The sequence below is a fragment of the Tachypleus tridentatus genome, chromosome 7 (genome assembly GCF_004210375.1).
Source record: "Tachypleus tridentatus isolate NWPU-2018 chromosome 7, ASM421037v1, whole genome shotgun sequence".
Lineage (NCBI taxonomy): Eukaryota > Metazoa > Arthropoda > Merostomata > Xiphosura > Limulidae > Tachypleus > Tachypleus tridentatus.
The window spans coordinates 151,138,084-151,280,752 of record NC_134831.1 but is presented as its reverse complement, the minus strand read 5'-3'; the positions used below and the strand labels follow the sequence as shown (position 1 = coordinate 151,280,752).

Sequence of the window (142,669 nt, the reverse complement as noted above, 5' to 3'; positions counted from 1 at the left end):
ACATCTAAAATGTTCAGTTACTGTCTGCAGGGAAATTTGAGCTTATATTTGTTCCTAATGAAACAGAAAAGGTAAGAACAGTTTACTGAACACGGATTATTCAGGATGATAAATAACACTATTGTACAGAGTTGTAACTCCAGCTTCTGTAATGATCACATGCTTAAAAAGCATTAAGAACGTGTTATTTAGCCCATTCTTGAAAGGTAAATTCCAACTCTCTTTGTTTAATTCATAATATATATGTATTGATATACTCAGCAGATTTATTTATCTATTCGTCTATGTTGATGCGACTTACCATAGTAAAATGATAAAGAATGATAAAACTTCACCTTTACCCTGAATATAAATATAGTAAAGAAGACGAAAGATGGTGTTACCAGATCAATATATATGCGCCGATAGTATTTGTTCTGCTACATGATAATGCCGGGTTTGTTAGTAGTTATTATACACCCGCTGATAGAAGATGCTCACCTAATAGTCATTCCAAATTTAATCTTACTCGTCGTAATCTGTCCGTTGATTGGTGTTCTCCTGCTACGTAACAATTATCTATCCTGATGTTGCTCGTCGCGTACAGTCGCAAATAAAGAGTTTCAATGAACAGTTCATATCTTCCTAGTATTTTCAAAAATGGTTCGTGTGTGTGTGTGAACAACAGGTGCACTAGTCGTATTAGCATAGCAACACCTACATCCTTCACTCAAATTGATATACTGAAGTTCACGAAGAGATTGACGAAAATTAAATGTACTTAATGACTGACAAATGATATTTGCTGATATTTGATAAGTCGGTCTACAAGAAATAAAATATCGTTACGTACTGAATACTTCTATATTTACCAAGCATAGACTGAAAATATTAAGTTCATTATTAGCGGGCTGCAGTGTGCGGAAAGTGTCTGCAGCATTTTACACTTTTAGCGAAAACAGAACAGTGCGAGTTAACACTTTCCTTCACTAATATTCTAAAACTTTAGCTTATTTTCCTGTAATTGTTTTAAATTGTGGAGTTTTATTCGTTTATTTCTCCTTTCTCGTACCATTTTTCTACACTATTTCATGTATTCAGTTTTTAATCATAGTTTAATAATTGCTTTCAAATTTTGTGAATTATTTGCATTTCTTAGGTTTTTTTCTTCATAAGAGTCGGGATGCAATACAGTTAATATACTGATATGAGTCAGTGTAGTGTTATATCAGAAAGAGAAACCCGAAGGAAATTAGAAAGAAGAAGGTTCTTAGGAATGTTTTAATCGAGTTAAATTCTAAATGTTTTAGTTATATCTGTTTTTGACATTTCTTACACATTACCTGTACATATCTTGTACGTTCTTTCTCTGTACATTTTTATTTGAATTAAGTTATAATATAAATCTTCCTTATCTTGTTACGACATTGTATTTTATCTCCTATAATCTATTTTTAACAGTTTTCATTCCAGTCTAAATCTTATTAGTTTCTGCTCTTTTTCAACTATCCAATAATTGACTCCTAATGTGTGTATTTTAGCAAATCTCTAAAAGGTATTTCTCGCTCTGATTAATGTGTTTGTCGTTAAGTGTGTGAAACCACTGACCCTGTTAGGGTAAATACAAACTACTATCTCTAAGCCAGTTTGGTATTGAACGATGAGTAGTAAATAAATTGTGCATTGTGAGCGGATCTGAAATGCCCTTACAAATGTATGAAGTTGTGACGATTTTTTTTATCAAATGATATATTCTCTATTCTCACGTTTACCCGCCGTATGACCAGCTTATTTATTGTTTGCTTCGTGTGTTGACATGTAGATTTATAACAACAAAATTTAATGCACGTATATATTTTTGTCATCTTCGTAGTCGTACTCTGAAGTATATAGAAAATGAAGGTAGAGCAAACTGTATCAAAGAATACTCTTTGTTATGTTAAAAACTGGAACTCAAACGTACCTTGTTTTTATAGGTTATAAACTTTTTGTTTTACTTCATGAGTTTCTGTACATACTTTAATGTACATACACACAACATATATACATATGATATGCAAAAATATAGAACGATATCTATAATTAAGTATTGTAACTTCACGCAGATATGTTTATAGTTCGTTTAATCTCCTGTAGAACTAACTTATAAACACTCACATAGAGATATACAGTTTATGCTGTTAGCATAGGACTGTGTTAAACTGATTTCTTGAACACAACTAAAATCCTATAATAACTACAATTCAGGTACTTCTTGTTTATATGTACATGATTATTAAAGAGATTTGTATATTACAATATTTACTGCATACCTCACGTTTCTTCAAATTTAGTTTTATATAGATTATTTATTATAAAGTTTAAAATAATCGTAAATATAATTTTTATCAAGTTTTGCAATTATGAAAATGATTTTGCATTATTAGCTTAATGTGTGGGCTTAGGACCAACTTAAATATCCCAGTGAGCTAAACGTGGTGAGACATTATTAGCTTTATTACTGTATATGTCGTTGCCAACGAGAGATTCTAATTATCATTGCTAATTAAGAAATTCTAATCATCATGGTTGTCCGTTCGCTTTCTCGTTATTTTGGTTTATGAACGACATCATGTACTTGATAAAAATGTATCCCAGAATGGTTGGTATGGGTATTAACCCTTTTATTGATAAGGAGAGAACAACGTTTCGACCTATGTCATCTTAAGGTTAAGAAAGAGAGAGTTTGAATGTGACCTTTTACGGTCACGTCTTAGGGACGAGAGTATAAACGGGTACGGGATTGTAGGGGGCGTTGCAGGTGAATGTTAGGTTATTAATTAGTATAGGTATAAAGATTTCCCTTTATATTGGTTTAATTTTGGTTTTAGTTGTTGAATAATTAGGGCTTCTTTGATTTTGCGTTTGTTTATATTTCTTTCCCTACTTAATATCTGGGTGTTTTCTATTGTTATGTTGTGTTTATTTGATTTGAAGTGTTCAAAAACGTGTGAAGGTGTTTTTTTTGTTCTTTGAATCTAGTTTCTATTTTTCTGCTTGTTTCTCCAATATAGAAGTCGTGGCAGTTGTTGCATTGTATATTGTAAATTATGTTGGTGTTGTGTTTGTTAGTAAGATTTTATATAGAATGGACTTTAGTTTTGTACCTGGTTTTTGAATAAATTTGGTGTTTACTGGAATGTTGTGTTTTGTTATAAGTGTTTTCCAAATGTTGGGCCCCCCAGTGGCTCAGCGGTATATTTGTGGGCTTACAACGCTAAAATCCGGGTTTCGATACCCGTGGTGGGCAGAGCACAGATAGCCCATTGTGTAGCTTTGTGCTTAATTCAAAACAACACCAAATGTTCATTATGTTTTCGTTGATGTCGGGAACATATGATATACAGCAGTGTAAGGTTTTTTAGTTTGTTGTATCTTGGGATTTATTGTTATTGGTCTGGGTGTGTGCGTATATTTTTTAACACGGTTTTTAAGGAAATTTGATGTTGATGAATGTTGTTTCGTTTTGCTTATTTCATCGTTAATTTTATTAGGTGAGTATAGTTTTGTAGCTGTGTTTATTTGGTTTCTTAATATGTCGTGTTTTTGTTTTGTTTCATGTGATGAGTCCCATGGAATGTATAATCCAGTATGGGTGGTTTTTCTATGGATTTCTGTTTTGAATTGTGTATCAGTTATAGTGATCATGAGGCTAAGAAATGCTATTTGGTTAGTCTTTCCTGTTCAAAGGTGAACTTAATGTTGGGATGTGTCGAGTTAACGTGATTGAAAAAACAAAGTGTGTGTTCTGTAGATGTGAATCTAGCAATTGTATCATCAACATACCTGTACCAGTACAGTGGTGGATGCAAGGCTGAATTGATCGCTTGAGATTCAATGTGTGTCATAAAAATGTTGGCTAGAAGTGGTGACACGAGATTTCTCATACTTAGGCTATTTATTTGTAAGTAGTTTTGGTTATTGAACATAACGATAGTTTTGGTGGTAGTGAATTCTATAAGGGTTGCTAATTGGTTGCTGGAGATGTGTAACAATGGTTTGGGGTCTTGGATATAAAGTTCTAAAACTATCTCGTTGTTGGGATTTCTGTGAAGGGGGAAACTACATCAAAACTATACATTAAAGTTTCATGATTTAGTTGATTAAGAATATATTTATAGTTAACAGAGTCTTTGAAAAAGGAGGCGGCTGATGTTGCATATTTAAAACATGCCCACGTTGTACTTGATAGTTTGTTGCGGCTATGGCATGTAAAGTTAATTTATTTTTGAACAAAAGTTAGCAATAATTATTTTTAATGATTAAAACGAAGGATGTTTTAGGTTTGCTAAATTTTACTCATAAAAAATATTTGACAAGATACCTTAAGTTCTCTTTTAACATGGTAATACAATTCTTACTTCAAATCACGCAGGACAAAATTTCTATATCCTGCTTGAAAAAACAAACCATCTTTTTCAATCACGTGATGATTTTGAGCTTAAGCAGGAATTTGAGGAATATTTATATTGTTAAGGAATGAAGTATATTACTCAATTAAACATGTCTCTCAGACGTCTTATACAAGTATTAGTGAATAAAGAAACCGTTTATGAAATCGTTTAAGACATTATTAATCAAAAAACCCATTAAAACAAAATTAACTCGAGAGTTATAAACAGCAAGTTATTTGCAATTTGCAGCAACTGCTCATTAATATACATGCATATTAAGTATTGGTTACAATTATTATATATTGTTTGACATTTGTTCCTTAATGTAGTAACAATGGGTCAGTTTTAGTCACTTAGTATTGCACATTTTTAAGTAGGACAGTTGTTGATTACTATTCAAGTCAGAACACGACAATTACAAAGGACAGGTTTATGTTAACTTCTTCCTCGTATCATATTTGGTATAAATCAAGTTATCGTAGCAATTAAACGTATTTAAAAAATTCCTGATATAACGTTTTAATGATAACCACCATAACTACCATAACCTCCATGTCCACCACCATAGCCTCCATAACTGTGACTGTGGCTGTGAGAGTGACTGTGGAGATAAACTGGATAAGGAACCGGGTAATGAACTGGGTAGTGGATAGGTATTGGGTAACTTTTCACAATTGTTTTTCTGAAGGAGAGAAAAGAAAGAAAACAGTTTTAGTTTTGCAGCTATTTACAGGTTTTGTAAATAACTGTATTTTAAATATTTAGACCAAAACAGTTCTTAATTAACTTTATCTTTTATTGATTTCTTACACCCTCACAAGAACGGCGTGTCGTATAATCATCCATAATAAATCCAGTTGTGATGTATTCACATTTTAAGTAATACATCTGTAGTATTACGATAAATATTCTACTTTTATTTTTAAAAATGATTGTAAAGCTCTTTTTTAAATCATAGTATCATAACTTTACCTATCAAAAACCATGGTTTTATTAAAATATGATACAGCACGAAACAAAACTGCGTAATGCGATAATTAAAAGAGGGCTCAACAGCGCAATCTTGAAGACTTTACTGTAGCGTAGTAGCGACGAGCATTAAAACACTGGTTACGTATTCATACCAGCACTAAGGAATTGTTAACACTATCCATATACTTTAAAAGTTTACTAAAATAATTAAATATAATTATCCTGAAAACGTAAGTAAATGAACCACAGTTGTATCACATTTCAATCTCCCTTTTTTACTACTGCACAGTACAACAAAATGCATACATGTTTTGATTAAACTAATCACAATCTCGCATGTTTTTTATACATGAAACAGAAAATCAGTTTGTAACGCACACAACAAAAAATTTTGTTACGGCGCGTAGTCGATTATGCTTACAACAAGATACTACTTTGTAACACACAGTTTATTATGTATAGAACAGAAAACTGCTACGCAGTGCATAATAGACATATATAGCAGGAAACTTCATTATAACAAAGTTAATTTAATTACATCTATACACAGTAAACTACATTAAAGATTTAAGTAGTTTACACGAGTAAAAAGAACTGTAATAATAACATGTAGTAGTTTATACAGATACGTGTAAAATAACTTGCAGCACATGGTAGATCACACAAAAGACACGAAACATCACTATGAGCTATTTATTTTCAAAATAGAGTAGGGAATTTGTATTATTGCATGCACTAGTTTCAACGCAGGACAGGTGCTATATTATAGATCACATAGAGGACATAAAACTTCATACTGGCTTACTTTACCATACATATAGAAGAGGAAATTATATCGTGACGCATGGTGTGAGAAAAGGAGGGAAAAACATCAAAAGTAAAAAACTACCTCATAACATGCAGATAAATGATTCTTTTATTTGTAGTAGAGAAATAAATATGGTTTTTTAACTGTCTGCTGTTCTGTGTTCCTACATTTTGAGAATACTGTGCTTTAACATGAGGTTACATGTGTTTTACATGAGGTTCAATAAACAATGTTGAAGCTTCTAGTTAAAACTCGAACACACTGTGCGTGTACATGAGATTACCATTTAATTAACAGTGTTGAAACTTCTAATTAAAACTCTGGCATACTCTGCATGTACATGAGATTATCTTTTAATTAACAGTACTGAAGCTTCTAGTTAAAACTCGGGCATACTGTGCATGTACACGAAATTGCCATTTAAGAATGTTGAAACTTCGTGTTAAAACTCAGACACACTGTATATGCATAAGATTACCGTTTTAGAGCGTTGAAACTTTTAGACTGAACTTACTCAACGGGATATGCGATGGGTATCGGGAAAGGAATTGGTAAGTGTAGACCACCACCCAAACCTCCGCCGAGTCCACTAAGTCCAGCTAGTAGCAAACCTAGTAGTCCAGCTTTACCACCACCGTAAGCTTGATGAATTGTCGTCGATATAAGGGTGAAGACAATTAAGAAGAGTATTAACGACGTCTTCATGGCTAATAATACGATAAAAAATGGATAATTACGCCGATTTTAAACACTGATATCTATATTGAAATACAAATGTTACATTAAATTTGTACCGAAATAAGTACTTTTTTAGTTTTCCTAGTGTAATTATGGAAACATTTGTTAGACGAACTATAAACGCAACTCATTCTTTTTTAAGATAATTATTAAATGTAGTTTTAAATTGGATAAATGATATTTAGTTTTTCAAAAACTATTTCAAAAAAGTAAAATAAAATGAAATAAAAACTACTGGATGAACTAAATTAGTTCTTGTTCGTCCACTAAATACGTATTTTTTTTCTTACAAATTTGCAAATATTCTTTTATTGCACAGAAACATGAACTATTTCTTTAAAATAATATATATTTTCAAAATTCTTGATTATTTAATCTTAGGCCCGGCATGAACAGGTGGTTAAGGCACTCGACTAGTAACCTGAGGGTCGCAGGTTCGAGTCCCCGTCACACCAAACATGCTCACCCTTTCAGTCGTGGGGGCGTTATAATGTGATGGTCAATCCCACTATCCGTTGGTAAAAAGAGTAGCCAAAGAGTTGGCGGTAGGTAGTGTTGATTAGCTAGCTGTCTTCCCTCTAGTCTTAAATTGCTAAATTAGGGACGGCTAGCGCAGATAGCCCTCATGTAGCTTTGCAAGAAATTCAGAACAAACCAAACTTAATTTTACATTTATATCGTATGGGGGAATGTTCAAAGTGAGGATGAGTCTTGTAAAATGCAACATTAATATAATTTAAACGCCCTCAACAACTCTGGAAATTATTCAAGGCTTACCTTGCTTGGTTGTGTTTCTTACACGTTGAAACTGTCTGTAATCTGTTAAAGCTATTCGCTTACCCCTTTATTTATATACACAGAGATAAACTGGTAAAAAAAAACAACAACTGTCATTGTACCGAAATACCCTTTTTCATTACCCTTTCTGATTTAGATCGTAAAAAATGTTATTTAAATTTATACCCAATGTCTTTTCCCCATACTGTTTAGATCAATGTTTTGTAGCTTGTATCTATTATTTCTGTAATTGTTTAGTATTGAAATTATTAATACAAGCTCGTTCACTCGTAACTCAATGTCTATGTGTTTATGTAAATTAACGATCTCGAAAGCTTCGCTGGCCTACTTTACTTTTCAAGGCTTAGTCAACCATTTGTTAGTAGTCGATGTTCCCCTCCTTTGCTCAATAGAATTTTTCGAATATTCTAACTAGTACCAGCGATTATCCGTTACGCCTCTGTCAATCTCCGAAACAGTTCAAACTTTCGTTATTTCGTTATTTGTCTAGTTATTTAACAGTAAAGCGAACGTTGGCACTAAATACTAATTACGCAGACGTAGTTGTATCTTCTAATGTCTCAAACACAGTATTCGCAATGCTATCTTTTATGTAGGGTACACGACTAAGCTAAGACACTTCTGGTGTATAATTGAACACTTTAACTAAAAATAATTAAGTGGGGAGTTATTAATCTATTAACAAAATCTGTGATACAAACTTATGCCACCTGCTAATGAACAACACAACCGCAGTAGAATTTGTTTGTTTGTTTGTTTTGGAATTTCGCACAAAGCTACTATCTGTGCTAGCCGTCCCTAATTTAGCAGTGTAAGACTAGAGGGAAAGCAGCTAGTCATCACCACCCACCGCCAACTCTTGGGCTACTCTTTTACCAACGAATAGTGGGATTGACCGTCACATTATACACCCCCACGGCTGGGAGGGCGAGCATGTTTAACGCGACGCGGGCGCGAACCCGCGACCCTCGGATTACGAGTCGCACGCCTTACGCGCTTGGCCATGCCAGGCTCCGCAGTAGAAGATAACAACTTTGTCGTTATGGAAATTTTAACACTTAGGTCTTGTACAGATCTTGCTGGACACGACAAAAATTGATACTTGGGGTAGTTATCAGGAGCTATTTCAATAGTTAATTGAAATACATTTATTTTTGATGTGTCTATAGTGTTATTATGTGCGGAAAAAACTTTAATCTCTACTGAGATGCTGCTTTTAAGAAATACATCTGCGTAATTAGTAACAAAAATGCATATTCTAGTAATAAAAACAGAATTATAACACAACTGTGTTATTTCATAAATGTCATGATAGCTGATTGAATAAAAATAAGTGAGTTAAGGTTTTATATTTATCCAATGATGCATGAAGGAAAATTTTATATTAATTTACAGTGTGTTAAGCTGCATGACTAGTTGAGTTTATTGTGGTTTTGTACTTGATAGTCTTTTGAGAAATAATGACTACATCTATAACTAAAACGTGAAATGCTTTCTTCGCTTCAACACAAGGGAAAAATCATATTTCAAAGTTTTATAATGCCAAACATTTCAAATTTAAGATATATATATATGTGTGTGTAAGATTATCTTTTAAAATCTGAAATGATGCGAAGTGTAATGACGATACGTATTTTATAACTAGAAAGCCTGAAGACAGGTTTAGTTGAAACGAAATATTTGCTCGGTTATTTGGAACTAAGCACAAAGCTACGCAATGGGCTATTTGTGTTCTGCCCACCACTATTATCGAAAACCCAGTTTCTAGTGTTGTAACTCCGCAGACATACCGCTGTACCACTAGGGACGGAGAGTATTTTACTAATTTCACAATTGTTTTTCGGCTTACAACACTAAAATCAAAGTTTCAATTGTTTGCTACGGACAAAGCGCGATTAACCTGCTGTGTAGATCTGCGCTACAAAACAAGTAGATTTAATACAAGATTATTAATAATTGTTAATTTGAAAATGGGAATAAGTATTTTCAAAAAATACAGAAACAATATAAGTAGCTTAAAGTGAAAGTACGATCATAGAAAAAGGAAACAAAAGAGCTTAAGTTTTGAGACATAGTGTTGGCATTATTTTCTCAAGCTAGAAATCTGTATTTTGAATCTCCTAAATTTTGCAGCTTTTAGACATGGAAACAAATCAGGAATTTGTAAGTTGAGGACATAATTGAAAAGTAAAGTAGGCCAAGGAAGCTTTCGAGATTGTTAATTTTTACAGTTGCATTTCCACATTAAGCTACTTATCTTGTTCCTGTAAATTTTGAAAATTTCTGTTTCCAATTTTAAAATGAATAATTTTAATCATTTTGTTTCTTTATTTTTATGTCCATCACAGACATAAATCTGCATAACAGCAATACTATTATATTTCAAACAGCTTAGTTTAATGAAATACGTAACTCGTATACGATATTATTTCGAGAAACAATGGCAACTTTTGGACTGGCTTCGTGCAGATCGGATAGCTATTGCTCCTGTTGTATGATTGCTACAATGTTGTCATATATAGTAGTACTGCATGTATGGTCACTGTGATACATGGTGAACAACATACTACATGTTATATACATGCTTGTAAGGTCTATTGAACTACACTGGAATGGTTCATGGACTGAATTTTGTAACTGCATGACTTTATACATGCATACACGTATAAATATATATACACGTGTATATATATATATATGCAGTTTTCAAGTTGTAAGCTTGTATATATAGAAAACCATTCAAATTCTATAGATTCATGCATATATATTCAACGCAAATACAAATAAATGTGTCATAGAATAATAGGATATGTAAACAAACAAGTAGTTTACTATTTCTCATCACTGTTATATTTCCCCTTTCTTCGTCCTTCTTTTATCCACTGACCACAATAAGGCCAGTCATGATTTTGCTCCAGCTGGCCATATTTCCTCTTAAAGAGACATTTTACACACTCTAATAAAAGTTGGAAAATTTTGTTGATTTACAATTATGAATAGATTATATTAATACATATTTCGCCCACCCTTATGCTTCTTAAGGATTTTGGGTCATGACACATTTTTTTACTAATAATATTTTCCATCACGAGAACTAAATTTTGATGAGGTATTGCTGCTGCATACTTTATCTGAAAATAAATATTTTCAAAATATAATATGTAGCTAAAACATTTCTGCCTCTCTTTTACCTAGAATCACAATCATTTTTGCTACCTCCTGCTCGCACGATTATTTCCACTCCTTATAGTCAACTTCAAGAATGGCTACTACATCTGCAGTGTATATAAAATTTCCACTCATGCATTGCTGGTTATAATTCAACACTTACCATTAGCCGTCACCATAACTGCCAATCCAATATTCAGAACTTGGCTTGTTGTAATCTTTTAAACTGTGGTTTAAAGATTTCTGTTATGGGAGACAGCTTAGGCATTCGTATAACATTTTAGACGTTTATATAACATGGCTGATATAGATTACGCAATGGTGTTCAAAAAAGGCAGGAGCCTTATACATAAACAAATAATACATGACATGAATACAGTTGCAACAAGAAGTAAATAATTGCTATGGTACATGTGTCATTTCTGCCATATAAACGTTAAATTATATCCATGACCTGCACGCAGCTATTTATTCATATTAGATTATAAGACTTCTTATAAATTACAGACCACATTAAAACGATTGGGTATTAACGGTTATACAGCCGCTGTTATTTACTACGTAATGACACTCTTAGAAACATTGCCCAGGTTTTATTCCTCACAGCTATTTTTGTTTTGGTTGACAAAACATTATTAAATAATAATAAAGAAGAATAAATGGGCGATCCATATTATGAACCGCTATCTGGCTCGTGATGCTGTTAAGAAGCCATAATGCAGATATGAAGATATACATTATTTTTTAATGTACTATATTTGCATTATATAAAACTAACATTTTCCTAAAGCAAATTAAGACTAACAATAATTAGTTTTTTTCTATAGTTTGTTGCTTACAAAGTTAATATAATATTTAGAATGTGTCGTGAAGGTGCGAACATGTTTATAAAAGTTTATTTATATTACATTCAAGTCGACTTTTCCTAAAGTCAAATACCAGTTACAGACAATTTCAGATTTTTCAGACCTTCTTAAAAACCGTATCTGCGTAATCACACCTATAAAACTGTAAAGGGTTACATCCAAAACGTTTATTGTAATAACGTGTTTATTTAACTGTGTTGGTAATGTAAACAATTATAACTTCACTATTAGTTAGAAGAATTATATAGCACCTAATCGTCAAAATGTAACGAGAAATCTTAGAGTGTGTGCAGCTTCTAGGCAGGACAGCTTTGAATATTCTCCTTGAAATAAACGTTTATTTTTAAATGTTTTTTTTTTTCAATACAGATATTTTTGATGAAATACTACTCGGGAATTTGCTGATAGGAAGGCAGTCTCCTTCATATCTCCTGTAATCACTGCAAGCATAATTACAGTAACCACCACACTAAAAGGAAAGACAATACTGATAAAACTATAAAATTAAGTTGATAACTGAATTAAATACGATAATCAACTTGCAATTAAAAACACGTCCATGCAAATAACCTCAAGTAATTTGAACCCAGACCGTACATAAGGTAGCTGAGGACGTTTATATATTACAAATAAACTACTCAGCCGATGAGAGCAAAGGAAAGATAACAGCACGAAAAGGAAAGGGAAACGTGTAGAGATGCATTTGAGATCAGCCTAGATAGGAAAATGAGGGGGAAGGTGCGAAAGGCTTAACAGGAAGAAATTATATCGAGAAAAATTTGCTACACAATTAGTAAAAACGAAAAAAGGTAAAATAAGCAAACAGGATCCATACACAAGAATAATGTTTGTGTGGAAGAAGAATGAGTGAAAAATTTAGAATTAAAAACTTAAAAAGAAAAATTAGTGTAACTCTGGAAAAATGAAAAGACCAGAAATAAAGAGAATGAAAAACATGTTACGAAATCATAGGTGAAGTAAACACGGAATTGGATTTTAAAATGTGACAAGTATAACGGACTCTGAGGTACTATAAGGATTTTTTTATCTTTAAGTATGATAGTGCTTAGTACATAAAAAATGGGCAGAGACAAAATGGCTGCCGCATTTAACGTATTATTCTATAATTATCACAAATAACTGCTGAAGTTGAATTATAGCCTTATTTGAACACATAATTACCATTAACGAGTGTTTAACAGCTTTCAAAACTCCCAACATCATTAAAATGTATTGGTAAAGTGGGGAACTTTAACCAAAAATGAGTAAAGTTTTTGGAATGGCCTTAGTACGAAAGAAAAGTATTTTAAGAGCACTTGCGGACAAGTTATCAGTATGTAAAGATGAGACGAGAAAATAATGGCCGCCGCACTTACGTTATTACTCTATGATGCTTACAAATAGCTGCTAGGTTGAGTTATAGAATTGAGGACCTAATTGCCACAGCCGAGTGTTTCACAGCTTCTATAACAGTAATATTATTATTTTCTTCTACTAAACATATTTTTGTGGGGATATAATAAAAAAGAAAACTACCATACAATTTTTTTTACGTTTCATAAATAACAGTTTTATATCTGGTCGCTAGGTGACAACACAAGTGGTTGTTATATAACAATCGTTTGTGACTTTTTCTGATAAAAATAATATCTGCCAAAACAAACAATTTCAGTAACAATAAAACAGAAGGAAAGAATAATATAAATTACTATTGAGAGTACCAATAAGATCAAGTATTTAAGCAACTAACAGATCTGTGTACGTGTTTTTGATCTCTGAGTTTGACAGCATAAGTTTCTTAATTATCCAAACAATACATTATGTAGCAGTTTAATTTTCTTCAAGTGTTTGGCCGAGGCTGGCAGCTGTGTATTTATTTATGGTATTACACTTTATGATCTGGGATCTATATGATATCATTCCTATCCATGGCATGTGGATGTCAGTTGTATGCATATGCAATGAGTTGTGCGTGGAAGGTGTGGGTACAATAAATATTCACTTAAAGCTGGTACAGCACTCTAAAGTACTTATGCTGTCCTGGAGAGACAATTCCAGCTTCACTGGCTTCCAAGGTAATACAAAATTTGAGAAATATATAAAACTGATACGACATTAAAATGTATATTACTACTGAATTAAAAGAAGACAAATGTCCATTTATCAATCTAATTTAATGAAACTGTTTGTAAAAGAGGTGAAGCAAGTAAAAAACAAATTGTAAAAATTAAGTATTATGTGAAGATGGCAAAAGCATAATGTAGGGATAGCAATTCCAAAACGTACAGAAACAAAGTAGGAAAGAATATACAAAATCATACGAAAATACTCATATAAATATCTAGTAAATACTTAGACAATCTGACAAGCTTATGGTTATTAGCTACTATAAGACTGTTTTTCATTATTCAGTTTAACTGTTTCTTTGAAACATGAATTCATGCAACTAACAGGAATTCAACATAAGTAAATAAAACATATGGTTAATTATTTAAGGATTTTCGTACGGTTTTATGTATTCATTTCTATCTTATTTCTATACTTTTTGCTTTGCCATCCGTATATCATACTTGATTTTTGCAATCTATTTCGTTACTTGTTATAAATGTTTTGTGAGATAACTTATCGGACAACAAGGCAAATAAGAAGATGAGTGGTAAATGGCGGGATTTGAGGTAATAAAGAGAAGAAATACACCACAATGTGAGGTAGTGTAGTAACAGAGATAAGACTGGTACTTAATGTGGTTCGATATTTGCCAAAGTGAGGCACTTACATAGATGTGTAGTAATATGAAAAAACGAGTAATATTTACGAGGCTTCTAGATAGTATACAGACAAAACATACCCTGCGACGAGTACCACTTGGTTGCATGAGCATCAGATAGTACCAATAGCTTCTTCTTCGTCAGGGTAAAGAGTGGCTGTAGTGAGAAGAACAACCAGAACTAAAAAAAACAGGAAAATTCTTCATCTTAGTTTGAACTAGATAGAACAAAGACTGACTTCTGATAAATCTCAGACAGTTTCGTACGTTACAGCTACACCTATTTAAACACTAATTAACATGTTCATTAAAAAAAATATCGTTTTCCTCATGATTCAGATTTCTGATCAGTATGTTGTGGGGAATATTAAATATAGATTTCTTGGTAGTCTGAAACAACTAATTTTATTCCTGAAGTTGTTTTAGATAAAATAAATATTAAAAAGCAATTTTCGGAGTTTTGGATTATATGCGTATTTTCTACGTATGAAAAACCGGCTACTCACTAACACATCCACGTGAGGTATATCACGTGTAGCGGATTCACTAATGTACATTTATTTCAATAAAAAGTTTGGTTCAGTTTAGTATATATTTGGAAATGCGTGTAACTTATATAGTTAAATGTGTTTCACGAAAGTCTTACCTTAACACGCTTGGCCATGCCGGGCCCTACTGCATTATTAAACCCTTGCATGAACAATTGATACAATACTAATAAATAGAAGTAATGTTTATCTTTCTTGGCTCAAAATTTATGTCAGTCTTTAGACTATATTTTTATAAGTTTATTTTGTTTAATCCGTTCATTTCTAAGGTTTTTATTTTGTGGCAAATTAATGGGTCATACGTAAAAAAAATTTCGTTATTTAAACATAAGTCACGAGAACCAAAGAGACATTCCAGTTGTGTATCAATAAATAAGGTCAAGAAATGTTTGGTGATTCCGTTAATTAAATAATAAATTGAGATGTTGTGACGTTGCTGCCTTTAATAACATGTTTATTAATAACGCAAGTAATTGAAGTAATTTCCGTAAGGTCTGAACTTTTCATTTTGAAAACTGTTAAGAGATTAGCTTAATATAAAAAACACTGTCTGTTGTGTTCACTTTTAAAAATAAGGAAATCTTATACTCGTTGGTGTTGTGAAAAAGGACCAAAATATCTACTACTAGTGCTAATGTCGCGAAAAAATAAACAAACCTGTAAGTATCTATTACAAGCACTAGTATCGTGGAAAAAAGACCTGAAATATCTACTACTACTGACACGCTCGTATATAATTAAAACACATTCTCACTTCCGTATTTTTATACACATGTGGATAGTACAGGGTGTTCGTAAACTCACTGTGCAATTTTGAAAGCAGCGATAACAGCATTCATTCAGTCTATTTCAAGCCAGCAACTGATAACGGTGTTTAGAAACAAAATAAGAAGAATCCAAGCCTGTATTGATACCAACGGGGGCCACTTTCAACATTGTTTATAATTGTCATTCGTATTTACCTCTCGTATTTTATATTGAAACATGTCTGTTAATAAATATATAAGTGCACAGTGACTTTCCGAACACCCTGTATATTATATTAGCCAGAATTTGTACACTGAGAGCACACGATGTGATAACACGCAACATTTTGAAATGTTTTGTTGACCTGTGTGTACACATCTACAGAAATACGTTTGTCAGTTTGAACAAAGCATGTGGTAACACTTAGCATTTTCACTCCTATAAATTTTTCTACCGACATTTGCTATACAGGAGATTTGCTACTGTTTAATTGACTCTAATAGTCTCAAAGTCAAAATCTGCATAGTGAGCATATTGTCCTAGTTTGTACGGAATTAAAATTGCACATATAAGAGTGTTAGATGTTTTGCACTATCATATAGTTGCATTACTTTTAACTGTTATTAAAAATAAAACTGGTTGACATTGGTTATTGTTTTTACCTTAACACTTCCTCATAATATTAAAAAGCAACAATCTGGTGTGTTACACGTTAACTTTATAGGAATTAAACACAGGCAAGCTCGTAAAAATGTCATTGTCTTACACTTATATACATATACTGTCCATGTTTTCATTTATAGGGCTAGTTGTCAGAATGCTAGGACCAAGTCGTTCCACTTCACCAATGTTTGTGTTTAATATTTTTCAAATTCACGCACGTCTTTGTCACCACCAGGTTTAAAACGAAATATGTGACTAACCATGTGGAAAAAATTAGGTAAAGGTTAAGAATTATTAAAAATGTTAAACGTTGAATAAAAAAGTAGCAAGCACACATGTTGTCAGCATGTTGAACCAAAAACGAAGCAAGCACACGTGTTGTCAGCATGTTGAATCAAAAACGAAGCAAGCACACATGTTGTCAGTATGTTGAACCAAAACGAAGCAAGCACACATGTTGTCAGCATGTTGAACCAAAAACGAAGCAAGCATACATGTTGTCAGCATGTTGAATCAAAAATGTAGTGATCATACATGTTGCCAGCATGTTGAATCAAAAAAGTAGTGATCATACATGTTGCCAACATGTTGAATCAAAAAAGTAGTGATCATACATGTTGCCAGCATGGTTGTAGCAAAACTAAATTAGTCAACGAGACTCATTTTCTTTACATAAGCTTTGGTTATTCTCCAAATTGGCACTGTTATCTGATTCATCAGATTCAAGAAAAGGAAACAAACAAAAACTTTAGAACTGAAGAATCGACAGATAATTGTAAACATGACAGTTAGAACAAAGAATTGTTATTTTATGCAAAAGTATAGTTTTCTATGATTGCAATATAAGGAAAAAAAGATAAAAAATACATACAAGACAAATCTACTAGCACTGTTAAATATTCATTGACATTAAAATTATCTTTTAGTAGTTTCTATTCTAACTGTTTGATAATACATTCTTTGTTATAAACAGTAAAGCATGTACCTGAACTGGATTACAAATGTTCACTGATATGAACAAATGTTCCTGAGATATATTTTTACTTCAAGTGGGTTTCTCGTCACTAAGCACATATTCATCCCCTTCTGTACCAAACCCATCAAATAATATCAACTGGGTTTCTCGTCACTAAGTAAATCTTCATCCACTTCTGTACCAAACCCATCAAGTAGTTCCATTTTTATTGCCAAAGGGAGATTAACTAAGACTAAAAATAAGAAAAAATGAAAATGCAATTAATCTATTACATTAACTAATATGTAATGTGTAACTTAAATACCTCTTCACTCAGAACAGGTTACACAATTAATCTATTATATTAGCTAATATGTAATGTGTAACCTAAAGACCTCTTCACTCAGGAAAGGTTACACAATTAACGTATTATATTAGTTAATGTATAATCTGTTCTGAGCGAAGAGGTCTTTATGTTCTATACGAAAACGATCGTAACTCCGACAAAATATAGTTAATTTGGATTGAAATTAAAACAATAATTAATAATTGGATTTTTAAAATAAAATATTTGTTATTATTTTACATAATTATAAATTATTGATTTAGCTCTCTAAGCATTATATCCCCACGATAAACTGAGGTAAAAAATGGCGACAGGCTCTTCTTTTCATCGAAGCCAGGATGTACAACAGTAACGCAAGGTTTTACGAGAAACTTTACAATGAACGATTGAAAGTGTTACGCCATTACTCCATAGTAGCAATAACTCTTAACTTACACTTTAATGTCACATAACGCATTTACATTTACATCTCGACAGTCATGATTCTGCTGTGTGGTAACGCTAGTATTATGGTATTTGTTAATTTTTTATGAGGTTAGCAACTGTAAAGTATGTGAATAACTACCAATGCCGCACAAACTTTCCTTCTGAGAATTGACTAATGCATGAGTACAAACTACCCAGTAACTTTAATGATCATCCAATATCTTCTCCATTGAGAAAACAAATATATGATTTTAGACAAATATTTTATTATGGTATGGTACAATACACTGTTCTCTGACGTTATGTTAGTACAGGAACGATTAATGTTCTTACGGAGTTATTCTAACAAAAGTTTAAACTTGATTTATACATGAATCATAAAAACTGTTATCGTTCCACATTGTCAACTTTCTGTCATATTTGAAAGATATATCTATATATAAATTTGTTTGAACCAATCTAGGCATACTAGCTAATTCTATACAGACAACATAAAAAATTTGAAAAATACATATCATTGAGCGAAGTATTAGTAAAGTTAACTTTTAGAACCTGAAATTTATCTTCCTTAACCAAAAAATTCTCCGTCCTAATTATCCTAATTATGCCCTCCAATTTAGAGTGGAGCACGGGCTTATAAATAAACAGCTAATCATTAACCATTTTCCAAGTTATAAAAGAATAACTAATGGATGTTTTCTATATTTCATTTAGTGTAGGAGGTCTGTGGTTTCCCAGCAAAGCTTCTACAGTCTGATGACACATAAATCCATAAGCGTTACATCTGTCTACTTGATAGGCACGTCTTTGTAACGGATAACATGAAGATAAGTTTCTTCCTCCAACTGCTTGAGGTATGCGACGATTGCACTGATATGTCGTGGTAGAAGCTTGTTTACAAGTTTCTTTTGTCGATTTCCCCGACAGAGATCCACCTTGATTATGTTCAATACCATGATTCATCTTGATCATGTTCCGTACTATGATTCATCTTGATCATGTTCCGTACTATGATTCATCTTGATCACGTTCCATTTTATTTCCAGGAAGACGTTGATAGCTTCGCCACTGACCCTTGTGTTCGTTAATTCTCGTCTGTGGCAAGACGCTACACGTTGCTTACTTACCATGGCGAGATAACAACTTTCAGGATGGTCCTCGTGTCTAAGTTGATCTACATTCCTTTGTTTTTTGATGTTTTTAAATACAAAGCTATCTATCCGCTGTATGACAGTAACTGCACTTCTCTAAATATCTTATAGTTGATAGTTCATGACCAGGTGCCTTATCAGGATCAAGGTGTTTTGTTTTTCATTCTGATCAATTTCACCTGATACACGGTATACAAAATTAACTTGCCATTCTTGAGTGGTATATCGATTCTCTGACCTTGGTTTAGGACGTAACATAAGTAAAAAAAAAAAGAAAACTCTTGAATTAAATTTTTACTTCGTTAAACATTTTCTTGCAAAATACACAACTGTCTATAATGACTTAACTTCTTGCAGGTTTATGTTTGATACTTTGCGATTTTCTTCCTTTCAAAGTTATTACGCAGTTTATTTCTTCTTGACTTTTTATTCATAAATAGAAATATTTCTATTCAGGTTTGTAATCTAAAATATTGCTTGTTTGTTTTATTGTTGAGTACAAAGCCAGATAATGAGCTCTCTGCCTGCCGCGTGTATCGAAACTTGATTTTTAGTTTTATAAGCACTAAGACATACTGCTAAGCCATCAGGGGTGGGGTTATAAAATAAATTGAATAAACGTGTTTAGAGATACAGTAACTGTGGACGCGAGGATCTTTCATACTTCTTCCACTGTTTCACGGTATAGAACATTTTTCCAGTCAACTTTTAGAGTGCACATGTTCAATTGTTTTGTTTACGTCTAAACTTCACCTCTTTACAAAACTCCTATGCACACCCAGCATAATTTTAAGGGGGCAAATATTTAAGCTACTCTTCAGGGTATCGTCCACATGGTCAGTCTGATTAATAAGATAATTAAAATTAGTATTTAAGATGAGCAAAATTATTTTCAATATCTTTGGAACAATCGACCTGATTAGGATAGTCAGATATAGTGACTTTGACAATGTTTTACTAAAGAACACTGACAAATTTCCTTGTCAAAAAATGACTAATCATGTAATAAAATTTACTTTTGTCATAATCATTAATTTATTGAACAGTAAAATATTAAACGTAATCAAATTGTAAAGTTTTGGTTCTTAGTGTAGTAAATGTCATAAACAAGCATATTAACAACACTATTGTGATTATTTTAACCAGTTTGACAATTAAATTTGTTATATGTTGCTTACCGTGGCAACTGCTAATAATTTAACATTTATTATCTAGCATAAATGCGCAATGACATGTCGATTTAGAACTTTAAGTGCGTTTAACATCATTACTAAACAGGGTATATACGATAATTGATAATTTATGTTTACCTTTTTACTCATCTAAATAGATTTGCAGCTACAGAAGTTCAAGAAATTAGGTCAATTTTTTTGGGGGAGGGTTTGTAAAAAACAAGATCAAGGTCGTAGCAGTTACCAAATGAAACTGTAGCAGGGTTGAGCTTGAGTCTATTAACATACATAAATATTTAACATTTAATGACGCGGGAAAACATTAATTCTATCTGTAGAGTTGAGGATGGGATAGCTGTACAATAATGCAAATATAGATAACATTGTATCTTTTGGATGCTTAAATTGATAATATACAGTAAAAGTTCACTTTATTACCCTCGCCCCTGGAGGCGAGAGTATTTCAATCAGGCCCTTATGTGTGTGTTTGTCTGTCTGTGTTTCTGGGTGCGTATCTCGAAAACCTATAGATCAATGTTCATAAAAAATTTGACACAAGATGAAAAATCATTATAGAATAGTCCAAATTCAGTCTGGATCCAAATTCAGATCTGGATTCTTGATCACTTTAAAGCGTTTTCTTTTTATAACGGGGAGATAGCACATTTTCGCTGTTTTAGGTTAATAACTCTGTAAAATGTGATCAAATTTGTGCTAAATTTCTAGGTACATTAAGGTTGAAACTCATCAGAACACTACAAAAAGTAATTAGGATTGTTGATCATTCTCGATCTGAGAAGGATTTTCTGAGTTTTCGAAGATGAAATTTGGCGTTGCCCAATATAAACTCGTACAATCTTAAAAAGAAGAAACAGGGCGAGGGTATGTAATCTCTTTGATTGCTCGTATTATTTTATGTAACTACATTTTAAAGATTACAAGTATTTGTTGATAACTTGAATTTTACTGTCACTGTACAAAGATGAAGATGTGTATAATACTAATGTATTTGGCCAGTGGCAGAAATGTTAAAGAAGTATGTTTGTTAGCATGTTTGGAACGAGGAAAATGTTTAGAAACATCTTTGTAAATGTGTTTATTCAGTTGCAGAGCTGCCAAAGAAACGTGATTTTCAGTGTACTTGACCAGAAACGGAGATATCCAAGAATTGTACCTGCTAATGTATTTGCCAAACATATTGGCAAGTACACTACTTGGACATTTCTGTCATTTATCCAACATATTGACAACGATGTGTCTTGTAAATCTCTGTCACTGGTTAAATACACTAGTAAGTATGCTTCTTGGTATTTCACTCATTTTTCATGCACGCTGAGAAACACTTTGACATCTAATTTATTGTTCAAACACATTGAAAATCATGCTTATTGGGAATCTCCCTAATTTGTGAAACACTTTCTGGACACTGGTCGAATACTTTGACAATCACATTTCTGGATTGTATTGTAGTTGTTTCTCTAATATGATCTTTAATGCTGCTATATTTAATAGGATATAGAGTTTAAATTGTAGATTTGATGTGTCCCCGCGGCCATAAGGCATGTTACTATATTATTCAATTTTAATTATATTTCGAATACTTGAGCAAATATGCTGTAATGAATAACTGTTCTTAATTTGTAAACGATAGACTAAAGGAAAGACTTTTGTTATCCTTGTTTGACCAAATAGTTGAATTTGAACGTTGCTCTCTTATAACGTACCTACAGTTCCAATAAAATTGCAGAGCGCGATTTGTATTTACAGTAACGGAATGCAATCGGTAGTTTCATAGGTCCATAGTTCCGGCACAATGACTACTGAGCTCAACTATTGCATGTATATTTGAAGCACCTTTAAATATGATAAAAATATTAAATTTGATTCAAAATTTGATTATACTATGATAATCTGTCTAGATTGAAGTTAATACGATAAAAGGAGAGCAAATATTTGTTTCTGCTGTTCTTTTATGTTTCCTTAAGAACTAAATATCTGTTATCCTGAAGTAACTACCAGTTGAACGAAGTATTACTAAATAAAAATCATAAGTGGCAGTAGTGTTTTAAAATATATCACAGTTTCTAGTTGTAATGTAGACAATCACCTTTAAGCGTTTAAAATACAGTTTTATAGATGCTCTGAGGTTAGTCAATGTCAGATAGAAATTTTCGTTTCATTATAATTTGTAGCTTATTTTGTTACGTTTTTAGAAGCAAACTAGAAACGGGATACTTAAACATCATCAGCGAAGCAGCCAGAAGATAGAAAAGTGGAAATCGAAGGCTTATTGAGGATTACTTCTCAAACGTACTGTCCATGGCTGACTGTATGTCACCTGTGAAAGTATTAAATATGGTTGATGTGTTTAAATTTTGGATTTCTATTTCTAGCAAACACGTCTTTAGGTAAACTTATTTTTGTATTGATCTAGTTTTGGCTAAAATGTTTGGATGCTGTTCTATATTCATGTTATTGTCTACATGTATGTAGTAGTTTGGTTTGATTTGTTACGAATTCCGCACAAAACTACACGAGAACTACCTGCGTTAGCCATTTTTAATTTAATATTGAAAAATTAGAAGGAAGACAACTATATTCATCGCCACCCACCGCCAAATCTTGAGGTACTCTTTTACCAACGAACAGTGGGATTTATCGTAACACTATGACACCCACATGGCCTAAATGGCGAGCATGTTTGGTGTGACTGGGATTCGGATCTGCAGCCCTCAGTTTGCGAGTCGAGTGCTCTAACCACCTGATAATGGCGGACCTATTGAGTAAATATCCGAGCAGTGTCAGAGAAGGTAGCATATGTTTTTTTGTTTTTATAATTTCGTGCAAAGCTACACGAGAGCTATCTGCGCTAGTCGTCCCTAATTTAGCAGTGTAAGACTAAAGGGAAGACAGCTAGTCATCACCACCCACCGCCAACTGTTGGGCTACTCTTTTACCAACGAATAGTGGGATTGACCGTCACATTATAACGCTCCCACGGTTGAAAGAACGAGCCTGTTTGGTGCGACGAGGACTCAAACCCGCGACCCTTAGATTACGAGTCCAACGCTTTAACCCACCTGACCGTGCCTGGTCCAGGTAGCACATGATCACAGAAACATGTACAAAGATGTTACTCTAATCTTTATAAATTGTTTTGAGCATCTATTTGTCAAAACGCATATACAAATATGTTTGGAATAAAAGGGTATATTTCTTTATATAATATTCTTCGAAATAGATTAAAGCTTTGCCCGTCACATACAAGAAGTTAGATGGCATAAAATTGTTCGACTGAACAGAAATGGTATGAAGGAAAGGAACATTTCGAGAACAGTAAGGCACCTTAACTGTACTGTATCCAGTATCCTGAAACGTCATTGGACTACAGAAAACGTTGCTCCAGAAAAGTATACTGGAATACGCCGAAAAATACTGCCCGAGAAGACCTTTGAAGATGCAATTGCATCTAACACTTCAATTTTCATGGTCATTTCAGGTGCTCTCTTACAGTTGTCCATGTTTGCAATAATATGCTGAAGCATCAATATTCTGTATTTCAATTTTATACGCTGTATAATTCCGTTATCTCGTGGATGTAGAACTGATGTTGTACATGGAGGTAGAAAGACTAGAAGAACATTTGAAAGTTGAACTTTTGGGTGACAAGGAAAAGTAGAATATTCCTATTTTCTTGTTCCATTCTTTTGTTTAATTTCTTCAAATATTCCTCGAATATAACACTTGTCATCCACGATTTATTATTCGCTTTCTATTCTACAGGAGTTGATTCTTCCTTAAATTTTTAAAACAGCGCGAATTTTCAATTTTACCTATTACCCATGGTTTCTCTAGTTTTCCATCAGTAAATGCATCCAAAAGTAGAGTCAATCGTTCTTTCGAATAGTGACCTCCGGAATAATAACGGCAGAAAAAAGAACAGAATATATTTAACCAATATTTACTGTTACAAAATGTCCGAGAATTTATTAATATTTAAATAAATTATTAACTAAACAAGAATTTACTATTATTTAAACAAATTATTATTTAAATAAGAAATTAATATTTAATCAAAAACTTTTTTCCGCCTTACTCAGGTTCTAATCCTATTTGTTGATAGATGTGGTAGGTTAAAGATAGTTTTCCGTCCGCTTTACACAGGTTCTGCCATATAGAGGGCCTTTTATAAGAAAAATCTTAAAATAATGCTGCAAAATTTATTTTCGGCTTGTACAAGTTTTACTCTATCATTTTAAAGTGACATCATGTGGATTACAGTACTTTCTACACTTTTTATCAACTGTACTGAATAGATGAAAAAGCATCTGCAAAAATGTTGTCCATGTCTTTGTAGGGTTTACTTGAGAAAACACTGTAGTCAAGTTGTTCAATAATGTATAAAACTATCAAAACTTGTATCCATGCTAATTATTTCAATAATATATTTATGATACTTAGAATAAAATAATCAACAAAACTGTCTGAAATTACAAAAAAATTAATAAATTTAGACATTATGCTTAGCATATTCATACACACTAATACTTTTAACTACACGAAAATATCGAAAGCAATAGGTTAACAGTTGCGTTCTTAATTACAATAAACAAAACCTAATAAACCTTGAAGATGTTTTAATTGCTTGGTAAAACATAATTGTGTTTTTGCCTATAACTTTAACAGATACTTAGAAAGACAAGCATTGAGGTTGTTTGATATTTTTACAATTTGTAGTCATTAAATAATTTCATATTTTATGTTAAAACACGTAATTAATTTATCCCAAATTATGGAATATACACCTCAATAGTATTCAAAAATTCCAAAATCATGACTAACGGGAAAGTAACCTCCTCCATGTCCTCTGTAACCTGGGTAACCACCGTCGCCGAAATTACCTTCAGAGTAAAGCGGCAGGGCGAACAGCGGAGCAGCGACACTGTAAAATTTAGAAAGGTATGTTATTAATCTTATCATAGCTACCAAAACAGAGCTCATACATTGAGAATGAATAGTTACCATAGCTACCAAAACAGAGCTAATACATTGAGAATGAATAGTTACTTAAGTTCTGAACTTACTGTAACTACAGGATAGGTTTGTCAAAGCAATAGTGAAAATTCAAAACACATGAAGTACACAGTTTAGTTATAAAACTATGCGAATTCCCTAAAAGACATTAAAAGAATGAATTGAATCGTAAAATAGAGACAAGATGCATATGTAGTTCGTTTGTTTTTTTTTATAAAGAAGATAACTCCTGGATTGCATGATAAAAAATCTTAAGGATTGAGCTGCAAGCTAATGAAAGGAAGGCAAATTCTGCGTTAATAGAAAGAAATTAAATCTGATTGAAAAAAACAATAGAAGGAATTTAAAAGCTGGTTGTGAGTCAATGAAAGAAGATAAACAATTGGCTGTAAAGTAATACAGAGAATGGGGATAATTACAGTACAAAAAGTTGTAGATACTTTCTGAACTCTGATGTAATAAAGAGAGTATTCACATTTTTTTACGTAAGTGGTAGTAGAGAAACGAATCATACTCACCGGGCAGCAAGGTAATAAGGAAAGGTACAACCTGGAAGCAGTCCCAAGAGTTTTTTTTTTTTTTAGCAGTAGACTGCGTATGTGGATGGTTGTGGCGAGCAGAACAGCCAGAACCAAACAGAAAACAGGAAGATTGGCCATCCTGTTCTGGAAATAATTTAGAATCTGTATTTAATACATAGACATTTTCCAATATTTCTTTCCATTGTATCTCCACCTGCTTTACACTTATTGAATAAAAGGGACGATACACTCAAGAGAAATAGTACATTCCTAATCACTTTCTTAAAAGTTGCTTATATGGTTTCACAGAATGACAAGATAGTAACCATGGTAAGAATGGAAATCAAATCGGTTGAGTTACTTCAGATATAATGTGGTGATTAACAGGAGGTCATACTATAGATCTGAAAGGGAGTAAACTATATATACTCTTATACTACACAAGAGATTTAAAACATAACATTCACTTACCCACATGATCTTAAAATGTCAAAGTTTTATCGTTATGTCATTACTTTTCCGTAGCCTTTAAATGTTATGTTTAGATTATTAAATAATTTCAAATGAAAATAAAAGGTATTGAAGGTCTGTGGTGTCCGTTTAAATCAACTTGTTAGTTAATAATAATACTGGCTCACAAATGTCTAGCACATGTTGTTACTATTATTATATGAATTAACCGCACATGATTTGATAAAAAACAACATACACACAAACAAACAAGGGAGAATCCTCAATAGCCATGGCACTTGAAATTATTTTAGGTAGGATTAGAGTAAATTAACGTATGAGGTTTTTAACTTTTAATTACCTATATTTTTGCATTCCAACAATACCAGATGTGGAGCGATTCCCTCTCATTACTCATTAGGATCTCGAGCAGAGTTTGACCTACTGACTCCAAAACGCTAAATAGATTTTACATCGCTGAAACGATACCGGAACTATGAGCTAAAAGTTTGTACTTGGAAAAAAAAAACAACAACCCCAGAACCATTTTGTGAGCTGCTATGCAGCGGCTAAAAACAGTCATGATTGAACCCTGTTATCGGAAAGTAGATTTATTTGAAGTTTCAAAAATCTGATGAAGGCAGTTGTTTTATATTTTTTACAATAAAAATAAAACCAACTGCAGATATGACTCACAATGGATAGAGTAAACAGGCGAAACTTTGTTTAAATTTCAAAAATAACCACATTAGTCAAATTTGTAAAGATTTAATTTTATGTGTATTTCTGTGTTTTTAACAAACGTCGTATAAGTTCAGTATATGTATGTAATCTTACATGTCTAATACACGCGTTCTACATAATGTACATTGTTAATTAAAATCGCTTATTGTATCGATCATATAATTTATGATAACACAAGTCCAAGAAAAGGCTGAGTTATTTTAACTTGATTTCTTTACGTACTATATTTTACGCTAGTACTGCTATATTTTATTATACTATTCAAGTAAAATGCAGCAATTATAGCGATAGAATTATGGACATAAATGTTATTACCTGAGTGACATTATTTTGTTCTTTTTTTATTCATCAATTATTTGTTTCGTTGGGGATTATTACCTTCACACAAATAGTTCTGGGCTATAAATAGTATCTTTAAATGCGGTAGTTAAGGGTATAAGCACACTGATATTAAATTAGATTCCTAATTTTGTTCTGCTTCTGACGATTAAGAAAATGGTTTAAATATGATAACAGTGTATCCCAGCTCTGTATCAGATCAGTTTTGACAGTACCTCTTTAAGTAAGGTACATTCTGTCGTTCAGTAAAATCTCGTACAGTGGTTATCTTTGTTGTGTATTTGTAACGCTAGTTGTTTCACTGAAGTTTCTTTCTTTTGAATTTCGCGCAAAGCTTCACTAGGGTTGTCGGCGCTAGCTTTCTCTAATTTAGCAGTGTAAGACTAGAGGGAAGGTAGCTAGTCATCACCACCAATCGCCAACTCGCCAACTCTTGGGTTACTCTTTTACCAATGAATAGTGTGATTAACCGTCACACTATATAGCTCACATGGCTGAAAGGGCGAGTATGTTTGGTGTGACGGAGATTCGAAACCGCGGCCCTCAGGTTATGTGTCATGCACCCTAACCACCTGGCCATGCCGGACCTTCACTGAAGTTAAAAGTGATCGAACATAGGGCGGTATCGTATTACCTATTCTTAACCTATACAATGCAACTAATCAGCAAGCTGATTTATATATCTATTAATCTTTCCACACACAAGCGCGCGCGCGCGCGCGATCAAGAATGTGTATGTATATATCTATACCACGCTACTATAAAGAAGAACCAATAATTAATGTTATCGTGTCATAAAAACTACTTTTCATGAGGAAACTACACTTCACCAGCTAATAATAAGTTTTATTCAGAAATGTTTAGACAATTTTCATATTTTCTTCAACACATATCTCATTACATAACTACTGTTTTTATCGTACTAGCATTCTTTTATTTCTCTTTCAGCAACATGGGATTCTTGACTTTAATAAAATGTGTTTAGTTCAAAACATTTTGCTCAAGCAATTGTTGTCGTTTCTTATCTTAAACGCAACAGTGATAGTTGATATTATTTTATTAACAGTTAAACACTGGAAATGTTGTACAACAGTGATTAACGACTATGAAACACAAGAAGCGCTGCATGTCAGATCTACTACATACCACATGAAGCGCTGTATGTCATATCTACTACAAATGACAAGAAACTTTATCACATATCTACTACAGACAACAAGAAACATTATATGCCATATCTACTACAGAACATAAGAACCACTAAATGTCATATTTACTACAAAAATAGGGGCAACTGTATGTCACATGTACTGCAAAGCACAAGAAACACTAAATGTTATATCTACTACAGAAAGAAACAGCGTATGTCATATTTACAACCAATAAACAATAAACTTTAGCCTCACCTTTAAAAGTTCCAATAATTGTCAGTCTTTCGAGAAGAAGAGAAAAACAATGGGGATATCTAGTTCCCTTCTCCCACTAACAATTTGATACTACGAACTTTCACGGAACTTTTATGTATACATGTTTTAATACACATACCATTATCACCTAGATTTTTATTTTAACAGCATAAAATACATATAATAACTCTAAGCAATTCGACTTGTCGTTGACCTATTATACATCCTACACTTACAGACGCTTATTAGTTCTAAATAGACTGTGACTACTGAGGTGTAACTAAACAGCGTAACTGGCATTATTTGTGGTTAAATAATATGATTAGGTTTGAGAGATTCATTTTGGGTTTTCTTCTTTGCAAGAAAATAGCGTAACTTCCTTTTCTAACACCCACTGACTAGTTTTGTTTGCATGACAAAAATACCAGCTTGAGTGTATTTTTAACAAGGATGAAAAATGAGAAGGCTTTTATCCAGCTTCATTCTCCGATATAACTGTATGTTTCAGTATCAGTAGAAGTGCTTTGTTTGTTTGTTTGTTTTTGAATTTCGCGCAAAGCTACTCGAGGGCTATCTGCGCTAGCCGTCCCTAATTTAGCAGTGTAAGACTAGAGGGAAGGTAGCTAGTCATCACCACCAATCGCCAACTCTTGAACTACTCTTTTACCAACGAATAATGGGATTGACCGTCACATTATAACGCCCCCACGGCTGAAAGGGCGAGCATGTTTGGTGCGACCGGGATTCAAACCCGCGACCCTCAGATTACGAGTCGAACGCCTTAACACACTTGACCATGCCGTGACCAATAGAAGCGCTGCTGTGATAAAATGTCAGATTTTATATAATTGATAGTGTGCATTCTTTGATCCAGCTTCATTCACCGATATAACTGTATGTTTCAGTATCAGTAGAAGTGCTGCTGTGATAAAATACCAGATTTTATATAATTGATAGTGTGTATTCTTTGATCCAGCTTCATTCATCGATATAACTGTATGTTTCAGTATCAGTAGAAGTGCTGCTGTGATAAAATGTCAGATTTTATATAATTGATAGTGTGTATTCTCTAATCAAGCTTCATTCACCGATATAACTGTATGTTTCAGCATCAGTAGAAATGCTGCTATGATGAAATGTCGTCTTGCTTGTAGATTACATCACTGCGTTCTCTTACCTTTCTAATCATATGTGTTTTGGTTCTTAATCGATGTGCGCGTTCTTCTACAAGTTATAGATTTATAATTTCTAAGGTTGTATCCAGAAAATCTCTGATTAGGTTTGTTTTCATTTTGACGAGTTTTGTTTGTTATTAGTATCGAACACACCTTCATTAGATATTTCGTTATCTCTAATTCCAGATCTTTACACTTGCTTTCGACATCTGAAATATGTCCGTGTGATGTGTACTCCATAAGTTTAAGATTTTGAAGTTTTATATTCCTGAAATGTACCATATAGCATAAAACTACTTTTATATTAATATTTCAAAGACAAAAAGTGATACAAATAGAAAGAAGATGGCTCAGCGGGAAATCTTAAAGTTTGTAACTCTTAAATGTCGGGTTTCGATAATCTTGGTAACTGATAATCCTTGTCCTATTCATTGTGTCTTGCTGTAACAAACACGTTAAAATGTGCAATTTTGATATCTAAATAACGTGTATTGAATGTTAAAGATGGTTCTAATAAAAGTTATATTAAGAAATAATGCCAGTGATTTTAATAACAAACTAAATACATCTGTGTAAGAGTTCTCAAGGTTTAAAATTCTTCAGTATACATACTTTTTTTACAATCCATAATTAGTTCTTGAATTAGTAAAAGGCAGTTATGTATCAGGTTTTAGGTTACAACAATAGTCTTGTCTACGAAAAATAAATCACACTATCTATAAATTAAATGATTGGCTACAACAACAGACTTAACGAAGAAAAATAAATTACACTGACTATAAATACTGGTTAAAAAGAAGTTGGCACACAGGCTCACCTGTTTGTACGTTTTAAAACATTATAGATGTCTTTAATTAAATAAAGAAATATTTATGTTTACAAAGTAGCACTGAAAATAATTTTCAGAGCTTTTTCACTGTCGTTTAGTTCTAAATAAAGTAATGCAGTTAACTATGTTACATAATTATTATAATGCTTTCTTTTAAAAACCTAAAAACCTGAGATTTTTAATTAGAAACCCTTTCTCGGGTGATTTTACAGACCTGCCCATTACCCACCATATAGTTACTGACAAACAAACACACATACATCTGAAGCATACAGAGAAAAATGGGTTACATATATTTCAAAGTGAGTTAAAACGGTTAACTCTTACAACTGGGAAATTTGTGTATATATATATATCCATATAAACTTAAGAACTCAGTTGGTTTTAAAAACATGTATTCGAACTATATAAAAAGAAATTCTTTAAATTTGTATTGTGTTTACATAGTAAACGAAATATGATTGTAAAACGCAGTTTGTTAAAACTATATTTGATAAGTCCCCTTGTGGGACAGTGTTAGGCCTACAGGCTTACAATGTTAAAATACGGAGTTCGATTACCCGCTGTGGATACAGTAGATAGTCCAATGTGGTTTCATTTTTAAACTGTCAAACCAAACTACCTCATAAAACTTCAGTGCATGTCATGAAAAGAAATTTTAATGCCTTGAATACGTTTAGAATGCGCAAACCTAAAGTAGAAACATGTAATTACTAACATTTAGAAAAGTTCGTAGAAATATAAAACAACCAATTATAGATGTTGATCCTCTTAATTTATCATTTTAGTCGTCAATACTAAGTTGTAATTCAGCTTAAATTACTTATAGTTCTGTAAAAACGTTTATTAGATTGGTAGTTCCAAAACAATTACACATAGCTAATATTGAATTGTTTTTTATTGTTCTCATCAAGAATTTTTTACAACTTTATATAGTATATCTGTTTAATAATAATCACACGCTCATAATTCATTGTTAATAAAACATGACTAACATCACAATAACTGATATTGTACAGAAGTTTGATATTCTACAGGTCTGTTGTTACAAAAACCCGTTAAATCTCCTTGAAACCTGTAAATACTACAGTCAAATCCTACAAGATGTCGTAGTTTTAAAAAATAATAACTTCAAATGTATTATAGATAGAACACTCTAGGTTTATTTAACTTAACGAACAACTCATAAAGTTTTATTTCTTGTTTTAGTTTACTTTTACACGCGCATCGTTTGTTTCTGTGACACATGATCAACTGTTGTATCAGATACACTTGGACGTCCAGGTCCCCTTTTGTTGTAACATACTACTAAGTTTGTATGCTATTCTTGGTTGGTGGGACTTTTTCATAAATGTATCTGTAATTTCGTTGTTTTGACATGATTGATTTGAACTCACAAAATAAAATCACACTCTGTGTTTTTTTAATGGAGCGTGATCTTTTTTTGTTCTTTACTGAGTGTTATATCTATAATATTCTTGAAGTTATTAATTTTTAACATGGGTTTGCTAATTCATGGAAATCCTGTACCTTTCTGCAAGCTAACCAAAGATTTGGTGGTAGATGATGAATAGCTACCTCCCCGTTTATTGGCCTGCATGGTTCAGTTGTTGGGGTATTTGAATTCTGTAAGTTGTGAGAGTGAATTATATTACCAGAAGGAAGGATTATTACGTGAAAGTAAACTTCACTTTCCGCTGGTAAAGAGTAACCCAAAAGTTGGATTGTTTTTGGTTTGAATTTCACGCAAAGCTACACGAGGGCCGTCTGCGCTAGCCGTCCATGATTTAGTAGTGTAAGGCTAGTGGGAAGGTAGCTAGTCGTCACTATCCACCGCCAACTCTTGAGCTACTCTTGTACCAACGAATAGTGGGATTGGCCGTAACATCATAACGCTCTCACGGCTGAAATGGCGAGCATGTTTGATGTGACGGGGATTCGGACCCCAATCCTCAGATTACGGGTCAAGTGTCTTAACCATCTGGCCATGTTGAGCCTAAATTAAAATGGAAGAAGCCTTGGTGTGTTGTTACCTCTACACACGATCTGATTACATTAAAATGGAAGAGCACTAGGTGCACTGTTACATCTACACATGATCATAATTTTAGTACATTAAAATGGTAGAGACCTTAGGTATTACATCTAAACACAACTGTTGACTTGTGGATTACAATTTAACGGTATTTTCACTTTAAGACTTTACATCACTAAGTTTTCAAAGTACTTTCAACTAATATAAAATATAAACTGTAAACAAATGGAATCAAAAAACTAAATATTTTCACTCTGTGTGTAAGAAAGAAAACATTGCTATAAAGAGTAAATATTTGGTGTATTATTACCTCTAAACACAACTATTATTTTATCCATTAAAATATAATAGTTTTTTTTCCCTAACACTACAGGCTACCGCCTTTTTATTTCAACCTATACAAAGTTTAAAGTGTAAGAAAACTGAATTATTAAATGTAATATCCTCGTTTTTAATAGGGTACATCAGAAAGAAAATATTGTTATACTTTATTTAACTATTACATCTACACACGGCTTGTCTTTATTATTAGAATGCAATTTTTACATCACTGTTGTCTTTATATATGGTCTATATACATGATTAGTACAAAGATTTTACTTTAATATTATCCTTATATGCTGTCTGTATAGGTTATAAAGTAAATATGTCTATACGTTAGGAAGTTAATATGTTTATATTACACCTTTTTACCCTTGCACATTAGATTAGTATGGCTCCGTCTTAAATTTTGTACAAAGCTATTCGAGAAATATCCGAGGTAGCCATCCCTAATTTAGCGGTAACAGACTTTTGGGAGGTCTTGGTGTTTGATTGTCGGAGCCGAAACTGGTGTTTGAGGAATTAGGGTCATTAAGGGTGTGCTCGATAGTTGGTTGGGTCTGAGTTGATTTTTTCCTTTAGATCTGTTTGGTCTGAGTGTTTTGATCGGTTAATATAACTGATTCAGTCATGATTGAAGAGGCTCAGAAAAGTGGTGGGTTGGTCTGTGAGGTCTGATCTGTGATTGTTTTCTTTGGTCTGGCATTAGTTAGCTTGTTGCTGAGATGAGGTGGCTAGGTTGACGGAGCTGTAGTGATGTATGTAGGAGGTAGACTTGGTTTACAGCTTGGTTTTTCTGCTTTGAAGTGAAAGAAAAGAATAAAACATCCACTGCTGTTTTCCTGTAATTGGTAATAGCCTTCTTGTAGTGGAAGGCCTATTTGTTTTTCTTTGAAATAATTCTATAGACAGCATGGGTTTTAATGATGGTGTCTTGTGTGAGGTAAAAGAATATTTCATCTGTACTGACAGTTAGGTCCACATTTCTAAGAAAGACTACGTGGAACTTGGCCTTGGTTTTAGGGGTTGACAAAAGACTGTAGGCTTGAATTCCATGGGCTGCATAAGAATCTGCCGTCATCGTAAGTCACGGGTTGTAGGAAGATTCCTCCCTTATGTAGTTTCATCGTGGCTTTGGGTAGTAGGCGTGGCTTGTATCTGCAGACAGAGATATCGTAGCATGAAGCGGCGACAGTGGTTTGCTCACGAGAAGACAACCTGCATGGTTTGAGAGGGTTGGACGAAACAAAAACCTCAGGGAATAGTGGAATTGTCCCCAGGATTATAACGACACCAAGAAATGAAAGAGCGACTATGTTCAGTTACGGGGATTCAAACCCGAGAGCCACAGATTTGTGAGTCAAGCACCCTAACCATCAGGCTTAGCCAGGCGCATGTGCGTTGGAAATATTGCTGAACTCTCTTGTTTCTATGTTACAAGCCAGATATCACTATGCTATACGTTTTTTAACTTTGTGTGTTAAAATACGTTTTTAACTTTTTATATTACCAGTAAGATATCGCTATGCCGTGCGTTTTTAACTGTGTATGTTACAATTGTTTTGTTTGTTTTGGAATTTCGCACAAAGCTACTCAGGGCTATCTGTGCTAGCCGTCCCTAATTTAGCAGTGTAAGACTCGAGGGAAGGCAGCTAGTCATCACTACCCACCGCCAACTCTTGGGCTACTCTTTTACCTAGTGGGATTGACCGTCAAATTATAACGCCCCCACAGCTGAAAGGGCGAGCATGTTTGGCACGACCGGGATGCGAACCCGCGACCCTCAGATTACGAGTCGCACGCCTTAACACGCTTGGCCATGCAGGACCATGTATGTTACAAGGAATAAATCTAACGTGCTTATACTATACAGTTTTTACCCTTGTACGTCAGGAAGTTAATATGTATTTACTACATAGTTTATATCTATAGGTTTTTACCTTTGCACGTTACAATGTAACAAAGTAATAAAAAGCAATATTTATTGCTACACTACATCGTTTTACTTTCGTAGATTAGGAAGTATATACAAAACTGCACTAACCATCAGTTTTACTATATTTAATACAATAATAATTAAGCTATTCAGTTGCTTTACTTAGCAATCATTAATGGGTGTTTTCAGGAAGGAAAATTCTAAGCTTTCTAATGCCTGTTTTGTAATACTTGTACTTGTTGTTAGTTTCTTACGTAAATTAAATTAATGTTTAGTGTAACAGTTATAATGGGCGCATGTATAATCGATTAGGTATTTTTGAATATTTTTTCAGGACTTAGTTGTACATTAGGATCTATGTGAAATATTTTACAATGTTTAACTGATAATATTAAAAATACATATAAACCATGTTATGTTTTATTGTGTTCACTGTCTTATTAGCTGCACCTGAAGGTTCAGTGATAAGTTTGAGGCCTTACGATGGTAGAACAAACGTGGTGAGCAGAGCACAAATTATGTAGCCTTAAGACTCGCTCAGTGTAGTGTACATACTTCGTAAAGTATTATCAGTATGTGTTAATCATACCAAACACTGGTGTCAGGAGTCACTGCTCAGTTATTCATTGATCACTACAAAATCTTAAGAAAGCAGGTTTATGTGTACACTACGAACATGTTGGCTGGTTTGTTGAATTCGACTCAAAGCTTCTGAAGGATTATATGTACTAGCCATCCTTAATTTAGAAGTGATAGGTTAGAAAGAGGGCAATTAATCAATACCACTCACTGCCAACTTTTGGGCTTATCTAATCGTCACATTATAGCACTTCCTTTGGAGATAGGAACCTAATTGAGAGTGGAACACTTTAACCAAAAATGGACAAAATAATAACAACAAACAGAACTCGCACGAAATGTGCCTACTTCATTTTCAACATGCAGTACGACTAGAAAAAAATTATAAATGTTAATAAATGAGTATTTTAAACTATACATCTTTCAATTTAAACATCTATGATGTTAGTTACTGACTTATATACACATATATATATATAGTCTATGTATTTTTTAATGGTATTACTTACAGTCGTTGCTTAACAATAAGGCTTTATAATTATAAAATTCCATCAGATAACATATGTTTCATTTAATTTTTAACTACTAAAAATATTAAACCATTAGAAATTTCCTAAAGTACAGGTAACGATACTAAATTGCGTTTGAAATCTTGTCTTAAAAAATTAATTTAATGTAGCTATGTGTAATAGAACATAAGTTGGTTTCAGTGGAAATATATAAGTCTTCTCTAATTACCGAAAGAATAAAATATACAACACTATTATTTTCCACAGTTAAGACGTTTAAAAAAAAAAAGTTTTTCTTATATCATGTAGCACAGGGAATGTATGAAGTACATCAAGTTCTCTGCATCACTTTTGCAAAAATACGGTTTATATGGAAACACACTTCTGACAAGTTTGGTTCTAGTTTAATGTTAGATGCAACTAACGATAGCAATCCCCAACGTAATACAAAACTTTACGGAAACGAATTATAACAAAGTTCGTTTCTCAACAAGCCCAATGAGGTAAACTTGCCAGAATAGAGGAAGAAATAAAGACTATTCTACATTCTGATGCAATATAACTTAGATATTGAAAAGCTGTACATATTCTAGAAATTAACATAAGGTGACCCAAACATGCATACGAAGTTTAATGGGATGCAAGAAGAACTGAATAAATTCTTCGCCCAGAAAGTGTTTTGGTTTGTTTCGAATTTCGCACAAAGCTACTCTAGGGCTATCTGCACCAACCGTCACTAATTTAGCAGTGTAAGTCTAGAAGGAAGGCAGCTAGTCATCACCACCCATCGCCAACTCTTGAGCTAGTCTTTTACCAAGGAATAGTGGGACTGACCATCATATTATAATGTGCCCACGACTGAAAGGATGAGCATGTTTGGTGTGACGGGGATTCGAACCCGCGACCCTCAAATAACGAGTGAAATGGATAATATAATTCGGCAAACAATTGCTCATTTAAAAAAAATTATGGACTGTTTATAGTTAACTTTGACAGTGAAAATGTCTAACTATAGTTTTCAAAATGCCCACCTTTTAAATTGCAATAATGCAGTGTAGAAATATTTATATTATAAGCTGAAATACAAAATGGACACTATATATATAAACGATGAGCCTAGTTTAAGGAACTATTCTTTTAACACATTACGGTATCAGATAGTTAAAATATCTTGAGTCTTATTTTCAATAAACGTTTTAATCTTGTTTTTAATGGTGTCAGATATATTGTATACTATTCTTGTTACTTCTTAATAAGTCCAGTAATGATGTTAAACCTATTCAACTACAATTTCCACCAGTTTTGGATAACTTGTACAAAACTCAAAATCATCAACTCTAGAACGCTTTATTTCTCTGAAAAAGAATGCAGAGTTAGGCGTTGCCTCGTTACTAGCGCGCTCAGAATGTAAACGCGAATATTCAAGGCTCGCGCGCAGTTATCGTGAAAACTTGCTCCATGGGTTGAGCGTTGTGGGTGTGCTAGAACAATAACAGTCAAATTCGATTATTCGGTGAGGCAAGAGTAGCCCAAGAGCTGGTGATAGGTGTCTTTCACCGTTGTTCTAGTCTGTCAGTTAAAAGTTAGGAGAGGTTATACGTTTTCATGAAAATTATAAAACAGCAAGCGATGAAAGTGAAATATATAAATGTGCATTTTTCTTAGAGCAGGTGAATGCAAAACAAGTAATATAATATATATGTTAATAAAGATGAATATTAAAGGAGCGTCACTCCTTCCTTCGAATATGGTTCTTGAGTTCATTGAAATCTAAGGCCGACATAAAACGCGTTAGTTTGTGATTCTCCCTCCTGAAACCTTACAATATTGTGATATAATTAAGAATGCTCACAGTATTCAGAATAATTTGTAGAATATCAAATCGACGATCAAAAGTAATTACAATTCATATTCAGTGTAAACGTGATGAACAGAAGTTATTAATGTTACAATAAAAATATTGTATAAAATTCTATAAAAGTCCCCCGCTGGTACAGCGGTAAGTCTACGGGTTTACAAAGCTAAAATCATGGGTTCGATTCTTCTCGGTGGACTCAGCAGATAACCCCATGTGACTTTGCTATAAAAAACACTCACACATACAAGCACTTTTCCACGTTGCTATGGTAAGCCGCCCCCAGTGGTAAAGCGTTAAGTCTTGAAGTTTTACGCTACAAACCAAGTTTCGTTACACGTGGTGGGCACAACACAGTAAGTTGATTGTGTAGCATTGTGCATAACTTTGTGCTTTTTAAACTTTTAAAATGCAGTAAATCTGATAATCTGTTGTGTTTTTTTTCGGATATTTTAAAGACTTCTAAATACTTGTTAAAAAAAGATGACTTTTTCATTGGGAAGACTGTAAGACTCTGGGTTTATAACGCTAAAATCAAGGGTTCGATTCCTCTTGATGGACGATGTGGTTTTGCTAGAAAAACACACGTACAAATAGGCAACCGAGAATAAAAACCTATTCATAAAGTACTTGTTCTTGTTTATTTCAGATATTAATTAAAATCTCTACGAGGATTAACTTATGCTTGACGTCTTTAATTTTGAAATGATAAATAAAAGAATTGGTTATTATGTTTTGTTCAACAAAGTTACTCAAATTCTATCTGCACAAGTCGTCCCCAATTTAGAAATCATAGAGTAGGAGAAACACAACACTACCAGCTTCCAACTTTTGGAAGGCTCGGGCTCGGTTTGGACAGGTGGTTAGGGCACTCGACTCGTAATCTGATGGTCACAGGTTTGAATCCCCATCACGCCAAACATGCTTTACCTTTTAGCCGTTATAATGAGATGGCATTCCCGAGAAGTAGAAAATCGTGTTTTTCACTGGTAATAGGCAATGTCCCCATTTTTGAAGTTTGTAGCAAAAAAGTAACAAAAACTATTATAGCAGCTTCATATATAGAGAGGTTTCAGGACTTGTCTTTTTTCCAGACAATTAACTAAGATTCTGATTCTTAATATTATCTGTCTCAAACTAGTGCTAGACATTGTGATATGGTATGATGCATTACCATGCTAAAAAAGTAAGGGCTGTCGTCACTGAATTTCATCAGTGCAGACAAAGCAGTATTAACTGTAGTATGAAAATTTGTATTTCTTCATTATATTCACTGGATCAAGTCAAAATCAAAAGCTTATACAATGATATTACCCATCACCAGTCTTCACGGCTAGGGATCACCTAGTCATATCTAAGAAGTTCTCGAGGTTTATACCAAATCTAAAGCAAGGCATAGTGGAATATGCCACACCACTTCATTGTCCTCCAACCCAGTTGTAAACCAAAAGAGCTGGCGTCTTGCACATCCATGTCTGTTATGAGGAGCTCATGGGATGGGCTGCACTCTATCTATTAAATCCAGCAAGTTAGAATTCCTTGTGCGCACTGGGTGTACCGGCCTGCTGTCTTGAGTTTTTATTAAATTATTATGATTAAATGAGAAGTGTGTGGTTTCATTTTCAGCACGCTTTAAAGCTAGTATGGACTGGAACTGATTAACTTTGGGCAACTAGACCAATATCTTGCATGAGTACGTCGAGCATTCCTTAAATACATTATTGGGGAATAATGTTATGGGCACTGATACCGCCCACTTTGTATACAATAATAATTCTCTTTTCCATATACAGCATTTCTTCTTCGTTCTATAATTTTGTTGCAGTTACTGGCTTTATAAACCTCATATTGTTAGAAATGTACTGACATGAAGATTCAGTAGGTTCGGCCTCATTACTACAGCATCACAGTAAAATGTCAGCCAGGAGAGTTTGGTCAACAAAGTGTATTTATTCATTATAACTTTAATATTTTCTAGCTGAGAGTTTATTGGTAGATCAACATACATATAGTATGTTTCAGTTTATCTAAAACTCTATAATCTTCGCATTACTATGTGTAATATTTACATGTATGTGAAAAGGAAGTAAATGTGTAAATGATGCAACAAGTAATACAAACATTTTAAAATGTAAAATGATGTAGGGATGGTAGTGCCAAAAAACGCAAACAAGAACACGAATGATATAGCTGCACACATTAAAATTTATTGTTATGCTGTAAATTGTTACGAATTAAAAACAGTTACGAGATCGGCTAATTCGATCGACTTCGTACCGAAAATCTGCAATAGTATGTTATAAACAAGATATGTTTTGACTCAAATTGGTTTTTCTTTTACGTAAGTCCTAGGCTTTTAGTTACTTTACATTGTTGCCTACTTTGACATGATCATGACAGTATAAAAACAAACTGCATAGCACGAGTATAACTTCCAACTACAGTACTGTTATGCATTTTAGAATGTAACATTAAATTTTAATACTGAAAGACGTGTAGAGATGATCTATGTGTAATTGTATATGTTCTTGTTTGAATTATTATATTACGTCATTTTACACTCACAATCTGTTGTTCGTTACTTGTTTTGTGACGTTTTATCCCTTAATGAAACAGCGTATTCTATGAATGTGCGTAATAAAATTTAATTTTATGTGTATTGATGTTTTTACTCTTTTTATTTCATACATGCTATAAGAATTGATTCTCTAAAGAATCTGATTGCATAGAGTTCAAAGTATTGAACGTTACAGTCATCTAATGCTCATCTGTTACAGGCTAGTAATTCTTGTTTCACCCTGTACTTTCTGTAAGCAAGCTAACTTCAAGGGGTATGATGAAGTCATTCACACTCGAATTATCAATTTTTAAACTACTATTAATTGTTGGAATTAGTAGATGATATTGTGCATTGCACAGAAATACTTATAACGGATTTAAATTTAAACTGACGTTAGTGAAAAATAGTTGTAGAGTGATCTCGACTAAAACAGAGAAGAATGAAGATGAACAATTTGGCGTGTTGGTCACTTTCTGGTTTGGTATCTTAGCGACTGTTTCTTGCTTTGGTTTTAGGTTTGTTTGGTATAAAAACAAATGAAATCTAGTGGCAATTATCTTTTAAAGAACAGCTCTGCAATTGTTGATGTATTATTTGTTAAATACCATCTCCACCGACTCTATGGTAAACTTGATAACCTTTTATGTACAAAACTATGTATACAGTTTATGATTTTTACACTATCCACCAAAAGACTTTCCTATCACACGTACATGTGGAGCAACATGATAAATCATTTATGATTAGAACATGTTATAAAATTATCTTGTAGACAGCAATAGTAAAAACAATAACACAAACAACTGCATAGAAGCAATGAGAACTACCATCTCAATTTTTATATATAAAATCGAATAGATATATTGAGGTACTTTAGAAATATATATATATATACACGTAATTATATTAAAAATTAAAATATTTCTAATATGTCTCGTATAAACTTTGGATTATTTGTTAAGGTTTGATACTTATATTACATACACACACACACATATATATATCACCACGCGTCAGCCTGCGGTAAGTTTACGGACTTAAGGACGCTAAAACAGTGTGGGTATGTTACCACGACGTAGGCAGAGATTAGTGCTAAATAAAACATAATCATTAACAACATATTAAATGTATTTTAAAACACATTTTGTTATAAAACACATACAGTTAGACAGTTGACAATGCAGTTGATGAGCTTGGAATTGTATTTACACTTTGTCTTTTCTTATTATTTTACGTTCTGTCTTTTCTTATTATTTTACGTTCTGTCTTTTCTTATTATTTTACGTTCTGTCTCTTCATATTATGTTTTCATTCTTAATACGTACAAAAACTGTTGTGTTAAAAATAAGAGAAGTGAAATAGTCTTTGATTTTCTCTGAAGCCGTACAGTAGCCTATACATTATAATATAAGTACCATAATTCTTAATTAAGTCCGTAACAACTTTGCTAATTTTTTTTAATTGGCAAGCATCAATGTTGCGATCGACTATTTTATGGACACAATTCTCTCGTGCTAATCACGTCGAGAACGTTTTATTGCACAGATTTTTTGTTTCAAACTGTCGATAATTTCTGACTATAGATATGCAGTAAATTTATTCATTTAGGATTGAATTATGCCTAAGAATCTATTAAACATTCTTAACTTTACACCTGTGATGGTTTAATTAAACTACATGAAATATATGTATACATAACGTACAGCTATGATATATTGTAGTGATGATTGTCCTAAATATAAGTGTTTCGAATAACATTATGTTATATACGTATAAAAGTTGTTACTCTACGTTTAACGGTCTCTTTAAAAGTTGCATGTAATAACATTGTGGATGTACAGGTCTGCTGTGCTAGCTCTCATTTCATTTTTGGTGATGAGTTAAACGCCGAAGTTTCATTTTACAGCATATTTCAGTTTGTATAGATGGAAGAGTAAATATGCTTGAGCAGTTGAGCCACTAGTTTACATGAGTACATCGAACATTCCTTCAGCACGTTACTAGAGAAGTAAATTTTAAATACAATAAAACCAATAGTTATGTAATACAAAGTAACTAACGTACTCTGCTCATATAACGTCCATAAACATAAAAGTCTGCATAAAATCCTATATCGTTATATTAGCAAGTACATATAATCTTCAAAGACAATTTAGTAGTGAGTGTGTATTTACTTGAAAGATTCAGAAATCAATCATGAAATTATTGTTTAGTGGTAACCACCACCATATCCTCCATAACCACCTCCACCATATCCTCCATGACCACCTCCACCATATCCTCCATGACCACCTCCACCATATCCTCCATAACCACCTCCACCATATCCTCCATGACCACCTCCACCATATCCTCCATAACCACCTCCACCATATCCTCCATGACCACCTCCGTAACCTTGAGTATGAATATGACTGTGACTGTGACTGTGGAGGTAAACTGGATATGGCACCGGATAGTGAATAGGTGTGTGGATAGGTATCGGATAGCTTCTCACGACAGTTTTTCTAAGTAAAAGGAAAAGAAAAAATGATTAATATTATTATCATTAAATCGAAAACATATTTCCTTTTGTATGGTATTTTATAATTCAGATATTTATAATAACCTGTCACAGAAGTCATCTTACGAAATACGTCACCAATAACTGTGTTAATTCAGCAGAATTATTCAATAAGAAGAAATCTGCACTTGGACAAAGTTGTGCTGTCCTTGTTTTTTCAGTGATTCGATCACAGTTGATGAAACTGTAATAGCTCTATTGTTAACATATTGAAGGTTTTGCACTAAACTAAGTTTGTTTGTATTTATGTACTTAAGCGCAAAGCTACACAATGGGTTATCTGTGTTCTGTCCACCACGGGTATCAAAACCCGTTTTCTAGTGTTTTAAGTCCAAATACATACCGCTGTGCCACTGGGGATACACTGGACTAAGAAATAACTCATTACTTCTCTCGTCAGGAAAAGAAAAACAGGTTTAAAAAGTCTGCAGGAACTCTTTTCTATTATTATGAATGAGTTAAAATTGTGAAATTGAATCTGTATAGCATCACTTGGTTTTACCGTTGTATGTTTAGACACTTTTATATTTACTTCTACAGTATTTATATGCAGGCTCTTGACCTCTACAAATGCAAACGATTAAAAGAAATCGAATAGCCGCGAGATACCCGAAAATAGATGGTAAAAAGATATTGTAGTATCAGAAGTCTGGACTGAAACAATTTCCTTGAACGACTGTATTAATATAAAGTAATTGTTTCATTGATGAACAACATGGGTAGGTCTGTAATGACAAAATGTATGTAATTACCCAAGCTCGTTAAAAAAACTGCTGAGTTTGGACACTGCTTGAAATGAAAACAGAACATAATAAAGCTAAATCCAAGGTAACCTTTCAGATATGTAATAAATAACGTGAAATGTTTAATTCAAAATACAGAGAAAGTAGTGTATAAGTACGTCTTTAAGCAAATTCACAGCAGTAAAATTCATACAATTTCAGCTTCGCTTGATAATTAGACGTATATACATTAAGCATTGAAAATAAATGATGATTTATAAAACCAAAAGATAACCAATTCTTCTCAACTTACTCAGAACCAGTTGAAAGTGGGAGAGGTAATGGTAAAGGTATAGGTATTACGCTCAATCCTCCTCCCCCTCCTCCCAAACCCCCAAGTAATGATCCTAAAAGAACTCCAAGTCCTAGACCACCGCCACCACCTTTTCCGCCAAGTCCAAGACCACCTAGTCCTAGTCCTTTACCACCTTCCACACTTGTAGCAATTAGCAAGAGACACAGTGATATAACAACTATTATCGTCTTCATTGTCAAGATAGCTAAAATAGAGAACAAAACAGTAAATAAAGGTGACAACTGACTTATAGAATTGAAAAGAAAAAATTTCTAAATTGAGAAGTTAGAATTCACAACATTTAGTAACTAGTTTCTTTTTTTCATTCTCAAATTATCAAAAATTGTTCTAATTCTCTTAAAACTATCTTTATTATAATATTAATATAACTCTCAATTTGTTATCAGTGTTAAGCAAAACGAACTCAAAAACTACTTAGTACCTTTATCTGTAAAGGCTCTAATACAAATAATTAATGATTTTGTCTGAATAACCCTAAACAGCTACGTCTGCATAATACTAGGTTTTCGAGTATAGTTCATTGGCTCGGATTCACACCGAATGCATGGTTGGATCACGACAACGCTTTGAAGTAGGCGAAGATAATGCGATACAATTGTTTCCTTATGTTTGCAAAGGATCACTGAAGGTTTGTTTGTTTTGAATTTCACATAAAGCTACACGGGGGCTATTTGCGCTAGTCGTAGTCCCTAGTTTAGCAGTGTAAGACTAGAGAGAAGACAGCTAGTCATCACTACTCACTACCAACTCTTGGGCTGCTCGTTTACTAGCAAATAGTTGGATTGACTGTCACATTATAACGCCCTCACGGCTGAGAGGGTGAGAATGTTTGGTGTGACGAAAATTCGAACCCTTAACTAGTTGGCCTTGCCAGACCAATCACAGGTAGGAAAAACTAAGTTGAAGTTCATTCACAAAATGACACATTAGATTGCTTGTTTGATTTTTTGAATTTCGCACAAAGCTACGCGAGAGCTATCTGTGCTAGCCGTTCCTAATTTAGCATAGATTTAAGACTAGAGGGAAGGCAGTTAGTCATCACCACCTAACGCCAACTCTTGGGCTACTCTTTTACCAACGAATAGTGGGATTGACCGTCACATTATAACGCCCCCATGGCTAAAAGAGCGAGCATGTTTGGCGCGACCGGGATACAAACCCGCGACCCGCTGTTTACGAGTCGCACGCCTTAACACGCTTGGCCATGCCAAGCCCGACACATTAGACAGAGATTCAACGGGTGAAGTCAATTTTGAATAATGTGACCATGGTGGATTTTTGCAACATTGTTTGTGAAGAATCTTGTTACCCATTTTAGTAAAAACTCAGTATTGTGAGATAAACATGGCGGTTAATAAAGTTCAATGTGTTCATGTATGTCACTTGTAAAGATTTTACTGATAAACCCACACTTTTCTCTTTAAATCTAAGATAAACAGTTTTCATAAAATGATCCTGTTAAGTGGATCCTAGGATAATGCCACTTTGAATATTGAAGACGTCCTGAAGTTTATTTCTGCCTTGTAGAATATCCGCCGTGATATGACATCTATGTAAGCAATCACTTTTCATATCACAGACCCAGCTTATTTTCTGCATAGGACTTCACTAATGGGTTCTGATTCAGGTTTTAGTCAGAGCATTTATAAACACTGAAACAACCAAACGTTCTATCCCTTCACTTCTCGGCGGATTGACGCGAAATTTGGTATTTAGTCCTTTTAAAGAATTTTACGGGTTAAAACAGCCCAAACATGTATATCTCGGGCTCCTGTGCAGTTATATTTACAGCAATCACAATGAAAATTGGCGCAAATATAAATTTTCGTGTGTCCAACACATTGTTTTAAAAACTAGGATTTACCCGTTTGAGTCTTTTCAGGGGTATCAAACTAACAAAAAAGCATAATTTTTGGTCAATTACTCGGCCATATTTTGGCCACTTTATATGGGCCATGCTGGGCCTGGTGATTAAGGCACTCAGTCGTGAGTTCGAATTCCCGTCGCCACAAACATGCTCGCCCTTTCAGCCGTGGAGGCTTATAATGTAACGGTCAATACCACTATTCGTTGTTAAAAGAGTAGCCCAAGAGTTGGCGGTATGTGGTGATAACTAGCTGCTTTCCCTCTAGTCTTACACTACTAAATTAGGGACGGCTAGCACAGATAGCTCTCGTGTAGCTATGCGCGAAATTAAAAAAACAAACAAAGAAATGTGCCTTTAAATTCCGTTGTTTGAAAGTTCGTTTCTACTTATAACATCATTATCATTGGTTTTTAACCAAATCGTACTAACTATCTAAGTCATTAACCTAGTAATTCATATAGCCTATTTATTGTACTATTTTAACAAAGTCATAAAATCAAAACTTATAACAATTATCATGCACTGATTTATCAGTTCAATACTCTTGTAGTTGGTGAATTTTTGGCGGTAATCTCAGTAATAAGACTACTAAATACAAGTTAATAAATAAAAATCACACATTATACAGTTTAATCAATACTGTTAATAAAATCAACATTAAGAAAATAACGTAAAGTAACTCATCAAATGTGTAACAAGTTAGCTGTTTCTGTCCCTTGAAAAGCATAATGTAAATACAAGCAATTTTATTATGCCTTACAAACATTTAGTAGTCACTGAAAGTCCATTAAACTACTTCGATAGTGAAGCTTTACAGTAACTTAACATCTGAGATAAATCACTACCACGCATATTAGTGTTTTATTTTCTAGTTAAGTATCAGAACAGTAAGAGTTGAAATAGTATAGCAAACAATTAATGTTTATGAAGATGAAAAAATGAGCAATGAAAGAATAATAAAATTGTACAATAAATGTGTATTCTGAGTCAGATAACGAGGTTAATGTAAAAGATAGAAAAATAATTTACTAGACGTATGTGTATTTAAAAACTATCTTCTACACACGCAACAACGGTAATAATAAAAGTTAAAATAAGAAGTAACAATAATAACTAATTTAGTTACAGTATTATTTATGAATTTCGAGAAATAACCTTATGACATAATACTATACCATATAAGGAACTGTTTGTTAGACAGCTTGCATTAATTATAATCAGAGGTTTAATTAACGAGACATGCGTTTGAATCCAGTCACCAAACATGCTCGCCCTTTCAGCCGTTGGACTGTTTTATGTTACGATCAATCACACGTTTTGTTGAAAACAAGCAGCCAACGAACTGGCGGTTAGTGGAACTTACTAGTATATCACTTCTGAGTTAAAAACAGCTAATACAGGTAGTCTTCAAGTGACTTTGCGTGATAGCCAGCAAAACAAACAAATTAACTAACCGAAAGTAAAACTATCAGTGTTCACTATTCTAAATGTATTCATTATTGTCTTAGAAATAGTTAAGAAATGGTAGGTTTGTTTAGGATGTGATATTTTGTAAAGTTATAAGTTCTACAATCGGTAGCAAGATTATTTTTCTCAATATATCCCAAATTGGAATAAACCTAGTGTTCAAAATGCAGACAAACTCGTTTGTTTTTTTTTGAAAAGTGAAAGAAGTTTATGAGGTCTATCTATTCACAAAATCTTATAACTTATTGATAATTTCTTTTCTTCAGAAAATCGTAAATGTAAATGAAGGAAAGATAATGTAGTGACCTAATGTATTCTTTGATTCGTTACACCCGTTAAACAGACTAATTCACAGCTTATTAGTAGTACGTGGAAAAACGAAGCAAACAAAGCAGAGAATGAAAAAAAGAGACTAGAGTTTGGCATCAGTTTTTATTTACTGGAGTTTATATTTTGGTGGAGAAAATAAATAAATAAATAACTGATTTCACAGGGAGAATAATAACGTATAATTAATTGTGATGGTACATCAGAGTTCATCTAAACACCTATAGTATTTTAAGTTGTTAGTGGCGAATAAAGGACGATATACGTAATGCAAACAGAATGTAATGTTAAACAAATCCTACTCTATCTGATATATTACAAACAGTAAATGCTTTAGTAAAACTTAACTAAAATACTTCTATACGGAAACAAAAAGTTTATAACATTAAAATTAGACAAGTTTGTTTTGTTAACAATTTTTGACAAAGCTTTATATTTCATTGTTTAGATGTCTGTCAACAGTTAAAAATAACAGAATTCATCTGTATATTTATTCGTTTAGATGTCCTAAAAAATTAAAACAATAGTAATACTACTCTATTATTTTTGTGTTTTTGTCTCTATGTCGAGTATGTTCAAATAAGCTACAGAAGCGTATTTAAATAAGCTTAAGAATTTTGTTTACATTAGATAGGATATATAACCAGAACATGCATACATAATACAATCATAGATAGGATATATAACCAGAACATACATACATGATGCAGTTATGGACATATCTTGCTATGCCTCCTACTACTATTCTAACTTATAAAATATTCATTTTTCTGATGCAAAAGAGTGGTAGGGAGATCTGACGTAATGGCATAACAATGTTTATGGACAATAAAAACATATCTTATTTTTTAAATATAATTTTTATATTCAGCTTGACTTAGTATAGCTTGTTGAATTTACACAGAACTACACGCATTGTATAACAAACAATATTAACTAATGTTTTGTATCAGTTTAAAAATTACACGTACCCGCACATATAAACACATAAGTGAAAACTTTGTTATTCACTAACCTGTGCTAGGTCCTACTCGTATTCATTCACTAACAGTCGTCTGGATTCGTTCTGAGTGTAATTCTCAGTCGTTACAACTTGCTTATATATCCATCATTGAAGGACACATTCAGTTAAAAAAAAGGATTTCTAGTTCATCACCCTTGAAGTGAAGAAAATTAGAGATCTTCTTCTTCTTAAAAACAGCTGAAACCCATTGAGCGTTAAGATGGAGTTATTTAATATAAAAAAGCTCACGCCTATTTCGAAGGATAAATCGCATGGCGCATGCCGCAAGAAGTTGTTCACTCCGTTTTTTTCTGTTTTTGTTCATGGTATATAGTTTGTTTCTAACTAAAAACGTGTTCATTGAACAAAATTGCTTTTTTCTCTTACGTGCAAGAGGCACAGAAAAAACAGTGTTTTGTTACAATATTATCAATTATTATAGGCTGTCAACATTTAAATCACTGTCATTGTTCGTGTTAACAAAACAGTTTAGGGCTGACAAATGTATTTTACTTCTTTCTTTTTCAGAAGAATAATGTAAGTTTAAATATCAAGTATTGATTAAATATATTACTGTGGTATTAAGAAATGAAGGTTTATGCAAATCAGGAAGCTGAAACCACATTATATGAAGACGAGTGAATAGTAAATTTGTAAAATGGTTTGCAAGATGTAATTACGGTGATTTATATAGAGGTATGTAGAACTTAGTGGTTTAGTTAAAGGTATGGTAATATTTATAAACAAATTTGATCTAGAATATGTCCATAAGATCTAAATAGAAAATTGCTTTGATGGAAATTTGGTATACGAAGTGTTTTCTATTGCTTTTAAATTAGTTTTACATCGTATCCTATCTTGCCATTCTTATGAAATGTTTATACCGTCTTTTATCTTATCGATTTTATGATATATTTCCACAATATTCTATTTTTATTTCATTTATATATATTTTCTCCTGCCTTATAATTATTATAAAGTAGGTCTTCATAGACCCATGTTTGAATTATGCAATATAAATAAGAGGCCCAGCATGGCCAGGTGGCTAAGGTACTCGTCTCGCAATCTGAGAGTCCCAGGTTCAAATTTCCGTCACACCAAACATGCTCGCTCTTTCAGCCGTGGGGGCGTTGTAAGTGATGGTCAGTTCCACTATTCATTGGCAAAACAGTAGCCCCAGAGTTGGCGGTGGGTGGTGATGACTAGCTGCCTTACATTGCTAAATTAGGGACGACTAGCGCAGATAGCCCTCGTGGAGCTTTACACAAAATTCAAAACAAACAAAGAAGTTATAAATAATGTAAATGTAGATTTGGTTTTATTAATTAACTTCCTTTTCTTCAGACTCCGTCTTTAAACACTTCTAAAGGGAGTTTTAAAAATATTTTCATTTTTAAATTTTAACAATATTTCTTTGCTCCACTAGTATACATGAGAGCTCATAAACGTTACTAACTTATTTGTTGATATTGTACTGTCCAGTATCTGTATTATCGAAACCAATGATATTTTGTTTAGCTATTCTTCATAATGTATTTTTGATCAGACATTTGAAACAAATCTTTGTATTTTCATATCTATCTGCTTGTCAGTATTGCTTTACGATTTCCCTAAAACTTCACACGTACAAACACACACACACAACAACAACAACAACTTTTCAGGGTTATAAGCATGTTTATGTTCCCTTTACTAGTTGATGTTGAAGTATATTAACATCCGGATGACCTTGAATTGTGGGGATTTAGCTGACCTGTTTAATTCATTTAAAGCTACTTACATTTATTTCCTGACTTGATTATAGGGCGCATTTCAAATAACTGTTATTTGACTCAATAAAACTTAAAAGTACATTTCTAAAGTGTAATTTTTTTATTATTAGATCTAACATATACGCTTTATACGACTTTCGGTTCTGTATATTGCTATATAAAAGTAAAATTACTTCAATTCAGGTTGAGAAATTCACGAGGCTCTTACTACTACAGAGATCCAGTTTCGAGCTTTACCAAACATAAAAAAGTTCTACTTATACATTGTACTTATGTATGCTTTTAAGTTAAAGAGTTTTTCTAATCAGTTTTTGTTTTCTGATGCATAAACGATTTAGAATTGACTGCTAGAATAAATTATGTTATACTTCTCAACTGAATCCAGATGCTAACCTTTTATTTGAAGTATGCTCTTATTGAAAAACAGCCTACTTGTCGACAGACCTTTCATCACACAGATTTAACTTACAGAAAACAGCCACTACTTCATAATGTTAATTAAAGAGTTAGTCGTACATAGTTTGCTCCCCCTAGTGGCACAGCATGTCGGCGAATTTACAACGCTAAAAACCAGATTTCGATACCTGTGGTGGGTAGAGCAGGGATAACCCATTGTGTAGCTTTGTACTTAATTTTAAAACAAGAACAACATATGTAATTTGCAGAAAGAAGCCGCTTTTTAGTATTACATAAACTTAAAAACAATTAGATTTAATTTTCAGGGTAAAAAAAGTCGCTTCAGATTGTTAAATAAACTTTTCATAGCGTACATATAATTTGCAGGAAGTATGTACTACTTCATAGTCTTAAATAAAATTTTCTCCTTATATTCGGTTAAGCGTTGTCTAATGGTGATCTAAGGATTAAAGGGCCCGAAGTTCGAGACGTGATTCCGCTGAATACCCTCCGCATTTTGTTTGTAAACGAGTTTTAAAACTATTATTCAGTTCCATTATATGATTCGAAGAGCCGAACAAATTATTTCTGATTACCGGTTCAAAACTAGCTGCTGCTATACATGTGTCCTAGGGTTTTCTGATTTGGCCATTAAGCCCAGATGCACAAAATTGCCGTTCAAGTTCATAATTTCATTCATTCTTATAACTTTAATCTACAAAGAAAACTCCTGCTTTATAACACAAAATTAATATAAAAAAGTGTTAAAATCACTAAGGAAATCTATATTTTTTCGTCATATATGTTTCATTTAACTGAACAGCTACTGCCTCGTGTGCTTAACAAAATAAATTTAAAAAAATGAAAACTTTTTCCGTCACACAGAATTCGTATGTAACGAAAGCCTTTGTTTCTCAATAGGCTTAGATATTAATCAATCATGGTCTTGTTTTCGTCTTACTTTTGTTAATAGTTACATTAACTAGCCCTCTAGTGGCTCAAGTATGTCTGCGGACCTACAACGCTAAAATCCGGGTTTCGATACCCCTGGTGGGCAGAGCACAGATAGCCCATTGTGTAGCTTTTTGCTTAACTATAAAAAACAAACAAAACAAATACATTAACTAATTGAGCTATAAAGAGTCGACTGATGTTCAAGGTTCAAAGAGTGGTTAAGTAATACTTATGAGCCAACAACAGTTTGTACAATAACAGTATTTGAATATCCAATTTGAATTAAGTATATCTATTTATTGCACAATATCATCTGAAATATCTTGCCATTGTTATCGACTCATTTATGTTTATTATTTTTAACACTTTTGGTCAAATATGGTTTAAAAGGTAGGTGTGGATACATATCCTTTATTCTATTTTCAAGTTTTCTTCTGTATGGCTGAGTTGAATGTACAAACCATGAAGTTCATGCTAAAGGTATTTAGCAGTTAAGTTGTTTGTTTGGCGTTTATTGGCGCAAAGCAACTAGGTTATCTGCGCCAAACAACTGGTAAAAAATGTAAAATGGAAATTTGCATAAAATGTAAAAATAAATCAAATTAAAACAAAACAATTTCCAAAATTCAGATAACAGAGCTAACTAGAATTCAAAAAGTCAATGGGTCGTAAAATGTTAAAAACACAAGCAAGTTGGAAAGTGTTATCATTGCTAATGGCACTGTCCAACGTCACGAATTTGATTTGTTTTGAATTTCAAAGCTACACGAGGGCTATCTATGATAGCCGTTCCTAACTTACTAGTGTAAGACAAGAAGGTAAGCAGCTAGTCGCCACCACTCATCGCCAATTCTTGAGCTACTCTTCTACCGACGAATAATTGGATTGACATCCACATTATAAGTCCCTCCGGCTGAAAGTGCGAACATGTTTTGTGTTACGGGGATTTCAGCCCACGACTCTTAGATTGAGAGTCCAGCGTTCTAACCACCTAACCATGCCAGGCCAACGTCAGGAGTGAACTTGAAAAAAAGCAGGTCGTAACGACGGCACTAGAGTGAAATATGGACTACTGCAACTTTGGTGTCACAAAAACAACACATTAGTGGATCAGTCCTAGATAAAAGGCCCGGCATGGTCAGGTGGTTAAGGCACTCGACTCGTAATCTGAGGTTCGTAGGTTCTCGTGACACCAAACATGCTTGCTCTTTCAGCCGTGGGGGCGTTATAATGTGAAGGTCAATCCCACTATTCGTTGGTAAAAAGAGTAACTTAAGAGTTGGCGGCGGGTGACAATGACTAGCTGTCTTCCCTCTAGTCTTACATTGCTAAATTAGGAACGGCTTGCGCAGATAGCCCTCGCGTAGCTTTTTGCGATATTGAAAACAAAACAAACCGAGATAAAGAAAACGATGAGTCGAAAACTGTGACTAATGTGTAGCCTAATTACCACGACTTCCGATCTTTACGGAAACAAGACGGAAACACGATGTTTGGCCTGGAAAAGATTGTTACGATGTTTCTCACTCCAAGTCGACTGTCAACTGGCGCAAATCAAAACCTTCAGTACAGAAACGTACTCCATACACAGGATAAGTACAGTTATGATAACACCACAACAAAGAGACGTAGTCATGATGTCAGAGAGCTCGTTCACACGGAAACCGACGTGGTCAGGTATTCAGAAAAAGTAAATAAAAACCGAAGATAAAGAAATTAGGCTAGACGTTTTAGAATATCCATTAGAACAGGTGAGAACTAATGCTAAGCGATTCCAGGGCCAGTGGAGGCCTAATCGAGTTAGTGTAAATTTTACAATTGATGTACTACATAACTTTTACGTGATTCATGGTAAAAGATTGTTTGTTTGTTTGTTTTGAATTTCGCGCAAAGTTACGCAAGGGCTATCTGCGCTAGCCGTCCCTAATTTAGCAGTGTAAGACTAGAGAGAAGGCCCCCACGGCTAAAATGCGACATAGCAAAAGAAATGACATGTAACTCAGCAGTAAACATAGAAACTGTAAAAGGGATCCTATGAGCAATAACCGAGCCACAAAAAACTACTGCATATCCCACAAAGTCATCTGATTTGGAACTATTTGTATAAACGAGAAAGAATGGTGTGAAAGATGTTCGACAAATTGGGAGTATCCGCCTTTCTCAGATGACTCAAGTATAGGTCACAGGTGTGGATGGTAATAAACCGTTGTAGGAGGGGCTGACCGCTGGAAACAGCAACGACATCTAATGACACACCCACCTCATCCAGCTGTGCCTGCATACGAAGGCCAAATAGAAGTATGGAAAACCATCTATTTTGAGACAGCATAGTCCACTGAGGAAGGAAAATACAGCTCCAAGTGGGATGTTGTGGTGAAAATCAAAGCATATTGCAAAAAAGTAACAAATAGTGAAGGTGAAGAGGAGGTTCGTGGGACTCAGTGTCAAAAACGTCCCGTGCAGAGCCGAAGCCCCAGATGGTTAATGAGGTTTAACATCTTAAAGGTCAATGTCCTGCAAAACCACAGACTATAGACTCATAGTCCAGTTTGGAAGTTTGGAGCAAATGAGGGCATGGTAGATCCTGAGCATAGAACATCAATGACCCTCCCAAGTGGTGGAAGAGAGGACACGGAGGATGTTCAGTGTCCTCGTACACTTGACATGTAGCTGTTTGATGTGAGGAATAAAAGTCATATTACAGTCAAAGATAAGCCTCAAGGACTACAGGAAGAACAGCATCAATGAGACAGAGTTTGGGAACTGGTAGCAAAAGTGCATGCAAACTGTTCTGGAAAAAGAAAAGGTAAAACCATTTACTGTGGTCACTTCAACAAGTGCTTGAGGGCAGACTGAAGCTACTGCTCAATCACCTCATGTTGGAAGACCAACACGAGATGTGGAAGTCGTAGACATAGAGTCACTTTGCAGCAAGAGGGTGAAGTTGTGTGGTGATAACATTACTCTTGATCCTGAAAAGATTGACACTCTAGACATAGTCTTAAGTGACCCCAAGTTACTATAAAAAAGAACAGCTTGTATTTGTATTTGACTTTCGTGTACACCTACTCGAGTGTTACCTATAATAGCCATCCCTAATTTAGCAGTGTAAGACTAGAGGGAAGGCAGCTAATCATCACCACTCACTACCAACTCTTGGACTACTTACTCTTCTACCAACGAATAATAGGATTGATTATCACTTTATAACGCCCCCACGGCTGAAAGGGTGAGCATGTTTTGTGTGACAAGAATTCGATCCCATTAACCCCAGATTATGAGTCAAGCATCCCAAACACCTGGCCATGTCGGGCCTCGAAAAGTACAGAAAGTGCCGGATCCACACGGACATGGAATCGCTCGACCAGTAAAAAGTACTGGATAAAAATGGGTAAATGGTCATGTAACACATAGAAAGAAATTTCATGAACACATTAAAATTGAGACTCCTCATGACACTACAAAAAATGATCCGGATCATTGACCATTCTGGATCTGAGAAGAATTTTCTGAGCTTTGGAATGTTAAATTTCATGTTATTCAGTATAAATGCATACAATATCGAAAAGGAGCGGAGGTATGCTCTCTAACTGATTACTCTTGTTTATAATGGATCCACAACTTAGTGGCTTAAAATTCGCATACAAGAACATACAAATATAATATTAACGTAATTCTTAAACATTAATAACTATATGCTAAACGAATTTAATTAACGGATAAATGAAAAATAATGTAAGATTTTTGCAAGAACGAAAATAAACGGGAATAACGTATAAAATAAAGTTTGTTTGTTTTGTGAATTTCGCGCAAAGCTACACGAGGGCTATCTACGCTAGCCATCCTTAATTTAGCTGTGTAAGACTAGAGGGAAGACAGCTAGTTATCACCACCTACCGCCAACTCTTGGGCTACTCTTTTACCAATGAATAGTGGGATTGACCGTCACATTATAACGCCCCCACGGCTGAAAGGGCGAGCATGTTTGGCGCGACGGGGATGCGAACTTGCGACCCTTAGATTACGAGTCGCACGACTTAACCTTTTTTGTAACTTTGTCCTAAACGTTAAACAAAATTATCTTTTTATTCTCCGAGAAGTAATAATGAAACATTTTCTATCTGTGTTTTGCAGTTTTCATGGCTTTAAATTTACCATTAGCAAAAACAAAACTCACATTGCAGGTCTTCTGAAATTCAAACTTGATAATTTTATTTTAACTTTCATTATACGGACTTGGTCTTTTTGACTGACCTTGAAACCACCAACTAAACATGAAAGTATACATTTTACTACTTTTAATGTATTATACGTATTTTAACTAAATGTGACAAGCTTTTAGTAAACAACAAGAAATAGTTTTAATTAAGATTTGTCTTCAGTTTTATGGAGTCTGACTCAGACTCTTACTAGTCTGAATGTAAGGTAATCTTCATGTTAAGATTTGAAATATTTGATTCTTCTTACAATATCTCTTAAATAAATATAAAAAACTTTTACCAGTTTAACCTTATATTTGTTTATTATTTTCTTTAATCCATGTCATTATAAACAGCTACATTGTCTTCTTTTATATAAAGTATCTTGAAACTTTATTTTATAATTATTTGGTTAACAATATGTAAGCGGTATTTTAACCTTCATTTTTCACTATTCCAGGCACGTGACTTTTTATAACATCGCTTTAGATGTATTTGTTTTGTGGTAAGTTAATTCCACGTTTTTGGAGCTCGTTTAAAAACTCAACTCAAATTGTCGTTTTTGGTTAAAATGACCTACATTGCTATGATGAACTAGAACTAACATGTGATGGGTAAGTCCTATGGGGTTGTTGAGAAACAGTACAAATTATTGCTAAAAGGAAACTAACTTTATTTGGTCAGGATGAAAATACTGCTATTAAGCCTAGCTCCACTATTTCACATGATGAAAAGTAAAAGAAACATTCAGAAATAAACTCATTTAGACGATGTGGAATATACACTAAGGAATGCTAATGACCCCAGAACGTTAAAGCATGAGTTCCACTTCAAAGGGTGTCGTCGACCGTATAAAATACGTATAGTGAGGTGAGGCTGTCGATTATACGTACGCTAATAGCTACGTTGTAAGAATAACTGAACAAAATACCTCTTAGTGTGGTAGAAAAGTCGGTCGAGATTTTTTTTGTTTTTTAGCTACACGTTACTATAATTTATGAAGTATCTCGCTACCGTTTCTCAAACTAGAATCTACGTTCCACTTCGTAACACGAGAGAATTTCTTAGTTTTAGAAAATCCAAAAACTAAAAGTTTCATTTCCGTTTTGCTTCTTCATAAAAAGGCGAAAATACAGTACAATGGAACATATACCATATAGTTCGCCCCCTGCTCCAAGCAATCCTCTATAAAATAGTATACATACGTATTTATATAAGCTTTCAATATATATTTATACTACAGTTGTTTTGATCTGGGCTCAAACTTCTTAATACACGATCCGGTTGTCATATTTCAGAAACAGATTAAGAAACAATCGTGCTACGATGCACTGACTTTTTTTATTATACATAGTTTCTAAAATCAAAGAAGGCATAAATAAATAAATCAATCAAATTACATCAAAGAAAGTAACAACTGAACATTAATTAGATAATCTAGAAATACTTGAGCCCTTGTTTCGAATATTTCAATAATTATGTTACAATTTTCCACGTTAATTATGTATCAATAAATATAAACATACTTTATTTCGATTAAACTTAAGGAGAAATAACGAGATAAATAGAATTTGCCTACAGAGCCTTTTGCTATATACATTTTATTTTGCTGGCTCCTACGCGTGTTGTAACTGTAACCCCCTTTAAAAAACAGAAATGACTTTGAACATTTTGAAATAAAAGTTAAAGATCGAATCTCGTTTATTAGTTTTAAATCTAAGCTCGGTAAATTTATTTCACAAAAGCAAGTGAACTTCAATAATGTATTTATTAGTTATCGACTAAATAACATATTTAACCCTTCTTCCCACGTTAGCCCAGTGGTAAGCTGAGAGTACATAAAGCTGAAAATCAGTTTTGATAACCCCGGTGAGTAAAGCACAGATAGCTGATTGTTCATCTCTTTGCATAATAACAAAACAAAGTATAATAAAATAAATTTATTTCTTTACTTAAAGAAGCAGCCCCATACCAGAACAGAAGAAAGTATGGCGACTTATAACGCTAAAAACCGGGTTTCGATACCCGTGTTGGACACAGCACAGGTAACACATTGTCTAATTTTGTGCTTAACTGCAAACAATCAGTTAAACTTCGGAAAAAACAAACAACTGGTTATTTGTCTGGAATGATGGTTGGTAATATTCTATACAATTTAATATATAAGTTTAAATTCAAGTAACATTTATCCAGTTTATTGAATAAATAACATAAAATTTCCTATGAATCTTCACGTTTTCAGGTTTCTTAACAATAGTAATGTTATAATGGCTACAGTTATAAGCGTAAAAAGGTACGTTCGTATCAACAAAATAATGTTTTCGTATTGAAATGCATTACTCATTCAAAAATAGGCGTAAATATAACCAAAATGTTTTTAACCTATAAGAACATGTTGACATTCTGACTGCTAAGTGAAAATACTTCACAAAACACCACAAACATTGCGTTTATAATTAACCTTCAAAATAGACTAAACGATTAAAATATATCAGTTCGTTTCAATACATTATATCTGTATTATAAAATCACGCTTTCACAGAACATTCTGCCAAAGTACAATGTTACGCATTACCCACTAAATACTTGTATGTAGTCTAAAGTAATGTATATATGATCGCCAAAAGAATGACGGTTGCTTAAATAATTCGAATTCACTGTTTCAATTTTTTAAAAAAAATACGTGGCATTTTGACTGACAAAAACGTTATTGAAATAATAGCGTACCACGTGGCCTTGCTACATCATTGTTGAACGAAAAAGTGTGTGTGGTTAAAACGTTAATATATCTTCCTGTACAGCTTGGTTCTAATTCGGTAACTCAGGTTGTAGTTTCTTTTAAAAAATATATGAAACATTCAGCGACCCTGGCCTCGAAAAGCAGTACCACGTGGTAATGCCTGAAAGTTCCCCAACCATGTCCGAAAATAAACCTTACGAATAAAAAAGAAAATATTAACTATTCAATGACAATTAGTGTTCGCTGTTGTACTGACTACCAGATGAAACTTTTTGTGCTGCAGTGACACTGTGATGGGTAAATGAACGCTACAAGCTGCCGTTATATGAACCTGTTTGTGTCAATACATCACACAAGACATGCATGCGCATGCGTTCGTGTATGTATTCTCATTCACACGACTGTATTCAAGTTCAAAACAAGTAGTTCAATATCTACACCTCTAAATTTCATGAGAGTATATTTACTACTCTAAGTCAATAACAGGTAATGGCGTCACTGACGTCCACAGAACTGTTCACATTATGCTAAATAAGGATATATAATATAGTTATCTCTTGGGATCCTTTGCAGATAACTGTAGTGATATCAAAGAATATCGTTATGATACGAATAGCTGTTACTAACACGATAAAAAACTGAGAAATTGCTTTAACAGAACCATTACTTTTCTGCAGTTTGGGTGAAAATCATGTTTTTATTTGTAAGTAAATAAGGCGACTCAATGTTTCCTGACTATGTATAATAAAGGTGTGTTTCTTTATTACCAGTCATACGACACTGTATATATAATAAAGATGTTTTACTAAATTCGTTAACATGGTATTATACATAATAAAGGATCTTCAGAGAAAGTAAAATAAATATGAAGCTTATCTATTAATAGATTTGCCATTTACTATTGACTTATACCGGTTTAGAGAATTATGCTCTCATATTTTACTACTGATAGGTGGAATTACCTGAAACCATCATCAATTACTGGCAAGTGGTGAATAGGTTAATAGTTTAGGTTTAATATTTATTTTGAGAATCTTAAGCATGCTTGTCTGTTGAATAATACAGAAAAATAAATTAATAGCATAAATGTTTTGTATTGCTCAAATCTTATATACGTATAGGTTCACCGTTGCGAGCAAAAGACAACTAAAATCATCGAGAGAAGGAAAAATGTATACTATGTAACCAGCGAATAATGTGCGTGTGTTTTCTTATAGCAAAGGCACATGGTGCTATCTGCTGTGTTCACGGAGGGAAATCGAACCCCTAATCTTAAAAATGAAGATTAACCGCTGTTCCAGTGGGGATACCCAACGAATAATTTTCACGCAGTAATGAGTGTGATCAACTGTTTTCGAATTACCGTTACTTTAAAAAAAAATGTTTAATTAGGGTTAATTGTAAAGCTTTGGCTATAAAAATGGATTTACATTTTGTAGAATAACTTGCTTATTTCACAAATAGTGTATCCAGTTTAAAAAATTATTATAGAACAAGAAATATACACTGAATAAAGATTGTCTTTCCTACCTCAAGTACGGAAAATATTTTTCTCTGCGTTTTGCAGTAGTTGTTTATTTGAAGTTTTTGACAGTAGTTTATTTCGGATTTACAACGCTAAAATCAGTTGAAGGATTGTCTTTGGACAACCCGGACAAAAAATATGAGACACTCGATGTGCATTTGATTCAACATAATAACGTTAAAGAACAAATAATTTTTTATAATTTTAAAAACTGTAAGGCTGCGTATAAATAAATAAATAAGCTTTAATAGACTTACCTTTACAAGTAAACAGTATGCTGCAAAACTGTTTTATCGATATCATTGAACAATTTCTGATACCAGACTCACTATAACCTGACAAACCGCGTAAGCCTATCGTAACCAACCTTAAACTTCATAGCTCCAATATCATTTTCATTGTGAAATAATGCACCATAAAATAAGTATTTGCCAAAAATGCATCAGTAAATATCTCCAAGAAATAATTAGATGGTAAAATGTTTGCTGCTTATATTGTTAATATGAAACGAAAAATACGAAGGTAATTTTTTAAAAAAGGAACAAATTTTTAATGCTAACACCTTGACGATTTATGATATATTGTTACGAGATATCGTTAATCACAAAGAATTTAATTACATTGTCATATATATTTCAAAATGAAAGTTATTGCCTTCATCAGTGCAATTGATACAATAATTACGACTGTAATAATTCATTTCTATCCCAAATATTTTACAGTAAATATCATTTTTAAATTTAATTTTGATATAAGTTATTTGCCGACCAGCAACAAACCTTTCTATTCAAATTTTGTTATATGAATGTACATCGAATCAAAATATCAGTGCATATTATTTCTCCAGTTCAAAACTGTTTCACATAATCTGAAACACTAACAACACTGGTATTGTTTGTTTATTTTCCTTTCAGTTCATACTTTACTTGTGAAATATTTAGGCTACGTAATGAAACATTACGGAAAACGTTACGGTTTCATAAGTCTATTGACGTTCATTGACACAATGATTTTGAATAAATGGATCACACTCGCTATTTTCTCTGCTCTCCATAACTTTCTACCTTGTGACCTCATTATGCCAGCCTTTGTGAAGCTCAGTCATCCAATGGGTCAGTGAACAGGCTGTTATATGGAAACTTTGTTTTATGCAACACCGAGACGACAAGGCTTATCAAAATGTAGGTCTCGGGCGTTGACTTTCTCGAAGATCAAGGGCCTTTCCAAAAAACGATACCTACTATTTACAGTGTGCGCAACAACACTCATATTTTATAATTCTCAAAAAACTCATTCTTGGGCAAAGCCAACCTAAACACCGCTGTAAGCAACGTATCAACATAATAATAATAAATTTGATAATGTCAGTCTGATACAATGAATCTGAACGTACTATATTTTAACGTTTAGTAAGTATAATGCCAAATGGTATTTAAGACTAGGATTAATACAGAAAATTAGAAAAAGAAAAGCTTCCACTCACATATCTTAACAACACTATGATTTCACGATATATTTAGTATTTTACACAGTGTATCCTCAACCTCATTTCTTTGTCTCGTATCAAAAATTATAACATTTTTCGGTTAAAATAATTTATTACGAGAAAGAGTAGGTAAACACAAGACAGGTACAGTCTTCTGTTTATCAACAGAGTAAAATTTTATTTGCACACTCTTTTTGTGACAAAGATTTCCTTAAATTCCTTTGATGACAAAAAATCATTTTTTTCTATTAAGTACCAGTCTCTTTTTTATAGAGGACAAGGAGATTTCCTTCCTCTGCTAGTAACAATAGTCTCTATTTTCTTTCTCTGCTAGTAACAATAGTCTGTATTTCGTTCCTCTGCTAGTAACGATAGTCTCTATTTTCTTTTTCTGCTAGTAACAATAGTCTCTATTTTCTTTCTGTGCTAATAACAATAGTCTGTATTTTCTTCCTCTGTTAATAACAATAGTCTGTATTTTCTTTCTCTTCTAGTAATAATAGTCCCTATGTTTTCTCTGTCCTAGTAAAAAATAGTCTCTATTTTTCGCTCTACTAGTAATAATAGTCCCTATTTCTCCTTCTGCTTGTGATAATAGGCCATATTTTCTTCCTCTGCCAGAAATAATAATTTCCATTTTCTTCTTCTGCTAGAAATAAGAATCTCTATTTTCGACTCCCAATGGCACAGCGGCATGTCTTTAGACTTACAACGCTAGAATCCAGGTTTCGATACCCGTGGTGGGCAGAGAACAGATAGCTCATTGTGTAGCTTTGTGTTTAATACGAACAACAACAACTCCATTTTCTTCCTCTGCTAGTAATAATAGTCCCTATATTCTTAGCGCAGATAGCTCTCGTGCAGCTTTGCGTGAAATTCAAAAACAAACAAACTATATTCTTTTGAACATAACAGTTTTTACTACCTCTCTATTTTCTTTAGTAACAATAGATTCCTTAGTATGATCACAATTATTTTTCCTTTTGTTGTTTAAAAGTTTCCTAACAACAGCTTTCTGTCTTTTTTCAGAGATAACAGTTTTCATTATTTCTCTTTCTTTTTCAGTAAAAATAGGATCCTTTTCATTTTAATGGCAACAAGTTCTCTGACACTATCTTCCCTTTTTTGTAATAATAGACTTCATCCTCCTTTGTAAGGAAAAGTCTTCTCTACTTCTCATCCCCTGCTGGAACAACGATAAGTCTATGAACTTACAGCGCTAAAATCAGGGGTTAGATTCCCTTAGGTGGGCAGAGCAAGTAGCCAGCTGTGACTTTGTTCTAATAAAAGCAAATACTCTACCTCTATTTATTTACTAATGATAATAAGCTTGTCATTATTACGACAAAAGTTATGTTTTCCATTTTCTGAGAAAAAGTTCTTTAACCTTTCCACCCAATTTGTATCAATATTGTTGTTCTTTAGAGGTGTTAATTCTTGTCCTTCCGATGAGAATAATTCTTGCCCATAGTTGTGCTAAATTTTAACGAACCAACGAACAGCACTTTATCATTTCTTATTCACTTTATTGAAACTTCATGTATGAATATTTTAAAAAGAACGTTCAAGCTGTTTTATTGAACACAACATATTCTTGTTAGCTTTAGCGAGACATGTTTAATATTTCAACAACATATCTTTTGTTGTTGTTGTTAGCATAAGAACTATAACTCCAGAGTTGTTTTCGGCGATATGTACAAATCTCCCTATGGGCTATCTGCACAAGCCGTTCCAGATTTTGAGCTGGTTGACTAGAAAAGCTACTAAACAGCACCCACCACCAACTCTTGCATTACTTTTTCTCATACCGAATAGTGGGATTTGACTGTTACGCTTATAACAAACCAGTGTCCCTTAAGAGCGGAGCATGGTTTTGTTTCTTCTTCTTCTTTCTGTTTGCTGTTGTTGCAGTAACGAAACACAAAAACTAAACTCACAGATTCATAGTTCGGCACACTGACTAATGGGCCACGCTCGACCTTCCGGTCTTGAAAAGAAATTCACTTGATTGATTACATCATTATTAATTCGCTGGTATTGTGTTATTGATTCCTGGAAATCGTGATAAGATAGTTGTTTCATATATATTTGATAATGCTATACTATGACTTCACTGAATTTGAAATATTTGCATAATTACTAGTTTAGTGATGGTGTATTTCTACACAGCTAATATAACATAATTACTAGTTTAGTGATGATGTATTTCTACACAGCTAATATAACATAATTACTAGTTTAGTGATGGTGTATTTCTACACAGCTAATATAACATTTTTGATAATATTGCATCCTTAATTAAGATGCACTTCCATCCCCTCGGCATTAAATTGCTATATAAAACAAGGAAGTTTGGCAGAAAATATAGTATTCACACCATTTCTTAAAGGTTTAGAAATTTGATAATCTTAAAAATTTTGAAACATTCGTTTTGTTGCTATTTATGTTTAATTTGTTTCTCATCTCTTGAAAATTAAGATATTCACATTGTTATTAGCTAAAAATAAAATTATTTGAAGCAGCGAGAAACATAACTATTTAAAGATAAAGGTTTGTTTGAAATTAAACACAAAGCTACACATTAGGCTATGTGTACTCTACCCACCACAGGTATCAAAATCCGGTTTTTAGCGTTGTAAGTTCGAAGATATATTAATGTGGGGAAGGGCTTTAAAGAGTTGTCCTCATACCATTACTGACAAAGAGTTGTGCTCATACCATTATTGACAAAGTTTTTTTTTTTGTGGAATTTCGCACAAAGCTACTCGAGGGCTATCTGTGCTAGCCGTCCCTAATTTAGCAGTGTAAGACTAGAGGGAAGGCAGCTAGTCATCACCACCCACCGCCAACTCTTGGGCTACTCTTTTACCAACGAATAGTGGGATTGACCGTCACATTATACACGCCTACGGCTGGGAGGGCGAGCATGTTTAGCTGTACTGGGCGAACCCGCGACCCTCGGATTACGAGTCGCACGCCTTACGCGCTTGGCCATGCCGGGCCTATTGACAAAGAGTTATGCTCGTACCATTATTGACAAAGAGTTGTGCTCATACCATTACTGACAAAGAGTTATGCTCATACCATTACTGACAAAGAGTTGTGCTCATACCATTACTGACAAAGAGTTGTGCTCATACCATTACTGACAAAGAGTTGTGCTCATACCATTACTGACAAAGAGTTGTGCTCATACCATTACTGACAAAGAGTTGTGCTCATACCATTACTGACAAAGAGTTGTGCTCATACATTACTGACAAAGAGTTGTGCTCATACCATTACTGACAAAGAGTTGTGCTCATACCATTACTGAAAAAACTTTCTTAATTTTATTTTCTAAAACTATATTAAAGATTTCGGCGAGAGAATAATGGTTACATTTGTCACACAAGAGTAAAATTGGCAGTTATAATTTTGTATTAATAAAGCTATATCATGTTATTAAGGACAATAGTGAAAGAGTACCTTGGTGAGTCTAAAATGATTGATATTGGCTTTTGTTGTTAAGCGCAAAGTTGCACAGCGGGTTATCTGTGCTGAGACTACCGAATGGATAGAAAGCTTACCACAGAGTCCCTGGTGGCACACAGTAAGTGTAGAATTTATATATTTTTTCCTACATGACGTAATATGCTTCATTACTTGTATTGGGGTTCTGACCTATAAAATTTTACCAGTTAAGGTGTATATTTGGACTGCCCACTTTGTACCACAAATAAGGGGTAACAACCTCGTGATGGAACGTTGTAAAGTGATATTCCGACGGTGGCAACTACTTACCTTGAGAAGGAAAAAAAAAAAAAAAACTGTTAATGGAATAAATTTGATATTAGAACTTGCATGTTAACATTAGAACTTGCATGTTAACATTTTGTTGTAAACAGTTCCATTCTTCCTAAATTTAATAATTCATTTTACAAAAGTGTCAAACTATTCTTGTTCTCTTTGTACACAAATATTGGACTTGTTATCAGATTATATTTTAATATATTTCATGACAAAAGGTAGAACCTATCTTCTTGAACAACATTTATTATATTTTCGGTTTCTCTCTATCACACTGTACAAATACGTGTATCAAAGTCCACCATTGAAGGAATGGAATAGTTTTTCATCATAGTTTTAGAAAGAAAGAAAATTCTTGTTCTCTTTGTACACAAATATTGGACTTGTTATCAGATTATATTTTAATATATTTCATGACAAAAGGTAGAACCTATCTTTTTGAACAACATTTATTATATTTTCGGTTTCTCTCTATCACACTGTACAAATACGTGTATCAAAGTCCACCATTGAAGAAATAGAATAGTTTTTCATCATAGTTTTAGAAAGAAAGAAAACTAGTGCCGTCAGTACCAAGATGTTTCGGTTTAGCGAAAATCGAACAACAAATAAGCTGTTTACGTTGTATTTACGACAGAGATATGTATATTTGGATTTTAGCGTTAAAAGATGATGGAAGAACTGCTTTAGAACAATATAAAACGGATACCACTAAAATTAATATACAACATAGAGCATTCTTAATCAGTAAAATACGTGTAAGATTTATAGTAAGAAAACATTTTGTTTATGTTCAAGTCTAAGTATTGAACGTATAACATATTACTGATTTTAGTTTAGCAAAGGCGTGAAATAAAAATGAGCGAATAAAAGGGGCTGATGAAACACAGAGCTGCCTCTCAGTGGCACAACGGTAAGACTGTGGACTTATACTGCTAGAAACCGGGTTTCGATACCTGTACTGGGCAGAACACAGATAGTCCTTTGTACATATCTTTGTGCTTAATAACAAACGACAACACTGAAGTATAATTTGTTTGATCTGCTTAACACAACACAGAACGAATTCTTCAAAATTTAAGAAATCTATCTACATATTTCTATTTATCTGTCTATCTGTCAAAATCATATTGTACACTGTTTGGATTATCAATCTTGGCGCAAAAACATAACATTAGAATACTGTTGAAAATGTTATTAAGTCATTTTACAAAGTTGCTGACTATTATTTAAAAAATAAGAAAGGGAAATAACTGTCTTCAAATTTGATGACCAATCATCCATTTTAAGACTAGCAAAGTTAATAGTTAGCTGTAACTAGTTACAAAAAAAAAGAAGAAGTTTATTGTAAGTTTAACACAGTAATAAAGACAAGAGTGAAGATCAATTGGTATGATAAGAAAGTCTGATTAGATTGTTTGTTTGTTTTTTGAATTTCGCGCAAAGCTATTCAAGGGCTATCTGCGCTAACCGTCCCTAATTTAGCAGTGTAAGACTAGAGGGAAGGCAGCTAGTCATCACCACCCACCGTCAATTCATGGGCTACTCTTTTACCAACGAATAGGCTGAAAGGGCGAGCATGCTTGGTGCGACAGGGATTACGACCTGTCGATTACGACCCTCAATTCGACCCTCGGATTACGAGTCGAACGCCTTAACCCACCTGGCCATGCCGGACCGTCTGATTAGACTCTCAGATTTGATGACTGATACCTCATTGAGAAATGAATACATAAGAGTATAAATCTGGTTGTCAGGGACGGCTAGCGCAGATAGCCCTCGTGTAGCTTTGCGCGAAATTGAAAAACAACAACAACAAACTATTGTGCTACCAGAATGCTCAAGTTAACGTGTATGACTTTGCAAGGTTGACGTGTATACCTTACGAAGCTGAGCTAAGAATGAAATTGTGTAAACCTTGTTATTTACAGAAATATATAAAAATAACTTGGAATTATACGTGCAAGTGTTAGAAATAAAACTTCATAAAATTTTGATTCAGAATTTTGGAACTATTAAACTACCGAATTTATTCAGTTTAATTATGTGAATGTTTTCAGTAATTCATCAAAATATGATTCTTCAATAATTCTATAAACCATTTGCCCATTATGAAATAAAATGTTCATTTGGAATCTCAGGTACATAGCAATATAGAAAAATAAATACAATTTTTGTTATTGTGTTGTTTTCATTTAACGTGGCTCGGCATGATCTGATGGTTAAAGTACTCGACTCGCAATCCGAGGGTCGCAGGTTCGAATCTCCGTCACATCAAACATGCTCACCCTTTCAGCTGTGGGGGTATTATAATGTGACGGTCAATCCCACTATTCATTGGTAAAAGAGTAGCCCAAGAGCTGGCGGTGGATAGTGATGACTAGCTGCCTTCCTTCTGATCTTACACTGCTAAATTAGGGACGGCCAGCACAGATAGCCCTCTTGTAGCTTTTCGCGAAATTCGAAAACAAATAAACAAACAAGGTTAGGAGTTCAGTATGTACTTGAATCTCAGCCATAAATATTATAATATTTTTTTGCAAAAGAGGAAATAAAAAAAATCAGTTGTTTTTCAAGTATCTGATTAAATGTTTTGGTACAGTGTGCATGTGTATATTTAAACTGAAATGTGATTACAGAATGGTTGAAAAGTGCAAGTACTTGGAACAGCCCGTTTGGTGGAACACATCAAACGCCTGTGAAATGTTCTGTGTAGATCCCTATGAACTAACTGGTGAAGCATTCCACTAATTTTTGAAAATGACGATAGAGGTGCCACTATAACAACAGTTCGATGTTGTCACTGTGTTTTTTTATTACTGATCGTTAGTGTTAGATATTACAGTGTGTAATGTCGTACCTAGATTTGCCCGAATCTCTTAAGAAATGATATTATTCTTATGAAAAAAAAGTTCAAAATAAGTAAAAACACACATCTATGACAAAAAAACTTTACATTAATTTGCAATATTTGTGGCAAAACGCTTCGTCAGGCAGTTTCAACCGTGTAACAAGGTAAACAGGAATGGTTTCTGGTTTATAAAGATAAACAACTAACTTCAGAAAAATTTATAACCAGTAGCCAGCGAAGGTTAGGTCAGGCACAGTGGAAACTAAGAGTGCGAATCCTGTCCTCACCAAACGTTGTGGAGTGCGGCTGCATTATTGTAACCATTTTGATGGCACTTGACCACCATTGCGATTCACTGTTTCAGTGTTAGCGATGTATTATGCCTTCTACTGCTAGTAATAAAATGATGGTCGTCTGTTTCATTCTGTGCTTATTTATATATCAGTCTAACCTGAAGAAAACGATACACTGTTCCCCTAGTTCTATTTTTAGAAATCAGTTTAATGTACTTTCGTGATCCTTTAGGTATATAGGTTAAATATTTCACCAGTATGTTATACGGAACACCCTATACACTGTTCTAAATACCCATTCTGTCTTTACAACTATTATATTCTTAGATATCTACAAAATTCTGAATACTTCTTAAAATTTTCCTTAGCGATACAAGAGTTCATTTTAAGACGTTTCTTGCTTATACAATAGTATATTCTCAACACATTACTTGGCTATGTATTAGTATATTATTAAAATTTTCCTTAAAGATAAAAGAACATAATCATGCTGTGAACAGGTCGCAATTAATAAACGAAATCATAAAGCAGGTTCACGGATCTAAATTAAAATGTTAGTAATTTCAGTCTTATAAGATTTGCTGACGTAAACGTTTAGGTTAAAAGAGAACAATTTAAACTGGCAAATATATTTTTCCTTTATTCTCTTCCAGTCTTTTGTAACAGTGACAAAGCGGTATGTTTGCTGACTTGATGTAAATCGAGTTTCGATAATACCAATAATATACAGCCCATTATGTAACTTAGTGTTCAACGTTAAAAACAAAAACAAATAATTTTCCATTCTCTACACCAATACTTAAAATTTCAGGTGTTATTAGAAAACAATAATAACACATGATATAGTCTGGTGGTTAAGACACTCGACTCGCAATATGCAATCTGTGGGATTAAAATCCGTCGCCAAACATTCGTGATGACGAGAAACCCACTTGAAGTGAAATGTATCTCAAAACGGCTGGTATGGGTACTAACACTTTTACTGATAAGTAAAGCACAATGTTTCGACATTCCTAGTTCATCTTCAGGCTAACAAAAAGAGAGTTCGCAACTGACCGTTACTGGGCACGTCTCAGGAACGAGAGTATAAACGAGTACAGGATTGTAGGGGGCGTTGCAGTTAGATGTTATGTCATTAATTAGTATAGGTATAAAGATTTTCCTTTATATTGGTTTAATTTTGGTTTGAGTTGTTGCATAAGTAGGACTTCTTTGATTTTGCGTTTGTTTATATTTGTTTCACTACTTAGTATCTGGATGTTTTCTATGGTTATGCTTTGTTTATTTGAGTTGCAGTGTTCAAAAACGTGCGAAGGTATTTTTTGTGTTCTTTGAATTTGGGTACCCCGCTAGTACAATGGTAAGTCTACGGGTTTACAACGCTAAAATCAGAGATTCGATTCCCCTAGGTAGACTCAGCACATAGCCCGATGTGGTTTTGCTATAAGAAAACGCACACACTCTTTGAATTTAGCTTCAATTTTACTGCTTATTTCTCCAATATACAAGTCCGTGGCAGTTGTTGTATCGTATTTTATAAATAATTTGGTGTTGTGTTTGTCAGTGCATGGTATGAACTTTAGTTTTGTACCTAGTTTTTGAATAAATTTGTTGTTTACTGGAATGTCGTGTTTTGTTATAAGTTTGTTTTTCAAATGTTGGATCTTTTTTTGCTGATATCGGGAATATATGGTATACAGCAATCGAAGGTTTTCTAGTTTGTTGTTTCTTGGAATTTATTATTGATTGTTTGTTGTTGATCTAGGCGTGTATGTATAACTTTTTCAACGATTTTGGAGAAAATTTGCTGATGTTAATGAAGTGTTGTTTTATTTAGTTGATTTCTTCGTTAATTTTAGTGGGTGAGTATAGTTTTGTGGTTGTGTTTATTTGGTTTCTTAATATGTTAAGTTTTTGTTTTGTTTCATGTGCTGAATCCCAAGGAACGTACAGTCCAGTATGGGTAATTTTTCTGTGGATTTCTGTTTTGAACTGTGTATCGTCGTCAAACATGTTCCTTCTTTCAATCATCATGTCGTTACAATGTTACGATTAATCCCACTATTCGTTGGTAAAGAGCAGCCCAAAAGTTGACGGTGGTTGGTGTTGACTAGCTATCATCTCTCTAATCTATCACTTCATAATTTAAGGATGGCTAGAGCAGATGATCCTTGAGTAGCATAGCGCGTGATTTTAACAAACAAATAAATGTATTGTATTGTTTCTTAACTCTCGAAAGAGTCGTTCTAATTATTTCAAATAGATAAGTGTATAGTGTGACAATATGAATGTATTTTACTAACTCAATATTTTCGTAACATATTACATTTGTACACTAAAGTGTGTGTTTATATATATTGCCTTCAGCCTTTTAATTCTTTCCATAATTCCAATTAGCGAGTTGCATTTATTTTTTATACTCAAACTAATGCAACTCGTGGGCTTACACGCATACGACTTAGACACGACCAGACAATCATAATTGTGTTTTTCATTTATCTTGTTTGTTTTACGTTTGCACTGTTTGTACTGCTGACAGAAAAGACTGGTTTATGCTGTATGAGTAATACAAGTTAAATATGGATAACGTATGTACACTAGACACTCAGTTCTTTTAATTTGTGTAATTTTAATGCTCTGATGCATTCTTATTGTCTTTTATTACTGGCTACGTTTAGCTTCCTTGCCAAAACGTGTCAACATAAAACAGGATTAAAACAGAGGTAACTTGCTTATAGAGTTCACAACATCCTCTGAATAACAGCAAAATTTAAATTTTAAGTATGAAAATATATTTGGAGTTTATCATTAAAAACATTTTTCCTTTATGAATTCAGCTTCCAGAATAGTTCGAGCGTGAAACTGAACCATCAAAGCAATAGTGCTACACTTGTTGTCCAAAGCTGCGTAACGACCCAAATTTTAGTTGTTAGGCCACCTGTGGAAAATAAGATATTTGACTTGAGTGTATACGTTGTTGAGCTGAGAATATTAAACGAATGTCTACGTTTTTTTTTAATTTAACTGAAAGCAATAAGTGGGAAGTAATGCCATTTTATTTTACAAAGCAAATTATAACACATAAACTATACTAAACTATTTGGTAGTTTAGCTTACATAGAGTTTCTTTCCGGTTAGTCTCCTGGTGGGTCAGTGGTAAGTTTATAGACTTATAAGGCAAATAAATTCTGGGTTTGACTTCTCGCGGTAGTAGTAGTACGAATAACAAACTCTTTTGCTTTGTATTAAGAAAACAACAACTTTCTTATTAAATGTTAGACTTATGTATGAATTCTTTAATGCATTACGAAGGATAATCACAAATTTATTATTGTATTATCGTAATACTAACTGAGTAATGAAATTAATTTAAAGCTAAACCGTTGTTTTTTACTTTGCTTTACTTGATAATTTTGAGAAAACTCAAGTAAAAACACTGATTGTAAAGAAAACACACTTTATTCCACGTTCTGGTGTAGCTATTATCTAATATAAATGCCTTGTTTCAAGAAACTGTAAATCATTACATCTGCAGAACATGGAATACGGTTAAGTTACTAACTCAAATGTAAGCTTCGATATCCTTGTGGACAGGGTAAAAATACCCCATTGTGTAGGTTTGAGCTTAAAAACAAACGAACTGTTAGCAAAGCACTAATAATTCATGTCTATTAAAATGAAGCATGCCATTCAATTCCCATCTTTACAATTATTAGCAAATTATTCATGAAATTTTAAATCACAAAGAGAGAAAGACGAATAAAAATATGAAAATAATATTCATGCCGTACTACATACGATGCTTTATTACGATTAGGCACTACATTAGCCAAATAGTGATTAAAATGAACAGAGTAAGATCACAGTTTCAAAAAAATAATAAAAACAAATAACTGCAACAAATAACTTTTATTTTTTTTTTGTATTGACACACTAAAGCCAAAGAGTTAACTTGTAGTTCTTTAAATAAAAAACGTTGTTATATTTTACAAGTACTTACCATGATGAGATGAGCAGCTGAACCACTTATCAAGAACTGGAGTTCAATAGAAAAAAGCTATCATCCTTGTCAATGCTACAAAATACGTTGTCTGAGAATTTTCAAATTATATGTTAAATAAAATATTTTTAGTGAGAAAAATATGCTTGCTCTCAATACTTGATCAGGAATGGACTCAGTATCACATACTCAAAAATATACCAAAGCTGTTGGCCTGCCATCTACCGAGCATTGGAGGAACTGAAAGTTGAAATAACCGTTTTCAGAAATAATTGCATCACAAACACATGAGAAATAATAACGTACAATTTACTTTCTAAAGATACAATGATAGTAAAAGTTAATTGAAATTGTAAACCACAGCTAGAAAATGTTTTCATCAAATTCTTATAACTAGTTGTTGGGTGTTAACGTTAAAATATTCGTACACTGTAAGTAAATCAAGAAATGTTGTGTCTCCAGAAAATATTTATGGTAGAAAAGTATTGTATTATCTTTTAAACGATACGAAAAAAATCTATTGGTAAGTTAAAGCCCTAAAAACACTTGAAATAACAACAAAAAAAACGTTGGTATATTTGAATACGATGTAAACAAATTTCAAATTTTCTGACAGCGATGATTACACTCGACTGTATTTAAAATTAAAATGGTAACAATCTTTCAAATTTAATGGTAATTTATTTGTTCAGACTATATTACTATCAAAACTTACATTAGTATAATATCCATTAATCTTACGATTATATTGATTTTTAATTACTTTTATTACCAGAAAAATATATTTGTTATCGAGGTTTACAAATCCACCCGACATGTTTATTGGACTCTAAATTAATTTCCTTTTATCACACATAGAAACAAAATGTCTTTGAAGTGGAAATTAGATTTTTTTTCGTGTTTACAATAATTGTACCATTTAATAAATGATACGCTCAAATGATAAAATATTAATATTGTTAAATGTAAAATTATTACCTAAACTTAAAATATTATGATAATGAACTTAATGTTAATAAGAGTAGTTTACATACATGATCCACTTAGAGAAAGTTTAATCTAAGGGTCGCGGGTTCGAATCAGGGTCGCACCAAACATGCTCGCCCTTTCGGCCGTGGTGGCTTTATAATGTGACGTTCAATCCCACTATTCGTTGGTAAAAGAGTAGCTCAAAGAGTTGGCGGTGGGAGGTGATGACTAGCTGCTTTCCCTCTAGTCCTACACTACTAAATTAGGGACGGGTAGACAATATAGCCCTTGAGTAACTTTGCGCGAAATTCAAAACAAACAAACAAACAAACATAGAAAAAGTTTGATAAGAAACACTTTATGCGTAAACAGATATTTAATAGTCTTACTATGGTTTTGAAGTTTAGCAAATAATATCTTATTTCTAATTTTACCGAACCTAATGATAATTCAGCAAATCTATCTCCTAATAACGTGCTTAAATTAACATATTAAATATTATATTATGAAACGGTAATAGCATAATACGATTTATAATCTATGTATATAAAGCATTTGTGTATTTGTTCATTATATAACTACTCCTGGATCCCTGGGAAAATCTCAAACACATTTTCTGTGATGATAATTTGGAACAAGAAAATGCGTTAATGGGGAAGGACACATAAATGTCTCATATATCTCAAAGAGTACGCTAGAACTCTTTATTGGAGAATGCAATGAAAAAATTGAAAATAATCTAAGACAAAGTTTATATTTCAACAGCCACCATGGTGCTGATATAATGAGCTGTTTCTTGAGTTTATAACCACTTCCTACTTTGATCTCTGACTTTACAATTTCATCCCGTAAGACACTACTGCGGCCAATGACCGTTAATTAATTATTAACGTGAAACAGTGTGGACCGACATTAAGAGTCGGATGTTTAAAGCGGTTGACAGCGATCACCCCTAAGCCATGACTTTGTCTGCTGCGTATTCCTAGAAAGTCTTTATGAGTATTTGTTTGTTTGTTTGTAATTAAGCACAAAACTATATAATGGGCTATCTGTGCTCTGCCCACCTCGGGTATTAAAACCTCAGTTTTAGCGGTATAAGTCCGCAGACATACCACTGTGCCACTGGAGAGCCATTTTGAGTATCACACAGTGTAATCATGTTTTAAATATGTACATATTGAGTTCTTGAAGCTTATACAAAGCTTTGGGTGAGGTAATAATGAATACTGTAACAATATGTTATGTTATAAATAAATTGTGTGAAAGTTAGGATTTTTGTCTTATTTGTCATAGCCTCCCCCCCCCCGACACATTTTTTGTTAGTTCATAGCTCAGATAAAGGTCAGGTACCTCTGCTTGTAATTAATGACTGTTGTTGTTATTTTTTACTTTTACAAAATAACATTTTTTGTATTTTGCGTTATTAACTGCTTTTCAAATGTTAATTGCATTTAGTTATTTGTAACCTCTGCCGCCGAAGTTGGACAAAGGTTATGATTACACTCTTGAGTGTGTGTTTGTTTGTACTTGTCAGCAAGGCTTTTCAAAATTGGCTAAGTGGACTTGGGCAAAAGTTCGGATTCACTTGGACTATAAACAAACTTAAAAGCAGTTTTTTGGAGAGTCAAGTTCGAGGCCACGAAAATCCAGAAATCTCTATAAACTAACATAGAGACCGATTGTTCACACAATTTTTCTACAACTTAGTCAAATATGATCGGATCTTCATGAAACTTGGTGAACATACATATAATATTATTGTTCGTTTTACTGCCACAAATAATCTATGTTCGTTAATAATGACAGACATACGGACAGATTTTCAGAGCCAAATATGATCAATGCTGCATGGTGAAAGTACACACTCTACTGAGTGACCTCTAGTTTGAATGTTTTTGTTAAACACAAAATTACACAATGAAATATCTGTGTTCTGCCTGTAACGTGTATCGAAACCCAATTTTTTTGCCGCAGACTTACCACTGAACTACTAGGGGCATTAATTATTAAACTCTTATCAAAGAAATAACGTCATCAAATGATTAACAAGTAAAATTTGTTAAACATCAAGACATTTCTAAGAAATTTAAAGGTACATACATTATACTCTTAGTTTTTTCATAATATTGAGGTTTTTGATTTGCAACAGTGGCTTAGAAGAGCCACAAGCAGTTTTATGATTGATTTTTGTTTTGCAAACCTAAATATTATTATTGATGAATGTTAATAAATTTTTTGAAATCATCTGCTGTTATAGAAATGAATATAATGAAGCTTTATATCTGTACGTTAACATTGAATAAGAAATAGAATTTGTGACACTTGACCGTTTGCTTATTTAAATCGCAAAACATCACAATAGGTTGTTTAAGGGATAATATCCTGGATTCATTTTCTGTAGTGAGTACAGTAAAAGTGAATATTTGCGTATTAAAAAAAATATTTAAATTTATCTTTGGAGTGTACTGAAAGACATGTGTGACATGGCTGTCCAGTTTATAACAAGATGTCTTCAATTCATTTAGAGTAAAATGTCAAGGTAACATGCTGGTTTTGTGAATGGATTTAAAGAATATAAAACCAAAAATTGCATATTGGAGAATGTAGAGATAATGGAAGTGATTTTCCAGAGAAATAAATGTTCAGTTACAAAATGTTAAATGTCAGGAACTCAAGATATTTCTTTTTCAAACTAACTGAAGAAGAGCATTGCTCAAAACGCTGTATCGACAATAGTACATATATTAAAATATATATATATATATCTGTAGTTAACTTGGTTTGACTTACAACTATAAAATACAATATTTGTAAGTTGTACATTACGTTTAGACTCAGCGACTACTTAAGAGTATAATGTAAACCTCTGCTGATTGTTGATAACGAAATATATTTTGATGAATAGTAATTAAAAATAAAACATATCTTTCTTGATGACGAGGAACCCACTTAAAATAAAAATGTATCACAGAACGGCTGGTATGGGTATTAAAACTTTTATTGATAAACAGAGAACAACGTTTCGACCTTCCTAGATCAATTTTAGGTTAACACAGAGAGTTTGCAAGAGACCAGGTACAAACCCAAAGTCCATGCTATGTAAGAACTACAATGACAAACACAACACCAATATAATTTATAAAATACAATGCAACAACTGCCACAACTTCTATATTGGAGAAACAAGCAGCAAAATGAACATCTTCACACATTTTTTAACACTACAAATCACATAAACACAACATAACCAAAAAAACATCCAGGTATTAAGTAGGGAGACAAATATAAACAAACGCAAAATAAAAGAAGCCCTACTTATACAGCAACTAAAACCCAAATAAAACCACTAATAAAGTACACCTTTATACCTATACTAATTAATAACCTAACATGCAATTGCAACGCCCCCTAAAATCCCGTACTAGTTTATACTCTTGTCCCTAAGACATGTGTCCAGCAACAGTCAGTTACAAACACTCTTTGTGAACCTGAAGATGACCTAGGAAGATCGAAACGTTGTTCTCTGCTTATCGATAAAAGTGTTAATACTCATAATAGCCGTCCTAAGATAACAAGTATATCTCTTATATTACTCCATGAAACTAAGTATATCTAGACTGAAAGTGAAACTAATAATCACGCCTCATAACGTATAGAACAGTGGTTCTTAATCTGGGTTCATCGAACCCAAGGGGTTCGGCGGGCGGAGGTCAAGACACACACTGTGTGTGTGTCCGTTCCGTTCACCACACTAGTATGATTCGTGACGTCATGCTCCACTTGGCCATCATTGGCTGCGGCTGACCACGTCACATCATTTGACTTTAATATCTGTGCTGCAGAGAACTTCGTGCGCTTAGCAGTCGACTTGTGACTGTAGTAATCGTGCGTCATTTGTGATTTTTTCCTAATTTTTCAATCCATTCATACTAACTATGTCGAGCAAAAACAGAAAGTGGTCAGACGAATAAGTACAATATGGATTCACGTGTATAACGGAACACGATGGGAGTCAGCGTCCTCAATGCATGATTTGCAATGACAAGTTGAGCAATTCTAGTCTAGCACTGGCAAAACTAAGAGAACACCCCCTAAAGCTGCATGGAGATGGGAAATACAAGAACACAACGCTTGCTGAATTCAAGGTAAAGAGAGCCAGGTTCGATGATAAGAATACTTTGCCTGTTGTCGGCTTTGTACCCATCGACAAACCGATCCTCACAGCATCGTACGAAATTGCGTACTTGATCGAAAAGCAGGGCAAACCACACACTATTGGTGAAGCACTCGTAAAACCGGCTGCGTTGAAGATGGCGAATATCATGCTGGGAAAAGCTGTTGAAAATAAGGTATCCCAAATTCCTCTTTCAAATGACACCATCAGCAGCAGAATAGATGACATAAGCGATGACATCTTGGCTCAAATAGTTGCAGATCTGATTTCAAACACAGCAAAATTCAGTCTTCAACTCGACGAGACAACCGACGTTTCCAATCTAAGCCAGATCGTTGTATTCGTGCGCTATGTGAAGAACGACGAGATAAAAGAAGATTTTTTACTTTGTAAGCCTCTTACAACAACAACTAAGGCAGCCGAAGTGAAGAAACATGTGGATGACTTCTTCAGAAACAACGATCTTTCATGGGATATGGCTTCTGCAGTTTGTTCGAACGGAGCTCCAGGCATGCTGGGACGAAACTCTGGTTTTAATGCGTTGGTGAAAGCCGATGCACCACACATCATTGTAACGCACTGTGTTCTGCACAGGCATGCGTTAGCAACAAAAACCTTGCCTTCAAAAGTGGCAGAAGTATTAAAAATGGTAGTGGAATGTGTGAAATAGTGCCATGAAGCACTGCATCTTCAAAGAGCTGTGTAATGAAATGAGCTCTGAATCCGAGATACTTCTGTATCATTCTAACGTTCGGTGGTTATCCCGGGGAAGGGTGTTGAATCGTGTTTTTGCCATGCATGTGGAATTAGCCTTGTTCTTGCGAGAGCACCAACATTGTTATGTAGACTGCTTCGAAAAATCTGAGTTCATTCTCATTTTGGGCGTACATGGCCGATATCTTCAATGCTCTCAGTCATCTCAATCAACAGATGCAAGGCGGTGGAGTCAACATCATCGAAGCGGAAGAAAATCTGAAGGCTTTTCTAAAAAAGCTACCTTTAAGAAAACGACGAACAGAGAATGATAACTTCGCAAACTTTCAGATGTGTCTGAAATCGGAGACATTTCTGCACCCGGGGAACTGAAGCAAGCAATTGTCATACACTTAGATGAGCTCGCAAAGTCTCTCGACAGATACTTCCCCATCAGAGAGTCATATCCAGCATGGGTGTGACAGCCATTCACGTTTAGTGTTGCGAAAGCAAATGTCAATGATGAATACCTCGACGAAATCACTGAACTTCAGCAGAGGCAGGTTCAACAGCAACTTTTCAGAACAACAACGCTCTCAACGTTTTGGTGTCACCAAATCGTAGCACACCCTCTTATTGCTAAGAAAGCCCTTGAGATACTCATACCGTTTGTTACAATGTATCTTTGCAAGCAATCCGTTTCAAGGATGGTAGACATAAAAACGAAGAAAAGGAACAGACTTTGTTGCAAAAATGATATGAGAGTTGCACTTGCCAAGGTGAAGCCGCGCATTTCTGAACTTGTCTCTGAAAGGCAACAGCAAAAGTCACATTGATTTGCAGTAAATATTCATTGGGTTATGTTTTTGTTTTTGTGTGAAATTCATGTTTTGTTGGTTTTGTTCTTTGAACACAGTGATATTGTGTGGAACTGATGCATGGTTCATTTTGCGTAGTAATAAAACATCTACTTATGTTTTGAATTTGAAAAAATCATGTTTTATTTTTCCAATTACCGAGGGTTCAATGAATGCAAGTACGAAACTTCCGAGGTTCAGTACCTCCAACAAGGTTAAGAACCACTGGTTTAGAACAAACCTTTTGCAGCTGAGATAGTGGTATCCAAGTTTGTTTGTTACTAAGTGCAGGCCCGGCATGGCCAGGTGGTTCAGGCACTCGAATTGTAATTAGAGAGTCGCATGTTCGAATCCTCGTCACACCAAGCATGCTTGCCCTTTCACTCGTGGTAAAAGAGTAGCCCGAGAGTTGGGGGTAGGTAGTGACGACTAGCTGCCTTCCCTCTAGTCTTACACTGCTAAATTAGGGACGGCTAGCGCAGATAATCCTGGTGTAACTTTGCGGGAAATTCAAAACAAAATAACAAAATACTAAGTGCGATGTTGTACAATTATTTTATATGAGCTTTAGTTACTATATCGATCGAATTTCGAATTTTAGAGTTAAAATACCCAAGTTTTACTGCTGAGCGACTATGCAGGTGGGATAGTTAAAAGTTAAAAACCGTTCTACGATGCACAAGCTTCATTCTGTAATTATACGTTTTTATGAAATATTTCATTGCCGCACTAACTGAATAGAAAAATGCTATGAATTAACCTAGACGCCTAGCGGAAAACTGTGCATGTGGGTGTGGCTGCTATAAACCAACAGCAGCAGAAACGTTACTGTTAGTATTGAGTACTTGCTAACTTGGGTTTGGTTCGTGTTGGTGAGATTTAATTGTTTTCTATTACTTGCCTTTGAATTTTATCTAATGTAATATTTAAAATATTATAGTTTTGTAAATTAGTAGTGGGTATATTTGAAGTTATAAAGTATTCGAATGATAGGTGTGAGTATGGTACTTACTAGCACTGTTAAAAGTTACGTATGTGTAACTTTTGTTGCAGTGTTAGTCTTAATTTGATGGGAGAAAGTGTTACTGTTATGTGTATTTGTATTAGTAAGTGTTACCGGATTTTGAACAGATTAACATGTCTGGCACTGTTACAAACTTCTTGGAATATGGTAACAATGACGGAAAAAATTGCCTTAGTTGTAAAAGTATAATGTGTATTAATACTGCGTGTTTAAAATTAAACAAGCTGCATATTCCATCATATGTGACAGTATATATTTATTTGTGACAAGACGTAAGTTTAAATTACAAATATAGTACTGTTTGAGGAATGATAAGTAAATTAGAAACGCCGTGTAGAACAAAACCAAAAAAGGTCATAACATGCTTTTATTTGTTAATGATGATGTGGGATAGGATACTTTTTCTATAACTTGTTTAAGGAAGAGTTTTATTGATCTTGTATGAATAATAAGTTATTTTGGATTCATTGGTTAATTATGAAATACATAACTACACTTTACTTTCTCCTTGTCATCACTGGTACTATTTGATGTCCTGAAGAGGTCAGTATACAACTTTGGGAGTTTTTCCTTTAGAAGTTTTTCTTGGAGGGAAAGTTTGTATTTGGTGATTGATGTGGTATTAGACATTGAGGTATGAGGATCATGTAAAAATATAACACACATTTTGTTATATTTAAATATTAGTTTCTTTTCAATTTACAGTGCATCTGCTAGTATTCAGGATGTTTTGTATAGAATTACTTTTAACCATGTTCTTGTTACTGCAAAGAACAAGTACAATGGCTGGTGTAAAGTATGTGTATTCTTAGTTAAACTGGAATAAATTGATAAGCTCTAGGTATCACAGTAACACACAAATAAAAAACAACAACAAAACAATTTGAGATCATAAGAGAATAAAATAAATGATAAAAGCAAATTTAAATGTAAATCTTTATACAAAATAAGAAGCATAATAATATTTTTTAAACACATAAAATGAGTTGGGTTTTTATCATAACACTTGATGGCCTCACTATACTGTTTGAACAGTATAGCTCCTGAAGTAGAGAAATGTTGGATATTTTCACACCATGAAAATATTAAAGATTGTAACTGTCTTCACTTTCATGCTCATTAAATCTATTTCTACCACTTCTACACTTTTATGTGACCAGTGGTGGATATAATGCATAATAAAGCCCTAGTAAGTGCAAAATATTGAATGGTTGCTATGATGTATAATTATAGGCCTAGGTGAACACTGATACAAATAAATCATTACTTACATTGTATTTATGCAGACATTGACTAACTTTGGAACACACATTTTTTCTACAAGTTACTGAAAGATAAATTTTCTTCTGAAATGATAAATTTAGTAGTTTTCAAAACTTCAGAAGAATTCAGACCATTACATAGTCAATTTTGCTGTCACAGAAAATATTTGAGGACAAAAACATTTAATAGCACTTTCACTGAAATCTGTTGTTTGCTTGTTATGAATTTTTATATGATAAATCTTCTCTAACTCCAGGAGTAAGTTTACTGGAATCTAAGATAATGCTAAATCTTCAAGATTATCAAATTATTTGAATATGTACAAACACTGTTCATTGGATCAACCCTGTATTGGAAAAGGAATATTGACTGTAATTTTGAATTCATTCCATGTATCTTCACAAAATGTAGCAAGCTTTTGTAAGATGTTTGAGTTTGTTTTCAAAAGTTCAGATAAGTTACTAAAGTATTTGTGTTGAAGATATGTCTGTGAATTAACAGCATCAGTCTTGCAAGTAAGAGTGAAAACTAAAGATACTTAGCTCCTTTATAATTTGCATACTGTATTTGTATAGCTTCTAGAACCAACAAAATACTTGTCTACTTTTTTGTCCAGTATCTCTGTATATTGTATCTTATATTTACCATGAATCATTGCTAAATCAGCTGTGTAGGGTAAAATGAATAGTTGATAACTATGGCATAAAATAAATAAAACTGTATTGAATGGTACTCTAAATTATTGTGGTTTTCACACTTTGACTTCCACTTGTTCGCTTAGGGTTAAATAATCTGTAAAAAGTCAGATGATTGGATACAAAAGCTTTTGTGAATACATTCTAGTGTAATATGATAAATCGTTATCATATAATTCTCTAAAATATCTTAAACACTACTGTGAAGATATACAAACTATGCATTAATATATCTTTTGCTGTTTTTCAGTCTTCATTTTCAAAGGGAAATGGGATCCTTACACTGCTCAAAAAAAGTTGGAGAATATAATAAACACACCACTTTATTGATAAAAAAACTAAGTTATTCAATAATAATAATAAAAGAAAATTTAGGTCTGTAGTATTAGAAGAAAAAACATTACTGGCCAAAATATCATCAAAGATGAAACTTTATATGGATGTTCTCTTATCAACTTCATAAAATAGTATATTTATAGGATTTTTGATTCATTTGTACTACCAGGCATGTTCTAGAATGCACATTGATTACGTGTGCTTTAAATGAGGGAGACTTAATAGTGCTTGGAAGATTAAAGACTTGTGTTTGGATTCAGACATTTGAAAATTGTGGGAATCTGTGGTGGTTGATTGCTTGTAGCATCAAATCCCCCTCGGTGTGGATTCCTGTACGTGGTGAGGGGACCTCCAAGGGAAGGTTCTGTTCTATCTGGTTACCTTCTCTGGGATCTAAACATCCACCCACGTGTTTGCTGTGCATGGTGACCGTGAAGGGGAGGAGAGGATCCTGGTGGTTGAGGGGTCCAACCCTAACACACCAATTTGGCCTTGAATTCCTGTAGACGGGTGGCCTTTGGGTGCCCCCCTTGGGTCAATCGGTTGGACCACTTGGGCTAGAGTCAACCAAGTACCAGTGTTGGAAGTTCTCAACGGGTGTTGTGGACATTGTGCCTGATGCTGGTGTTTGGGTATAGTACTCACGAAACCCTGGCATTGCTGCATTGTCCTTGCATGACTTTGTAGTGCGTCCCCTTGTAGGGCTCCATGGTGGGTGGGGTCAATGGGTACCGAAACTTTTTCCTTTTCCTATGGATCCTCCAAAAAATTGTAAAAAAACGGTCAATGGGTAAGCGACCACGTCTTGAATACTCAGAACAGCAATCTTCAACATCAGTAACACATGTACCTCATTTTCTTATATTACATTCTCTTTTGGAAAAACCTTTAGGGCAAATGTCCCGTGTTTTTTTTTTAAACAAAAAAACTGTTTGTTCTCTGTACCTGTCCCCTGGAGAGACATATGATCAATCAGATCTTGATGCTCTCATTGAACAGTTGCCATCTCCATTTCTAATCCTAGGGGATTTTAATGGACATCATTCCCTCTGGGGAAGTGCTATTATTGATGGGAGGGGCTGATCTGTAGAGCGGATGCTCTCTGATCAGTCTTTCTCTTTTCAATACTGGTTCTTCCACTTACTTTCATGCACCTAGTCAGTTCTTTACCGCTATTGATCTCTCCGTTTGCTCCCCTTCTTTATTCTCCCATTTTTCATGGAGGGTTGACAGTAATCCATTAGGTAGTGATCATTTTCTGATCCTTTTGAGAGAGACTGGCCGTGGTCGATGCCACCCTACCCGCGTGACCCAGTGGAAGCTGAATCAGGCAGACTGGTCCACTTTCACTGCTCTCGCAGAACTTGATCCTGCTATCATAAATCAGCCATCAATAGATGACTGTGTAGCAGCGGTGACTGACTGTATTACACATGCAGCTGCTCAGTGTATTCCTAAAACTTCGACATGTTTTCCACGATATCCTTGTCCGTGGTGGAATCCTGCTTGCCACTTAGCACGGAAGGCTCAAAAGCGGGCCTGGGATACTTTTCGTAGATATCCCACACTTTCAAACCAGGTTGCTTTCCAACGGGCCCGTGCACATGCTAGGTGGGTAAGACGTCAAAGCCAGAAGGAATCTTGGATTAAGTTCACAACCAGCATATCTTCTACCACCAGTTCCAAGATCATATGGGACAGGATTCGAAAGGTTAATGGGCATTACAATTCTGTCCCTCTCTCGATCTTACTCTCTGATGGTCAGGAGGTGACTGATGTTCGGAACATCGCTAACACTCTAGGTGAAAACTTTTCCCGGGTATCTAGCACTTCTGCTTGTTCCTCCACCTTCCTGGCCACCAAGACTCGGGCAGAGCGATCATCTCTTTCCTTTCGAACTGACTGTTTCTTTGACTATAATTGTCCCTTTACCCTGGTGGAACTAAAAATGGCCCTTCATCGGTCTGCCAGTACGTCTGTTCGACCTGATGATATTCATTATGATATGCTGCACCATCTATCTCCTGCTTCTCTTGATGTCCTTCTGATTGTTTTCAATCGGATCTGGCAGGAGAATGTTTTTCCTGATGCCTGGCGCCAGGCTATTATTTTACCATTCTCTAAGCCAGGGAAAGATCCCAAGATTCCTTCAAACTACCGTCCAATTGCTTTGACGAGCTGTATCTGTAAGACATTAGAAAGGATGGTTAATGCTCGTCTTGTTTGGTTCCTTGAATCAAACAACCTCCTCTCGCCCACCCACTGTGGGTTCCGTCGACAGCACTCCACCACAGACCACCTAATTCGTCTTGAAACATCTATCAGAGAAGCCTTTCTCAACTGCCAACATCTTGTATCGATATTCTTTGACATAGAGAAGGCTTACGACACAACATGGAGGTATGGCGTTTTGCGAGACCTCTATACATATGGGTTATGTGGCCATCTACCCATGTTTATTAAAAATTTTTTAATGGACAGGAGATTCCAAGTTCGTGTGGGTTCGACACTTTCCCGTTCTTTTGTACAGGAACTTGGAGTCCCTCAAGGCTGTGTATTGAGTGTTACACCCTTCAGTATAAAGATAAATGCCATCACTGAACAATTCCCTCTCACTGTTGCGAATGGGCTGTATGTCGACAACTTTCACATCTCATGTCAGTCATCAAACATGAGATATATTGAGCGGCAACTACAAACTGCCCTCAATTGTGTACGGAAGTGGACTCTGGCGAACGGCTTTAATTTCTCTCTCTCTAAAACTGCATGCATGCACTATTGCCGTTGACGGGGTATTCACCCTGATCCTGAACTTCATATCGGTGAAGTTTTGCTGCCAGTGGTCCCGAGACTAAGTTCTTGGGGCTTATCTTTGATCGTAAACTGACCTTTATATCACACTTAAAGCAGCTTCGGTCAAATGCACAAGAGTACTGAACATCCTCCGTGTTCTCTCTTCTACCAGTTGGGGGGCAGATCGCTGTTCAATGTTAAAGGTATATCGTCCTCTTATTAGATCGAAACTCGACTATGGATCAATGGTCAATGGCTCTGCCAGACCTTGGTCTTAAAGATGCTGGACCCCATTCATCACCAAGGACTTCGACTCTGCACTGGGCTTTCTGTACCTCTCCAGTTCAAAGTATATACATTGAATCTCATGAACCTTTCTACACCTTCGCCGTTTGCAACTATCTTTACAATATACTTCTAAACTTCATTCCTTACCAAAGCATCCCACCTGGAAATGTGTTTTCCTTCCTCGGTGAGCAGTGCTTTTCAGAACAGACGATCTGTCATTGCTCCGCTTGGCCTTCGTGATCCGGCGCAATTGGATGAATTGGGTCTGTCCTTGGATAACATTGCAGATTCCACAGGTCGGCCCATCCCACCATGGCTTATTACAGCCCCCAAATGTGACCTTTCTTTCAGTCACCTAAAAGGCAGATACTCCAGATTGGAAGTACCGTCTTTTATTCAATGAATATCTTTCAAACAATCATTCAGTTCCCATTTATACAGATGGTTCCAAATCAGGTAATTCAGTGGGCTCTGCTATTGCTATGGGTTAGTAGTTGCGTGCAGAATCCCTTCTACAGCTTCTGTGTTCACTGCTGAACTGTATGCCATATCTCTTGCCCTGGATCATATTGCAGCTGAGCAGTACTCCAACTGCACTATTTATACTGATTCGCTTAGTTCTATACTTGCCTTGGAATCGCTACACGTTAGCTCACATCCTATTCTCACTGATATTCAAACCGACTGGCCCATTTCTCATTAGCAGCTACTTCAATCCAGTTTTTCTGGATACCAGACCATGTTGGTATTTATGGAACGAGCTTGCAGACATGGCAGCTAAATATGTCTGCTTCAGCACCATCACTCCTATGCCTATTCCGTACATGGACTATGGTGTTGTCTTCAAGGCTCGGCTCCGTGCCAGCTGGCAGTCCACTTGGAGTGAGCAACGCGACAACAAACTTTTTCAAATCAAACCCAAAATTGGACTTTGGCCATCTAGCTTCCGTAAGGTTTGGAAGGAGGAAGTTGTTCTCACTAGGCTACGCATTGGTCACAGTTTTTTAACTCATCATTTTCTTTTATCTGGAACTGATGCACCAATATGTAGTTTGTGTAACACTCAAATCACTATCAGCCACGTTTTACTTTCTTGCCATCGTTACAATTCTCAACGACGGCAATATTTTAAACATATTTTTTCCCAGGGTCAGTCTGTAACATTGGACAGAGTTATTGGTGATGGTGACTCTGTCCACCTTGATAATGTTTTTAATTTTTTAATGGCCATTAATCTTTTTAATCTCATTTAAGTGTTGCATATTTATTCATTACACCTTTTTAATTGTGGTTCCTTTTTTACAGTTTTAATCTCTCTCATTCAATTTGACATTGGACAATGGCCAGAACATTAAATAACTCGACACCAGGACTGGAAAGGCCAACTTCAGGTGACTAACTGTTTGAACTATCCGTTTGAACTGCTCGTTAGTCGTCCTGGCGAAGTTGTTATTATACTTTTGCTGCATATCATTTCACACTTTTACTACTTTACCTTTTAGTACTGGCCATATTGACTCGTAACCCGGAACCAGGACTGGAAAGACCAACTTCAGGTGACTGACGGTGATTTTTATACATACCTGTTAGTCTTCCTGGCGGGTTATGATCATTACCATTCTGCTACAGGTAGTCCTTTACAACTTTGTTGACTGGATGTCAACATTGGTTTTTACACCATTTTCTGTTTTAATTGCTGTTTGGTTTTTACCTTTATTTACTTTTACAAATTTTACTCCATTTACTTGACTTTATCTTTTTACTGGACATTTGGCTACTCATTGTTACAATTTTGCTATGTATTGTTTAAAACTTCTATTCTTTTACATTTTGATACTGGTTGCTATGACACATAACCCGGAACCAGGACTGGAAAGACCAACTTCAGGTGACTGATGGTGGTTCTTGAACTTACCTATTAGTCTTCCTGGTGGGTTATGATCATTACCTTTTTTGCTAGAGTAAATACCTTACAACTTCTTATACTCTGCCTTCTATCTTAACATTGTAGACTAGGTGTCAACATTGGTTTTATACTTTTTTGTTTTACCTTCATTTCTATTTATGTCTATTACTATATTTATTTATTTATTTATTTTTTTACATTTTTACCGAATGTCTGGCACAGATAGCCTCGCTGCTTTGTGCCATAAAACACTAAATCAATCAAGCGTCAAATTTTTTAAGTATATCCCAGACATCTTTCGTGGAGGTTTAAGTTGGAGGAATGAATGATCTACATTGTCATTTCAAGTCCATGATTATAATGACAATCTATCACAATCAAGACTGTTGTAGGTTTTTTCACCATTATCCATTACTACAAAAGACTTGCTTTGTGTGGACATATGTAGTAATTAAGGATTCTCACTTCTATCACTTAATTTACTGATAGAACCACTGTTTAAAACTGGTCTTTATAGCCATTCTATACTATCCAATATTAGCCATACCAACACCTCTATGTGCTGAAAGTTTGCCAATACAAGTTGGCAGGTAACTATTTCTTCACCACTAAATCTTGCACACTGTGTAGTGTTCTTTATAATGAATCTCGCTGAATTTGTAAAGAGAGCAAAGTACCAGAAGACACAACTTAATTTATCTTCTTTACACCATTTTTTATCTCTATGGTAGACCTGGTTTAAAAGTACACAAATTATGAACTCTAGACATACAATCTAACTTGGAATTTCCTTGATGTAATTGATTTTTTGACAGTTTTTCCTGAAACAGTTAGCAAAATAGAAGCTAACAGTCTATACTGACCAACTATAATTAATTAGTAACAGTCTTGGTTTGGTGATATAGCATTGGGACACTTTATTCTAGGTCTCATTTTAATGTCTACTGCCTCTTTAAGTGAATTAATGTTTTGTTCACAACACTAGGCAATACTCCAGAACAGTAACAAACAACTACTCTAATCAAACTTTGCAAAGTTATAGAATGTGACACATGTAGGTAAGCTAATTTCATAGATATCATTGGCAGTTCATTCACATAGCTTCTTGTAAGTTAATCAAACACTGAACTTCGCCAAACCTTAGTGTCTCTGAAGTCTTTATTGGTGATTTTGGCTATCATGTTAGGCATAATAAACTATTTCAATGACAGTATTTTAATTTGTACATTTTGGGTGTTTGTTCTTGCACTCTCCCATGTCAGTCACATGTGCCTTTTTTTATTTTGTTTTTATGACAGTATGAACAGCAACATTATAAACTTGTAATATTAATAAGTGACATTAGAATTATGGTTTATAAAATATGTCACATGTGCCTTTTTTTATTTTGTTTTTATGACAGTATGAACAGCAACATTATAAACTTGTAATATTAATAAGTGACATTAGAATTATGGTTTATAAAATATGTTACATTAATATTTCTATTTTATAGATATGCACAAGATAGTAGAGTACATCACAGGTTGTATTGCAAGATTAAATAAAGGTTTAAATGTATCCTGAGATGTTTATTTTTTTCCATAAAGTTCTGTTTTACTAAAATGATACTGTATGTTAGTTTCTTCATCCAGAAGAAAACTGGGGCAGTATGGCAGCAGGATACAGTGACCTTTCTCAAAGGTACTCAGGTTTAAACATCGGTCCTCCTAATACATCATGTTTAACTAAAGTTGAAATCAGAGTTCAGTGTCATCATCTACAAAACAGAGATCTCATGTCTAAATCTGATCCAATGGTTGTTTTGTTCATGCAGGAAGGAGAAAAATGGGTTGAGGTTAGATATTTTTGATATAAAACTTTTTAATTTTAAATTATAATTAAATGTTTTACATAGTATTTTTTTCTGAAATTTTGGAATTATTTCTTACTCTTGCAGATTTTAAACATTGAATAGTTAATGTGTTTAAAGTTACTACCTGTTTTGAGGTATAAAGTTTGAACTTTTCAGAATTCTGATTATTCTTGGCTTCTCTGAAAGTTTTAAATTTTATTTTGTTTAGAAGGGACGCACTGAAAATGTGAAGAACAGTTTGGATCCAGAATTTAGTAAAACATTTGGTTTGGACTATTTCTTTGAAGAAGTGCAGAACCTGCGATTTGAAGTGTTTGATATTGATAATTCTACTCCTGAGCTTTCAGACGATGATTTTCTTGGTGTAATTAATTGTACCTTGGGACAGGTAAGGGATTTATGTAGATACTTTAGTAACTGATAAGTTTTGATACTTTAGCTTCCAGGTTTTAGGTTGTGTAGACCTAATATTTTTATATTGCATTGATAATTTCTATACTGTATTGACTGAGTTTGTTGGGTGGATGAAAACATTTTTTATTTTTTCATGTAGAGTTAATATATATTTTTGTATTGTTATTCCAGTTTATTGCATGGCTCTCTTCTATTGCATGTGGAGTCCAGTACATCATAGAATGAAAGAAAAGAACAAAAAGTTTAGAATTCAAGAGCATAATAGAAATATAAAGACTGCAATAGTTCATCATGCAAGAGAAGAAAGGTGATCTTACATTAAATTGGAATAACAATGAAGTAATAGTATATGACCCATACAAGAAAAAAGATAAAAGAAGCCCTCTATACATGTCTAATTGATAATATACTCAGTCAGTCTAGCATAGAAGTCAGCAAACCTGGATAAACTTTTTCAAAACATTCAAATAAGTTAGTTCAATAAAATTTTAATGGGGTACATCCCAGTTAAGTGGATAGTACATTAATTCCTTTATCAAGGAGACTCAGGATGGAATCCTGGCCACTACCATCACAAAAGTAGTTTTTCACAAAATCTCTGAAAACACAGATTAGCAGCCACAATTTCTGATAAAAACTAGTTATAAGTATCTACCAATGATAAAATAAAGGAACTAATTAAGAGTTAGACTTAAGTGAATCATATAGACTATTAACCTTAACAGCAATTAGTAATGGTGAATTTTATGTGTATGCTTTATAAATCTAGACTCGGACAATCTTTTAAAGATAATAATTTCTTTCCTAGGATGTTAAATATGAAGCAGCTTGACTCAGTTTGTATAGGGTGTTGAGTTAAGCATTTAAAAATAAAATTTCAATAGGTATATTATGTAAAGATAAAGTTTAATTAAGATAGTAATAGTTGTGTAGGCCTCTTAGCAAACCTTTTTCTTGAAGATAATTCACCTCCACACTCAAAATAACTTGATCTTTTACACCTCTGCCCATGTGATTTACATAACACTAGCCTTGCTCCTACTTGAAAAAACATATTAGATGTGAATTGTACTAGTGCATTATTATATCATCATACAGTAGCTCTCAATATGTACTTGCACTTGGATTATTATTTATTTATTTATTCAGTAGTGTCTAGAATGGATGTGACTAAAAAAATTTTTAAATTACATGATTTGCAAGGGTTTCTTAATGATTTAACTCTCACTTAAGTTTCCATGGATTTGTCTTTATGAATCACAGAACCAGCATGGTTTTTTTTTACTTTTAATTAGAAAAAAAAAATCATAATGGTGTTTTTTGCTATTGTGAATTCTTAAGTGATGGAAACTTCCACTTCTCATGACAGTGACAAAGGAAACTGTCTGTTGTGTTACTGGGGGCTCATTGTTTGTGGAGGTCATGACAGCTATTCTCCATATTCTGGGTTGCTTCATGCATAGTGGGTCTCCTCGTCTTTTCCATTTGGCTAAAGCTCCTTTCCAATTTGAACATCAGCAATTAGTACCCTTATTTGGGGAGGGTTGTTTTTTCTGGTGGTTCTTTTCGCTGGGACTATAAGCAATGAAGGTTGATGTTTTGGATGCTCTTTTACACATTATTATCACCTATACATCTGACTTTGTTTTGTCCATTAGGATCAGATCTTCCAGTTCTTTTTTTTTCCTTTTGGTATTGCATTAACTCATGGGAGAGTTGCTAACTTTGTTCATGGATTGGGGTTGAGGTTTCATTAGTACGTTGATGACATCTTTATGAGAGGCTGCATGGTTTGGTTGGCTTGTCAAACCTTTCAAGTCTTTTAACATGCTTGACTTAAATTTGGTTCAGTAAGAATGTGTTCTTCAATCAGATTTAGCCCTCTTTACCTTACCTACAAGAAATGCAGTCTGACTACCAAGAATTATGCCTCACTTTTACCCCCTGCATATGACATTATTTTGCTTGTTTTCAGGAATACTGGCTTCCCTTGAATCTTTTATTCCTTTAGGCTGTGCACAAATGCACCTCCTCCTATGGAAGTTGCAAGACCAGTACAACCTTTCTTGGGATCCTATTCCTCAGTTGTATCCAACAGGTTCATTGTTACCAATAAACATTGTTATGGTTAGAGCTATTGCTGAAATGGAGTTGCAGAATAGCCTGCAGTGTAATTTTTTATTTTATTTGTTCTTATTCAGCATAAGAACATAACACTTTTGTCGTGATTTCTGTATTAAACTTTCAAACAAGTAAATAACTTTTGTTGCTTTCCTTGCTAACTTTTACTCTATATGTATTTTTCTTTTATACAGTGTACTTGAACGTAAGACATGATGCTACTTAAGGAAGGAATAAAAGCCCTTGTTTAGCTCGTATTACTGTTAAATTAAAGAAACATTAAGAAGTGTTTCAATTTGTTTTGTAGGTTGTAGCTTCAAGTCCTTTTACAAAAGCTCTTCTCTCGAGATCAGGAAACAGACTGGGAAAATGTACGATAACAGTACGTATTGTTATTCTCCAGTTAACTGTTTGTTTATAATTGTAAAAACACACTAATTTATATATTTTGTATTAAAAAAAGAATAAACAAGGGTAAATATTCAGATAAATTTTCTTCATGTTTACATCAGGAGAGCTTCATAAAGTGACTTTTTAGTCTTAATAAGAAGGTATTTGATCTACTTGACAGGGAAATGGAGTATGTGCTATATAAATTTGAGTATATATTTGTAATACTTCATGTTATCATGGTTGTAGTACTATCATTGAGCCACTCTTGAAATATTTCTTTTATATGTTATCTGTAATGCAAAGCTATTTGCTGAAAGCCATTCTACTTTCCATTTTGTGGTGATCTTGTGTATAGAATTTGTAATGTTAGTGTTGGTGTGATTTAGTTTATCTACAAAAATTGTATAAATCTCTATATTCTCTTTGTTTCTGTAATATAATTTTTCTTGTATACTGTCTTGGTACATTACAAAACTAACTCGGAGATGAAAGTAATCTAATCCTCTTTGCTTTAAATACCCTGTTTGTTAGTACTACTTGAATCTGTGATTTTTATTGATTAAATTCAGCTGCATTAATATGGAGTGGAGGCAACTGTTATTATCTGATTGCTTGTTTCACAGATGAGGTATAACATTAGTGGCATGTTCTTTCTACTAAGTGCTATGATTTTGTATTTATTTATGTACATTAAAATGCTACATTGGTAAACTATGGTTGTGTGCTGCTAGGTTACTGCTGAAGAAGTAGACATTTCTAGCAAGGATGTGCTTGTTCTTTCCTTCAGAGCTAAAAAACTTGATAAAAAGGTATGTAAGTTTTAATTTTGTATATCCATATGTTTTTATTAAAGCTATAAATAAATATTTCAGCCATGATGTGTGTTATGATGCAGCAATGATATTAAACTTGGTTTATGTGATATTCATCCTTCAAATACATTTGATTACAATTTTGTGTACCTGTGTATATTTTGAATGTCTATTTTTGGTTTTATTCTAATAAATATAGCATAAACAGTATAATAACTTTATTCACAAATGTCTTACTTTTTTTGAGTCAAGGAAGTATAGTGTTTCACTCAAAAATTATATATAATTAAGGAAATGCATGTTCACTATGTCTAAGCTGGAAATTTTACTCAGTCCTGTGCGATTCTGCCTTAGACAGGTTTTACTGTATATGGTTTAAAGCATAGGTTGTACATTTGGCAAAAGAAAAGTGAAAGACACCTACCTTAATGCATAACACCTACCATGAATCATGGAGGAGGCAGTGTTATGATATGGGGAGTTTTTCTGCTGAGGTGACAGGAGATGGAATAATAGACCAAGGGAAGCACCATCAGATTCTAATCCATCATGGTGTGCTCAATGATTTGCATATTTATTGGAAAAGGATTCAACTATCAAGAAAATAATGCCAAACACTCATCCAACCTATTCAAAAATACTTAGCTAAGAAAGAAGCTGTTGGAGTCATTTAAATGATACAATGGCCCCTACAGAGCCACGATCTCAACCCAGTTGAGCAGATCTGGGATTTGATAGATCTAAACTTGACAAATGAGAATTTACTTCCTTAGAAACTTTGTGTGGGTGTATTTGCCACATTTGTAGTAAAATTCCAAAGGATTCTTTGATTGAATATGTTGCAACAATGCCTGAAATACTGTCTGCAGTTATTGAAGCAAAGGGGGGGATACATAAAATATTAATTTACTGAACTCAGACAGTTCTGTTGTACTAAATATAAAAATTAATAAAATTTTGATGTTTCACATATGTTTTATCTTCAACTATTCTTTCATTAAAAGTAGCCTGAAACCTAATTTTTTACTTTGTCCTAACACTTTTGCACAGTACTCTATATGTAATTTAATGTTTATATGGCAGATGTGAAACATGTACCAGTGATTATTAACTTAGTGTTATGACTGGCCTTATGATCAGTGAAGAGGAAGAGGGAAAAGTAGAACATAGCAATTATAAGAAATACTAATAATGCATATTTGTATACATATCCTATTATAATATGACACATTTTGTTTTACTGTGGGTGAGGTAATTGTATTTTCACTTCAAGCTACCAATTTTGTTTCTGTAATGTTTTGAAGATCCCTGTTTCTACTTCTCAAATTAACAGTTTTTAATACACTTGTTACATATCAATTGAACCTAATAGTCACTTGGTTGGTGAAAATCAGCCATGACTCTTTCTCAATTTAAGTAAGATTTGGTTTTCTTTCTGTGTTTCTAATACAGATATTATTTGTGGCTGTATCACAAACCCTTTCAAAAGATTAAGTTTAATCTGAGGTGTTTTAATTTCCATAGTATGATATTTTTTATAGTTTTAATCCATTATTGCAATGTCAGTTTATTGTAATTTACAGTACTTGAATAAATTAAATTATAATTGCATGCAAATAGTCTTGTCTGCAAGTTGAAAATCTCCTTCTCTCATGCTGTATGCTTTTAAGTTTAGTCATTTCATTCTTATATACATTAATACATATATTTTTTCATATTTTCATTCATTTTAGCTCAGTTCCTTTGTTCTGAATAAAAAATGATCTTGACATGATTGTTTTATTAGTCAAAACAAACTACTTGAGGAACAAAATGTAATACTTTAAATAAAATAAAAATTGATTAAATATAGGAAAGTTTTATTCCTTCACTGTGGGCTCAGTCTATATGGCCAACCACATAACATATTTGTGCTCATTTAAAGTCTTTTTAGATTTAATACTTCTGACTTTCAGTATAGTGCATATATTTTCAGTTAATATTAGAAGTCTTTTAACATACAAAAAAAATCATTTTTAGTGAATTAATTTTAATAATATAAAGATTTGTTCATTAATATACTGAGTATTTGTGTTGAATAGTCCATGTGTAAAGCAATTTTCATGTTAAAATTTAAAATACTTTTCCTCATTTCAAAATCTCGAGTGCAATATGTAATCTGTAAAACCTCCTAAATGCATTTCAAACGTTTTTTTTAGTAAAACATTATAGTTTATCCATTACTTTTTTATCCTTCCTCCAAATAATCACAATAACCACCAAAAAATAAAGCAAGTCTTAATTGCTCCTTATTTCTTTCCAGAATTACTTCATATTATAACATGAAACTACATTTGTTTATCCTAAGTAGCTCTAAATTTGTAACAATACACATCTATTTATAATTAAATTTTAGTGTCTTATTATCCATTAAACCATGTTTAACTGCTGTCCATGCCATTATAAGTTGTGAATTACTCGGGGTATGTGCAGCTCACATTATGCTATCAAATTATGTTATCTATGATCTACTACAACTAGTCAAGCAGCTTGTGTTTGTGTGTGCTTTGTGAAACATTTTTATTATATTATTATTTATTTCACTTAATCTAGTTTTAGAGATCCCTGTTGAAATCACATTTTGAACAGTGGAAATAATTTTGATGTTGAAAATTGTAGATATCAACTAGATATATTTAACTATAATATGTTGAACAAACTGAGACTGATTCTTACAATGAATGTCCTGAGTGACTTCATGATCTTTTTATCTGTAACTTGCTGAAATCACAAGTTATTGAAGGAAACAAAACTATAATTCCGACATTGACATTGGGGATGGCAACTGCTATGCTGTGTTTGATATTGACATCGTTTTGGACTTATTGCTAAAGTAGAAGTGCCTCTTTATGTGAAAAAGTTACCAATGTTCAAAATTCCAGAGAGTTGATGCTAATAAGACATTCCATTATTTTATTTCCTCCCTAAAAATTTATTAAATCAGATTTTATTCAGCTGTGTGATAAATGTTAAGATTTTGTGGAAAATCCATCTATCTTCAACCCAAAACTAAATGTTTGAGGAACATGTTAATTAGCATAGCTTTCAAATATTTTTTTCCCCAAAATATTATTAATTCTTCAAAAGTAAAAGTACCCATCACATGTTTATATATGGGTTTAAGACGAAGTGTGTAGATGTTTTCATGGGTAATGAATAGTATTGTTCTTTTCTCCATAACTTTGGATTGTAAGGATAATATATTGTGTTCTTTGTTTTCATGAAGGATTTTCTCGGGAAGTCAGATCCTTTTCTGGAAATTAAAAGGCAATTGCCTGACGGTAGCTGGTTACTTGTTCATCGTACAGAGGTAAGATGTTAGTTTATTTCTTGAAATTAAAACAACTTGCTTACATTAATATTACTATTAATATTTCTCAGAGAAGAAAGTCCTGACCACCAATGACCAAACTGGATTTTCAAAATATCAGAAAAGAGTATATTACATACTTTTATGCATTCAGCAATACATGGCTAATTTATATTTACAGAAATTTCAGTTAATATTTTATAGCTATATATTTAAAAAAATATATTCCTAAACACATGGTTCTCTGTCATATAATTTGTTTACATAATTATAGACAAATCAGATTAGCTAGAAAAAGAGTAGCACACTTGTAGTAACAACTGATACAACATACTTAATAATTAAAGATAACTAAGAGTATGTAATTAGGATGCAACTTAATTCACCTGTTGTGTTTATAATACTGCTTATTAGTACTGGGGTATTTTTCTTTTTCTCTTTGTATAGAAATAAAGAAAAATAATTAAATGTTGAATGAAATAGTATTTTAAAATGTTAACTTTTTGTTTTTTAAAAACAATCGCCCATTTTTAGGTGTATGGTTATTAATTTTGACTTTTATGTATTACAGTGATTCTACCAGTCATAAAGCATTGTTTCCTACATATGTTGGTAGATTAATATAATATTCTATGTAAAAAATATGAAGAAAGTTTCTCATCACCTAACGTCAAAATTATTCCATGTGTACAAGAACAAAGCCCTCTTTCATGGGTTAAAATGTGATTACTTCTTTCTGGAAGGCACCACTTATAATTCAGTCTAAAAAAATATCACTGATAATGAAATTTAGGAAAGCATATGATAATGAAGTAATATATGCAATGGATTTTCCATTGTAAACTTAACCACATTGTTCTCATGGGTTAAGGGAATTGTGAAAAGTTAATGTATTTTATATTTTGCATTTTTAATCTGTTAGCTTTAGGAAACTTTGTTTTTAGGCAAACACTGTGTAAAGTTAGGGAATTCCATGTGATTCAGACATAGGTATTGAAAAAGTGAATGTCATTAGCACTAAAAATGGGACATGCAGGTTAATTATGATATATTTAGCATGTAAGTATGCATATTTTGTGCATAAACATTGATTTGTGTATAACAGCCTTTAATTGTTATGGAGTATGAAAGCAGCTTTAATACTAATAGTTTGGATATGTATGTAGCAGCTAGATTCCTGTATAAAAGGAACATGCAGGCTCTGGATAAGGCTTCATCCAAAAACTTAGTCATAAAGGATAGGTTTACTGCAGACTAAAACTACATTTATTCTCTTGATGGCTCGCTGCTCTCTGGTAACCTTGATATCATAATTAACAAGTGTTTAAAATTTACTATTGAGAAAAGATCCAAAATTCTGGGAATGTACAAAAATTACTTACAAATACACCAAAAAGTAATTAGATCACTCACTACAGTTTACATAAATGGATTGAAAAGGATAATTTAGAAGTAATTCTGTTAAGCAACTGGGTAAATAAGGTTAAAGACAATTGCTAAATGCATAATATACATAAATTCACTGTAAACAACAATGAACATGTCATGGATAAGAAGGAAGTTACTTATTATTTAGCCCTCCAGTGGCACAGCGGTATGTCTGCAAACTGAGGCTGCTAGAGCACAGATAGCCCATTGTTTAGCTTTGTTTAATTTTAAACAAAAACTTATTATTTGGATTATTTACAAAGTAGATATGTAATTACTCCTGTAGATAAAGTAACAGACAACATTGCATTATTTGTAAAACATTCTGTAGCATATCTTCATGTGAAGAATTGTAGTCTATTTTATGTACTTTAAAATTATTTTATATTGAGGCTTATAATCACATTAACTCTCTCTACAAAGAGGTCAAGGAGCACATGTCCTGACATTTTAGAGTTGCTATAGAAAAATAGCTGTTATTGTACGTCAATAAAATTAGCATCACAATGTAGTTTATATTTTAAAGTTTTAATATTATGTATGTTTTAATTTCCTTATTTGAAGCAACTAATTTAAAAAGAATGCTAAATAGGATTTTGTATCATATTTCAGGTTTTCTTGTGTTATTACTCAGTTTGTTTTATTATGTCCACTATACAACATTTATAGTAATTAATGAATTGCAGAATTAGATTTCAGACATTCACATACTAGAATATGAAATAAGAACCTCCCATGTATTTTATTTTGTTAGATACAATACATTTTCATGGCTAGGTGGTTAAGACACTCAACTCGTAATCCGAGAGTCGCAGGTTCAAATTCCTGTCGCACCAAACATACTTGCTCTTTCAGCTGTTGGGGCATTATATTGTGACTGACAGTCAATCCCACTATCAATTGGTAAAAGAGTAACCCATGAGTTGGTGGTGGGTGATGACTAGCTACTTTCCCCTCTAGTCTTACACTGCTAAATTAGGGACAGTTAGCACAGATAGCCCTCGTGTAGCTTTGCACAAAATTCAAAACAAACCAAACAATATATTTGGCAAACCAAAGTGGGTAATCCTACCAACTAGGCCCGGCATGGCCAAGCGTGTTAAGACGTGCTACTCGTAATCTGAGGGTCGCTGGTTTGCATCCCTGTCGCACCAAACGTGCTCGCCCTTTCAGCTGTGGGGGCATTATAATGTGACACTCAATCCCACTATTTATTGGTAAAAGAGTAGCCCAAGAGTTGGCAGTGGGTGGTGATGACTAGCTGCTTTCCCTCTAGTCTTGCACTGCTAAATTAGGGATGGCTAGCACAGATAGCCCTCGAGTAGCTTTGTGTGAAATTCAAAAACAAACAAACAAATCTACCAACTACTTTATTCTTTTAAAACCTCTTATCTGCTCCTGCCTGCTTCTTTTAAGTATATGTTTATATTCAGTAGAAAGATCACAATCCAGACTATGATAATTGTTTGTAATTGACGTGGAGGGGAACTTATTTGATTTGAAATGTTGAACGAAGTCTGTTGATTAAGTCATTGTTCTGAACAAATACGAGTTCTTTTAACCCAGATATACCTTAGTTGGGTAAATAACAGTGGATATTTGTTTACCAGTATATTAATTTGATAATTATTGTGGTTTCCTAAAATATATCTTTGGAATTTACAAAAAATTAACTTGTCTTTTCCTTTCACTTTATAAAATGTACGAGGCTTGCAACAAACCTTAGCAAGTACAACAGTGAATTCAAATAAAAGTTGTAACATAAGTTCTGGAAATCATTTTTTCCAAATGTTTTTTATGCGTTTTTGTCTACAAAAGATGTGTCATATTTACTACAAGCTTAGAAAAGTTCATGAAGGTACACAGTGTTAAAACTTGTAGTATGAAAATGTAGTGGCCACTTTTGGGTCACTTAATAAATATTATTGACAAAATCAATAATGAAAGAGTTAAAACCAGTGTAGGAAGTATCATAAATAAATTTAAATTTGATTATATTCTGGTGCACATTTTGGTAAATCAAACAATGTGGTACCTAAATTATTTAATACACTATTAGAATGCAATTTTATTTCTGTCGATAAAGAAAAAAAGCTCTAACCAAGGATTTGTGAAATATTAAAGGTAATAATATGCTAGAGAACATTTAAAGAAATACTGCATTGTTACCAGTAAGAGAACTGTTATTAATAATTCATAGTAACAAGTAATTACAGTTGAGAATTAAAAGTTTTGAAGCTATAACAATGAAAATATTTGATTTCTGTGATCTTTACATTAGTCTTTCTGTGTGTTACATAAAGATTTTTTCCATTATTGTTTCAAGGCCATTTAAAAGTTCTGATAAATTAGTACTCTACATCAGTAAACAGAGTTTTCTATTATAACATCACTCAGAAAAATTACCACTTGTTTGGCATTAAGTGAATTCCTACAGGTTGTCTTTTTCCCTTGATAAATACATTGTGCATTTTAGCCAATGTATATTCCAACAAATACAAGAAATTTAAATAGGAGGTGATTTCAGCCAGCAAATTAAAGATTTTTATTTATTCAGAGACAAGAACTTTCATATATAACAAATCTTAGTAAGAATGATTTAGTGAAACTTTGTACATCAGCTGTGTTTGCAGATATATAGATAATGCACTGTTATGTATAATTTATTTTCGATGAATCTAATGTATTATGTTATACTTTGTTATGGTTTCAAATAGCCATAAATTTTAATTTTAATTTAGAAGTTAAACATCAGTATGTATTAAAGTTATGATGTTTTCTCAAAAGGTTGATACACACAATTTTCTCAACACAAATGTATTTCAGTATACAAAAAGAAACAAACAATAAAATTTATAATAACAGTTATTACAAATAATTTTCTATGTACAAAAATGTTACAAGCTCGCAAATGATATTCAGTCTTCTATCTAGTCTGGAACTGAATATTTTATAGCTGGTCCAAGTCCGTGAAGAGCGAATTAATTTTATGTTGTTACATAGATAAATTTCACTTGATGTGAATGGTAGCTAGTTCTTTTTTTTTGACCTAACATGGTTTATAAGTTAAATTTTCACAAAAGAAGATAGATATCTAATATCCTTTAAATATCCTTTAATATCTGAGTTAATTTTTTGAATTTGAACAATTTGTGATATTTGAAATCTATAAACATTCCTGGTCAAATGTTTGTAGTTTTCTTACAAAAAAGCATTTATCGCAATTATAGCTTCCAAGTCTTACAGTATATTAACTGTAGCAAAGTAACAATGTTCTATCTCTTGGCACATTGATTTATAAACATTTTAAGGAGATGTTCTAAAAAGTTCACTTTAACAATGCTGTCAATCACTAGTATTACATATTTCTAAATATATATTAAAATAATAAATCTGTTACAACTAATACCAGATTATTGAGCTTTCGTAAACAGTCTCGCACATTTATCCTTAGACCTCACTTTAGAAAAGTGATCTTTCACTGAAAAGAAATTACAATATTTAGATGTACATATCATCATCATTAATTGAATATTCAAGTTTTAAAGCTTTGATAAGATGAATTTTCAATTATAAAGTTGTAAATTTTCTATTCACAAATAAAAAAAATTTCCAAACAAGATGTGTTCTAATAGTTATCACTCATCTTAATAAATATAAAATTTGATCATCATTACAGAAATACTAGAATTTGTGGATAGAACTTATAAACTAACTTGCATAAAATTTTATACTTATGGTTTCTTAGTGTATAAATTAAACACAAAATTTAATGATGTGGAAAATTAGCAGTGTCATTGCTATGGAGTATTGGTTTAGAAGTTTTATAGAGCATTAAGAATTTTTAAAAACTTTCATTTCTACATTTAATTTCTTGGAATATTTGGGATGATAGTAAACTAGCTTTAGTGTGTTGAACAGTAGGTGGTCCAAGAATAAAATATGATTTCACATAATATTTGCAAACATTTCACTAACACTAATGATCTTGGAAAAAAAAAAAGGATCAATTTGTGCATGTTTAGATCTTGTGTAACTTGAACACTTCAATATAATTATACATTATAGAGAACAAATTAGATATTCAGGAACAAAACAGAGCTGTAAAAATCACTAGCAAATTGAATAAAATTATTAATAGTATCCTGCATAGCTGAATAGCATACAATTATAATGACAATTTATTGTATCCTTTCAGGAGTTTGGAAATTATTTTAGTGTAATGTGACTGTGTGGAGAGTTTAATGCCTAAATCAGAGCAATATCTCTCTTTCTGTCTCTTATGTAGTCATTTACAAGTGTAATATCATATTGCATGGTGCCATTTTTCAGACCCTGGATGATACATGACACAATTATATTGAATTATAAAATGCTGTGTGCAAGAATATAACAAATGTATGAATGATGCAACAGTACCATTGTTTGTTGACTGATAAACAAAGTTAATTTGAAGAAATGTTCCACCACCCTTAGATACTGATGCAATTAGTTCCAAATTCAACCTGAGTCTTGTCACTGTGTAAAAAATGAAAAAAGCATGAAGAGCTCTTATTTATAACTTTTCATTTTTTACTATATATGCATGAACCACCCTGTTGAACATCATTTATTTTAACTCGTTTAGTGTAACTTTAAGATGTACATAGTTAGTATGAAACAATTCTATATTTGGTATGTAATTACATTATTGGTGTAGGTAAAGTAAGCTTTTAGCCTGGTAGAATTATAAAAAATAAATTGTATAATTAACTATTATTTGTTTTTGTAGCTGTTAATGTACCTGGATATTTTTTTGCTTTCTTTGAACATTGAATGTTATGACAAGAACTGCTTAAATTAATTTTTTGTTGTAATGACCAAAGTGGAAACTATTTTACAACTCATTGTAGACGTGTATTATCTGTGAGTGCATGAATTATAATATTGATCTTTGTAATATTAATCTTTTTAAAATAGTACAGTAATGCTTATGGTCTGTTGTATAATGCCAAATTATATATTAGGTGCAGTGACAGTATTATTCTTGCACTGCATCCCCTATTCTCGAATACAAATATTCCAAACAAGTTATGCTACAGTTTTTAGTACTCTCATCCTATTAGATAGTGTAGTTTTAATAGTAGGTAAATACACAATACCATAAAAAGTAATCTAAAATACGTTTAGACCCTAACTCTCAATACTGGCTTGGTCGATTTGACCAACCACATGACCTCTTTGTTCTTGTATAACGTCCCTATAGATTTCACTTTAACTTTTAATGTATGTAGATTTTCACAAAAAGTGGCACTTTTTCGGTAAACATTATAAGACTCGCATACAAAAAAAAATTATTTTGTGAAGTATTTTAAATAAACTAAAGATTTGCCTATGAATATATCTATTTATTTTGAATAGTCTTTGTGCAAAGTGATTTTTAGATTAAGATAACAAATCATTTTCTTCATCTCAAAAATCTCACTTGATTTTTATAATCTCTAAAACATTAAAAATACATTTCAAATGTTATTTTTTCTGTCCTAAATTTGTAAAAGGTCAATTTCACTGACCTCTTAATAATAATAAAAAAAAGAAGATAAATCTAAATTACTTTTTCTTTATAGAATGACTTGAAATTGTAACATGAAAGTACAAATTTTTTATCTTATGATTGGCATGGCCAGGTGGTTAGGGCACTCAACTTGTGATCTGAGGGTCCCAGGTTTAAATCTTCGTTGACACCAAACATGCTTGCTCTTTCAGCTGTGAGGGCATTATAATGTTATAGTCAGTCCTACTATTCATTAGTAAAAGAGTAACCCAAGAGTTGATTGATGGTGGTGATGACTAGCTGCTTTCCCTTTAGTCTTACACTACTAAATTAGGTACAACTAGTGCAGATAGCCATTGTGTAGTGTAGCATGAAATTCAAAAACAAATAAATAAAAGTCTTAAGATCGTTAAATTTACAAGAGTATACATCTATTTATAACTAAATTTTGTTTTGTTGCTCTCTGAATTGTGTGTAACTATTGTTCACACCATTTGAAATTATAAATCACTTAGGAAACATGGAACTCATATTATGCTATTGAACTGTGTTAACCACAAGCTGCTCGCATGTGCCTCATGAAACAATTTAATTATATTATTACTATTTATTTTACCTCATCTAACCATAACCAAATTAGAGTTCTTTATTTTTACATTTTCAATACTTTTTGTAATAATAAATAAGGAATACCCATGAACAACAAGAAATAAAGAACCTGAATTATCTTTTTCTTCTTGTTGATTATCAGTGACACTTAACTAATTTTTTTTATATGGTAATGCACAAAATAAATTTTATTTAAATAAATAATGCACCAAAGAACACAGAATAATAACATGCAAAAAGTAGATAATTTTCCCTAATTATAACAGTTTTTCTGATTTTCTAATGTGATAAGAACTGTTACAATATTATCCAAGTCAGTTGTCTTTCATGTGAGAATAAAGCTTGTACTAAGAGCGAACTTTACAATTTTTCATTTGGAAAACAATATTCATTCGATGGATGAAAAACCTTGGCTTTCTATTGGTTATAAGTAATATAAAATTAAATATAAGAGAACTACTAACAAATCCTGAAAGAGTGTGTTAGAGGTGATTGTGGCAAGAGAGGTCTTATTTTGAAATTTGTTTGGTTCTGTAACCAAACAATATTGAAGATTATTAAAAAAAAATGTTATGGTTTGTCTGAACAGTGCTATTACCTTTATACAGGTAAGTAGTTATATGGATCTACAATAGACAGTACTGTTATCATTGTAGAGAAAATTAGTTACATGGACAACAGATTTTATAGTTAGTAATTATGCTGAATTTTATACCTGTTTGGGGGAGATGAAATAGAGATGAGAAGATACCTAAAGAAAATGTCACATTAGGGAAACCTCAGGATTTTTTAAAATATTGCTTTATAAAATTAAGAACTTAAAAAAGATGTACACTTTTAAGATGTAAGTTATTAATTTTGAGTTTATGCTATTCTGATTGGTATAACATAAAGAAAAGGTAGATAAATTATTGAAACAAGTCACTTAAATCTCATGACCTACACAATAAAGGATACCCCCTGCATTATGATTAACCCTTTCCAGACAGGTCATGGGTCATAGGCCATGTCATCATGTTTGTTGACTCACTTTCAAGATTTTATTGAAGTACTATTTTATGAATTTATTTTAATAAGTTTGGTATCGAACTGTAGATTATAATCCAAATTTCAGTATAATACATTATTCAGTTCCTTAATTTAAAAGTAAATATTTAAAAACACCAAGTTTTATACTTTGCATTGTATGTTCAAATTAGATTTTCATGATGTCAAAATACTAAGTTTATAGTTTTGTACAAACTAGAAACTCAAATAACCAGTGTTTTAAAGATAGAATATAAAATAAGAACCTTGTATCTTTTCTTTTTGCAAATGTAATGCTTATGTACTGAGTCAAACACAGTGATCCTGTTCATCTCTTTATTTTTGGGAACAGTCCCTTATATAAACTTTATATATAACATGCGACTAAGCAATCAAAAGCTCAGAATGCCCCCATAGTGATTTTAACAGCCATATTTATGTGCTAGGAGACCATATTGTTCTTTCAAACCAAGATTCCAAGCAGACAGGTAGTGTCTTTAGTCAGCTTGAGGTTTCATATTTTAGACTGAAATGCAGCTTAGTTACTAAGCTTGATAAGCTATAGTGAATTCTATGGTATCAATATAGTAACTTATGATTTTTTTGCTATACAACTATGTATATAAAAAAACAACAATCTAAAAACATTATTTTTTTCATATCCTTCATGTGAAAAAGTTTAAAAGTCTTAGCAAACTATGTCAAGCAGCAACTGAGTACAAAGATTGAAGGTAGAAGATATAATTGTTTGCTTTACTTCTTTATTTAGTGTTCTGTGTTTTAACAAAAGTAAGTTTAATAACTTCTTTGTAAATAGTAATAATCTATATACATATATAATGCATAGTAATTGAAATATGACTGTATATATAACAAAATACAAATCTAGTAAAAGACAGCCAAGACTAGTGTAAAGACTAGTGGTAAGTGTTATATTATTGGATATGGTAACATAAGTGCATGTGTGCCACATCATTGTAACTTCTATATTGTTTGCTGGGCATGGCTAGAAGGTCAGTATAATAATTTTGATAAAATAATATATAAATGTACAATGTTTTGACATTTAAGGTATTTAGTATAAACCTTTATATTTTCATGTAATTTATTATCATTCTAGATTGAAAAAATCATAATTTAAATTTATTTAAAAATTTTTTATGGTGGTTAAGAGGTCAGTCAAATACATCAAACCCGTACAGAGATTCATTAGTGAAAATAACATATGAAGTTTTATCTTAAATGTTTGACTATCTGAACATTATAAAAATTTTGCAAGGGAAATATGAAAATTTTTCTGATGCATAAAAGTATTTTTATTCTTAAAATGAAATTACTTTACATGTTGGATAGGCAACATGCAAAAAGAAAAAAAAGTTGAGAAAAACATTGCTTAACAAACCTTAAAACTTAATAAAAAAAAATCTGATATTTTGTAATGTTTACTGTTAATCTGCTAAATTTCATTAACATACAGTTAGTAATTTAAAAGTTATACCACAAAAACTATAACAAGCACAAAATGATCACAAGGTCGATCCATGCTGAAAAGTTAAGGAACAACAAATTTATGTGGATACAAGTTTTTGGCACTTTAACATGTCCACTTTAGGCCTTGTTTGAAACGCACAGTACATTGTAAATTTTTTTTTAAATGCAATTCTCAAAAAATTTATACATGATTTTTAGGTGATAAAAAACACCCTAAATCCTGTCTGGAAAAAGTTTGATATTGCAGCAAAATCTATTGGTGGAAGTAACCCAGAAATTCCTATGTTGGTAAGTTTTCTTTCAAATATAAGAAATGGATAAGTTGTTTTTGGGGAATTTAACACTAATAAATTTTTATTTTGAAGACTTGTTATTAGAATCTTTTTTTTATATTACTATTCAAACAGCTTGTCCATGTACAACTTTTAGAAATGTCCTGTCACTGTATTAAACATGTGTGCTTACATGTTTGTTGATGAAGCAACATTTGTGCTTAGCACATATTTACAATTAAATTTAATTGTGTGTGTCAGTATGTATATTTTTATGCAAACACTTTCCCAGACGTAGTTCATATCAACTTTTTCATTGTAAAAAAAGTGGTTAAAAATTGAATAAATAGCATTATACATTTTATTGAAACACTAAATGTGTAAAACTAAAAAATATAAATTAACACCAGTAGTCAATAAGCCTGCCATACTCTTTAATACTATTATTTTCCATTGTAGATAGTTTCAACACTTGTGGTATGTTTGACTTTTTTATTTGAATCTAAGTAGTTTTAACTTATGGACTTACTTTACTTGTCTAATGTTTCAGTAAAATATTTAATCAATTTTTGTAGTGAGTAAATGTTTTAACTGTATTATATCTCATGATATTTAAAATATAATTCACCATAAAACAACAGCTTGAAATCTAGAGAATTGTTTTTTGTTTGCTTATATTAGTATACCATTATTTGCTATCCTGTTCTACTAAATGAAATGCTTGAGTTTGATAACAAAAGTCTGAATAACAAAAGTCTGTTAAAGCCTTTTTCATTGCTTGTAAGTTATCAGATGATATAGTTTACCTTGTTATATTTTCTTACATTTGTAAAATTCAGCTTTATGTAAAGAAATTCTTATTTTGACTGATACTAACAACCTGTAGAAATGGGAAATGTTTGTCATGACTTGAACTTGTTTTTTTTTTTTTTCAATTACTCCATTTAACAGTATTAATCTTTACATCCTTTGCATTTTATCTAATTAGCTTTAAACCTACTTATGGACAAATTTAAACTTTTTTTTTAATCTGCACAGTTTTTGTTAGGAACATGCTTGTAAATAGCTTGTCTTCAGCTGTTGTCATTCTATTTTGGGAATTGTGCTACATGAATTGATACATCTGTTTTGTCCTCTACTTCCTAACTACATTTCTGATTTCTTCTAATTTGCTTTCAACATAGAAAATCTGTTTTAAAGAGAGAATAGTTAATAAAAAAAAAAAAAGGAGGAATGAAGAAAAGGCAAATTTTGATAGTCACACAATACAAAGTAATTATTCCCCTAATTAGACTTCACACACTCCTTTAAGTTGACTAATAGCCTTGTATTGTATTTTACATATTAAGTTTATAATCATGTAATTATATTTTCAGAGGCTGCTTTCAAAGTGAAATCTTCATTACTTCACCAATCATGCTCACTCTAAGTAGAGAACAAATATATTTGCTGACTGAGTAATCAGTGATGTAATATTCACAAAGCATGTACTTGTTTTCTGTCTTAAGAGGAGAAGTAAGATTAATAGTTTCTATATACACTAAGAGAAGAAATTGTAACTTCTGTTTAAGGCTGTCAAGTAACTAAATATGCTAGTTTCTGTATCCAAAACTAAGCTGGCAAATACAAGTTGAAGCAAATACACAATGTAAAAATGAAACTTAAGAGTGCATATGAGCCTTTGAGAATGTATCCTATTATATATGTGAGTTTTAAGCTCCCAATCTACTAGATATAGAGAGTAACTATGACTCTCTTAAGGTAGCCAAATGCCTCGTCATCTAATTAGTGACGTGCATGAACGGATTAACAAGATTCCCACTGTCCCTATCTACTATCTACTGAAACCACATCCAAGAGAACAGGCTTGGAGAAATCAGCAGATTTCTTATATAAGCAGAAATTACTTATTTCTGCAAGAATAAGTTCATTCATTTATTCTTGCGTGTGACCTCCATTTTATATAAATATGTGAATATGTTATGTGTATACATGTGTTCTCCTTTTTTCATGAAATTTTGATATTTTCAATTGAACTGCCTATAACATCTTGTCCTTTTTTTTTTTATAGGTGTTTGGTGTTAGTTTATAGTTTTTATATCCCATAAGTGGTATAATCCACTCTATTTAACTTCCACAGAACTCTGTAAATATGAGGGAAATTTACATAATTTAATGATAAAACTAAACCCCATTAATTATTAATATTGAATCCTGACTTAAGTTAAACTATACAAACTGCTGGATATTGCAGAAACTATTTGTTTTGTGTATGGCATTCCTTAAATTCCATAGACACAATAAGCCAGATTGGCAAAATGTTGAGCATTTATGTATTATTCAATGGTCTTTTTTTTTTTATCTTATTTTTTTGCTATTACTAAAACAACAAAATCTTGAGTAACCCTTTTCTGTAGAGTTTGGATATACCTGAATAAACATTTGTATCCACTGACTGCAAAATTCAGATTTACCCCATGGCTACCACAAAAAGTTTCCCTCTGCTGTGATATGAAGAAATATCACTCTGCATTTGAAACAATTGCCAAACCTGTGTATGTGTTTTATGTCATGAAACCTGGATGTTTATATGGCTCATGAAAAAATTGCCAACTTGAAATAATGCACAGAATCTGTATAAAAGTAGCTTCTTTATATTTGGACATTGTTATCAAAATAATTTTTTATATTTTTTAATTATTTTGGCCTTTCATTGACTTAGTTTAGTCTATATTTATGCCATTTTCTGAAGAACACTTTTTTTCTAACTTCTGTCAAATTTTTGTTTAAAATCATTATTTTTTCTCTATCAAATAAAGTTTTCAAGGAATTTCAATATTGAAAGTGTTATAAAGGGTAAAATTGATACTTTTATTTTTTGGTGGATAATTGACATTTTTTGGAAATTAGCCTGAAAATTAATTGTGCAGTGAAAGGTTTACAATAACTTTTTGTTCCTTAAACATTTCACAATTAGTACATTACTGGAATGCACAAAATTTATTAATGTAATCTTTTAAAGTTGTATCATAACCTCAAACACAAATTTGTTTAATATAGTTTCAAAGCTATACCATTTCTAAAATGTTTAAAATAGTTTAAATGTGAGGTTAAGATGAAGGTAGGAGTTTGTGGTGGCACTAAATTTAAGTGAAAGCTTGGCAACTATATGAATGATAGTGACTGGCTTTAAGTTTAAAATTAAAATTTATTTATTTAATGGTCTAAGTTTAGTTTAAAGGATATTTTTATTGCCTTAGCTGAAATAATAATAAAGCTGTTTACAACTAAAACTATTACTTTAATCAACAGTATAGTAATAGTTGGCATTCAGCAATACGATTATTACATATTGAAAATAATCACCAATACTCATTCACTAGAAACAGATCTTATCCACCCTAAACACCTGTCACTTACCAGACATTAGCTTCTGATCCTTTCTTTAAGATGTATGTTGTCATGGCATATACTCTAATCATCTTGATACCAGCAGATTTCAAGATGGATTACAGAATTATTTAAAACATTTTTTCCCAGAAATTTGTCATTTAGAAAATTCAATATTTCCAAGGTTGTTGGAGTTTGTAATCAAACTTCTGTCATCTAATGCAGATGTTTATCTAAATGTCCCCAGCCTATTACATAACACCAAAGATTTTGGCTAAAGAAAATTTTTATATCAAACTTTAGGTAAACCTTCTTTATGTATTGTGTGATGTAACAATAAGTAAAAAAACATCTTTTTTATAAAACAATATTTCACCTCTACATCAGTGAATGTGACCATTTATTTCTGTTTGAGTTAATATGGTATTAATTTTATCTGTTAAGTTTATGTAATATATTTGTACAGTTTATTTAATGCTGAATATTGAAAATGTTTTACTTGAACAGCTAGTTTGTTATGATTATGATGATGATGGAAGTCATGACATGATTGGAGAGTGCAGAACAACACTGGGACAAATAATGCAGGCTCAGAATCAACAGGTAAAAAGTTCTTTTGTAAAACTATTAATTTTTTTCAGAATTACTTGGTTCACATCCTAATCATATAAGCAGATATGAAATTGTATAAAAAATGATCTAAATCAATACAATATTGCAATTTTATCTGTTTTTGTTATTCTTAGTATGGAGAAACAGAGGTGAAATGAATCTGAAGGTTTGTTTGAGTTTTATAACTATCTATTATTTTGTATAAAGAGGAACATGCTGCTTTGGTTTTTCTCCCTTGACACTGAAACAAACTAGGTAGTTCTGTTGAAGAGTCAGGTTAATCAGAAGGTTGTATCAAAAATGATGTTAAAGATACATTTCTGATAAGTGACTGGATTTTTGGATCTTGTGTTGTTATTCACCTGAATTGTGATACCTTTGTTGTCAGAATCGTGGATGATAATTTTTTTTTTTTTTTTAAATAAAAACTGATTTTCAGTACACCAGATCATGGAAGGAATGTTAAGGCATGTTCTGTATTCACTACATTCTGGTGCATTTATTTAATGATAGTTTCACATGTTTGCATAGATTCATATGTCTTTGGTTGAAAGTGCAAGAACTTACATGAACCAATGCAAACAAGTTGTAGTAAAACACCTGTATAAAACATTATATACAGGTTAGTCTAATGCAGCATTTAACTTATTTGGTAAGTTGCAATCATTTGTTGTTTCTCATGTTACTTTAAAATCTTCCAAAATATTTGCAGTTGTAGCATGTATTTGTATTGGAATATATTTAAATATCCATAAATAAGCGGACATGTTTTATTGACTTTTTAGAATCTTTCGTGATTTATTGAAGGTAATATGGATTTGAGTAGAATTTTTAAAATATGTGAAGCTATTGTTTTTTTAGGTATCGTGGCCATGCATCAACATGAAGAAAAAGGAAAAGAAAGGGAAGTTGTATACAGATTCTGGAACAATTATACTTAGTTCCTGTCAAGTGAGTTTGTTGTAAATATATGTATGAAAAACAAGAAACTATTCACCTTCATGCATTTTCATGCTTACAGTATCTATTAAAGCTGTTAAACAACTTTTACTGAAACCATGAATTGTTTATTATTGTGCAATATTATTTCTAGTTTTATGTTTGCAGAATGATTTGGTTCTTAAGTTAAAATGTAAATATTGGCAAAATTTTCTTCTTTGCTTTCTAGGCTTATTGTGGATTTAAGAACACGTGTACTATTGTTAAAGTGTTCAGTAACCATGTTTGTCATAATTGATTTCTGATTTGGTATGTAATCCAAGCCCAGACTGTAGATGTTTCATCTCTGTTAAACTAATTTTTAGTTTCAAATCCAGTAGACTTATCTCTAAAATACTGAAAGTCTTTCCTTACATACTGAGTTGCTCTTGTGCTGTAAACAAATGTGATTCAAAGTTTTGAATGTCATGATACAATGCAGAGCATTCATCAGCTTACTCATAATTCTTGACTCTTCCAACTTTCATTTCAGATTAATTAGAAAATCTTACATCAGTTTTGTTGATAGATATGCTGCAAACTTCTTCACTGATTTTCAACTTTAAAACTATTTACTGCTGCAAATGTTTCTATTGATATCACTGATATTGGAAATTTCAAAATTGTTTAGGTGGTCTTGTTCTAAGTGTTTAGGGAGATCCTTCAGCTATATTGTCTGTTCTAGTTGATCAACATATTCAGGCTGTTACTTTCATATTGTCTGCTGGTGCCCTTGGTAGGTTTTCACGTTTGTATAGCTGCTTAGTGGTGGACATCTGTACTTTTATCATGATGGACATAAAAATTCATAGCCTCGTTCATTTTTGTCTGAAAGCAGGATTTGTTAGCTAGCCCTATATCAGAAGGAACTTGTATGTATTTTAACTCGAGAACTATTGTTTTTTAAGCCTGCATGAGGGTCTTAATGCTACTTCAACTGATTTCATTCTTGCATATTTATATACTGTATCTTCTAATTTATTAGTTGTTGTTGTTGGTGTTTGTTCTTAATCCTCCAGTTTTTGAAGTTGAGATCCTTTTCAAGGGGGAGTGAGGTCTACCTACTCAGTTATCACATTTTTGCCCTTCATATAGCGACTTGTTATATTTTAATACTTTTTCAGGGTATTTGATAGCTATCAGCTACTGTTATTTTCCTGATTATTTTAGTTAGTATAAAAAGTTACTTTGTGATCTTCCTTTATTTTGTCTCTCACTGATGCAGTTTCTATTACCTCTTGGCTTATAGTCATGTGAAAAAGTTAGGACACCTATGAAAGTCTGTGTATTTTTGTAACATATTTGGATATATAGATATTTAATCTCAATTTCAACGATACTGAGAGATTATAGGAATATAACTAAACAATTAAAACTGAAGAAAAGAAAAGGCTTCCTTTTCTGGCACTCTTTAGAGGATATCTTTCAGTTTGGCATATGGACGTATCAGAGTAGATATTTTTGGCTATACTTGCATCACACTACTATATCTTTAACTTCAAAATTCTGTTTGCTGCTTTTGGTTATTTCCCAAGCCAAGTTGACAGGTGAGCTATTCTTCATTAATCCTTCTGCTATGGACTCAGTATAATATACACGATTTCATCTTCTCAGTTGCACACATTAAGTATTTATACTATAACTTTTTGTACAGCATATGTACCTTCATAAAATTTGGTACACTATTAGTAAAGATTACAAATATTTTGTATAAAAAAAATCAGATTTTTTTTAATGAAACATTTTTACTAAAGATTTGTTTGTGAGAATAGAATTTGTTTCATTACTTGTCTGAGTGCAAAGTGATTTCATGATATGCTTAAAAAATCTATTATTCATCCCAGAAGTCTCAAATATTGTTTATGTAATCCCTAAAACTGCCTAAATACATTTCAGACATTTGTTTTCAGTAAGACTATATTTTGTTACTTTCTGTACTAACTGTGTGGTGTCTGTCACTTAACTAACCTTGTAATGATCATAAAAAAAATTAGGAAATAAATATCAATTGTTTTTTTCATGCTAGAACGACTGCATAATATAATACAAATATTTAGTCTGAGTAGCTTAAATCCCAACACTATATATTAACATACATATTTATAATTTCTTTATATTGACCTTTCAGTCATACCAAGCTAACATTACATAACTTTCATTGACACAGTGTACATGCACTCATTTCATGTATCTAATAATATAAAACTTACCTTTAGTCTTCCCTGTCTTGGCTGTGTTTTAGTGGACTAGTATTTTGTAATACAGTCACATAATTAAATTTTATTAAATTAAATAATGGCTACTGTTCATGCCATTATAAGTTGTAATTCACCTGGGGTATGTGGTTGTAATTATACTATTGAATTACATTACCCATGAACTGCTCAAATGCATACCTGATGAAACACTTTTATTATATTACTATTATTAATTTTACATAACCTTAACTATCCTAAAGAAATCCTGATTTTTTTACATTTTCATTACTTTTGTAATAATAAATAAGGAATAGACATGAAAAACAAGAAATAAAGTACTTGCCTAAATCATCTTTTTTTCTTATTGTCAGCTGTCATTGATACTTAACCCTAACTGCTTTATATTAATAATGGTAATACATTAAATAATTTTTAATTAAATAATGCACCAAAGATCATAGAATAAATAACATGCAAAAAGTAGACAATTTCCCTTAACTACCACAATTTTTCTAGTTTCTAACAATGCAATAAGAGCTGTCACAAATTCTTCCAAGCTAATAGTTTAGTTTCTCATGGGAACAAAACTTGTACTAACAGAAAACAGTGTAATATAATACATTTGATAAATGAAAACCTTGATGATAGAAAATATAGAATAAAATGTAAGAGAGAACTATTAATAAGTGCTGAAAGAAATGTGACAAATGGAGGGGTTTTCTCTTTGATAGCTCTGCAACCAAACAAAATCATAGGCTATAAAAATTATGGTTTGTCTGAGCAATAATGATTTTATAGTGGCCAGCTGCCTTCCCTCTAGTCTTTCACTACTAAATTAGAGATGGCTTGTACAGGTAGCTCATGTTGTAGCTTCATGTAAAATTAAAAAAAACAAAAACAAATCCATTACGTTATCCTAAGTTTATTGAATAATTCTTAGGACAACTTGGGTCTTTCTTCAGTTCTCCCTAAGTATCCACTGATTTGGCCAATTTTCTGACACACTGATCTTTAAAGGTGAAGAAAGGTTCAAGCATCAGAAGTATGCTTACAATTTTGGAGTAGAATGCTCTGAGAAGAACCTTCCTCTATAAGAATAAGACAGTATTATTCTTGTCTGCTTATGTCATATCTGTGCTTGCTTCATTGGTTCCACTGTAAGCACATTACTGCCCTAACCAACCCCTTTTTGTGTACAAACTAAAGGTGTCTTGGGTGAAGAGGTGCTCTGCTGAAAAGAATGCTTGTTTTTAAGTGTTTTTAGGTCCAGTCTTTATACAAGGCTGGTTTACTACACTTATTTTCACTTGAATGTGGTTCTTTGAAGATTTCTGGTTCCATTTTCTACTCTGATTTTGCTTGAACACGTGTAGTGGTGTGGTCTGGGTACTAACTTCATGCCTCACACACACACACACACACACACACACACACACACGTGTGTATATATTTATTTATACAATTTTACCTCTCACTGGGTCACCTCCTTTGTTGTGGGTATTCTATGGTTTCAGTATTTCAATAGTATGTCCATGTTATTTTAATTTTACAATTTTAGATCAAAATGTATTTGAAACAGACACTTAACTCTTAAATACATTCTCACCCACCTTTAACACAACTGAATGATAGGTGGTTTCCATCATGACTGCAGCTAAGGCATCTGATGGGAAAACAGAACTTATTTAAGATCATCTGGTGCATGTGTACTAAGTTGCATGGAAAAACAGAGTGGAGAATTTTAAGTAACTTGACACATGCTCTGCATTGTATCAAGGACATCCAAAATTCTGAGTTGTATGGTTATTGGTAGCATGAGAGCAACTCAACAAGGAAAGATTTTCAGTAATTAAGAGGTAAGTACCTCTTTGAAATACATTTCAATTCTAAAAACACAAAATTTAAAACAAACTTTGAAGTGGAAAGTGCTATAAATAGTTAAATCTTCTTTGGGCTCCCTAACCATTTGAAAGGGGATCACACTTTACAGAATACCTTGAATTATTTCCTCAATTATTAATCTCTCATTCATTATTTTCTAATTATTTATAAATTTCCTTATAAATTTATGCATATGTTTAAGTGTATTTCCCAGTTTAATTTTCTTGTTTCCATTCTCTTTAAGTGTTTCTTCCATTCCTTGTGTCTTGCCATATTTTATTTGTTTAGTTTATAAAATATACATTTCTCTCCCTCTTCTTTTCTGTTATTAGTCTAATTTGGTACATATGTCTTATTCTTGCCATAATTAACATTTCTTCTAATCTTCTTTCATATATATTTTCATTCTTCATATTTTTACAGTAGTTGCAAAATGCAAACTTTTATTTGCCATTTTTGTTTACTTGTATTTCTTCAGTATTTCATCCTTATTTTATTTTCATCTTTCAAAGTTTTTTTTTTTTGCTGCCTTTTGATACATTTTAGTATTTCTTTTCCTTGAACATTTTCTTTATTTTCCATCCTTATCTGGTTCTTTTATTATCTGTTGTTTCTTTTGCAGTTACTTTCAAATAATATTGGCCACTTTCTTTCTCATTTAATAGATGTGTAATATGTGTGCAAACACTAATTACTGTACTAATTCGTGTCAGTTTCTTTCCAACTTCAGTTGCCAGCTGTAGTGGGTTGGAATTCTGCTTCAACCCATTGAACATTTTCAGTATTTTGCTTCTATGTTTATCTAGTTTTCTCTATCTATAAATGTCTGCTCTATAGTTAATATAGAATTTAACAAGCTTTCAAACAAACATGAAATTGTATCCTGTATTTCACTTTTAGCAACACTTCATGCATTTACTACATTAATATAATTTATCTGTTCTGTTATCATGCTGTTGTTGCTAACTACATATCTTTAATATTTATATTTAAATGACTTATGTCTACTAACCTATTCATTCCCATATTTCATTCTTCACTACTTTTTTCACACTTAAGATTATTTGATTTATATTCATGTTTTTCAAGTTTCTTAAGCATCTACATTTTCTTTGGGTAAACTGCCACCATTACAGTAATGAATATTATCCATATATTTAAGATACTGTACTTTTTTGTTATTTTACGACACTTCAACTAGTATTTTTTCCATCAACTCATCTTCTAAATCATTTTAATCTATTGCAAATACTTTAGGACTTAACAGGCATCCTTGTTTCATTTCTTTCATTGTTCAAATTCTTTGATTATGTTTCTTTTAATTCCAATTACCACTTTTACTTGTGTCTTTTTACAATGTCTAACTTTAAAATATTCTTATTTCCTCCCTTTCTCTTGAACAATTTTTTTATGTTCAGTATGTCAAATGCAGCTTTAAAATATATAAAAATACACGATTTTTGTTTATAGTTTGTTTTCTGTAAAGTTGTTTAAGACACCTATATTATCACTGGAAAAATTTAGTCATACTAACCGATCATTAACCTTTCTTGTCATCATTAATTTGCTACCTTTAGTAATAACTCATCTATAGTGATTTATATTTACTTCATTTTATAATTTGTAAATTAAATAAATGTCTTTTGTTATTCATTTTTTATATACTGTTTTTTCATATTTTATTTATTGTTGTCAGTACTTTGGTTTTTGCTTTAAGTTCCTATAAATGCTGTATTTCTAATTATTTTTTACATTTCTCATGTACTCAACAACTATTTAGTTTCTCATCTTGAATACTTCTTTTTCCTTATTTAACTCCTTGTAATTCTTTCTTCTCCACATCTGCCAAATGTTCTTATAATGTTCCTTCCATTTATTGTTTTATATTAATTACTTGTCCATCTTCCTATTAATTTTAGATTTATATATATTTACCATTTTTCAAAACTTCTTAGTTGTTTTGATATTTTTTACTTCTTCCCAGATCTTGGTCTCTGATGTTCTTTTGATATAATTGTAACAATTCCTTTCATCTTTTAACGTATTATTTAATATCCACCCTGTCCCTTTCAAATTTGTTTTTTTAATTGCTTCATTTCTTTTTGTATTTCTTATATATATGCAGTCAAACTATATATTTTCTTTTCTTAGCCCTTCCTACTGTTAATTATTAAAATATTAGTAATTTCCAAAACATTTTCCTGGTCTTCTGTATGTATTGCCATACTCTTTTCACTTCTGTTAAAAATGTTTTGTTGGTTATTTTTGTAATTAACATATGCTCCAACTCTCTCTTGTTTTCTACCTCCAACAACACAATCATTAGTTTTGAACTTTTTTTTTTCAGTTATACAGTTCACCAACAAATCTCATCTTGCTCCTTTCAGTTTATTTTCTTTCTTGTCTCATTCCACTTTTCTATTCAAGACCATTAATACCCAAATTTCGTAAAGTTCCGTAAACTTTTCCTTATTGAATTCTTAACCTTATGAATTTTTCCATCCTTTCTGTGGTATTTCATATATCTTCATTTTCTCATCACATTCATTATTCTTTTTCTTTTGTGATCCTCAATTGCTAGCATTATATATTTTCCTCTGTGCAATCCTTCCTCCAGTTTGCTTTAGTCTCCACTATAATTTTTATATGCCATTATCTACTCTTTTGTTTTGTTTTTGGTATTTAACTCAAAACCCTATATCTTTTCCACCTTCACATTCTATCCATCACTTACTCTTATTTTATGCTCTTCTTTTGTTCTTTTATCTTTCTACATTTTTAATTTTCATCTCATACCTGACACCATATTTCTTTTCTATTCTTTGTAACTTTTATTCCACCCTTATCTATGTTAGGATCATATTTCACATTTCCAAACATACTCCCAGAAATCCTTATTGTTATTAAATAATCCCATTATGTTTCACCCAACCCTTTTGTCACTGCTCTCTTTTGTTCTTTCTTTTTATATTGTGTATTTTGTTATACTGTTTTTTTTTTTGCTACCTCCAACTTCTTGAGGTATTAAAGATTTGTAATATAATCTTTACATTATATTAAATGTAAATAAATACTACTTTTATTTGTATCTTTTCAAAAGTCTTCTCTTCAAAACAAATTCTGTAGAATTTCTTTCTTTCTTCACATATATGCCTAACATCATCTTTTTCCCAATTTTGTTTCTTTTTTTTAATTATCACTTCTGACTTATTGTTATCGTATCTCAATTTCACTCTATTCCCTCTATATTTCTTGGCTTTTTCAAACAATCTTTTTTTAATCCAGTTTCTTCTAAATAATTCTTTGCTGTATATTCCCATAACTTTTTATTTTTTATTTTTCATAATTTCTTTTCTTAATGTTAAAATTCTGTTATTGTAGGCCTAGAATACTCTCCTTTTTTGCATTCCTACTTGATGTACTTGAGTAGTTCCTAGTGAGACCAGTCTATAATTTTGTTTTTCAAATATTTCTTCTTCTGGCTTTTCTCAAGTTTCATTTCTTTCTATTCTTAATTCCCTGTAAAAATTGCATTTCTGTTTCAAATTACACCTTTTGTACATTCTTATCTTCCCTCTTCTGTTCCAAAGTTATGCATGTTTATTATACTGTTTATTCTTTTTTTTTCTGTTTTACCACATTTAACTTGTAAAATATCATCTAATTTATGTATTTTGATTCCTTACCTTCTTAATATTTTAGCCAACTTTCCAGTAACTATTTTCCTTATGCTAAGAATATATTTTCTACTTTGATAATCAACTACTTCTTTCATTCTTCCTTGTTTCTAATCAAACTAAATTTTACAATGTCACTTTCTCCTAAGATATTTCATTTTTTTCTTCTAAAACCTCTGATATCCAGATCTTAAATACCATCTGTAGCTGTTGCAGTAATTTTTTCACAACTTCAAGTACAGTTTTACTGTTTTCTTTTTCACCTTCCTATGGAATACTTTTTAACATACTGCATCTATCTACCATCATTATATAGAGAACTCTCACTTATACTGATTATAATGTTCATGCATTTTTTTTTGCAAAATGTTTACATTAAAAACCATTAGTCACTTGTCAAAAACGTATTTTGTATAATTAGAAGTGTATTAATACATAAAATGTAACAATTTTTGAGTGATCTCACTATGTATGCATGTTTGTGCATGTATTTATGTTGTGTTAACTTGTAACATTTATTAAAAATTAATCATAATTTATGTATTTGTAGGTTACAAAAGAGTACAGCTTCTTAGACTATATCTTTGGTGGGACACAGATTAACTTCACTGTAAGTATACAAGTAAGCTGTTGAAATAAATTAAATGCATTTAAAGAATTAAATTTTTAATAAGTGGAAGGCAATATTTTCTTATTTTTAATCTTAATGATATGATTCTTGAACCACCAAGACTTCTTTCTACATCTCTTACTTCTGTGTGTTTGTAATCTAATTTGGTAGATTTGAATAAAGCTTTTATTTTGGCAATGCATTTGTAGTAGCACAGTTGTTAATTAGCAGTAACTCAATTCCTGAAGAATTTTGTTTTGTTCAGAGTGGAAATGATTAAATTTCAATATTTTTTTTAAAATTTTATAATTCAAAAATGTGTTATAAAATATTTAGATTTGATTAATAAACAAATGTACCTGAGCTGTGTGTAAGAAAATTGTAAGATTATACATCACAATGCTGAAAGGAAATATTCCAAAAGATGCATACCTTCTCACTCTACTGCTATTACTCAGCTGATAGGGTTTCTTTTCCTTTACCCATCTAAGCATTGTTTTGATTTTCTCTCACTTGCTCTATTCTTTTATTACCCATTTAATTGTCCTTGGCAATATCTGTCTCCTGACATCCTCCACCTATGTCAGTGTACACTTTCTATCCTGGTACTGTTTATAAACATCTCATTCAGATAATATCACTTTTTTCAACAAAGCATTTATTAATAGGTTTCTCTGTACTACTTTGAGCATTTTTCATGTTATCTATTTGATTTTCATTGAAAAAAAAATTTAATATACAGCATAACTTCCTGAATTCCGGTTTCTGGTGTGGTGGGAATTCCAGTCTCTCCGATCCCACCTCTGATATCCTCCATTGCTTAACATGTATTTAGTCTGGTGGTATTTATCTGAGGGGGCTCTGAGGCTGCACTTGTGGGTAATCCTGTACATTCTGGAGATAATTTAGACTAATTTTTTCCAGCACCCTCTTTGACTCTGTTGACTCCCCGTGAAGCCAATTTGAATCAGCCTTCTTTGGCTTCTCCTTTTCTTCAGTTGGTAAATAGTGTGTGTGATATTTTGGATCTTTTTTTGGATGCTTTAGAGTTTGTGCCTTCCTTAATGATGGAAAGGTCTGAGTTCTCCCTCCATATCCTGATATTTCAGTTCATGTAAGGTTTACTACTCAGTTACAGAACAGTTTGTCAGAACAACATGCTTTAGCCTACCAGTTCCAGGTGGATATGTGTTTAGACTTTCAAAGAACAGACTCACTCCTGGAAATGCAAGGTTCTGGAATGGAGTCTGTGGTCAGTCTTAATAGATTAGAACTTTCTAAGATTCATCTGACCATAACTATGGTGCTAAGATATTTCTCGTTCTTCTACCTTTTGTTGGAAGCCTCTCAGCAGTTGCTATATCAAATTTGACGATGAGCTGGACCATTGTTTTCAGATTCAAGAATTTCTGTATAGGTGGAAAAACTTTACCACGGATTCATGGGTACTATAGGATTAGTCATTCTGTTTGCATCTTCACCACCATTATCAACTGACTCCTGTCTGGCTCCACCCTATGGTATGTGCAGTCCATTCATGTCTCCTCCTCCTTCTGCACAGGTGGTTCTTTCTCTTATGGGGGTGTGAGCATCACTCGTATCCTCATTCCACTGGTATGAGCACTCAAGATCATGTAAGTAGTCTCACTGCAACCAGTGGCTAATGAATGATGATCCATTGGATTCCATAACCTTTTTATTTAGGATCAACATATTTGATCTTGAATAACGGTTAGATCAAAACATTACTATGACAGGTGTTCCTCTATCACCACCTCGTCCAGAGATCTGTATCTTTTTGGATGCCTTACTAGGGATGAGGTAAATGTCTCAATGGTTAGCAACTCCGGAGCATATGAAATACAGTTAAGAATTTTTGACAGATCATTACAATGAAACTTCGTTGGTTTTTTCCTTTACCAGGGATTGCCATTCTCCACATGTGTTGGCCTTCTCCAGTCATCTTTGTTTATTAACTGGTCTTCTGCAATTCCTTTTTCATTCATGTTTTTTTTAACCCTGTCTTTCCTTGGCTACTGGCAGTCCTTATGCTATCCATATTATTTCTTCTGTTTTCTCTGTATGATTAACCCACCTCAGCCTAGTTTCTCTTGTCTTTTTCTTGTTCCTACAGATTTCTGCTATTTTCTCAATTTTCTTATTTCTTTTCTCTTTCAGTAACACTCAGCAGCCATCTCAGTATTCTCAATTTGTTTTTTTATCAATAAACCTTAGATTCCTGCTATATTCTCAATTTTCTTTTTTCTCTTATCTTTCAGTGGCAATCCCAACAGATATCTCATTATTCTTGTTTATTTTTTATATCAACAAACCTTCTTTATAGAGGAACAACAGTCTAAAATCAGTATTACACACTTTGGCTTTTAGTGCTCATGGTAGTATTGTTACAGATGACTGTGATTGTTTCCTTCTAACATTTGTAGATTCTATCTCTCACAGCTTTCTTTGTTCTTTATTTTGGATTTTACTTTTCACATACCTAAAGTCTTCTGCCTGCTTCAACAGTTTCCTGTTTACATTTGTGATCTTGAACTTCTTTCTATCACTCCCTCTTACAGTGACTTCTGTTTTTCTGCAATTCACTTTCAGCTGTTGTAACAAGGCCAATGGCAAGTAATATATCCTACAAGGATCACTCTTGGCACTCCTTATCCAAGGCATGGATGACAACAAAAAGCAAGGGGCTAATGTCTGCCCTTGATGCATCCCAGCATTAACCTAAAATTTGTCTATTTCTCCATTTACCATCTTCATGGTTGTTGTTGCTTCATATGTGACTCTTACTACACTGATCAATTTTTTGGGCACTCTTTTCTTTAGGAGGTACCATTATACTATTTATTGTCACCCTGTTGTATACTTTCTCTCCAAATGTGCAAATGCATCATATATCTTTTTGTTTTTTTCAAAGTACTTCTCCTGCAAACAGTCACAGAATGAATTTTGAGCCTGTTTCTTCTTTCATCGGCTGAAACTCAAACTGTATTTCATTGATGTTTATGACTTCCCTTATTCTCTTTTCCAGTACCTTTCCATTTATTTCAACAGATTCTCCACTAGTTTTATTCCTATATAGATTTCACACTCAAAATCATTTCCTTTTTCCTTGTAGATGGATATCAGTATACCCTCTCTACATTATGCAGGTATCTACTGTTCCCTCCAGATGTTTTTCAATAGGGTTTATACATAAGCAACTCCATCTTCAAGTGCCTTGACCATTTCAGTGACAATGTCATTGTTTTTCTGATTGTTTATTTGACCTCCAGTCAACTGATATCCAATACTGGACCTGCTGTGGGTTTTGTCTAGTTCTATTCTTCATCATTTTTGGTATTAAATACTTCCTGATAGTACTACTTCCATCTGTTTTACTGCTTTTGTCTTTGAATACATCACTCCAATGTCACTTTCTGCCATTTTCCTTTGCTTCTCCATACTGCCATACCAATTTTTAATCATCTCATTCTTTGCCATTGCTTGCACTATGTTTCACTTCTTTTTTGTATGTCATTCATGAATAGTTGTCCATCTTAGTCATTTTTTGAAGGCTTCATTCATTTCCTTCATTGTTTTTTTGTATTTTTAACTCTGTTACTATATTTTTTTCTGATTGAGTTTGTCTTTTTGTTTTGCTACAAATGTTTTCTACCCCTTGAATCAGGCATTCCATCAGTTCTTTCCATTAATTCTCTACATTTCAATAGTCTTTTGGACATCTTTCCTCTCTCATTTCACTGTCTTACTTCTCTTAGTTTTCTTCTTCTTGCTTTCACATCTCAATCTTCTCAGTTTCTTCTCTTTTTCCTTCTTGTTTCTTATACTCCACCACCCATATCAAGATTGTGTTGATGTTCCACTGCTTCTCTTAGTATCACCTTTGTATCCAACACTTTTCTTCTGTGCTTTCTCTGAATTAAAATGTAGTCAGTCTGTGTGTTATTCTGATTGCTCTAAAATGTAACGAGGTTCACCTTTCACTTTTGAACCCAGTATTAGACAAAAATCCATTACTCACTGTCATTTCTAGCAATCACTCTTCTTCCTCCACATTTCTTATTTCTTAACTTGTACTCCCCATGCATTCTTTTAAACTTATCTAGTTTTTCTATTACATATACATCATCTGCTCCAAGAACTATCTCATTACATTGTATCACTATGTTCATATATTATAGTTTCTCATCAAAGTCCTCTTTCTCCTCATCACAGCATCTTGTCTGCAGAGTATAACTTGACACTGTGTTCAGCAACTCTTCCTCACTTGTCATCTTCATGCACATGATTCCAATATTCTCTGTACTTCGACCACTTTTATCTTGAATTCTTTAACACAATAAATTCCAAATGTATTCTTGTCTTTTGGCCCTTATGAATAAAACAGCTTGTATCCTGCAGTTATTTCTTTTATACTCTGTTCTTTCCACTTGGTCTATAATCTTCCTTTATTTTATTATGAATCTTCAAGTCCTTTGTCTCTTCTAGTCATTGCACCAACATTTCAGTAGCTATTGGTTCCCCTTACCAACTCTTCACATCACCTGGAGAACATTAGTGTACATTGCCTATGAGGGTTACCCTAGCTTTATAGCATACCATGTGATTCTACATCCTAGCTCTGTGGCATATTACGTGATTCTTCTCTATATTCATTTTACAAAGTGTATGCATCTCAGTTTCAATCCCTGGTGGTAACTTCCCTTTATTATGAACAAGTCTTGGGACTGGTTGTGGTAGAATTACAGTGAAACTTTACTAGTTATATATATTTTACAGTCACAATTATTGAAGTGTTTTTTTTTAAATAAATGTTTCTTAGAAATATAAAACGTTTATTCGTTAGAAGTGAGTGAAGTATAAGATTTTTGTCTCTTAACTGTATGATAGATATATATTGTAAAATTCCTTGTGTGTGTATATATATTACATTATATTTTTACTGTGAAATGGAACTGCATCAGTCCGTAGTCGTAAATTGCATTCCATCTCGTCTTTAAGCTTTTCTAGTGCTTCACAATTAGAAATAACACTTAACTATCATACATATGAATCTGATTGTGAAATTTGGTACTGTTTGCTGAAATGATATTGTGGTATGTCGTTTAGTCATGTTACCCTATTTGTTACATATTTTGTAATTGAATATTTACCTGTTAATTAATTTTATTGTATGATATAATATGACTGTATTACAATCTTGTTATCAGGTTGCTATTGATTTCACTGCCTCTAATGGGGACCCACGAGACTCAAGCTCTCTTCATCACATCGATCCCATACATCACAACGAGTATATGAAAGCAATTTGGGCTGTTGGCAATGTTATACAAGATTATGATAGGTAAATTTATACTTAGTGATACTAGCAAAAAATATAAAAATACTTGTAGATACATTTGTATTTATTAAGTAATATTTAAGCTATATTTAAAGGTATTCTGTAAACACAATAGTAGTAAACATGTGAAAGGAACAAAAATGTCATCTTACAAGCACATTTTTGTCTTTAGAAATATTTCACTTTTTGTTTGTAGCTGTGATTATTTCTAGAAGCAGAGATGTAACTGTTTGAGTAACATTTAGTTCAGGGTGTATCTTGTATATCCACAGTTTATTTTTTGCATGGAACATTTCTTTATCTGTACTTCCCAAGATATTAGTGTTTTGAAGTGAGATTTGTGTTACTGTTCTATAAACAATGGTAAAAGATAAACGACTGATTATATACTGTGTTTTACGTGTGCTGTTTTAATATGTGAACTCAATGTATTCTATAGCTCATATAGCTGATGTTGTTTCCAAAGATGTTTGAATATATTTTTAAGTTAAGTAAATAGTACTGATAGTTTCAAAGATTGCATGTGATTATCATAAGTAACTGGTAATTTTATGCAGATTCTATGACAGTTGAAAACATTTGTCAGAGTATACTTATTTTGAAGTTCTAAAGTTTATTGTAGTCTGTATATATCACTACTCAAAATGAAGAAAGATAGGAGGTTGAGAAATGTATATTGTTTTTAAACTTCTATATTTTTTCAGACATTTGTAATTGATTTGTAAGATGGTGAAAAAGTGTGTGTGTATTTATTTATATATATCAGTCAGGTAAATAAGGAATACTCCACTGGCAAAAGTCAAGCTCATGACAATTGTTAAAGACTAAATTACTATGCGATGTAACAAAAGATAATAGAAACACACAGGTAATGGTTGTAAATTTTATGGCTTTGTTATGATATTTTGATAACCCTGCATTCTAAGGTTAAGATACATTGCTTACAAAATTTTAGGTTGCATAGGAATAATTTTGGGGAACACATTGTTCTATAATAAGTATATAAATAAAAGAAAGAAAACAACTCTTTTAGACACAGTAAAACATGAAATATTAAATACTTAAGCTATTTAGGGTATGTTAGAAATAAAAATAAAAAATCAAAGTGCATGCACTGAGTTCTTGTATTTTAAAGTTCTTTATAGTATAGGTACATTTAAAATAGATTGCTGCCGAAGCTGTTTCGTATTATGCCATTATCAGCTGTTAGCTATATATTACAATTTTTGTCCATGCAAGTTTTGGAATATGTTCCTGACAAAGTTCAAGATAAGGTGAGATTTATAATATTAAGGCATCAACAAGTACGTGCAAGATACATTGCTGAAAAGGTTATTCACATAAGTCATGTGGATAAATGTTTGACATGATTTGCAAGATACTTCTGTTGTATTTCTAAACTACTCAAGAACATTGTGTTGGAATACAAGGAGTTTATGTAAGATTTTTATTCTTTCCCCAAACCACTGGAAAAATTAAATACAATTGAAAAAATAAGAATATTATTAGGAAAACAATTTAGTTGCAAATGCACTCGTACTAATTAGTGTTTCTTGCATGTAAGGACAATTAAAAAAAAGTTTTATAAAAATTACAAAAACCAAATTTGCATTTTAAAAAATAAGTAATTCAGAGAAAAAAAGAGTTAGACTGGAAAATTATCCTTTTAAATTAATTTAAACAGTTTTTGTAATCTATCGTATATGCACACCAACTGACAGATATTTAGTACAGGGCAGTTCATGCCAATCTGCAACCATACCTTGGTTATGGCAGTCAGAGACCATTACTTAATTTACTGGACTTTTTTTTACCAACAAGAAAAATGTTTATTGCTGTAAAGAGCATGTACATTAAACTAATAAGAACTGGTGAAAGGTAATGTAGTTTAATGAATCATGCTTTGCAATTTCTTACAAAAGTGAAAGAAAGATTTGCCAAAAGCTATAAGAGTAACTCACCTGTTTTGCATGGTTCCATCTTTCCAGGCCTTTGATAGTGGAGTCAAGGTTTGGGACATGTTCTCCTGTTATATGCTTAACTCCATAGTACCTTTACAAAGTAGAATTAATTAATACCACAGGTTACCTTAGCATCACGTTTTAACAAGATGCTAACTAAATATTATCAATTTGAATGTGTCACGATGTGGAAATATTTCAAGAGGATTGAATTCAGACTCCTTCTAGTCTTAAATGAAATCAGTTTTATAGATAATTGAGTGACAATTGGAATTGGTAGAATTTATCAAATTTCCTGATTATGGCAAATAATGCCACCAAGACCACTTTATTCACAACAACAATCTTCTGATTTATAAGAACTCCTATCATTGATCCTGTACTTTTTATTTTGATACAAAACTCTAAATATTACTCACTATAGAATAAAATGTCATAATTTTAAACGATGTCTGTCAGCTTACATAAGTTGATACAAGTACAACAAAAATGTTATAAACCAATGCTCTACCCTTTGTGAAGCACACCCATTTCTCTATAGACTGTACATTGTCAAATAATTGACAATGGCATCCTATGCACAGAGCTAATACAGTGTGCTTTCTGAAAATTCATACTGACTTTTCCCACAAAGATTTAGGGATGATATACCATGTGGCTCTTCATTAGTACCACACTGTGTATTGTTCATTGTTTGGGGAAGTTGCTGAAGAGCACATGACAGCTGAGCAATTGGAAATTTGGAATGTTCAATTACTTTTCAGTAAGGGGGTTCTGTCAGTTGTTTGAATTGTGCATACCATTCTCAGAGATGTCATTATAAGTTGGAAGTGGTAAGTAGCTGTATGCAAATATTTACAAAATAACTAACCTGTTGAACAGCTATGGAAAATTCCATATTATCATTTGACAGTCCCATTATTTATAAATATGCATAGTTCCAAGAAGTTAACTTAAAGTTATATGCAGTTTAATAAATGTGATTGATTGATTTGATTGCTTCTGAATGAGAAAGACTAGATATTTTGCTTTCTTTGAGTAGGAAGTCATTGGTTGAAGATTCCTCTTTATGTATGAAAACTTTCAAATACTGTCACTTTATTTGAAATTTGTTAGGTTTAGTGCAAAATGTGAAGTAATAACAAATGACTTCAAACTTGTGGTTGAAGTAAATAATGAATTTAGGTAAATAACTTTATTTCTCAAAATGGTCACATAATGTTATACAGTGATCATGCACCAGCCACAAGGTCAGTTCCCATTATCATTTTTCACTTGTCCAAATAAAACAGAAAAGGGATCTTTTTTTTCTTTTGAATGGCACTTTTATTGATAGTTTAGTTTAAACTATTTGAAGTTTAATAAAGCTTCAAACTACATTCTCTGTAGTTCTTACTGATTTCAAGTTTAAACTTTCAGTAATACTACATAACGATTGTACATAATTGGAATCAAGTCAATTGAAAATATTTGATTTGAAAGTTTCTGACCATGTCTGATTGGTGTATTATTGTAACAGTTTTAGGCATAGAGAATAAAATTAATGTTTGATAGAGAATTAAAAGTGCTTTGACAAAAGTGTTGGCCACATAAATATAATTCATAATTAAAACTGAGGAAGTAAGAAAAACTAAGAGTAGAAAATTAACATTTCCATTTATTGTTTGTTTTTAGTGATAAAATGTTTCCAGCACTTGGGTTTGGTGCGAAAATTCCTCCTAACTGGCAGGTTTCACATGAATTTCCTCTGAATTTCAACATTAATAACCCATTTTGTTCAGGTGAGTTTGTAAAATAGTGTGGCATGAACACAACCTAACTAATTTTGATGGTGAATGTTTATTAATTACCCATAGCTTGGTGTAAAACAGGTGTCAGTTAGTTAATGTAACAGGAGATAGTGATTGTTTAGTCATATCTTTCTTAGTATGGATAAAATTTTAAATAATTGATAGTAATGGTGCAAATAATTGCAGTTTATTAATCACAATAATAATTCATAAGGTAGTGTTAGCAACAATTACCATAATGAATGTGGAAAGAATATTATTTCAGTATACTATTTATGAAGGACAGCTCAACTGATTCTTTAAGCAAGGAGTGTGAAGAAATGTTCAGTTGTTTAGTCATAACGGTGCATTCTGTATGTGTTTTAAGGCTATCTTAGTGATTCAGTTAGAATGGTATGTAAAGAACAAATCAGTTAAGTATTTCTAATCATGAATACAAATATAATTTTGTTTAATCATAGTGATGTATTTGTGAAGGAAATTTTAGTATATTAATTATAATTATTGTAGTACCAGGCTGTACTAAATGTTTTTTCCCCTTTAGTTTAGAAAGTAAACTTATATTTTTTAAAAATATGTAGTTTTCATTATTTCATGGTTGAAACATAGCAGTGCTCAAGTAAGTTACTAACTTGTTTCTGTAGAAGTAAGTTAAGTGAGGATCAGGCACCTCTTTGTGTGATTTTATTACTGATGTAGGAATCACTTCTTAAATATTCACATAAAAAAAATCAAACAGTAGTTGTGAGTGGACTTGTCTTTTACCTTAACTGCCCAACTAATCTAATAGGCACCAGTCACTGTTTTCTTGTGTCAGAAAGTTGAGAGTTTAATGCCTTATTTAAGATGGTAGGACCTGAGAGTAAATTTTCTAAGTAGATTTTTAGATTCTTTCAACAAAGAATAAAGTTATGAGACTCAATGAAAAAATATGCACAGGTTTTGTTTGGCCACAAGCAGTATTTCTGTAACTAATAAAGTTCTTACTTTTGATGTCTGGTAATGTGTTAATGTATTTTGTATTATTTTATTCTGAGGTAACTTTTTCTTTGCATCATTTTGCTTTTGCCTATAACTTAATTAACTAATTTTTTTTAAGTTCACCAGTGAGTTAACTCAATGCATTTGCTTCACAGAATAGTGAAACTAAATTTATATTTAAAGTATGAAATAATGTTATTATTATTATAGTGAAATACAAGTAGGAATGTGCACTAACTATCAATGGTTCACTGTTTAAATCTTCATTACTGTTGCCAGTACAATACCCTTGTTACACACAAAATCATGAGCCCTACTGTAAACTAGTGCTGGTTATTGTATTGCACTAACTGTTGCCACCTTGATTTACCATGGCCAAACTTAAATCAGTGCATCAGATCTAAGTAAATTACAGACCTAACATGAGTGAAAAAGAAAGGAAATGTTATTTTTGTTCAAGAATCTCATGAACACAGTGATTAAACCAGCTGACATAGTCACTACTATGTTCATGTGAAAATGAGATTGCTATGCATAGAGAAAAACCAACAGACAAACACCCACCACTTCAAGAAGACATTTAATAAGGTTCCTGTCTTGGAGTACCAGAAATTCATTCATCAAAACATCATAGAGCTTTAAAAAAGAAATAAAATGAAGTATCTGTAATGCTGGAAATCTAATTTAAAAAATTTCCAGAACAGGAGTTTTTACTTATAACCTGAGATTCAGAAAACTGGCAACCTGGACACCCTGTTGTTTCTGCTTGTAACTATCCCACTGAATAAGTCTGATTTACCAAAATACATCTTGCAAGTACTAGCTCTTTCTATTCCGTCATGTATATATGTTATAAATACTAGAAATGCTCTAAACTGTCTTAAATAATTTTATACAAACATTATACATTGCCATTCCTTGCACTGACAGGGTTCTACTGCTCTTTTGAAACACTTTCTGAACAAAATATCCTACCTCATTAAATTATCAGGCTTAGTTGTTCCCATGAATACCTTTGAATTTGGTAACCAACAATATAAACAACTTACCAGTGTTTCGTTGATGCATAAATTGATTCTTCTTTTGCCAGTCCTCTCTATACTTTACTGAAAAATGTCTATATATCATCTTTGGCAGCAAATTTCCAAACTTCTTTCCTCAGTATCCTGATCTCATTTTTGGTGTTACATATACTATGGTTAGAGTAGAGAAGCTATTAGATTTTTCCTGACATACTCATATGGACCTTATTTTCACTTATAAAATCTCTGAATGGAGAACCTCATTGTTTGACATCAAGAGTTAGGTGACTCATTTAAAACTACAGTACACTATTCAAAGCCAATTGAAAATTATGCTTATTTTCACCTTAATGAAAGAGAATGCCATTTCTAAAGAATACTTCATAAGACCAAGATGTTTATGTATATCATGTATCCTTCCTTTTAGGTGTACATGGACTTGTTGAAGCTTATCGGAATTGTCTCCCTCAAGTCAAGCTGTGTGGGCCAACCAATATAGCTCCCATTATAAATCATGTTGCTCGTTTTTCTCAGCAAGCCATGCAACAAGCCATTCCTAATGTAGGTTAATACTACAGGCAGTTTTGATTTATGATTACCGTTTACATTATTATAGTCAGTATACCAACCAATTTTCTATATTTGTTTAGGTAAAGTATTAAAATAAAAATATTATCTATAATACCTATATATTTATAAATGATAATGTTAATAGAACTACATTATTAATTCTGGATATTTTGACACACTTTTACAGCTTGCTTCATAATAAATCACAATAATTTATTTGAGATGTTGATTTAATTGCAATTCATACAACTTGTCAATATTTCACGAAATCTTCTGCTCTATAAGGAATATTAAGATCAGTCGGTATAAATATTACTTTCTCATATTATCAGTGAAAATGGATTACCGTACTTTTTCCAGAGCTACTTCATTCTTTTGATTTTGACTGATGGAGTAATCACTGATATGGATGAGACTAGACAAGCCATTGTTGCTGCGTCCTACTTACCTATGTCAATCATCATCATTGGTGTTGGAAAAGCAGACTTTTCTGCAATGAATTTCTTAGATGGAGATGATGGAATGTTAAGAGCACCAGATGGCCAACCTGTACTCAGGGATATTGTACAGTTTGTACCTTTTTACAAATATGAACAGGTAGGTGATAAATGTTTATTTTTTAACATCTGTATCAATAACCTAACCTTACAAAACTTGTGTAGTAAAGTATTTTATCTTTAAATTTGTTTTTTATATTCAATAACATTTGCCATAATTCTTATTTTAGGAGAGAAAGAAAACTATATTGCATTTGTACTAAATTACAAGTGTTTTGGGAACTTTCATTTTATTAAATATTTCTGTTTTTAATATCAAAAGCTACTTTGAAAGAGTTATCTAAGTGGAGCTGAATGCACTATTTAATGGATCAACTGTTGATATAAAAGTTCTGGTTTGTGTTTTTACTGAAAGGGTCCATCCAGTTTACTTGCTAAAGAAGTTCTTGCAGAGGTTCCGAGCCAGGTTGTTCAGTTTTACAAGATGCTTGACATTCCTCCTAATCCACCACGGCAGAAAGAGCGGATTTAAAACTGAAACTACAGACAGTCACAGAAGTGAAGAAAAATACTTCAGATATTTTGCTGCTAATTGGTGTTTAAACTTTAAAATGTGATAATGCTTTTTTAAATGTTTATAAAATGTTCTTAAAAATTATTGATTGCCATACCTACAACTGTTCTAGAACTTTAATTGCAATAGCCACATTTATTTTATCAGTAAACTACATATTTTTATATTGAATACTTATTTGGCATTTATTAATATCCAGTTTGTTTTTATATATAGTTCTTTAAATTAACATTTAGTTTAATCAGTTATTATTATTCTATGAAGTATGCCAGTGAAACTGTTATTTTTGTACAGTCCTACTTAAGCATAATCTCAGGATTGTCTTTATCTCGCTTCTTGTCATTTATTATGTTTATAAATGTTATTTGATTTTGTTGAAATGTTACAGGTAAGCTATTTAATAGCAACATTCAGTTCAGCAGAATGAAAGATATTTCATATTAGTTTTTTTTTTAGTTTACTGTCATATGTGGACACAGTCATAACAAAGTATGATCAGTTGTTTTGTTAACATCCCTAAATACTGAATTTTTATGTTTCTTGTTATAACTTAACCCAATTTTATTTTACAGTTTGAATAATAAAAATATCTCATCTAACCTTTACTAGCTGTCAGAATACTGTTTCTCTCTGTATAATGTAAATTCCATAATATTTATAGTACTTTATACATCAAAGTATATTCATACAGTTCACTATTAATACATAGATTCTTTGTGTGCGAAGTGTTTTTGAACATCTATATTCCAATAATTGATCTTGTTCCTAACATTATCACTTTTTAAATCTTTATAATCCTACATATTTGGTAATTTTTATTATTTGTTATGAAATCCTGCATAGACATCTACAGTGGGAAAAATCTATACAAATTTTTTGATATGCTGTTCTCTACCAATTCTTTGTTTCTTAAAGATTCAAGGTTGTAGTGCAGAAAACTTTTAATAAGATTTTAGATACTGTTTTATTCTTATTTTAATACAAAGACATAATTAGTTATCATTCAATGATCATCTTAATAGGATTATATTTTAGTTTACTGACTATTTTAATTCTCTTCCACCCCCTTATGAATACTGTCACATTTAACTTTTCTTTTATCAACACCAAAAGTTATTACTTTTATGTTAGTCATTGTGTATTGATTTAAATATATATATTTAAGTGTTGAAGTGACTTATTATGTAACATACACAATTTCATGTATATTAGAAGATTTTCAGAAATTCTGTAATAGCTTTCACATACTATATTTTCTCAAGAAGGCTGGTATGGGTATTAAAACTTTAATTAAAATAAAGTACCGAAAAACGTTTCAACCTGAAGATGACTTAAGAAGGTCAAAACATTGTTCTGTACTTTATTTTAATTACAGTTTAAATACCCATACCAGCCATCTTGAGAATACATTTTTACATTAAATGGTTTTCTCATCATCATGGATTTTATATTCTAGTATATTTAATTTTATCCTCAGTTTACTGATTGAGTTTTCAAAATTTCTGAATATGAAAACCATAAACATGATTCTTGGCTCAGAAACAGATAATTTTCAGTTTCAGTCCAAGTTTCCTGTTTAATGAAAAGTTGTTTTTAACTAAATTTATATTTACTGTTTAACTATTGAAATAAATAAGTTTTATATGTATTCTTACAAAACAGTATAAATTGAAGTGCATAATTTTGTACATAAAAGGAGTAGTTTGATAATTTTTAAATATTCAAACACAGTGGCTAATTGTTTTACAGTATTTGTAAATGGTCTTCACTGTGAAATGTGTTAGTGAAGAATGTGTGCTTTCTTTATTAGATTTTATGTAGTAACTTCAGATAACATATTAGACAAAAAAACAAAAGACCTTATTTGGTGTTAGCAACTTTTACAGAATGTTAAAATATTAAAATTATATAAATAGTTTGAGATAAAATTAAATGCTCCTCTTGGATACACCTGTATTGATTATTTTAATATCTTGTATATACTGATTTGTTAAAAGCAACAATGATCTTCATGTTTTAGTATTTGGTGTCAAAGTCTAATAAAGCTATATTAAAAATTTTGTATATAACTTTTTTATGAATAGTTGTAAACACAATATAGCTTTAAAATACTATGCACTTTCATATGCTGATATACTGAAACACTGGGTACCATAAGGGCTTTGATAAAGCATTATTCCAAGTAATTTATAATAAACCAATACACTGATATTATATAATGAAAATTTTAACAGGCATTAGTGATACAGGTGGTGGTAAGAAACTGAAAAACTAACATTTAGTGAAATATATGTGGGTGAGAGGGATATAGAGATAAAATTGGTTATTTTGAAATGTTTTCTTACGATATTTGTCTATGGTGGAAACTTGACTACAAATGAAAAACTTCAAATAAAGTAATTATTAATGAGCTTTCCATTATTAAAAGGTTTTTACTGAATTGGTGATCATAATTTAAAGTGCTTAAACTTACACAGTTCCAACTAAATATAAATCATTTGTTTTTTTGAAACAAAGTGCTGAAACCCAAATTAAAGATTTAATAGTACAATTAACTAAAACTGAATATATGCTCAAGTGAATAGCAACACTTGAATGCAATACTGAGTCTTAGTATGTATCATTATAGTTTACTGAGAAGTAATGAGTTAAAGTATTTCCTTGTTGTAGAACATGTTTTCTTTAAAATGATTTAATGAAATTTTTTAGAATTTAAATTATATGTACATATGATACAGAAAGAAGAAATATTTTTTGTATGTGCTTCTCAGAAATCAATTTATTTACCACTAATATTAAGGAATACCTAAAAGGTTCATACTTGTAGTAAAGCATACCATAAAACAAAGTTATATTCACAACAAGTTACATACATGTATATATAAAAAAAAAAAAAAAAAAAAAAAAAAAACCGTGTTAGATTATTGGCACATTGCCAGAGATGTTCCTAATTGCTTCCCTTTGATGTATATTTTTAGCCTCCTTTCACATCTGACATTTAGTTTTCTCTTTGCAAGGAAACCAACAAACACTTTTATATGAACTAGTATAAAACTCTGATTTCTTCTAAGTATATACTTTTATTTTTGCACAAATGTCTTCCTTTTAACAAAGTAGGGGGGAAATATTATTTGTTTTAGAAGTTTCCCAAGGAACCAAGTATTATTATTGTTTAGAGAAGTAAAATAAATGGTTGTTTTTCTAGTTACAATATTTTTACTAATCTTTGTAGAGCAATTTTTACCACAACATTGGTTATTATAACTTTTTATGCTTATAAATCTACCATACTGATCACATACTTTGCACATGTTAAAAACTCGATTGTACGTTATATAAGTATTAGAAACTACCTTTCCAGCTTTGTCATTTTATAGTAATAAGTTGTTTTGAATTAAGCACAAAGCTACACAATGGGCTATCTGTGCTCTGCCCACTACAGGTATCGAAACCCGGTTTTTAGCATTGTACATCTGCAGACATACTTCTGAGCCACTGGGGGGCAGTAATAATACTATTTGACATATTCTTTACGAAAACCAAATTAAAATTAATTTTCTGTCAGTACCTATTTCACTCTTAATATTTTGATCTCACTTTGAAAGTGATCCTAGTTTAAGGAACTTAAAAGAGTAATTCATTCACTAACTGTTGAACATTGTAATTTACAACATACTAAAAACTATTTTGTTCAAATGTGGTACTTTCAATGTGGAGTACAGCCCTATAGTTGGTTGATAGATGTGGTAAATACAACATTCCAGATAGTCTTAAAGGTACTTAATAAGAGTGAACTGGCTGACAAGTGTCTGAATTCAATGCTATTCCTTTAACCAATTCTGGGCATGACATGGTGGATTATTGTATTACAGTTTTGGAAAAGCCCTTTCTCGTTGGAGTATAAATGTAGACAGCAATATTCAAGTTTACCCCAGATATCATCTGAAACCCTGCCAGACAAAAATTCATCACAGCATTAAAATACCTCCAGCAACTTTCATTAGCAGAATGACATAAACAGGGTCAAGTGTCTTGTGTAGTTTTTCCAATATTTTTGTTAATACTGTCAGTGCTAAAAAGAAAGAGTAGTAGTCACTTCATGTGCTTTCCAATTAGATAACCACTTTTTTTTTTCATACGGATTGTTTTAGAGACAGTTAAGTCTTTACCACTTATAAAGAAATTGGTCAACATGGATGCAATTCAACATCTATTACACTTTGTGTAAATCGTTTTAATTACCCCACAGCTACTCATAAGACATTGATGGCAAGTTTTTTTAATGATAGATGCACTTTTTAATTGTTATTGTTGATAAACTTATAACAATGTCCTTGAATAGCTGGTCAAATAAATGGTCTTTAATAATTTCTTTCTTAGGTGGGTACCCACTGTTCCTTAGATAGTTGAAATACCTTAACTCTTGCCAATCTCTAATCACAATATTTACTGCCTTTCATTTAATCTGATAAATATTTTTAGGGACAACAATTTATGATTAAAGAAGTTTTTGGTTTTTTATTCTAAATTGAAAATTTATCTTGCATGCAATGTAGTACAAAATATGTAACAACAAACTGGAAATATTAATACAATTCTACCTACAACTTTATTTTTTACAAGGATACTCTACTAAACTACCATTTTTTTTATACAAAAACAAATATTACTGTAACATTCATTGTAGATCAGAAAAATACTAAATATTACAGTGAATAGTGAGATTATTATTAGGAAGAGGTTAAAATATATGAACAGAAGTACATCTTGGTAATCAAGCACAGCCACACTTTAAGTCTACCTTTACTGTACAAAGGGACAATTAACTCATTAGCATGTAAACATTTGTCAGAGGTAGAGGTGAGTCAAATTATCACAAATATAAAATTTGTCATTATTTTATACAAAATATTCCAGTGTGAAGTGAAAACTTATTATATTTAACAGTTTCATGAGTCTTGACATTTATTAAGCTGAACAAACTTATGTTAATCAAAAATAAAAATTCATGGCAATGTTTACATTAATTGAATATTTAAGTGGCAGCTGATTTAATTGTAATTTCATAATTTTAGATGACACCAATTGATTTAATGGATGCTTGTAGGTGATCACATTAATGACCAGTGTTACTCTGCACCACAAACAAAATAATAATAATAATGAAAACATGGTACAATCAATGAAGTACTCAGTTCATCAAATGGTGAAGAAATACTTTATTGTACTACTTTTTTCTTTGAAACAGTAGCTAGTCCACTATCATTTATTTTGTGCATACACTTTTTAAAGGTTGTTTCACAAAACATTCTTCATGATTAACAACTGGAAAAGTTGCACAAGCTTTATCTATACTTAGCTATAATCTTGTATACAGTCAAACATAAGTAACTGGAATATTCTTGCTTGTGTTGTAGAGATTTTCCAGTGAGTGCAGTAATAATCTTAAACTATATAATTCACTCACAAAAGTTAAGAGCTGTATAATTCATAGTGATCTAAAATAATTTAAAATTTAGCATTGTTAAGTAATCACTTGAAAGGTGGAAGGAATACCTGATTTAAAACCTGTTTTTATTTAATATTGCTTTTATTGGACTTCTACTTTAGAACAACCTATTAATCTTTCCACCTGTTGTTCTCGTAGTCATACTTTGATGTTATACCTTCAATGGGATTCATTCTCAAATCAACTATTCTCTTGAGCTGTGCTGCTTTTCTCTCTGGTGTAAAGGAATCTGGCATAGGTTGATACACTAGTGAATAAGTAAAGTATTAGATATTAGGTCCACACTGAATTAGTAGTAACAAATACAACTTGTTTAAACTGAAACATTAAACTTTATCCAATAATATTACAAAACTTCTTGTGATTCTAAGTGTTTGCTTTTGGTGATTTTTAAGGAAGTTGATATTAATAATTTGAATAAAAAAGAGTAAAAAGTATAATAAATTATTATTAATCTTTCATCTGGTAAAGAAATAACAGTTTTCATAAAACCTGTTTCATGTTTTAAAGAGATAAACTTTTCTAAAAAAATAAAAAGTATTAAAAATTTCAGAGAAAAGCAAAATGGTACATTATTCACAAAAATAAAACTTTAAATATGCATTAAATATAACAGTTTTAATAAAGCTATTATGATGGGGACACACCAATATTCTGAAAACTTTTCATCATTATTAGTGGAGTTTCCTTACTCTTATTGTTTTTAACTTTTTCATGTTTTCATGACAATAATTAAATTATTATTATTATTAATAAAATGTTGAGATTTTTTTTCAAAACATTAGAAAGCTTTAATTCAAAGTAACAATAATATAGGTCTCTTGAATAGTTAGAAATATACCTCAAAAAGTTATAAGCTTATGTGTCTGATATAACATAATATTGTTTATGTAATATAACAACATCAATTAACATAAGCTCTATACATGTAACTACTCTTAAATTCAATTTTCAGAATACCAACCCTTCAGAACATTGGTCTTTTTGGACTTAAAATCCTTTGGAATTATGACCCTCTGGAAGATCAGACATTATTAACCATTATAACTATGGAAAGCTGATTGCTGTAATTCAATTACAATTTTATCAAAGAAAATTGTTTTACATATCCTTTGCAATCTCAGGAGGAATTGTTTATTTTTTAATAAAAACAATAGAAATCTTCAACAATGTGTTTGTTAAAAAAGAAAATTAACCATATATTAAACAATCAAACATCAATATACCTTGCATATTCTTAACACTATCTTCTCTTTTACAATAAAGGTATAATTCCTACACTTACCATACTTCTTCATCCATACATACAGCCATACAGTAAGGGACATTGCCACAAGAGTGCCTGCTAGAATAGATTTCCACTCTCCAGTAGGAGCCTTCATCTCAGAAAATGTTTGACAAAAACTGGCCCTATATACTTTATGACAATAAAAGAAATAAAACCAAAATTCCTAATGATTATTTAAAAGTGAAAAGAAGAATATTCCTGTGAGTTCCATGTAGAGCATGGGAATTAATCAACATAACTGATAAACTGTGTGAATGAATTACCTTGATTCGTGTTGCATACAACAATCAAAATTATGAATAAATTCATTAATGCCATGCAATTAATCAACTAATTATATGTATATTAATAACAAAAATATTTGTTCTTGCTAATAAAAATTAGTTTTCTGATTATTACTATTTTCTATTATTCCAGCTATCCAAGAAACCAAAATACTGCTATTATGATTTCTTAACTATTTTCAATTAATTCAAGATTGTTGAGCCTAATTAATTAGTGTCACAACTTAACAAAATAACAGACCTAGAGTTTTTGATAATTCCAACTTTGTAAGTCTTGTGTGATAATAATCTATTACATTAATGTAATCAGATTATGAGTCTGATACACAATAGGTTATCAAATTTCACTGAATGCTCATTTATAATTCTATATAAACCAAGAAAGGTTACTATGTTCTTTTTATAAAAGCAGAATTACTTTAAAATAAAAAAAAAAAAATATTGCTATAAACATTAGAAAGACATTCACATTTAATTCATAAATATCAACATCTCTTCCTACATATCATACAAAATAAAATTATATCTAATGAAAAATAATTATAGCTGCACATATAAAATGGTCACATTAATTAATCCGAGTTGCTCCAAAATTCTTACAGAAAAATAGATAAAAAAATTTGATCTTACACATCTTTTTTTCATCCATTGACAGAGTTTTCCAATCACCTTTCTCTTTTTCTCTAAGAGCTGTTATTTCTTGTGAGTTCTCTTTGAAACGGATAGCTGGCATAGGAAAATCTGTTCTATCTATATAGCTGGGTTCACCATTTAAACCAAACCCAACTACTTCACGATTACCTATTCGTTCTTTATGATAGGTAGCTGAAGGAACAATAATTCTGGGTGCTAAAGATGGCAACTTGCTGAAGATGGGTACTTTTAGTAAGTTACTTGCCATTCTAATGTCAGTTATCTGAAAAACAAACCACCATGGTTTATAATTAGTCTCAAACTATTGATGCAGGTGTATATAATTATTGGCTTAATAACTGGAAATTATTAATTTTAATTTTACAAAACATATTCAAAAGCAAAATATCAATTTCATCATCAAATATATGCTACTCAAAAAAACAATATACAATTGTCGCCTCAAGCCTGAGTCAAGGTCAGAGTATATACTATTAGGGTATTAATATAATTAACAACGTTACAACTATACTGAAATGTTTTCATTCTATTAACCTAGTGTTATAAAAGAAAAAGTACTCTTACAAACTCAGACCGTTACTGAATTCTTTAGTATTAACTATATTAATATATATAATCGAGTTCTTGCAACTTTTAAGTTTTGAACGTTAAACGTTTTGCCTGGCAATTTTTGAACACTAATTTCAAAAAATAAAAATACAAAATAGTAAAGATATGTGCAAAAAAATTAAAAGTTTAATAATAACAGTCTTGAGAAGTTTTATGAAAGCGTTATTGTGGTCTTACGACTACGTAGCACGAAGTACAAGCCTTACCCTTAATTTTTTGTTTTACTGCTTGTATTTTCTAGTTCAACTACTACCACTACTACTGAGTGCTTCTACAACTGTACTAACCTTAAGCAAGTTATGGAAATTGATGTTCAGTAATATATCTGCATATATCTTAACATTTTCAGTAATACACACTGACTAATATTTTTCATGAAAATTAATCATATTACTTTTATTATTACAAACCTTTCTAAAATATAACCAGGAAGAAACCACCAAATTCTCGATACCACACCAATAACCTTCAGTCCAACCTACAGTCAGAACGCCTAAACACTTATATGCGTATAAATAAATATATATATAAATATTATTTATATATATGTATATGTTTTGTTTGTAAATGTATGGAGTATTATTCTTACATTCTAACGTTTTGTTTTTAAGTGAAACATTATATTTATTAAACTGATGAAAATTCAAAAGTAAGCAAAGCAAAGATATCTCATTGTGTAAATTTGCGATAAAGGGGAAACAAACACAAGTTTAAAATTTTTATTCATAGTAACATATCACTGTTCGACATTAAAATGGCCGGTT

The 142,669-nt window shown here is 32.4% G+C and overlaps 3 protein-coding genes across 6 annotated transcripts; 1 reads left to right on the top strand and 2 right to left on the bottom strand.

Annotated features, from left to right (window-relative positions):
• Window positions 1-42,075: 42,075 nt before the first annotated feature.
• Window positions 42,076-49,210, bottom strand: LOC143258168 (uncharacterized). The gene is made up of 3 exons (XM_076517176.1): window positions 49,168-49,210; window positions 44,429-44,675; window positions 42,076-43,337 (listed from the first exon to the last, which is right to left on the bottom strand). The coding sequence occupies exons 2-3, from the start codon at window positions 44,662-44,664 to the stop codon at window positions 43,040-43,042; spliced, it is 534 nt and encodes a 177-aa protein (XP_076373291.1). The 5' UTR covers window positions 44,665-44,675; window positions 49,168-49,210; the 3' UTR covers window positions 42,076-43,039.
• Window positions 49,211-80,622: 31,412 nt separating this feature from the next.
• On the top strand, window positions 80,623-135,618 carry LOC143256911 (copine-3-like). Of its 2 annotated transcripts, none has more exons than XM_076514758.1 (15): window positions 80,623-80,725; window positions 89,780-89,995; window positions 90,222-90,401; window positions 92,856-92,930; window positions 93,673-93,750; window positions 97,019-97,102; window positions 107,388-107,477; window positions 111,359-111,454; window positions 112,325-112,414; window positions 120,748-120,807; window positions 126,036-126,169; window positions 129,802-129,908; window positions 132,348-132,481; window positions 132,851-133,087; window positions 133,403-135,618. In XM_076514758.1, exons 2-15 carry the CDS (start codon window positions 89,810-89,812, stop codon window positions 133,517-133,519), a joined length of 1,668 nt encoding a protein of 555 aa, XP_076370873.1. In that variant the 5' UTR covers window positions 80,623-80,725; window positions 89,780-89,809; the 3' UTR covers window positions 133,520-135,618. The 2 variants fall into 2 exon arrangements, with proteins under 2 accessions (XP_076370873.1, XP_076370871.1); XM_076514756.1 differs by lacking the exon at window positions 80,623-80,725 and adding an exon at window positions 80,908-81,024.
• A 3,142-nt stretch (window positions 135,619-138,760) lies between these two features.
• LOC143256912 (cytochrome c oxidase subunit 4 isoform 1, mitochondrial-like) lies at window positions 138,761-142,407 on the bottom strand. 3 transcript variants are annotated; one of them, XM_076514761.1, is made up of 4 exons: window positions 142,316-142,407; window positions 141,273-141,558; window positions 140,356-140,487; window positions 138,761-139,317 (listed from the first exon to the last, which is right to left on the bottom strand). In XM_076514761.1, the coding sequence occupies exons 2-4, from the start codon at window positions 141,541-141,543 to the stop codon at window positions 139,181-139,183; spliced, it is 540 nt and encodes a 179-aa protein (XP_076370876.1). In that variant the 5' UTR covers window positions 141,544-141,558; window positions 142,316-142,407; the 3' UTR covers window positions 138,761-139,180. The 3 variants fall into 3 exon arrangements, with proteins under 3 accessions (XP_076370876.1, XP_076370874.1, XP_076370875.1); XM_076514759.1 differs by having other exon boundaries at window positions 142,112-142,381; XM_076514760.1 differs by lacking the exon at window positions 142,316-142,407 and adding an exon at window positions 142,193-142,213.
• Window positions 142,408-142,669: the final 262 nt, after the last annotated feature.

Bases quoted from the DNA above. Each gene is read 5' to 3' on its own strand.
- LOC143256912 (XM_076514761.1), bottom strand. From the start codon at position 141,543: ATGGCAAGTAACTTACTAAAAGTACCCATCTTCAGCAAGTTGCCATCT. The intron at 140,488-141,272 runs GTAAGATCAAAT...ATTGTCATAAAG, and splicing joins AATGGATGAAAAAAAGATGT to TATATAGGGCCAGTTTTTGT. The intron at 139,318-140,355 runs GTAAGTGTAGGA...CTTATTCACTAG, and splicing joins TGTATGGATGAAGAAGTATG to TGTATCAACCTATGCCAGAT.
- LOC143256911 (XM_076514756.1), top strand. From the start codon at position 80,923: ATGGGAGAAAGTGTTACTGTTATGTGTATTTGTATTAGTAAGTGTTAC. The intron at 92,931-93,672 runs GTACGTATTGTT...GTGTGCTGCTAG, and splicing joins TGGGAAAATGTACGATAACA to GTTACTGCTGAAGAAGTAGA. The intron at 107,478-111,358 runs GTAAGTTTTCTT...TTACTTGAACAG, and splicing joins ACCCAGAAATTCCTATGTTG to CTAGTTTGTTATGATTATGA.
- LOC143258168 (XM_076517176.1), bottom strand. From the start codon at position 44,664: ATGAAGACGATAATAGTTGTTATATCACTGTGTCTCTTGCTAATTGCT. The intron at 43,338-44,428 runs GTAAGTTGAGAA...CCTTTTACTTAG, and splicing joins CCACTTTCAACTGGTTCTGA to AAAAACTGTCGTGAGAAGCT.